Source organism: Nelumbo nucifera, chromosome 4 (genome assembly GCF_055504915.1).
Source record: "Nelumbo nucifera cultivar China Antique chromosome 4, China Antique-T2T, whole genome shotgun sequence".
NCBI classification, from domain to species: domain Eukaryota; kingdom Viridiplantae; phylum Streptophyta; class Magnoliopsida; order Proteales; family Nelumbonaceae; genus Nelumbo; species Nelumbo nucifera.
Genome location: NC_142652.1, coordinates 20714004 through 20842617, shown reverse-complemented (window position 1 = coordinate 20842617; position 128614 = coordinate 20714004). Strand labels below are relative to the sequence as shown.

The 128614-nt window shown below is 37.5% G+C and overlaps 9 protein-coding genes across 15 annotated transcripts; 4 read left to right on the top strand and 5 right to left on the bottom strand.

Annotated features, from left to right (window-relative positions):
- Positions 1–4918: 4918 nt before the first annotated feature.
- Positions 4919–16459, bottom strand: LOC104597932 (furry). Its single transcript, XM_010259731.3, has 2 exons — positions 15942–16459; positions 4919–5130 (listed from the first exon to the last, which is right to left on the bottom strand). Exon 1 carries the CDS (start codon positions 16335–16337, stop codon positions 15942–15944), a length of 396 nt encoding a protein of 131 aa, XP_010258033.1. The 5' UTR covers positions 16338–16459; the 3' UTR covers positions 4919–5130.
- A 2519-nt stretch (positions 16460–18978) lies between these two features.
- LOC104597933 (Nuclear transport factor 2 (NTF2) family protein with RNA binding (RRM-RBD-RNP motifs) domain-containing protein) lies at positions 18979–31149 on the top strand. 2 transcript variants are annotated; one of them, XM_010259732.3, is made up of 9 exons: positions 18979–19139; positions 21430–21617; positions 22435–22738; positions 22824–23062; positions 23157–23340; positions 26014–26135; positions 26293–26358; positions 29928–29991; positions 30507–31149. In XM_010259732.3, exons 2-9 carry the CDS (start codon positions 21432–21434, stop codon positions 30773–30775), a joined length of 1434 nt encoding a protein of 477 aa, XP_010258034.1. In that variant the 5' UTR covers positions 18979–19139; positions 21430–21431; the 3' UTR covers positions 30776–31149. The 2 variants fall into 2 exon arrangements, with proteins under 2 accessions (XP_010258034.1, XP_088742511.1); XM_088886385.1 differs by lacking the exon at positions 18979–19139 and having other exon boundaries at positions 21412–21617.
- A 1240-nt stretch (positions 31150–32389) lies between these two features.
- LOC104597934 (wiskott-aldrich syndrome family protein, putative (DUF1118)) lies at positions 32390–34270 on the bottom strand. The gene is made up of 2 exons (XM_010259733.2): positions 34065–34270; positions 32390–32956 (listed from the first exon to the last, which is right to left on the bottom strand). Exons 1-2 carry the CDS (start codon positions 34239–34241, stop codon positions 32531–32533), a joined length of 603 nt encoding a protein of 200 aa, XP_010258035.1. The 5' UTR covers positions 34242–34270; the 3' UTR covers positions 32390–32530.
- Positions 34271–56383: 22113 nt separating this feature from the next.
- On the top strand, positions 56384–60365 carry AFP3 (ABI five binding protein 3). Its single transcript, XM_010259734.3, has 2 exons — positions 56384–57626; positions 59778–60365. Exons 1-2 carry the CDS (start codon positions 56786–56788, stop codon positions 60194–60196), a joined length of 1260 nt encoding a protein of 419 aa, XP_010258036.1. The 5' UTR covers positions 56384–56785; the 3' UTR covers positions 60197–60365.
- A 9081-nt stretch (positions 60366–69446) lies between these two features.
- Positions 69447–76864, top strand: LOC104597936 (glycerophosphodiester phosphodiesterase GDPD6-like). Of its 3 annotated transcripts, none has more exons than XM_010259735.3 (8): positions 69447–69715; positions 71584–71762; positions 72098–72281; positions 72643–72717; positions 73893–74002; positions 74341–74559; positions 75801–75956; positions 76395–76864. In XM_010259735.3, exons 1-8 carry the CDS (start codon positions 69703–69705, stop codon positions 76629–76631), a joined length of 1173 nt encoding a protein of 390 aa, XP_010258037.1. In that variant the 5' UTR covers positions 69447–69702; the 3' UTR covers positions 76632–76864. The 3 variants fall into 3 exon arrangements, with proteins under 3 accessions (XP_010258037.1, XP_088760318.1, XP_088760316.1); XM_088904192.1 differs by lacking the exon at positions 69447–69715 and adding an exon at positions 69734–69923; XM_088904190.1 differs by lacking the exon at positions 69447–69715 and adding an exon at positions 69963–70317.
- Positions 76865–83467: 6603 nt separating this feature from the next.
- LOC104597937 (LRR receptor-like serine/threonine-protein kinase RPK2) lies at positions 83468–87442 on the bottom strand. The gene has a single exon (XM_010259736.3). The coding sequence runs from the start codon at positions 87146–87148 to the stop codon at positions 83735–83737; it is 3414 nt and encodes a 1137-aa protein (XP_010258038.1). The 5' UTR covers positions 87149–87442; the 3' UTR covers positions 83468–83734.
- A 1835-nt stretch (positions 87443–89277) lies between these two features.
- LOC104597938 (replication protein A 70 kDa DNA-binding subunit B-like) lies at positions 89278–93613 on the bottom strand. The gene is made up of 12 exons (XM_010259737.3): positions 93278–93613; positions 92990–93136; positions 92649–92879; positions 92203–92380; positions 91775–92045; positions 91579–91681; positions 91375–91499; positions 91198–91276; positions 90972–91119; positions 90628–90788; positions 90424–90544; positions 89278–89925 (listed from the first exon to the last, which is right to left on the bottom strand). The coding sequence occupies exons 1-12, from the start codon at positions 93403–93405 to the stop codon at positions 89725–89727; spliced, it is 1893 nt and encodes a 630-aa protein (XP_010258039.1). The 5' UTR covers positions 93406–93613; the 3' UTR covers positions 89278–89724.
- Positions 93614–96450: 2837 nt separating this feature from the next.
- LOC104597941 (uncharacterized) lies at positions 96451–104931 on the bottom strand. Of its 4 annotated transcripts, XR_016085811.1 has the most exons (4): positions 104600–104931; positions 97993–98884; positions 96891–97517; positions 96451–96792 (listed from the first exon to the last, which is right to left on the bottom strand). XR_016085811.1 is itself a non-coding variant. In XM_010259738.3 (3 exons), the coding sequence occupies exons 2-3, from the start codon at positions 98742–98744 to the stop codon at positions 97370–97372; spliced, it is 900 nt and encodes a 299-aa protein (XP_010258040.1). In that variant the 5' UTR covers positions 98745–98884; positions 104600–104931; the 3' UTR covers positions 96867–97369. The 4 variants fall into 4 exon arrangements, 3 of the variants coding, with proteins under 3 accessions (XP_010258040.1, XP_010258041.1, XP_010258042.1); XM_010259738.3 differs by lacking the exon at positions 96451–96792 and having other exon boundaries at positions 96867–97517; XM_010259739.3 differs by lacking the exon at positions 96451–96792 and having other exon boundaries at positions 96867–97517; positions 97993–98812.
- Positions 104932–120178: 15247 nt separating this feature from the next.
- CRR7 (chlororespiratory reduction 7) lies at positions 120179–122705 on the top strand. Its single transcript, XM_010259742.3, has 3 exons — positions 120179–120412; positions 121772–121899; positions 122254–122705. Exons 1-3 carry the CDS (start codon positions 120328–120330, stop codon positions 122524–122526), a joined length of 486 nt encoding a protein of 161 aa, XP_010258044.1. The 5' UTR covers positions 120179–120327; the 3' UTR covers positions 122527–122705.
- The last annotated feature ends 5909 nt before the right edge of the window (positions 122706–128614 follow it).

The window sequence follows — 128614 nt, the reverse complement described above, 5'->3', positions numbered from 1 at the left end:
ATGTCGAGGTAAGATAGTGTTCACTGCAATTTGAGGAGATTGAGCATGAGGCTCTTAATCAGTTAAGAGTAGTGTGTGCAGTGCACACTAATAACTGACCTAAGTGAGTGTGAAGTATGCTGCTTCTAAGAGAGATCTAGGGCTGACTCTAAAACACTCATGATTCCAAGAGGGGAACAAGGCCGGAATGTTCCAAAACAAAAGAACCACTAAAAAACTAGTGAGCTGAATTGGTTGGCAAGTTAGCTAGTTATGACAAAGAGGAAAGGTTGAAGGAGTCTAACTCCACCCGTACTCTGTAACATAGCATGCCATACCTAAGTGTTTATTGAAGTCCAAAAGGCATCACCATGAATACTTTTCTCACTGCAATGCTCAAATTATTCGATCTTCTTGTAATTTTGAATCTTGTGGGGATTGTTGGAGGAAGATTCAAAATTTCAAGAATCTCTCTCCTCCCTCTCTTGTTTTTGAGTTTTGCCTTTTCCTCTTCCCACTCTTGAGTGCATGGGAAGACTCCTTGTCCCATATTGCTTGGAAAAGGAGTAAAGATAGAGCATATCTATAGTTTTTAGGGTTGTTCATAAGAATGCCCAACCCGACCAACCCAGACCGACCCAACCCGAGTCGGTCGGGTTTTCATCCGTACTGGTCGGTTTCGGGTTGGGCACATACATAAACTGAAATCTCGGGTCGATTTCGATTTTCTTGCGTGAAAATCGAAACCAACCCGACCCGAACCGAACTAGTATTCTACTAGTTTGGTAGTTCCTACTTCCTAGTTTGAGTAGTTTCCTAATTCTTACTAGTCTTCTACTTTTAGACTTCTACTAGAACTAGAACTCTAGAAGGCCCATTAGGCAATTACAATTAGAATTCAATTAGGTGTCCTTTTTTAGTTTTTTACCTATATTAGAATTTAGAAGGTTTCTAAATTTTTATTTTATTGATTTACCTAGTTTTTTACTCTAGAAGGCCCATTATTGACACTTGTTTTTACATGAAGAATTTATTGATTTTATTCTTTACCTGAATTAAATTTAGATTTATCTTGGACTCTTGAATATCAAATTATCAACTAATTCAGATTTTATTTGGCTTTGTACAAGAGCAAAACCGAAACCGACCCAAACCGACCCAACCCGACTCAAACCGACCAAGTCGGTTTGGTCTGTCAGTGGGTCGGTTTCGGTTCCCACCTTAGTTAACCCGACCAGGTCGGGTCGGTTGGGAAAATCCCAAGAAACCGACCCAACCCGACCCGTGAACACCCCTAATAGTTTTGCTCTCTCTATGGGTAGGGACCCATAGGAGGAAAACATTATAGATATCCCATGCATGTGAGGGGGGTTGGGGGTGCTTTTCACACACGTGCGTGCCGAGCTGACCCGATTCGGGGCGTGGGTGAGGGCGCGGGTGCGTGTACGTGTACGTGCGCGCAATGCACTGAATCGGTTTTGCTTTTAACCGGATTAAACTTTTGAATTTCAAATTTAACTTTTTAAACGTTTTTCTTTTTCTTTTTCGTGTCTCTTCCTTTCCATATCTCTTTGAACTGGTGCACTGTTTTGAAGAGGTCCCTGTCTAAAAGGACACAGGTCCTTTTAGGTCTAAGAACACTTTATAAAAGGAGTGTTGGTCGACCCAGTCTACATAACAACAATACGCCAACATTTTTCGACAATCTTCTCTTCTCTTTTTCTCTGATAATCTAAACATCAATTCTTTGTAGTTTGCAGAGGTCTGGTAAGCAAGTGCACGTCTACCAGTGGCCTGTGGGTTATTTTATCTTGGCAACCGATTTGCAATCACCCGGTTGCACCGTAGGGGGCAAATGTAATTTTAAGGAGAGTGACCAAGTGGCACGACTCAACCCACCTTCTCTCATTTTGTTGTTCTGCAACACCACACTCCTGCAAGTTCTCGATTTAGAAAGCAATTACCGATAAGTTCCATTTGCCTTCTTTACTAATTTTTCTAACATTTCTTCTTTGTGCTTCATGTACTCCGATACCATCCAAATCCCCAATGACGATGCCTGCTATTGTTCCTGGCCTGAGACCGCTCAACCTTTGTGATTGAGTTCCATTCAGTTCATTGCCTTCATAGTCCTCTATGGGATGACCCATTTGCTGAACGGGTGGATTTATGCTCCACATACATTGCAGCTGATGCTGGTGCTCACCATATTCAAATTTCTTACTGCCTTGGTCTCTTGTGCAATTGCTATCAGTCTGATCACTCTCATTCCTTTGCTTCTTAAAGTAAAGGTGAGAGAGCTCTTCTTGAAGAAGAAGAAGAAGGCCTGGGAGCTTAACAGACAAGTAGGGAAGATGAAGAAATTGAAGGAAGCCGATTTGCATGTTCGAGAGCTAACCCAAGAGATTTCAGAAACCAATGGATAGGCATACCATCTTGTACACCACTCTGCTCAAGTTGTCCAATACCTTGGACTTGCAGAACTGTGTTGTTTGGATGCCCAACGAGATTAAAATAGAGATGAACTTGACCCATTGGAATATCTCCTGTGAGATGACATTCCCCAAGATTTGCTTCCCAAATTCCGATGGGATCCTTCCGACGAGCCTATTGTACGAGAGGTTCAAGTAACGGTCGCTAACTCCACCAAAATCTGGCGGCAACGACCTGTTAATCAGATTTGAAGACATGGGGGTATTTACTGGTTTTCAAGGCATGGTGGTGATATTCAGTCAAGCAGAAAGTGAATCTGAAGCAAAAAAGGCAAGATGAACTTTCCAATTTTATATGACGGAGATGTCAGATTGCTAGCCGCCAACCATGAAAAGGAAAATATTTAGGTTAGTGAAATGGTGGAAGTCCGGATCTGATGCACACACAGAGAGTAGGGTTTCCAACTCCAATCAATTAACAAATTTGCTTGGGGTACGGATGTTGGGACTTGGGAAGTTCCCAATCCCATTATCCCCAGTTTGATGCAGCTAATTACCATTTACAGGTTTCTTCGCCACAGTCCATGCCATTGAATGGAGATAGAACGTTGGGAAGGTCTCTTTACTTCTTTCCACTGCCGTGGGGCGGGTCGTGAGGATGAAGACAGAACAATGAGATGGGAACGGGATCTACTCCTCACACATGGGCGCCTCATAGGCACATCCACTGTGCAGTAGAAACATCTCCCTTGAATAATAATTTATAAGTAGGGAAGATATTCCCAATGCATGGTAGGATGTGCGTGTGAGATTGGTGTGAGATGCACCGTGTAAGGAGCAGATTCGATCTCGATGAGATGCCCCAAAACCACCAAACATGTCCCCATGGACTCCTTTCTCTACCCCGGAAGCCATCTCCGACCCTTGTTTTGGTGATTGTTCCATGGTGTATCCAGGTGGAGATTCTGTCTCACCAGTCGGTGGGATGTCTTTTGATGCATGGGTGGAATTCAACGTTGGAGAGTTTTAATAAAGAATAGCAAAAGATGAAAAATAGAAAGAAGTGTATTTGTCGCAATATAAAAGTTTAGGGGGATCTTTGTCGCAAAAAGGGTATTTGTCGCAATATAAAAGTTTAGGGGGATCTTTGTCGCAAAAAGAAGTATAGGGGTCTTTATCACAGACCCCATAGTATGTGGGGGTTGGTGTAATTTACCTTTTTTTAATTAGATATACACAATATGTCGATCACTCGCTCGCTCTATGTCAAAATGCATTGCTTAGTCTTTGTTTGGATCCGGTGTAAAACATCATCAGTGTAAAATCACTAATGACGTTGTACAATGAAGCATATAATAAGTGACCGTTACATTTTGAAAACCATGATAAAAAAGTATAAAGTTTTACATATATAAAATCAATGTATTATCGATGTAAAACTTTATGCTTAATGAGGTTTTACATTGATTCACAATGTAAAACTCTACTTCATCCAAACGCCAACAAATCTAAACTGGAATGGAATTTTACACCGATCTACATTTACACTCCTTCCAAACGCCAATAAAACTGAACCAGTGTAAACTTTTACATCTATTTTGATTTACACCGATTCCAAACACAACCTTATTTGCTTGGTCACCTCGTTTTAGCAATGTTTCTGACCAAGAATAAGGGTCCATTTAGCATTGAATCGCTTCTTTAAGATGTGTTTTGGTAAACGTAGGGAAAGGACTGGTTTCCCTACCTTTTTTCTTTCAAACCCCAAGCTTTTGAGCCACCGGTGACTCAGATAGTTGGACCATTTGGCCCAATAACCATCCAGGCAACCAGTTCCATTTCACCCTTAACCCAATTCTTGGCCAAAAACCGTTGATTTGATCAACGATCCGTTGGCCCAGGCGGTTGAACCATCAATCCGTTCAATGGTTTTTGGCCATTTTATTTTATTTTTTTATTTTTTAAGTTGGAATGGGCCAGACTAGACAGTCAACCATCAACAGGAAACCAGTGGCCAGAACAGTTCCTGTTCCCGGGTCAGTCTTTAAAACCTTGTTCAAACCAAACACAGCCTTAGGGAAGAAAAAAAATAAAACACGTTAATTGAGTCACCAACCCGGTGACCCGGCCAGTCAAACCATAGAGGCCAAATCAGGAAACATCCCCATGTTTGTTATATGGAATGATCAACTCTAATGGCCATATCAATAACAGATGCAAGTCCTCTAGACCTGGGATTAAGTGCTGCCTTTACAGTGCTTCAGTGCCTAGCAAAAGAATAAGAAATCACCACTCCAAACCATATGTAGGAGTTGCAGTCTCCATCTGCCCCAAAACGCTGGTTAGTAATTAATGGATCAACTACTTCAACTGGGATGTCTTCCTTGAAGATGTAAAGCTAGAAATCACTGAAAATTTCAAAGGATTAAAGAACTGACTATACCTTTATTTTCCCATAAATCCAGGTTTTTTAGCATTTGAAGTTAATTTGGAAATATCGATCGACATTGATATAGCAAGGAAACAAAAGCACAAGCCTTGCACTAAACATACTGGATATAGAAGACCCAGCACCCCTGCTGGCCTCCTGCATTACATGTTAGCTGGGCACAAAATGCATCATTATGGCTTCGAAATATCAAAGTATTTCTACAGAAGCAACATAAAAATCCACAACGCATCACTGGAGTAAATATATCCCGCACCACAGCTCAGAAGCCTGTTAAGAACCAAACGATGAATTAATTTCTTTAGCATTATACTTATAAAAAAGAATTCTTTGACACTATTAATACAAGAAAGGGTCAAAGTATAGATACAGGCGCATCGTATCGTATCGGCAGGGTACCCATATGCCTTTTTTAAGGTCAATCCCCAAATTTTTATTTGTATACGTTAATATATGCTTAAACCTACACCTCAGCCCTATTTAAAAATAAATAAAAGCATATGGTACAAAACTTGTGAACTGATTTTTCTATTACCCGTTAATATCAGATAGAATAGTGGATAATACTGCAAAAGTAAAGGAATCTAGGAATACATGTAGAATAAATAAATCAATAGTTTCATGTATATAAATAAATGATGTATAAGCTCAGAAATAAACAATAATGCATGGAAACCAGCCAACTTGGAACAAAGAGTAACCATTCCTAATTAGATATGACACATGATAGGAAGATTTTAAATGTATAAATGCCCACAAAACATTAAGATATCTCTTTTAACAGAGGTCTTGTGCACCTGTATTTCGAGGTTTTAAGGTCAAACCTTCAAGTATTAATGCCATGATAAAGGCAAAAGCAATTATGGCCACTGCATCAAACATAATCCTGACAAGTACGAAGTACCAAGTGAAAAGAGTTGATCCTGATATTGTTTAGGAAAAAAATGTGCCAAGACTGGAGCCTTTGGTTATGATGATCACTAGAAATAGCGCAAAGGCACTTCATTCTTTTATTCTAATCCTACTTTACATTCAACATATGGAGTTATGATGATGACAAATAGTACACTGGTGCCTCATTTATTCTTTCATTCTAATCCTAATTCACATTCGACATGGCACATTGAGCAAACCAAGTTCGTGGGATAACACAAAACAACAAGGTTGCTATGTCCCCGCAAATATATAGTTGCCAGGCTAAGAAATCAGGGCTGGTAATGAGATGAGAAAAAGAAGTAACAAGAAAGGAACATCTAAAATGAAAACACAAGACCTTAAAAACAGAAAAGTGGGGGAGAGGAGGAAAAGAAAATAGGAGGCCCCAACATTCTTAAGTACAGATGCACTTTTAGATTCTTTCAAGTATAGACTTTTCTGAAGATACCAAACAAGAACCTGCAAGGTTGCAATATGCATGAAAAACAATAGTCATGGAGATCAACCATAATAACCCTTTCCTTTTCCCAAAACTCACATGTCTAGTGGGGTTCAAGTGAAGATATGCAATTCCACAATTTCAAGAACAATACCCTTGTGCCCACCTTGTAAGATGATGCAAAAGAAGCACAGATGCCACAACAAAGCATGAAGCTAAGATATTACATCAACCAAGAATACCCTTGTGCCCACCTTGTAAGATGATGCAAAAGAAGTACAGGTGCCACAACTAAGCATGAAGCTAAGATCTTACATCAACCAAGAAAAAAAAAGTATAAAACAGTGACAAATCAATACCATAATAAAACAAAAGCAACTACCAACATAGAAAGAGAACGATCAGAAATCAGAATACAATTCACTTCTTCATGGAACTTTGTTTGCCAAACTCATAAAATCAACCACAGGGGGTGGGGGAGTGCCAGTATGACTAATTGAATCCCCTATGGTAGGGCAAGCATTAAAACAACTGTACAGAGCACTCTTATTGGCACAAGTGAAGAGAGTAACTGACCTGGGAACCATTGAGTCAACTCAGGAAGCCAAGTTGTAATTTTAGAGCTTTATAGAATATCCTTAATTCTTTTTCATCTATATATAATACATAATACACACTCACTCCTAGTCAGATTGGATCTTTACCAGTTCAGGACAGGGTAGACACAATTGCAATCCGATAATCATCAGGTCCAAAACCCAACCTAGAAGGCTAGAACCTAGAAGCAACCCATAAGAACAAGGGGTTGTCTCAGAAATAGTATAATAGGGTTGGATCAATTCAGGTCTATTGCAAAGACCTGGAATACTATGACAACAGTAGTGTCTGCTGCTCTAAAGCAAAACCTAAGTGGATTTGATTTTGTATTGTCATCTAAATATTACTGTTACCAATCACAATAAGAAAGCCAAAACTCCACTCCTTGTCACCTTGTTCATGTAAATTTAGGCCCCCTAATCTGGAGAATGACTTTAGTGATAAATCAATACAATTGGTGGGTTTCCCTTTCTTAGGACTGTACTGTCCAAAATTGCAAGTAGAATTGACAAAAAATGTTCATTGTTTGTTGTTTGACATTTCCTAAAAGTTCTATTTATGTAGTTAGAATCTACAGGATATCAACTTTCTGGTTAGGCTTTACAAAGCAAGAGGACTCTAATACACTAAAACAAAGAAAGAGGAAGAAAAACTATCCGCATAAAACAAAGTTGACTTTATTCAAGACTTTCAAGTACTCTAATATCCCATGGTTAGGCTGAACTAGAATCCGTTAAAAAAAAAAGCATTGAAATTCACAGCCCTAATGTCCGAGTGAGAATTTGATTAAGCATATTGAAAGGGGAGAGAGACAGAGAGAGATTTAGTTAAAGGAAGAAACTATTAGACAGAAAGAGGAAAAAGAAATTTTCATTATAATCTCTGCAAAGAAGTTTGAATGTCACATTTATAACCCTCATTTTGGCTAAAGTCCTAGCAGAAAGAATGAAAGGGGTGTTAGGCAGTATAACCTCAAATAATCAGAGTGCTTTTGTGCCTGGAAAGCAGATGGTAGACTCAATTTTAATTGCCAATGAGTTGATTGATTCTAGAAAAAGAGAGGGAACCCCGGGTGTAATTTGTAAACTTGATATTGAGAAAGCATATGACTTCATCAACTGGAACTGTCTGGATCGTGTGCTGGATTGCATGAATTTTGGACAGAAATGGAGAAACTGGATCAGAGTATGTACTAAGACCCCAAAATTTTCAATCCTAATTAATGGGCAATCCACAGGGTTTTTGGTAGCTCTAGGGGTTTGAGGCAGGGAGATCCTCTGTCTCCTTTGTTGTTCATTTGTGTTATGGAAATCCTCACACTTTTTAGCAAGAAGGCTGCAGGTTCTGGATTATGGAATGGGTTTGCTATCTCCCCTGGAAAGGAGAAAGTCAATATAGAAGCCATGACTTGGCAAATGGGAGACGAAGAAAGAATCTTGTGACCAAGCCAGAGATAGGAGAGGAGGTGATTACCAACCAGGATGGCATAACCAGAAAATTTGTGGACCACTTCAAATCGATTTATAGAAGACCTTTGAGTAAGAGAGTAGTCGTGGATGGGGTGGAATGGCCAAGAATTGAGGATGGATTGGCAAGGTGGTTGGAAAGGGATTTCAAAGAATAAGAGATTAAGAAAGCTGCCTTTCTAATGGATAGATCCAAGGCTCCAAGTCCAGATGGCTTTACAATGGGTTTCTACCAAGTTTGTTGGGAGGTGTTGAAAGAGGATTTAGTTGAAGGCTCCAGGTCCAAGGCTCCAAGTTTGTTGGGCCCTGGAATTAAGGGCCAATCCTAGGGAGAGTAGATTTTGGACCCTAGTGATAGAAAAGTTTGAAAAAAGATTACCTTCGTGGAAGAGGATTTATATCTCTTTGGGAGGGAGAATTACCTTAATAAGAGCTACTTTGGCTAACTTACCTACCCATTTTTTGTCTATCTTTAGGATACCAGTTAGGGAAGCTAGGAAGCTGGAGAAGTTGATGAGAGATTTCCTGTGGGAGTCGGGACAAGAAAAAAAAAAGGATCATTTAGTTAATTGGGAAATTTTGTGCAGAAGTAAAGAAGAGGGGGGTTTGGGACTTGGGAGGGTGACTAAAAAAAATCAAGCTCTTTTAGGGAAATGGTTGTGGTGATGGCCATTGGAAAGTGAGAGGTTGTGGCATGAGGTGGTGGGAAGCATTCATGGGAGATTAGAGAATGGATGGGATGCTGGTGTATCAAGGCAGGCTAACCTAGCAGCACCTTGGAAGGCCATTCACAACACCCTTCCTCAATTCCTCAAATTTATCAGGTATGAAGTTTGTTCTGGCAACGTTGTTCGCTTTTGGGATGATACCTAGGTAGGAGACACCCCTTTAAAGGACATGTTCCCTTTGCTATTTTCTATTTCTTTGTATAAAAAAGAGGTGGTCTTAAAATTTGTCTCATCACTGGGAATACCCTTAGCTCCCAATTGTAGCTCCTAATTGAGATTTTGGGTTTTGTAGAGGACTAAGGGATGTTGAAATTGAATCTCTCTTTGTCTTGCTATGTTGTCTTAATCAGTTGTGTTTGGATCCCTCCAAGTCAGATAAAAGGGTGTGGACTCCTAGACCCAATGGAACCTTTACTTGTGCTTCTTTCTTCAAGTCCATCTCTCAACTTTGTACTCAACAACCCTTTCCGTCAAACGAAAATTTGGTGCAGGCCAGTTCCCCCAAAGATTATGGCGTTTTGTTGAGAAAAAATCCATGGGAAAGTAAACACTCTAGATAACCTACAAAAGAGAAGACCATTCCTTTGTATTTCTCCAATTGGTGTATCCTCTGTAGAGCTCATGGTGAGGATTGTTACCACCTATTAATATCTTGTCCCTTTTTTGCAGACCTTTGGGCTTGGCTACTTTCATTGTTTAGGAGTAGTTGGAGTCTACTAGCAGAAGTTTGCATGCTCTTCAACCATTCTACTTTCTTTTGGCCTACAAAAAGAGGGAGACTTTTGTGGAGATGTGCTCCCACTGCCCTGATTTGGACTCTTTGGGAAGAAAGGAATGCTAGAATTTTTCAAAAAAGGGAAAGGAACAGTCAGGAATTGAAAGACTATGTGCTGAATAGGGCAATACCTTGGATGAAGACCTTGGAAATCTTTCATAAATTCCCTTTTAATGATCTTTGGAGAAATTGGTCAGCAGTAGCTAGGTGTTCATCCCTAAAGGACAAAGCAATTACAAGCTGGTTTCCTCCATGTGAAGGCTCACTGAAGTTGAACTTTGATGGAAGTAGCATTGGTAATCCAGGATTATCCGGAATGGGGGGTGCTTTGAGAAATGAGAAGGGAGAGATTTTGTTGCTCTACTCAGGTCCCTTAGGAGTTGGGGACTCTATCAGGGCAGAGCTATCAACTGTTGTACAAGGGGTGCAATTTGCAAACCAGCTGGGGGTACAACACCTAATAATCGAAGTGGGACTCCAAAGTGGTGGTGGATTGGTTGAAAAATCCTGAAGAGGCTATATGGTGCTACAAGAATGAAATGAAGAAATTCAGTTGGTTGACAAGGAATATGTTGGTCACTGTACAATGGGTGGGGAGATCAGCAAATACTTTGTCAGATGTGTTAGCCAAGCAAGGGGTAAATAGGGAAGAATTGTTTTGGGCTCAGCTGTGATTCCTGTATTTCTTTCCTAGTTTACTTGTAAACTTCAAGGAGGGGCTGCAGCTCACGCCTCTTCCTCGGATGTTGTATGAATTCACAACTCTAAATCAGCTTCTGAATTAATAAATTTATTATTATTCATAAAAAAAAATCCTTCAATTTGCAGATGATACCCTCTGTTTTGTGGATGCTTCTCTAACTCAATTGGATTCAGTGCTTGGGATTCTGAGCCGGTTTGAAGTGGTGTTTGGTCTTAAAGTCAACTTGAGTAAAAGTAAGATCATCCTAGTGGGCCATGTTTCAAATTTAGAGGATTGTGCAAAAGTGATGGCTTGCCAAATTGATTTCCTCCCGGTAAAGTATTTGGATCTGCCTCCGAGGCCAAATACTCTTCCTCCTCAATCTGGTACTCAATCATTGAGAGAATGGAGAAGAAGCTGGCCTCTTGGAAGGCAAAATACCAATCTTTTGGTGATAGGGCTACATTGATTAAGAGCACTTTCTCCAACCTCCCCACTTATTTCCTATCTCTTTTTCCCATCCCAAACAAAATTGTAAATAGGTTGGAACAGCTCCAAAGGAACTTCTTATGGAGGGGTTGGGAGGATGAAAAGAAGATTCACATTGTAAAGTGGGAGCAAGTGTGCCTTCCTAAGGATGTTGGCGGGGTAGGAATTAGGAAGTTGAAAGAATTTAATTCTACTCTTCTCAGTAAATGGTTATGGAGATTTGCTTCCGAGAGGAATGCATGGTAGAGAAGTCTTATTGCGGCAAAGTATGGAGTGGTATGGGGTGATTGGAGAACTCTGGATCCTCATCCAATTGGGGGGAAATCTATTTGGGCAGGCATCTCAAAGTACATCCATCTCTTCTTGAATGGGATCAGATTTAAGGTTGGCAAGGGGGACAAAATCAAGTTTTGGAAGGATCCCTGGTGACTCCACCAGGGCATCTCAAAGACTTTTCAGTTGCTGATAACATAAGCATTTCTGGTGACTCCACCATTTGGACTCCTTTGTGTAGGAGAAATTTGTTGGATTGGGAAGTGGAAGAGTATGCGGTGCTGTTGGGGCTCCTTCAAAATCAGAGGATTGACTTGAGTTTAGAAGATGAAAGGTCTTGGAAGTGGAATGCAGATGGCAGCTTCTCAGTTAAATCCCTATTTCTTAAGGTGTGCAGTTTAGGTCAGGAGAACATCCCTGCTAGGCAGATTTGGAACCCAACTAGTTCCTCCGAGATTAGTTTCCTGGTCTGGACAATGGCCCTTGATAAATGTTTGACTAGGATTAAACTGGAGAGATGGGGTATTCAGATTCTGGATCTCTCCTGTGTTTTGTGTGGAAACCTTGCAGAATCTACAGAGCACTTGTGTATCCATTGTCCGGTTCCCTTTTCAATATGGGGACATTTTTTCAAGATTTTGGAGATTAGCTGGTCTATGCCAAGATCTGTGAAGGAGCTGCTAATGTGTTGGAGAGTTGAGGGTCCTCAGTAAGAAAGGAAAGCTTGTTTGGAATACCATTCCGCAAGCTGTGCTTTGGTCCATTTGGACTGAAAGAAATAACAGAATCTTCTGTGGTCAATTCAAAAGCCCAGAACAAGTAGTGCAGAAAGTAGTGGGCAAGATTTGTTCCTGGGTGTTGGTGAATGAGGATTTAAAAACCAGAATGTATATCTTTTGTTTTGCACTAAATCATGGATGACTTTGTAATCTGTTTTGGGCCCAGGCAGAATTAGTGGTTTGGGCCTTGTTGTAATTTTCTCTTTATTCTGAATAAATTACTTTACCTTTTTCCAAAAAAAAAAAGAAATTTTCATTAAGCATGAAGTAGAAATGTTGACCAAGTCTAAAGTAAAATAAACTCTTCCTGAAGGATAAGGAGCTAATCCAACCCCCCCAACACACACACACACAAAGTGGACACTCTCAATTCTCAGACTTATCAACTTGAGATTTTACCACTGCACCAAGCAATGTCAAGAAAATAAAGGACTAAGCATATCCAAACAAAAGGGAAAACACATAAACCAAAAAGGAAAAAAAAATATTACAATGAAAAACTAATAGACAGCAAGAGGAAAATAAACTAAGATCTGTAGACCAAGTCCAAGAACTGTATCATATGCATACAACATTCTTTCATATCAATGAATAAAACTGCACTGTACCAATACAAAAACTGTAGACCAAGTCCAAAGAAAACCAAAATTCTTTTTTTTTATATTCAACAGCAAAAGAAATTTTATTAGGTTAACAAAGCTATCTAGTTATGCCTTCTTTGTTTATTAAAACTAAGCAAAGCTATGTGACTATATTCTTCCTAAAAGACCAATCAATTAAGAAGTATCTTAATTTATCTAACCAGTTGAAAAAGATGAAGCATCTAGACAATGATAGATTTCTTAGAGAGATATATGGTGGGTTTTGGAAAAGAAAGGAATTCAAAATAGGTATGAGGACCTAGTCAAGGATATATATGAGAGTGCAACAACAACCAATGTTAGAACACTTGTGGAGGAGACATTAGAATTTACAGTTATGGACCAAGGCTCAGCACTTAGTTCTTATTCATTTGCACTAGTTATAAATGAATTGACTAAACACACTCAGGAGGATGTCCCGTGGTGCTTGTTTGCTAATTACATTGTTTTAAGATGAAACAAAGAATTAAATGCAAAATTAAATTTATGGACAAATACCTTAAAAACAAGAGCTTTTAAAACAAGCAGAGCCAAAACAAAATATATGCTATAGGATTGCAAATCAGGGTACACTTAGGATTGGAGACCAAGAGAATATGTAACCTTTTCCATTACCTTGGTTCGACAATTCATAACAAGGAAAAGATCGAGGAGGATGTCACTCATAGAATTAGAGCAAGATGAGCATAATGGAGGGATGCATCCAGAGTCTTATGTGATAAGTGAATACCACTCAGGTTAAAAGGAAAATTCCATAAAACAGTAGTAAAACCAGTAGTGTTATATGAAGCAAAGTATCGGGCAGTTAAGAAGCATGGCCAAAAAATGATTGTGGCAGAAATGTGTATGCTGAGATGAACAAGTGGAAAAACTAGAGAGGATAGGATTAGAAATGAAGTTATTAGAAGGAACCTAGGAGTAGCTCCAATAGGTGGTAAAATGAAAGCAAGTAAACTAAGATAGTTTGGTCATGTGCACAGAAGACCATCTACAGCACCTGTAAGAAGAAGCAATTTATTGCAAGTTGAAGGGACTAGAAGGGCTAGGGGCAGACCAAAAAGGACATGGATTGAAGTAGCAAGAAATGATTTAAGCACTCATACTTTAACAATGGGTATGGCACCAAATAGAATGGAAAAACAAAACAGAATTCATGATGATTATGATGATGGAAAAGCAAATGAACTTGGTTAATTTGTTGCTTCATGCACAAGTATCCCAGAATCAATAGGATAACTTCCCCAAGGTCAGGATCCAAAAGAGGCAATGAGAATCCACCTCGTTCTTCAGATCTAGCAGTGCCAATTGCTAAATTCCATATCCATCAGTTCATCAACTTCCATATAATTTCTCTTGCTTCCTTCCATTAATTCCAATAACCAAAACCTCCAACAACAACTTTTTTTTAAGAAAAGGCAAATTTTATTTATATTACAGAATTATAAATGGGAGTGACTCCTTCCTCAAAAAAAATGAATGGGAGTGACTCCCAATACAAGGAGTGATGTGTTCACAAAAAGTATACTAGTTAACAAGAATAATAACTTCTTTGATAAATACAAGAATAATAACTTGGCTTTCTATTACAGGGCATCTTTGCCTAAAATAACTAACTTCTAAATGAAGGGGCCATTACTTGGTTTGATGGTATATTTTCAGGCTAGAATTCAGGCTGGAAAGCATGAGGAAACAAGTTAGAGTCTGAGAGTAGCCATTTTGTGTATGTGTGGTCTTTTAACTAAATTCTACCATGAGTTGCACAACGTGTTCAAGTGATGGTCCCAGCTATCCAGGGTCTTGAGAGGGGCAGACTACTGGATATGAACCTAACCTTTGGCTTTTTTCTTCAAAAAGTGACCAATCTCGGGCCCAAACCTGTTTTCTCATTGCACCAAGAAATGACCTCTACAACCTTCGACAAGTCAATATTAATAAAACCCTGTCATCTATCAGAAAAAACCCTGGAAAAGTTTTCTGACAAACGCATTTTATTTACAACTGTAACCAATACATCAACTACCTTTGCTTTGTCAGAAAATTCAGAATAGGCATTTGGTTCACGTATACTACTTTTCTTTTTCATTTTTTTGGTGCTAAATGAAATGGCCACTGGTTCACAAAGTGGCCAGTCAATATTTGCTTCTATTTGCTAGATGAAATGTGTTAATCTACCCAAGAATCTCATCAATCTTGTCAACATATAAACTTGTGGAAATTTGGCTAAACAGGTGGAGTTTGTTGCATGACCCACCCACTATCTGTCACACAGATAAAGAAAAAGAACATTGCTACATTGCACACTTAATGTACGATAAGTAAAGGAACCCTTCAGGCTTCAACCTGGAGTAAATGATTGAGAAAACTACGCTAGGCATCAAAAGAAAAATTGACATGTGCTCATGTCACATGGACTCTCTTAAATGGATTAAGTGTCCATGCTGGATGCCCATGAATGGCTAATTACACATGTCATTTTTCCTATAAAACAACCTCGTGTTTTCATCCTTTCAAAACAGGCTCCTGGACATGGACACATGTCAGATTCTGATTCTTGTGTCCACGTCCATGCAACACTGTAGTGCTATGATATTGGAAGATTAACAATGCTTTGCAAAATTCGATGACATATGGAGCTTAAACAGGCAACCATTTTATTAGCAATCCCACTCCCTAGCCCTCCCAGGAAGGATGCATATCAGTAAATGATAAATGTTAGCACCAGAAAAGCTTTGCCACCCGACACTGTAATAGCTTAGGCCATTTAAAAATCAGATCCCGTCTAAAACATCTAAACATGTGTCCTGAATGTTGAGTGCTTGTTAATGAAGGGCGATATTCGGCATGCTATTGCTTGAGAAGGGAAGAATTCTTGCAAACTTTTCAGAGATTATCAACAGAGTCACATACATTCTCGATATATGCTATGTTGTGCAAAAACAGATTCCTGTAAAGTGAAACAGGGACGCCTAATTTCATCGCCAAATAACTTATCAGCTGGCAGGTGTAAGGGATTTCTACTTTCTACCTCCCCTTTGCTTCTTAGCTACATATATTCTGTAACTGTAAGTACTCAAATGTTAAAAACTAAACTTCATGGAGAGACAAAATTAACTCAAACAAAAAGAAACGTCGACACTCCTATCATCGGAACACCGAAATTAAACCCTAATTGCATTCGAACTAGAAATTTATCATAAATGCGATGAAAAAAAATAAGGAACGCAGACCCATAATTATTTGAATCCATGTAATCAGGATCGATAGGTAGATAGTTACCTATTTCTGATACCCTCCGCCCCTCGTATTGTCATCCTCTTCAACCTTCGCGGTCAGATAAACCGGAGGGAAATCAGAAACATCGAAAGTTTTCTCCTTCATCATCTTCTCGACGTCGGCCTTCTTCAGGATGGTCCGCCGGATGGGCGGGCGATTGCGTCGTTGATCGCGAGTGTAATACTTGATGTCGTAGACGGTCTCGGGGTTGGAGGTGGGAACGCAAGCCTTGGCGTGGGCAGTGGCGGGACAGAAGACACGGTACTCCAGAGCGCTCGGGAGTGCGCTCTTGTATTCGGGATCGGCACACGGGCCTGTGATCTCCCATGGCTTCTTGATGAATCGTTTCAAGGATTGGAACATAGATTTTACCCCAGACGATGATGAAGATGCAGCCATGGCGGATTGATACTATTGCTCGATCGGGAGCAGACAGAGCCTATAATGAAAGAGAAATCATGTATGCAGATGCATGACGGGCCGGGGATCTTATGTCGCAGTCGGACCAGACCACTGTTACAACCCGGTCCGTGCACGGACAGTGGTCTGGGCCCATGAAAGGCCGTGCCCGGGGCCATGTTTATAGATCTGCAGTACGTTGGGCCTGTACTTTTTCGTATTTTTTAACCTATTATGCGAGCCGGGTCGGACCCGGGCCTAGCCTAAACCTATTGTTACGAAGGTAAAACTCGACTCGGCCATGATCACCCCTACCGTTGATACTCGGAAATGCACAACACAGATTTTCATGGAGCAATCCGGCGGCACCTTCACTGAATAGAACCTTGAGTTACTTGAGTTACAGAGGTAGATCCTTGAGAGGTCTGGTCTCGATGAAGACACTTACCTCCCAACCGTTGTTCTTCGTGTCCCTCCCAACCCATCAATGGCGGAGGCTGTGATGTTTGGAGCCCTCATGTTCTTTTGAAGGATTTTCTAAGTTGTTGCATCTTGACAACTACCGAGTACCGACGTTCCTTGGTGGCTCTACTTGGACCAACTGTAGAAGAGTAATTAGTCAATTGTCATAAAGCTTAAGATTACTTTTAACATAATACATAAACAGTAAGGGTAGAATTAGTTAGTTAATTAAATTATAAGGTTAGTTTAAGAAATTTGCCCTTATATACACACTAGTGGATTTTATTTTTTATTTTTATTTTTTTTACCACTTCATGGGGCTACACAACAAGGGGTAGCCCATCTTCTTTCCCTTAACCCCTGGTGGCAGCGGGATTTGATCCCAGGTCTCTACTCTGACAAGTTAGAGAACCTACCAACTGAGCCACCATCGGTTGGCCACTAGTCAATTTGATTAACCACCAGTTTTTTATTTCAGGTTAACCAAAAACCAACCCAATATCACCAAAATTTGCAAAAAACCAAACCAACCTGTTTTAACCAGCTTTTTTTCCCAATTTGATTGGTCAAATTTTAGATTTTTGTTGAACACCCTAATTGACAATAAGGCACCTAACCATGAAAAAAAAAGACTAGTATGGAGATATTTTCAATGCATGATTGTAAAAGGTTGTAAGAATGGTACGAACATGGTCTTTTGAACGCTAAATCTAAAGTTTGAATCACCTGCCAACAAAATATGTTCCAACACCCTACCAGCATTATCCGACACTACACAACTTATACATGGTGGATCCCACTTTATGGTGGGCCTCAGTTCTATAACGAGATGTATAGTATCGGATCAAGTTGGTAGAGTGTTGGAACTTGTTTTGTTGACAGGTGATCCCAACCCCCAAATAAGATGTCCCTAATTATACATCAAAAACATCTCCTTTGGAGTTCAAATCTGTCTCTCACAATACATCTCCACAGTATATTGTGAACATCTCCCGATGATGACATCATCACTTATGGTATGATGTGATGTGGAACGTTGTGGGGGCAGATTTGCTCTCTCTCATTTGCCGTACAGTCAGCATGTATGTACGCTTTCTATTGGCAGCAGATCTGTGTTCTTGTGTAGAAGTATCATATTTAAGAGAAACTAATGGGCCTTTTATTTCAAGCATATAACTGCAATAGAAGTCAAAAGATTAGTTTAGTTCTTTTAATATAACTAGGTCAGAAGAGCTTAGTCAGAATAAAAGACATGATCATGTCTTGTGTATCAGCTGCAACGTTGGATTAGTTATTGACTAATGGACGGGCTAAAATTCAAAGTCAATTATATGGTATCGTGGGCTTAAATTTAATAATGTAAATCAAATTCAATACAGTCCAGGGTCTCCAGGCCCAAAATGTGTTTCAACATGGGTGTACTGGATCCATGGACCATGGCGGCATGGTTCAAGTATCAATATGTGTATCCTGGCTGTCAATGGATCGGGTATCATAAAATGGACCCGAACGGATTGGGTGGGTTTGGTTCCGAAATAGGAAGGACAATAGGATATTAGGATATTTATTGATGATCGGTTGTGGTTCTTAACCTATTGTCTCAATTATTATCAGGACTTATTTGATTCAATGCTGAATCTATTCAGATTCGATTCTGGGTCTAAAAATTATATACCTATAGGGTGTAATTTAGTTTCGGGTTATTGTCTTATCAGGGTTGGTTCCGATTTATATACAGTCTCGACCCATATCCGACCCGTTGACAGTCTTACCAGAATCGGTTTTCAGGATGACCGAAAAACCATGGTCGGACCAATGACGCTTTACGCATGATGAGTAAAAACCCATTTTGAGGACCAAAATAGGATACAGGGTATTCAACAAAATGGACGGTCTAGATCAATTATACACGAGATAATCATAATAGATATATGAGAAACTCTAGATCAGATCAATCGTGCACCATAGAAAAAATGTTCCAATAAGTGGGGTCCATTATTTTTATTTAAGCTACTAATTTGGCAGTATGGAATGTGGACGCCAAGGTAGTTGATTAAGCGCGGGATACAGTTTACGCGAAATACATATTGTATCAAATCGACGAAAATGCCCTCAACAAATCGGAGAAAGCCGTGAGAGTGAGTCTGCCCTTTTAATGATCTGAATTGATGAAATTTCCTACCTCCATCGTGCGCTAACTGTTGGGCTTCTCTCTCACTCTCTCCTCTCGCTTTCTGTGCTCTCTGGTAAAAAGTACAAACGCGCGCGCATCTTCCACCTCGCTCGCTCTTCATCTCTCCTGTTTCTCTCCGTTGGAGCGTCGAATCGCGCCAATAAGAGGTATTTTCTGTTTACTATTTATTAATTTTTTCTGATGTCTGTCTTTTATTACTGAATAGTTGTAGTGCATCTGCATCGATTGTCAGACCTTTTTTTTTGTTCCTTGTTTTTTCAGGGTTTTCAGCTAGTTATTAAATTTAAATTTTAATTATGTATTTTTTGTTCTAGGTTATTACTATCTTACTAACGATGATGGGCATTCAATTCTGAAGTCCAGTTATATTCTTATATTAGCGGATGCTTTTTCTTTATATTTTCTTTATCTATTTTTGTGGTTTGCGGTTGATTAGTGAAGGAGTGGGGTTTTGTTTGTTGGTTTGTTTCAGTGTAATTTGTTGTTATTCAATTGTTGTTTTGGTCGGATGGTTTGAGTTCTTTCAGTTTTTTACGTGTTTAGTTTTGTTTAGATCTAGCTGGGTTTCTCTATCTCATCGGTTCTTCTGCGGGGATCGTGTAGATGATCTATCGGGTTAGGATTTTTGGGTCATTCTGTGGATCGTCCTGTCTCATTAATAGTAGAGTTTTTATTTAAGTGATTGGGTTTGCCTTCCCTCCTCTATCTAATTTTTAGGGTTTTTTTAAAGATGTTTCAGTTTGCTACTTTACTTATAGTTTCTATAGTTCCATGAATATTTGAGATCTACTATCGGTTTGGTTTTTCTCCTGTTTATTATTCCTTACCTGTTCCTATCTTCCCAATTAAATTTAATTATGCCATCCTTTAATCATCATTAATAGGTGCAGTTTGAGTTCATTATTTGATCATCGGTAACGGGTCCTGTTATCAGTGCTGAATATATTTGCGGTGGACTTTTTCTTTATATTTACAAAGATAGCATTTATCGGTGGCATGATTTGGTCAAAGGATTTTTCTGGCTTTAGTTTCATATTGTTTTCATTGAGAAAGTTGAATATTTATCGGGCTTCTCTCCTTTTAATTCTTGATTTCTTCAGGTTTTCTTGCCTTTTCAACTAAGATATATTATGATGCACTTGAGGTCTGGTTTACTTAGTCGTTTGGGTTTCTTATATTGCACTACAATGAAAGGCGCAAATGCTATTTATTGCATTTTAATGTTCAGTCATTTGTTTTTAACACTTCTCCAAATTGGGAGGTATTACTTACTGATTCCTTTATCTTTTAGAAGTACCTATTGTTTTCCTATTTTTGTGCTTGAATCATCATGAGGTTTGTCATGTTTTAGTTCTCTTGAGAATTGAGATTTCCTACTTGCCATGCCAAATGGTTTGGTGGAACAGTGCTTGGAAGCTTGTTTTTTCAATTTATATGTTGGTACTTGATTTAATTGTTGTTTTTTATTTGATGTCCTTCCTATATCTATTTATTATTGCTGTTCCTTTTGGTAGGTGGGTGTTGGTAATCTTCCTTTGGTTCTCAATTACTAAATGTTTTTCTGGTTCCTTTACTCTAATGTATTTGGGTAATGACTGGGACCCCCTGTACTTTGGTGGGTTTGGCACTTAGCCTCCTTTACTATTTCATTGCAATACTTAACCACTTTCATATAATGATAAACCCATGACGGTGTTAATGATGAATGGGAAACTACATAATTGTCCATACATCATTTTTATGTTTTTAAGGAAAAATTGATATCGTGTGGCATTTGATGTTGGTTAATTTGCTACATATATTGGATGGCCTAGACTATTTGAATTTAGTACAACATTTGGATGGTTGAGATTAAAGCAATGATCTTAAGAGGTCACTTTGATGGCTCAGATCTTTGGGTTAATTTGGTAAACCATTTACATGGTTTGTATTTTTTAAAATCTGGGTAATTTGGTACACCATTTACTAGATTACTTGAAACCCTTGTACATCACTTGGATTTTCAAGATTGGTTGATTGATCCTTAGGCATAAGTTCAATAGTCTATATTTTTAGTAAGAAAATTATGACTAGAGATATCTCTTTAGTAATATTAAATGGGTATAAATGTGTAAAGACCAAGATTGTCTTCTAATGTAAAATGGGGGCTATTAGCCGAAAAATAAAAAGTAAAACAAGGGCATTTTAGGATTTTAAAAATATCTGAGAGCACACATTGTGTACAAATTGGTCTAAACTGTTAATCCTCTCATTGAATGGTGATGGAAGGGATTATTTGTTGCAAATTTGCAATATGAAGTACAAGGGGCTAAGTGTCACAAAAAACAGGTAAACACAGCTAAGTCTGAAGACCCCAAAGAACAGGGGGGGTCCCTGTAATTTAACAATTTTTTTGTTAGGAATTATTCTTGACACAGTATTTTGACTATTCTATAGAGATGGCAACCCAGACAGCAAGTCCCGCCCATGCTCCCAGTGCTCAAGTGGTTGGAAATGCTTTTGTGGAGCAGTATTATCACATACTTCATCAGTCCCCAGAATTGGTTTATCGATTTTATCATGATTCTAGCATGCTAAGCAGGCCAGAACCCAATGGTGCAATGTCGTCGGTGACAACCATGCAGGTAATTTTTTTTCCTCTGTATTTTGAAAAGATGTTATCTTGCACCTTGATATTTCTATGATTCGTTGAGGCCCATAGATTCCTACTTTAACCAGTTATGCTTAGATATTTTCTAAAACAATAGAGGACATATAAAAAAGGGAAAAACTATTTCTGGTTAAATATTTTAACAACTATGTTTTGATAGCCACCAAAAACAAAAGGATTAAACAGAATTGAATGACAAAACAGGATTTATGTAGCCAATCCCTTGTAGTTTGGGGATAAGGCTTGGAGGATGAAAAAGACCAATAAAAAAAAGAATAGTTTATTAACAAAGTCAGATCCACACTTATTTTTTTCTACCTTGGCTCTATCAAACATGCATATAATTTAAGTTGTAAGTGATAACTGCAGTTCTGGATTTGAAGATAAATGCATGCCAAGATGTGTTGGCATGTTGGGCCTTGGAATTATAGTGTTAACTGACCATTTAATCCAACTACTAAACCAAAACACCTGACACACCAAAATCAAAAAACACGGGACTGTTGAGACTAATGGTTAATATTAAGTGAAGGAATATAAGTTTATAGGTTGAGGTTTTATCAACTATTGCATTTTGTTTCTGTTTTTATGTCACTTTTTTTTGGGTTTTTCTGTTATTAATGTCAGTCTTTTGTCTTCCTCCTTTCATTTAACCAAGTATTAGTGTCTGAAAGATGAAAAATTTTAGCGTACATGACCTTTACCTTTGTTAATGTGTTATCAAAAGCTTGAATCAATTATGATTTTGGCAATGGTTCAATGGAATAAACTTGCAATTTGTCTTGGAATAGGCCATCAATGAAAAGATCCTTTCCTTGGATTACAAGGACTATAAGGCAGAGATACAGACTGCAGATGCACAGGACTCTTATGAGAATGGTGTTATTGTCCTAGTAACTGGATGTCTTACTGGAAAAGATAACGTGAGAAGGAAATTCACTCAATCATTCTTTCTAGCTCCACAAGACAAAGGTTACTATGTTCTGAACGATGTTTTCAGATATGTTGATGAAAATGAAGCACAAGTCATCAATCCCGTGTCTGTTAATGGTGTTGGTGCAAGTGCTTCAGCAGATTCCCTGACCTCAGATCCAGGTTCTATTTATTGCTTTTTGTACTTTTCTTTTTTTTTTACATATTTTTGGATCCATTTTAACTTTATTCTTATCTTTGTTTGCAGAACCAGCTCATGTTCCTGATCATCCTGCACTGGACCAAGCAACTTCTCTCCCAGAGGAGGATCTGAATGATGGCGAGGAGGTATGTGATCCATCAGACAATGAGGAAGGGTCAGTTATTGAAGAAGAGGTTGTTGTTGAGCCCCCAGATCATTCGAGTCAGAGTGAAGTCCATCCAGCCCCTGAATCAGCTTCTTCTACTGTCCCAGAGGATGCTCCTAAGAAATCATATGCATCAATTGTAAGTTCTTTGCAATAAATTGTCTGTTCTACGGTATTGAATTGAACGTTGAACTGTCCCTCTGAATTTCTCACATGTCGAAACTTTGTTACAGGTGAAAGTAATGAAAGGGAGTACAACACCTACAGCAGTTTATGTACCTTCCAATGCTGTAAGGACAGCATCAGCAAACACAGATCAACAGTCATATGGGTCTGCAGCACCTGCTTCAGTTTCTGAAACATCAGTTCCTAGTAGCTACACAGCTCCTGAAAGTAGTAGTACTGCTCCTGAGGAAGGTAGGTAAATCTGTTGCTTTGTCTTGATGTTGCATAACCTCAGTTTTTATATAATCATTTTGCTTATAACATGTGATAATTTTTACTACAACAGACTAATCTTTCCTTTCTTTTGTTGCAAGGACGCTCCATTTTCTGCAATTTACTGTCTTAGGCACCATTTTAAGATATGTTGTGTTGTATACTTTCTACACTTGTTTCTATTGTTCAAGAGTATTAATTTATCATGCCATCTTTTTTACAGTTATTTGTTATTATGTAACTATTCCTTATCAGTACCTCGTACTTTAGGGGTTGTTCCGAACTTCAAAACGTGTCTCTGCAGTACCTGAACTTTCAAAATGTGTCTAATAGGTCCTTGCCGTCAACAGTATGTTAATGGATAAATGAAATGCCAGAAATACCCATCAGGTGTCATCTAATTTTCTTTATCTGCCACTTCCACATAAACCAATTCAAGAACAGAGCAGCTTGAATTGGTAGAGCTTCAGATGCTGTGACTGTGGTGGAGAATTGTCACGTTTGTTAATGTTGAGGTCCACGCCTTTGGAGAATAAAAACCAGAGCCTTGAAACTGGTGAGGGGGATAAAGGGTAATAAACAGAAATAAGGGAGAGGAAAGCTGGGCTGTTGTCAATTGGTGACCGTTGGTGAGGCCCGCGAAGGAAGAATTGAACAAGGCACTGCCTTGACAAAAGTAAGGAGAGGCGCCATGATAAGGTGTTGCTCTTTTTCATGAATTTATGGGAGGTGAACCAGATTGAATGGTTTTCTTTTCTGCCCAAATATCTTTGACATTTTAATTGATGTTACGGTTTGCTAAGTTGGTTAGGGGTGATGGGTACCTGCTGAAATCCGAAGGTGGTGATGATCTGCCAGAATCTGACTGACAAGGTTGGACTTTTCCAATCTTCCTGGGTTCTAATTGGATTTCTCTAGTTCGAAATAGGGGTGGATTTGAGCTGAGCCGAATAGTATGAGGCTCGAGCTCGGTTCGAGCTAGAACATTGAGCTTGAGCTTGGCTCGAGTCAAAAACTCATCGAGCTCGATTTGAGAAAAAAGGTTTTATAAAAAAAATATTTTTTATTTGATATTTAAAAATTAAGAATTATAATACTTTTATTATATATATCATTTTCTATAATTTTATTATATATATACATATATTCGAGCTCGGCTCGTGGCCACCCCTAGTTCAAACACAATTTCAGAGTTGCCCATTTGAATAAGAGGTGGTTTAATCTGGGTATGCAGCAATATCAGGAAGCTTTTGGGCAGAACTTAGGTGCCATGGTAGAATCAACTGAACCATCCAAATGCCTATGGGGAGAACATTATGACACCCATGAGCTACAAAGTTACTCTATAATTTAGAAATCAGAACTGTAGAGTGTAAGCCAGTTACAAGCGTTAGAGCATACCCAGAAGCTGGAAAATCAAGAAAATCAGAGAAATACAGAAAAAGAAAAGAAAAATCAAGAAAAGGAGAAGTTGGAACATATCCAGAAGCTCAAGCAAAACAAAATTCCTGATGCTTTGATGAACTTGCATGTCAAAATTATTTCTTTGATGATGATCCGTTTCTTTTTCCTTACGTAAAGAAGCATATGCGTCAGTTATTTCTTTTCAGCCGTCGCCGGAACTTGGTCAGTTCCCGGCACCGTCGTAGCAATGACGTGGCTGTTCAGCATCAAGGTGTAAGGCAATGAACAGTGCCTCTCAAGGTAGAAGACAATGAACAGTGTCTTCTATTAAGAGTAGTTTTGACATTTTTAGAACTTTTAAGTAGCACATGTCATCATGTGATACAGATAACTGATGGACTTTTAACGGCAAGGACCTATTAGACACATTTTGAAAGTTCAGGTACTGCAGAGACACGTTTTAATGTCCGGGGACTGACTTGACACAACTCTTAAAGTACAGGGTACTGATCAGGAATTTTCCCTTTATTTTATATACTGGAAATGAGTTATGAGGTTGCAAAGGATATAATTGGATTAAGAGAACCTAGGGTAGCTACAGTATGTGACAAAATGAGGCTAAATAGGTTGTAATATATGAACTGAAAACCACCCACTGCATCCATAAGAAAGTGTTGCCTGATTTAGGGTGAGGGTTCCAAAATAGGTGTAAAAATCAAGAAGACATCAGGCAAAATACCAGGGAAAGATCTGTTGACTTGTAATTTGACAGAACATGACCCTTGATATGATGGTGAAACATGATTTATGTTGCTGTCCCCTAATGCTTGAGAAAGTCTCTTCTTTCTCTGTGTGTAGTGTTCTTTGCAATAAATGAGCTATCATTGAGCATTAATATTCTGATATCGCATGTATACATGCTTATGATAAAAAATACATGCATAATACATAAATGAGCTGTCATTGAGCATTAATAAATTCTGTTATCACATGCTATGATAAAAAATACATGCATAGATATGTATATATGTATGTTGCATAATCTGCTCATATTTCCATGCATAACAAGCTTTACCGTCTCAAGGCAGGTTTTGTGTGGAGGTAAGAAAAAGAAAAGAAAAGAAAAATAATCTGATGATGTATAATGCTCTCTCATAGTAGTACAACAATCCTATAGTTGTCAGATAATATGTTTGTGTTCATTTTTTCATCTATGCTTTTCTGATAATTGTGTTGCATTTCCTATAGTTGAGGGTCACTCGATTTATATTCGGAATCTGCCTTTGAATGCAACGGTTGCACAACTGGAGGAGGAGTTCAAGAAATTTGGGCATATTAAGCCTAATGGTATCCAAGTCAGAAGTAATAAGGTTTGTTCCAAATATAGTCATGCATGTGGGTGTGGGTGTGGATGTCTGATGGATATGCTTTAATCAACAACATCTGCAACATGCTCAAAAAAAAAGTAGCAAAATATATATGATTTTTGAGCTAATTCTTTTTTTTTTCATTTCTGTATCTCTTCAGGGCCAGGGGTTCTGTTTTGGTTTTGTTGAATTTGAATTGTTGAGTTCCATGCAGAGTGCAATTGAGGTATATGCTCTGTGCTTTCTCATTTTTTAAGCTAAAGAGGATGTATCTGTGGTTGCTTTTAGAATATGTCCAATTAAGTGGACTTTTGAAGGGTGACACCATGCCTTTTCCAACTACATGTGACTCTTTTGGGTTGCTCATACTTCTTTGCTGAGCATCATCATTTTGAATGCATTTTTTCTTTAATCTAATTGAAAATTTCTCCCATCATATTGCTTTCTGCTGGTGTTCCTTGCCCCTTCTATATGGCTTTCTTCTGTTAGGCTATTGTCAACTCTATTGATTTGTGTGCCCTTTCCAACTCATTAATATAATCCTCAAGGCATCATAGTCACATACCAATTAAAAAATCACCATAATTATACTTCGATGGTAAAATGATTTTTCTGCCTTGAAGGGACGATCCAACTCCTGTTAGACTGATAATTTAAGGGATTGATGTGAATGTCTGCTTGCTCATGGACTTTAAAACTAATTTGTGTTTTTTTCCTGATAATTGAAATTTGAATTACCAGAACAAGCTTTGGAAGCTCCCTTTAGGATGGAAATGGGAATCTGTAATTAATTGTTTACTTACAATTTTCTTGTCAACATTTCATTACCATTCTTATAATCTGTAGATGGGGAAGTAAATCATGGTTATACGACTTTTAACTTGTTATGTTTATTGCTGTAACTAAACCAGTGGCTATGATCTTTTGTCATCGTGACAGCAGATTTTTTTCTTTTGCTAAACAAAGCAGATAGCTTGAACACTTCTAAAGCTTTGTAAAAATGACCCTATGAAATATTTATATGTGCTAGAAAGTTTATTAAATTTGACAAGATTTAAATATTGAGAAACGATACTTGGCTTGATTATGAAGGAGAATATGATACATAGCTTGCAAAACTAATATATGGAGCATGGTATCACACTATCACCTTATTGAATGGGATACCTGTACCCATTTCTGTATCATTGATCTCAAGAAAGAGTTCTTTATTTTAATCATCAAGAGATAGAGTTGTTCCTTGTTTCCTGTATCTATGATTACATGGTATTTAGATTTGGGCATCTTGGATGGTCCCAAACAATTATGGTGTTGCTTTTTATTATCACATCGCAAGCTCATAGGGGCAGCTCATTATTCCTTAGTTTCTCATCAACTTTTCCTTTCTGAGTTATACATCTCATTTCACTAATCTTTCTAGGGCATAGCAGTATTGTCAAATAAAAACTTTCCATATATAGAAAACTTGGTTATATTTTATTATGTATAAGTTGTAGCACACATTGAGCTGTTTGGATCCAAGACTGAAATTATTATATTATCTTAATGACTCAATCAAGTATTCAATGATTTGGTACTGAGACAGGAATGGTTGTTCTTTGTTGTTGCATGATCTGGTATTTTAATTGAACCCATAATTAGTTACATCTAGCAAATGTCTGGTATATGATATGTAATTATGTCATAACAAAAGCAAATACGTAATCCATAGGCTTTCATTAGATACAAAAAATTAATCAATTCAAGTCACACTTGCAAATGTAATTTCATTTGAATGGTAGCTCAACTGTGTAGACTGGCTTATTCTTTAACAAAACTTAAGTCCTTGGCTCCTTTTATGTCTGTTCCTTTGAAAAGGTGGGCATGAGTAGTTAAACTGGTTTTTGCTGTCATCACGCTTAGGATAGAACCCCTCCATCGTTCTAGTTGGTGATCACTAGTACTTGAACAATTGCCAAACAGGGGGTCTCTTGGGATTCTTTATTTTGGGCTACCTAATTCATGTTCCTTTTGGAATTGTGATTCTGTGATCAATCTTAAAGGAAAGGTCGCATCTCGTGCCTTTCCTTGGGTTGCCTGTAACTCTTATCTGTTGGATTAATAAAACTTTTACTCATTTATCAATAAAAAACAAAAAACTTGAACAATTGCTTAGCAATGAAGAAAAAAAAAGAAAAGAGAAAAAAACCTAGTGGTGGTATTATCTTGTAATTTTCATGATCTTGTTATTACTATGATATAGCTTCCCTAATGGGTAATGGTATTATTCTTTTTTGGCTGAGTTCTTCAACCATTTTGGCCTTATGAGTAGCAATATTGATACGTTTCTCTTGGAGGTATAGAAATAGGATTAGCTGAATGCAATAGACCGTTCAGCAGGCTGTGGAACCAATGATAATGCTCCACACCAGCCATAAAATACATGGGGCAGCTGCTATCCTCTCAACCTTTAAACCAGTTGGAAGAAGACTCTTGGAGCTGGAACTGGACTACGGGTGGCTTATTTTCTATCAACTCCTTTGCTAGGAACCTAGTAACTGGAGGCAGAGTTGATATTCCAGCAAAAAGAATCCGGTTCCTCCTTCAAAAGTTAATGCTTTGATGTGGGCTGTGGTGCTAGACAGAAGTCTCTCTAAAAAGAACCTGGCCAGGAGAGGAGTCCAAACTACAAGATTTGCAGCGTGTGTTGTGTGGCCATGAAGAAGAGGACAACAATCATCTTTTTCTGCCTTGCCCTTTGTCTGCAGAAGTTAGGAACCATTATCTCTTCTCGGTGGGTGTAGCCTGGGTCATGCCTAGTTGCCTATGTCTGTGAAGGATCTGCTTTGGTGCGGGGTGCTCTGAGGTTTATCAAAGTTGGCTAAATGTGTGTGGAAGACAGTTCCTGCAGCAGTTATTTATACTATTTGGTTGGAGAGAAAGAATCTTCCAAAACTGTTCCAGGGATGTAAACTGCCTAATCTCTACCTCCTTTGGCAAACTGGTCTCTTGGACTGCCACAGCTAAGGGTCTGCAGGTCAGGGTGCCGGGCACCCAGTTGAGGTCTACTAGTCTGTTTGATCTGTAAATGTAGGGCTTTTAGGCCTGATCTGTAGCCCTTTCAGTCAGGCCCTTTGTATTTTATGTGCTATTTAATAAAATTACCTTACCTTTTTCAAAAAAAGGGGGGACCCACAACCATTCAAACTTTAACTGTGGGCCCCTTATATTTTATCACTGGTGTGGGGCATTATCATTGGTTCCACAGCCCGCTACACAGCTAATGTTTTGAGCTAATCTGAATTAGGAGGTATAGGCATGCTTGTTGGGAATATAGTCACGGTCTAAGATTCATTGAGCTGATGTTGTATTATTTGTAGCATCCTAATTTTGTTGCTAAGTTGATTTCTATGGTTAGAATCACCTCATGGATCATGATTAACATTTGATATGTGTATTCTGGTAATGTTAGAACAAAATGGTCTTTAGCAATTGGATCTTGTATCAGAATTGATAAACTCTTCCAAGTCCAAGTGCTATTTAGTGTGAAACAATCTGGAGGCCTATGTATACATTTTCCTGTACTAGAAGGTCTAGGCATCTAATGTATTTTCACATTGATTTCACTTAAGACCATTCATATTAATGAGATAAAAATATCTTAGAATTAGGCTCATATCATGTTATAGTCTTATGTACTTGTAAGAAGCTTTGGTTCCATGATATCATATTCTTTTGTTTGTTCCAGTCCTTTCTTTATTTCTGTTCATTTTTGTTAGTCCTTTGTTTCTGGTCATGATTGTGTAAATTTTTTAGGCTTCTCCTGTCATAATTGGAGGCCGTCAAGCTTTTGTTGAGGAGAAGAGAACTACATCTCGAGGTAAGTTAAAATGTCTTAACAGATTCTGAATTTTCTGTCATGTTATTTTATAGTAATTTAAAAGGGGAGTGATTTGGGGATTATTAAAAAAAGGGAGTGATTTGGGCATATCCCATGTTCGATGAACTTGGCACATCCTAGTTAAAAAACAAAGAAACACGTGTTGGTTATGAAAAATTAAACATGGGGGGGGGGTCTTTGTCTTTTAATGCATACACTTTTGATTAATTAATTAGGATGTGCTCCTTTTGTCAAAAATGGAAATTGGGTTTGCCCAAATCAATCCAAGGTCTTGGGAGATGGTAGACTGGATATAGACCCAACTGTTGGCCTTTTTTGATACCAAGTGGCCAATCTGACTTGAACCCACTCTCTCTCTCACTTGTCAGACTGTGATTGTACTACTATTTTTCCGAGTAATGGTTCCTCTGAGCGTCTGACAACTGTTTATTGTGATACTTGGCCTCAGCAGAATCCTTGTCTTTGAGACTCACTATATTGCTGGGTTCTTGCAGTTACAAGTGGCAGCGGAAGTGGAAGTGGAAGGGGAAGTCGGTTCCCATCTGGAAGGGGTGGATATAGAAATGACAATTTCAGGGGTCGTGGGAACTACAGTGGTGGCCGGGGCTATGGCAGAAATGAATTTGGAAACCGAGGTGAATTTTCAGGCAGAGGGAGGGGTCCATCTGGACGTAGTGGAGATGGTTATCAGAGAGTGGATCAGAATGGGAATGGAAGAGTTGGCCGTCAAGCTGGAGTAAACCAGACAGCTGTTTCTGCATGAAATTGTGTCTTTTGAGTTGGGAGAACAGATTAATTTTTCACGGAAAGGAGATGGGAGTATTCTGAGTTCTCAGTACATACCGTGAAAGTTTGTGATTAACAAATTCAAGTTTGGATGAGTTGATTCTTTTGACTCTAGATGAAGTTAACCTTTGAGATGAGAAGGTATCTCGATGTAATGTCTTTTAAAATTTTGTGTCAATCTTGTCTCGGCAGCAGGAAACGGAAACCTATGCTAAGCTAACTTGTGCAATACTCGAAAATTTGCATCTTTTAAAAGATCCTTGCCAATGGTGCTATCATTGTTGGATAGTGCTAAAGTTTCTTGTGTAAACCCTGTTGTTCCAATAAATATGATAGCTTAAATTTTCGGAATTCGAGTGGGTCTCGATTTACGCAGGAATATGTTTGGGAACTAAGCTGTTTCTTTCTAGGGGTTGACGGTACTTCAAGAACCTTTTCTGTGGCTACTGTTAACAGCTTAATAGATGCGACGGAATGGTTGGGTTATTTTGTCCATAAAATTCTCTTCAGGAGAGTAAAACCGTAGGTCTGTCAGATGTTTATTATAAGAATAAGACGACCCTCGTACCTACTAGTGTTTGGAAATATTTTCTTAACGTTATATAATGTTTGGCAAGTTTTTCTATGTATATCTTTCAACAGCCCAGTAGACCAAAAGATGTATTGAACCTTTGGAGTTAACGACTGTTTGGTAAGTATCTTAGTCCATCCAACTGTTAAAAATGGATTAGAAGGCTATTTGAAGCACAGAAGGGCCAAAGTTTATCGATTTGGGGCTGTTTGATTCTTTCTGGGTGCTTATCTTTTGAGTTTTCGTGGTTATTGCTGAAGTGTCCTGTTGATGGCAATTATTTGATTTCCAAGTTTCTATTTGAAACCATTTGGAGTTTAATGCTCCTAGCTATTAGTATAATTTTTAAACAGTTTAACCTAGGTCGGACTTGAATCTATAAAGCTACAACTTTGAGGCCAACAGCACATAATTCTAACCAATTATTCTGATAGAATTTACTTATTTCAGAATTTTGATTTGCATGTAAAGTATTTCTTTGGATTTTTTTCATTATAATAAAAGAAGAAATCTTTTTTTTTTTTAGTTTGTCGAGGGCCTCGAGGAAAATAATTTCCCCATTCCGAAAATTTGAATACAACGTTCTTTGCAATTGAAACATGAAGAGTGGAAAATGCTTAAAGGCTATCTTGTACTATTACTATAATGTCAATGAGGCGTTGTATGAGTCATGACTATTGCGATAGTTTCTTCTTTCTTTACAATTTTCTTCTAACAGATGATCAACTCAACTCAAAGCCTTATCCCAACCAAACATGAATTCTGTTCCACCATTTAGTTTTATCAATGGCCATTTTCCAACACTACAATCTCATTTAATAATAGGGTGTTGGTGTTTGCTAAGCTCCTGCCATAAAATGATTTTTAGCCATTTTCATTGTAGCATTTTTCGTTTCATTGAGAATATATACCCACCATCCAAAATAGAAACTATGAAACCATCGAGTTGTTTCATTTCTAATCGAAAGATAAGGATTCCATTTTTTATGGGGGCATTAACATTATGGGTTCAAATGCTAATGAAAACCAAGAAGAAATCGTTTCATTTCAGTTGGCAGCAGAGATTATACAACCAATGGCATTGTTGGGGAGCACACTATACCAATACACAATTCCAATTAGTATCGTTCAGTACATATTCAGAAGAAGGAGAAAAAAAAATCAATCTGATTTCTGCAAGTTGGATACCAAATTTGAAGCCACAAGAGCTGCAGATCCACCAGCTACACAAACCAGAGCAACTGCAACTTGTAACACCACCTCCCATGGGTACTCTTCAGGCACAAGGTATACAAAGACAGGACCCAATACCAGCAATCCTAGGCTCAGACTCAAGAGAGCCCCTGGGGTCCCTGGATCTGTTGCTGCTGAGAGGACTCCTAGTTCCTCAGCTTTTGAGAGGAGACCCAGTTTCTCTATGGTTGACAAAGAAAGCCCAAACTTTTCTGCAGCTGATAGTAGGCCGGCTTTCTCTGCCTTGCTTAGAAGACGAAGCTGTTCCACCCTTGTTAGTAGCTTTATAGGGGGTCCAGTTGTAGCCGAGCTAGTCCGTGGGCCTGGCTCACCAAAGGGAAACACTGTTGATCCCTGCGTTTCAATGGGTTGTTCTTTTCAGTTTTTGTTTGAAATGCATATAGCATGCAATAACATATGGATAGGATAAAAATGTGAGGTGATAAAGAACTGGCATATCTTGGAATTTCCAGACCAATTGGGTATTAATAAATGCAAATTCTATCTCAATAAAAACAAGTTCGTCTGCATATGATACATTGTAAATCTCTGATACATGGATATAGTATTGCATCTGAAGTCTGATTAAACTGTCATGTTGGAGTTATTGATCAGAGTGGCCATTGCAGTTTCTTCTATTAAAACATGGGCATGAGGGTTGTTCTTATCATTCTAAAAGTTTTGAAATGTTAAAAGAGTAAGCCTGTAAGAGGAGGAAATATATACCACTAATATAGTTGTAAATGGTAACCCCATTACTTGTTATAAATGAGCCTTTCTACACACTGAACAGGGGATAACCACTTACATCGATCATTAGTTTCAGACAAACATGGCAATGTTTCATATTTCCATGCAAATATCAGATGGAAGAAAATTTTGTTGAACTTCACAATTAGAGCTATGATCCGAAATACACTCCCTAAACCCATTGAGGTTCATGTGCAACAAGAATCCATGTCTTAGAGCTGGGTTGCCTGTGTTGAGTTCCTCCAGTGACCACAATAATGCCATATAACTCAGCCTTATTGAAATGGGAATTTAGTTATTCATTTGAAATGGGGAGAATAAATTGAATTAATTCAAAATGCAGAAAATGGGGGAAGCATAAAGCATGGGATCGGATCTTAACCAGTGAACAAGTGTCCTTTCTCTCTATAAACCAAAATTGAGAAATAAGAAGATAATTCTGCAGCCTAAACTTTAAATGTTTATATACAGGGAAATTCAAAGAATCACAGGTGAGGGTGCTCATTGCTTAATACCACCATTCGATGGAAAGGTACAAACTATGACTAAAACTCAAGGAGGAAAACCAAAAGAAAACTGAAAAGCAAGCTAAATCGCAACGCCATGAGTGGACTCACAACTTGATGAAGGAAATTAAGGAAATGGGATCAACATCAAAGAACCAGTTTCCGTTTTTGTAAATTTAGAAATGAACTTTCTGGGTTGAGCTAACCTTTCTAGTGCCAACAGTTCGAGTGGCTGAAGAGGGCTTCTGGGTAGCCATGGATTGAATGCGAAGAGGTAAGAAAGTTGCAGTTGCAGAGTGGTCTGGGCTCGATTTGATTCTTTTGGGTGGAGATGAGATGAGCGAGATCCCTCTGCCTCTGCTACAAACTCCCATCGCTTCCATCTCCTCCTCGTCAAATTCGGTTTGCTTCCACGAGGCTTAAAAGGCATTCATTTTGAGTGGTGGACGAACATGTTCACAGATTTGGTACACGTGTCGACCGAAGGTTGGCTTCCAGCAGTAAAACAACTGATGAGTGATGACAATGCAGTTGCAGTATTACTGCTAGCGGAGTGGTAGCGCTACGAACCGTGGCCTTCACAGACCTCTTAGGCACAAACGAATTATGCTAGAATCACGGACGTTCGCATTGGTCAAAGAAGGACAAGATGGGCCGCACCTCTTGGGTCAAAAACTCCAAATTCACTTCGTGGGCCTTGTAGGATTTCATTATTGGGCGAGAGCAAGGTTCTGTTGGATGTGGGCTCTGTAGGTTTGCCGTTTGCGAAACTACACTGGAGCTCCTAATTGTCCTATTCGTATCGTGGGCCGTGATCCTTTATTCAGGTAATAACATTCTTCAAACATCTACTCGAATTGTCGTTGTAGTATAGTGGTGAGAATTTCCGCCTAGACCGGGTCGGGCCAGGCTTTTACTCTTCATAAATAGAAATTTGTTAGGCCCGAGCTCAAGTCCGGCCTTGATAAAAAGCCCGAAGCCCAATGGTGATTGTGTTCGTCGGAGCTGAGTTCGTGGTGACTGTGAGCTGCAATTTTAATAGTGAAAAGTGTGTCAGTTCGCGTCAGAGAGAGAGAGAGAGAGCTCACCGCCGCCGCCGGTGCCTATATTCGCCGCTTCGCTGGTGTTTGAGATTTGAAAGAGAAGTGAGAAGAAAAACGAGAGAGAGAGAAAGAGAGAGAGAGAGAGAGAGAGAGGACTCACCGCCGGAGTTGTTGTGCCGGTGAATGTTCGCCGCCTTGCTGGTTGTGTGGCTGCCTGAGAGTGTGAGGACTGAGAAGGATGTGAAGACTGAAGAGAAGAGAGGTTTGGCTAAGGGGAAAGAGGTGAAAGAGAAGAGAGGTTCGGCTTAGGGAGTTAGGGTTGTTTAAGTTTAGTCTATAGGTCGGGCTCAGGCCGGGCTATTTTGGCAAATCCCGAGCTCGGCTCGAATTTATTGTGGGCCGGTCTTTTTGGCCCGGGGTTAAGCCCGCGGGCTCATTTGCGTGTTCAAGCCTGTCCGAGGGCCGAACAGGTCTATTCCCACCTGTCACGCGGGCGAACCGGCCCGTCGGGCCACCCACCCGTACTATGGCTTTTTATCTTTTAAAAGCACAAACCCCCTCAAAAGCACGAAGTTGACTTTTATTACTTCGTGCTTTTGATGTTGTTTTCAAGTCCTAACCTCTTTGTTGTTGTAAGTATTATCATTGGAAATCATTGCTGGAAACAAGATCCTTATTGGAATTGCATGTGTGGATCCCGGTTTTATATTTTCCCCCTTTCTTTTAATGATTTTCTCCATTTCATGCAATATTTTCAAGCTTAATGGTATGTTTGTTACATGTTTACTGTCACTGGCTGTTGTCTATTTTTTTGTTTCCTAAACTATTCTTGAAGCTTATGGAATGTTTTTATATATTGTTTACTATAATGTTATATAGCATGATACCTGTATAAAACCACTTTGTTTCCTAAACCAAATGTCGATTCTAAGTGGTTGCCACATATAATGTGTACACGTGGCATGTGTGTATCTTCAGTGTATGAAGGTGGCTAATCATGGGTAATGTGGTATTTGTCACGTATAAGATTAGATGAATCATATGATTGATAGGGTACATGTTTTTGCCAAACAAAAAATGATATTTTTGTTTTGGAAAGCATGCTTTTCAATTTTTTTTTATCCAAATAGTTTTAAAAGCAAAAATACTAAAGTAAAAGTTGTATTTATACTTTATACTTTCGTACTATTAAAGTAGAAGTATGCTTAAACGTAGCCTAAACATTCATAATATTTTTTTATAAAGGTTCAACTATGATATGAAAAAGATATGATATCTGAAAAACAACTGACAAATAAATTGGAATCATAAACATGGTAGAGAATAAGGTGTTATTTATCAAAATTCATGGGTGGGTTTTGATTCGTCAAAACTCTTTCCATATCATCATAGATTTTCCCTTTTTATAAAGATGCAAAAGGAGAGATTTTCAATGGGTTGTCGTTGTAGTATAGTGGTAAGTATATCAAAAATAGAGAAAATCTCTTTTGGGGTGGGTGGGTTATCAAATGTCTTCTATTAACGAATGCAGAATATATTTCATTCCGTTGTTGTAGTATAGTGGTGAGTATTCTCGCCTGTCACGCGGGTGACCCGGGTTCGGTCCCCGGCAACGGCGCTTTCACCTTTTGGTACTAAAGGTAAAAATCTCATAATTTTACAAAGATATTTCCACCATCACCGATTATATTATGGAACGTAAACCATGTTTCATGTTGTCGTTGTAGTATAGTGGCGAGTATTTCCGCTTCTCACGCGAGCGGACCAAATTCGATCCCCGGCAACAGCGCCTTTCTTTTGCCGTAATAAGAAAAAAAAGCACTCTGAAATCATACAGATCGCCAAGAATTCGCTCCTTCAATGTAGAGACGCAAGCGTCCTTTCGAGCACTCTAACGATCGACACGTAACTAGTCTTGTATTAAAACGTGATTTTGTTTGTCAGGCTATTTGATTACGTGTCTGTCAATGAAATGCTCAGAATTACATTTTCGTCCTTCGTGGTTTTAGCGAAGACCAAATCGTAGATCCATGAAAAAACCCGCCAAAACCCAAAACCCTACGGAGCCATAGACACTAAGAAAGTCACACAGCACTGACCCACAGCCTGATTCTCTTCAAATGGTAGACTCTGTTCTGTCTATGGAGAAACCGAACGGATTCTGGAATTCGCAAGTTCAGACCGAAGAGAAATCGACATTGAATTTGGTACCCTTCGCGCCTTTTTTTGTTCATCTGTTTAGTAGATGATTTATTTACCTGTTCGATCTTAACGCATTCCCGTCTTAACTTTCGTTGTTAGCCTTGGAACTGTATCTCTATAAAATTGGAAGATAAGGGCAAATGCAGTTGAATTGTATGTTTTGATTAACCATAATATTTTGTTTTATTATTCTTCTTTTTTTAACCTGGAATTTTCATGTAGTTTTCTGGACCTCGATTTAATTCGCTCTCTGAGTACTGTTTTAACGCTTACTTTTTTCATTTACTTGTGTGGTGGGAATATCATTGTATTCATCTATAGAGTTAAAGTACTGTAAGAGTCATATTAGAGAATTTGAAGATCTAGATTCGTCACTTTTCTTGAAACCAAGTTTAAGGGGTCGAAACTTGTCTGTTTCACTTATATTGGTGTCATTGGGTTTTTCGGTTACTTACGTAACGAGTCAGTTCTTGTCAATCTGATACGTTTTGGTAAAGCTATGGCTGTTTTAGAGTATAAGTTTGTGATGCGATTTAAAACTTTATATTTTCTGGTTAATCTTAGGAATTTTTCTAGTTACTAAGTTCTAATAGGATTACTAGTGGATATTTGGAAGTAATAAGAATTTTAAGTCCACATTTGAGTGTCCTTATCAGTCATGTGTGGTTTTACTTAGTACAATTAGAAGTCATTTCTGGTATTAATTCTTCATTAATCTGGATGAACTCTCGAGTCTTTTTTGCCTTCTTTCTATCTTCTGGAAATTTCTTCATTTTCTTCCATATCTCCTCATTCCTATACTAGTACAATCTATCCTAAAGGAGCATAGGAGGAAAGAGTGATTCCTTCATCCCCAAGTGAAAGCCCATCCCTGAAGACCCTAACTATCATCTGAAATTCACCTTAACATCGTGACATTGCAACATCCATTAGTTTGCGGTCCTTTAACAATCCTAGCAACATCCCCTGAATCACCCCTAGACCTCACAATTCTAGTTTTATGCGCTATTATGGGCAGTCTGATTAAAGACACTGATATAGAGTAGTATATGACTTATTTCATTTTAACTTTGGCTTTCTTCCTTTTCTTTTAAAGTTTTGTGTCATTTAAGAGCTTGGCTCTTCCATGACCTTGCACCATGAGAAGGGAACTGTTTTAATGCAAATTGATGATTATCAAAAAGGAAAAAATAGGTAAAATTCACCTATTTCACCTAAACCTGGATTCAGTTGGTGAAGAAAGATGTATTAATTCATTTATGGGAAAATTCCTGATCAGTACCCTGTACTTTGGCTCGAGTGACAATTTGGTCCCTGAACTTTAAAATGTGACAATTCAGTACCCAAATTTTCAAAATGTAACAATCCAGTATCCAAACTTTCAAAATGTGACAATCCGGTACCTGCTGTTAACCAGTCCGTTAATCAGCTGTTAAGTGACATTTGAAAAGTAAAAAATGCTCTAAGAATGCCATCTAATTCTCTTTATCAACCATCCAAACATTGACAATAAAATGAACGACCCCAAATTCTAGATTCTTCTAAACAGTCACCAACTTTTTTTGAATAGAAGAGGCTAGGATTTGGGACTGTTCAGTTTTTTGTCAATGTTTGGATAGTTGATAAAGAGAATTAGATGGCATTCGAAGGGCATTTTTGACTTTTCAAATGCCACTTAACGGCTGGTTAATGAATTGGTTAATGGCAGGTACTGGATTGTCACATTTTGAAAGTTCGGGTACTGGATTGTCGCATTTTAAAGTTCAGAGACGAAATTGTCACTTGAGCCAAAGTACAGGGTACTGATTGGGAATTTTCCCTTCATTTATTTAACAGAACTTATAGCAGAAAGGTTTATGAGATTCAAGCTGCTGATGGTGAAAGGTTGGTTAGATATATAACTTAGTAGGTGCAATTGTTTTAGTATCTATAACAGCCTACCATATCAATAGTTTCTTGTTTTGACAGATTTTCAGGAAAGGGAGGCCCTAAGGACTCTAGGCTTCATGTTTTGCCCGTATATATTCCAGTGGTGTTTAACATTTGGTTTAAAATCTAGATTTCAAAGCCAGGTAAAGCAGGACTTGTGACAGAGTAATTGGAAGCAAGGTTTAAAATATTGATATTCACAACACACACTTTTTGCATATTGTGAGTTGTGAACAATCGGTACTATTTTTTAAAAACTTCTTCAGTATGATTTTTCACAGGGATAAGCATGTCAGCATGGGAATTAACATTCCAAACCATTAAAGTGCCCAAACTCTCATTATTTATCATACCCAGGACAGTTGATACCGAAACAATACACATGACACAATGCAATATGTAAATACTTTGAACCTTGATTGGAAGCATATCTCTAGAAAAAAAAAAAAAACCATTTTGCTAAGAGGAGTTGAGGAGAGGATATAGTTACTTGAAAGGACAATTTTCTGGCAACTATGTTTTACGGTTTAACTCTTGGCATGTTTTCATTTACTTCAATAGATCAATCTTCCCTGTTGAACATCCCTCTTTCATCTTTTGAGCTTCTTAAGGAAAAAATAAATGAAATATAAGTAAAAGGAAAGCGCCACTCTCCCTTAGTAAACAGCCGGGTTTTGGTTATGGTTCTGCTAACTACTATTTGGTATTTAGGCAAGTTTTATTACTTCTGAGTTGAAATGATTTCATTATATAGTTATCAAAAAAAAGGTTTCATGGTTTCCATCTTTCAGCTTATGACCAGTTTGATGGAAAGGTAACATCTTTGTTCATAATCATTGTCAGCAGTTTGGATTTTCAAAAAGAAAGCCTATTATGCACAGAAGTTGGGAAGTTGGTAAAAATAAATTCAGATTTTTTTGAGGATTATATATAGAACATTAACTAAAAATTGGAGATATCCCTAATCCCTTGATGCAATTTTATTGTTGTTGTTATCTTTTCTTTTTTTTAGTTCAGTCAAACAGCTGTTGGTAAGTAGGATCTCTTTATCAAAGGGTTGGGCAGAGTTTCGCACTACACCAATAAGAAGTGATCTAAGCAAGTAGTTGGCCTTATAGAAAAAAAAAAAAACAAAAAAAAGCAAGTAGTTAGCCACTTGGCACATGTACTTGGGATAACGCTTTGTTGAGTTGAGTTTTGAGGTGGAAACCTTTCATCATACGGGTATTTGTGATGAAAACGAACATGGTGTTTTGGAATCATGTCATGTTGTTCACATGATAACAGTTTCTATTGTTTTCTGCTGTTGGGCATTTTTCACAAACTTTTCTTGATTAAGCTTTTATGTTCCATATTATTCAGGATTGTGTATTTTCTTTTTCTGGCAAGTTCGTCATCCTTAAACCATTTATGGCTACATAATGCTGTTAGGTTGCAGAATTGCTGCACTGGTTCAACTTCATTCTCTTCTTATTTTTTCTTTTTTCTGATTTTGCTTTTGGGATATGTTATGTTCTTTTGTAGTTATGTGTGCTCACGTGGAACCAAAGACAGGACCCAATCACAAGTCTAGGGTACCGACTTCCCTCAATAGAAGAAGATTTTATCAACTAAGCTAATAAGGAAAGGGAAAAATGCAACGATATTTAACCCATTCTGTAATTTGTAAACCGGAAAATATTAAAATTGTTATAGACTTGTTTCCTACATCCTATTGTGCAATAGGATGTAGTTTGACGTGCATTCTAGCTAGGAATGGCAATGGGGCGGGGACGGGAGGCTCCCCCATCCCTCTCCCTGCGAAAATCCCTATCCTCATTTGCCCCCATCCCCACAGACGGACAGGACAAGGTTATCCCCATCCTCCACTGGGATCTCAATCTCTGTGATTTTTTATGATGTCAAATTCATTCTATTTTATATTTTTATTTTATTTAAAAATTTAAAAATAAAATAATTACAATTTACTATCTTATTAAAATAGGCTTAAATATATTTAACCATATTTTTAATAATATTAATATACATACATAATCTGGGATCCCCATGGGGTGAGGAGTGCTCTCCCAACCCCGACCTGTCCCCACCAATGGGGATGAAAACTTTTCCAACGGAGATCGGGGAAATGGAAAAAAAAAAATGATGTGGGTCTCTCCATTGGATGAGATTCATCAAAGTTGAGTCCCATCCTCTTTGACATATGCAGCAAGTAAAGGAATGTACAGTTACTATTCTCCATTCGAGTCTTGAGTAATCCTTTTCAAAGGGAATGACAATGCTATTTGTTCGAGTATGCACGGCTGTCAAATACATCCTAGCTTTTGTCTATTAACCAGAGATATAGATTAGCCTACTACATGCTGCTGAAAGTCTTCGATTTGATTTCCTGAAGTTTCGTAATGAATAAGAAAATGGTTTTGTTTTTGGGTTGAACGGGTACCCACAACCCAGACCTCCGGATTTTCTTTTGAAGTGGGCGTGGGTATAGTGCCACAAAAAGTTAGCCAAATTTGTCTCACCCCATCATGGTTGTGGAGGTGTTTTAAATCTTCTTCTTTTCTACAGAAAAAGGCATTCCCCCTCGTTCATAAGGCTCAACTTTTTTAATCTACTCTGTTTTGTCAATAATTTATTACTTAGGACTAAAAATATAAAATAATGAATTTTGGGATGGCTTTTTAATTTCCAATTTTTATTTAGTCTTTTAATTCTCTCATTGTTGTTTAATCTTCCTTCCAGGAGAGGAGAGAGTATGCCGACTTCGTGGAATATCCACCATTTGGATCAAGTTTCCAAATCATCTTATCCTCCACGTCCCTTGATGGGATTATAGCACATGGACATCTTTTAACACCATCGCACGGGTCTCCTCTAGTAAAGACAGGTGGGATTTGTATTGGGCCGGGTTGTCCAAGGCCTCAGACTTTAATCCGATATTTTCCAAGTTGGATCTTGGCTAATATCGTCTGGATCCTAATTGTTTGATACACAGACATTAGAATGGTCATGGCGTACTAATCGCCTTTAAGGCTACCTGGGCCTGGGATATTCTTGGCCCTGGCCGGGGCCCAATAGGTGTGCATATTTGAAGCGGGTCCGGTCCGGGCAGAAATGATTGACCCTGGTAGACACGACAAAAGAAGGTCAGAAGAGTTGGTATTTTGATTTTTGAGGCAACTCGGTGGCTTCTTCGTTACTGATTACTCAGCCGTCTCAAATCTCAATCCAGTCCAGGCCCAAACGACGTATTCATTATTCAGAGTGAAGTCGGATATATTAAAAGAGAAAGAATTGATTTGGGTTGGCTTTGCAGGTTCTAGATTGTACATCCTGTAGAGATGCCTTCTGCCCACGTGTATGAGTTTATGACCTTGAGTGAGGAAATCTGAAATGAAATGACACACACACTTCCTTAACTTTGGACGTGGAACCAAAGGGAGAAGCGTGGACGATTTTGGTTCCCATGGGCATGGGGGCCCGTTGCCTTTTCTCGAAGCAAAATCTTCGGACGGTTCACGTGGCCACTCTTTTGTATGTTTACCAGTCGGGAACTTGAGATGGGTTGCCTTCCCTGTCCATCCTCACAACGGTGTAACGGGGCCCACCGTTAAGAATTAAGATCATCTTTTCCCTACCCACTGGATCCTGTTTAAGGGTCCCAGCTTTGAGATGAGTACAAATAAAAACGCAAAGTTGGTTTGATTTTGTAATCGTGTTAAATGATTTTTAGTTGTTGATGACCAATCGTCTGATTGAACGGCTGAACTGTTAATAAAATAATGTATAATTATATTCTACACATAATATATGTGGTATATTTAAGTAAATATTATTTAATATTTATTGTATATTTTTAATGTAGTTTTTGATTGTTTTTATTCAAAAAAATGTTAAAAATTGGGATGAGGCGAACAAGGGTTTTATTGGCAAAAGAAATGGAGCAAGCCTCTTTCATCCCTTGGGACACATATATCTTGAAAAGCTATCCAAAATCTAGAAAAGAGATCATCTCAACTGGGCATCCGATCATAAAATTATGGCCTCTATAAGTTTGCATATACATTAAATATGCAAACCATGACCTCATAACTAAGTTGAACAGGTCAACAGTTCAATCGCTCAGATTAGACGGTTTTTTATCAAAAGGTAGGTTCTAGAATTATTGTCAAGTGACAGTTTGAATGGTTTTACTGTCTGAACAACATTGGGTTGAAAACATTGATGCAAATATGTCTTGAAATCCATATTTATTGTCATTTTCAATAAATAAATTCGTTTTTATCAAATGCCTGTAAAATTGAACCAAAACTCATATATGCTCTCTTCCCAAAGGCTGTATTTGGTTTGAAAGAAATAGTAGGGAAAGGGAAATCTATACAAATCTTGTTTAGGTTCCCTACCTTTTCCTTCAAACCAAACATAACAAAAAAGGAATGGATTTTGGCAGGAAGGCAAATAAATACACCAGTGCACCACTTCTATAAGCCTATTTTCAAATTCCTAGGTTTTCACCAAACACAGCTTCATGGCATTTCAGGTTCCTCATTGCTCATGTAACGCCAAAAGTTGCCGCATGGAAGGCTTCATTTGGGAGGGTTTTCATGCAAAGGCTTTCAGCTTTGCAAAATGAGCCCCACATAGAAAGCTCGAAAGCTATATTTGAAGAAAAACTCAGACAACCCAGATACGTTTTCATTGAGTTAAGAAATTAGCTTTCGCTGAAACTAGTTTTAATAATTTCTTCAAAGCTTTTTAGTCAATGGCAGTCAATCAAAGTTGAAGTCCTTTTAAATGGCTTAGTGTCTCTTGAAAGGGCTTTCACGCAATGGCTTCTGGTTTTACAAGGTGAGCCCTAGGGATACAAACTGATCAGATTGGATTTAAATTTGACCATGTCTGAATCTTATCCATAGAAAATTCATATGATTTATATCCAATATTTTCGAACTGCCATTGATTCAGATGGTTGGACCGTTCAGTCTGGGAACCGTCTAGGCAATCAGTTCTATTTTACTCTAAACCTTGTCCCTGGCCAAAAAAACGTTAAATTGGTCAATGACTCGTTGACTTGGGTAGTTGAATCGCCATCCTATTTAATCACCTAAATTCAAATTTAAGTTTGACGAGAAAATAACTAAACTCTTTATACGTTACACCATATTCCCACAACCCATTAGTTAATCCATCTTATTTAATCCCTAAATTCAAATTTAAATTTGATAAAGAATAACCTAAATTATTCTCTTTACGTTACACCATACTCACCTAATTAATCACTTAATTAATTGCCATTAGTTTCACTTTGATCCATCTTATTTATTCACCTAAATTCAAATTTAACTTTGGAGTCTTTAGTCTTTTACGTCTCTCCTCCCTTTGTCTTCTCAAGACCCCCCCCCTTGGGTGCAAATGGATCGAATCTGCTCCAAAGTCCAATAGTATATTCTTGGATTTAGATAGCTCCACTTTGATCTACAGATCGGATTAGATAATATGATCCAATCAAAAAGCATATTGAATTTGAATCACCCCTATCCAATCTAAGAAGATTCAATATGATATATATGTTATTTATATTTTTGTAAATTTGTTATATTATTTATTTATTTTTTTAAAAAAACATGTATATATATGACCAAAATAGTTGAAAAGATACTTGTATTTTTTTTGTTTTTCTTTATTTAACTTACTATATTTATTTTTATTTTAATAGTTTATTTATTTAAAAAAATCAAATCGGATCGGATTAGATCCAAAGATTCGATTGCCTCATCGGATTCAAATTCAAATCCATATTTTTGAGATCCGACGAGATCTACAATTAATAGTCTTGGATTGGATTCAGATATACCCTAATTCAAATCCGATTCAATTGGTTTGCTTCCATACCTTTCTCTTCTTTTTTGGCCTTTTGAATATTATAACTTTTTATCTACTATTCCTTTTATGAGGATCAATGCTTACTCTTTTTTGTTTTTTTTTTATTTATTTCAATGAAAATGGCGACTACTCTCTTATTATATCAAAGTAATTATTGCTACACGGAACTTGTTAGAGATTACCATATATCGACCATCACAATAAATTTTGTATCTTTTTTTCTTGATGGAGTCATTGGCTACCCTTTATTGTTTCAAAGTGATCTTCTAACGTTGGTTACTTTCCCCCTTTTCCTTTTAGTTTTTCCCTTGTGTTAAAAATTTGGGCAAGATATTCAATTCCAAAAGAACCTATTTTAATATAATAGAAACTTGTCTCCTAACTAGACCTGTTCATGGGCCGGGTGGCCCGACGGGCCAGCCCGGCCCGGCCCGACTCCCGGACGGGCTTGAACAGGATTTTTGGCCCGCGGGCTTAACCTCGGGCCAAAAAGCCCGGCCCGCATAAAATTCGAGCCGGGCTCGGGCTTTGCTAAAATAGCCTGGCCCGAGCCCGGCCCGGCCCGACTTATAGTTAAACTTAAGTAAATCCGGCCCGACCTATAGTTAAACCTAAGTAAAAACCCTATGTGATGTCTATTTGAATAAATTTTTTGATTTGAGGTCATTGATTCACTTGTAGATCCATTGTTCATTTAAATAGGGGAAAAACATTTAAATTAAAATAGAAAATGTCAGAAAATTTTAAATTTCTTTTATTAGATCGGGCTTCGGGCTCGTGCCCAAATTGTAGGCCCGTTGGTCGGGCCGGGCTCAGGCTCGGGCCTAACAGTTTTCTGTTAATAAAGAGTCAAAGCTCGGCCCGAGCCCAGCCCGGCCCATGAACAGGTCTACTCCTAACATAGCTTTCTCTTTCTACCTATTAATGTTCTTTTTTTGTAAGGATCTCCTTTATTACCCTGTTTGTAATTGGAGGTTAATGTAAGTGTTGATATTTCAAGAGGCGGCCAATACACCAATTTCTTCATTGTGGTTTGATGATCTGATCCAATTTGCTACAAGGAGGTCTACACTGATCCATGTACCAGGTTTTTAGTTTTTGCGCTAATATGTTCATTTAATGATAATTTCTTTGATATCTCTAATTCAATTTATTTTATGGGGACGGTTTTTATAGGGAATGGGATATGCTCCTCACACATGGGCGCCTCACAGGCACATCCATCGTGTATTGGAAACATCTCCCGTGAATAATAACTTATAAGTACGGGAAATGTTCCCAATGCATGGTAGGATGTGTGTGTGAGGTCGGTGTGAAGTGCCCTCTGTGAAGAATAGATCCGGTCTCTTTTTATAGGAGGTGGGTGTAAATACATTTGAAAAATCAGTAAAACAATTTTCGAAAGGACTGAACTCTAAAAAAAACATTTATTTAAATATTTCATTTATTAATTTAAATATAATAAGTTTGATTTGATTTCATTTGATAACTCTATTATTTTTTTCTCCCTTCCGTGTCATAGAGGTGTAAATCGGGTCGTGCCGCTCGCAGCCCGGCACGATGGTCAGTGCCGTGCTGGGCCTAGGGTTTTAGGTCCACAGGCCAGGCCGACATGACATGACATAGTGGGCTGTGCCGCCCGTGGGCCGCATGCCAACATGGACCAGCCCACGACACGGCCTAACACAACCCATAAATAAATAAATAAATAAATATATATATATATATATATATACACACAAAATATATAATATAATATAAATTATAATTATAATTATATAATAATATATAGTATACAATATATTAATAAAACAAACAATTATTTTCAATTTTATTATACTAATTTATTTAATTATTGTATATATAAGCAATTGTATACATCAAAATTCATATAAAATTAAAATTTTAATTTTTTAAAAATTTTTTTAAATAAATAGACAAAAATAGTTTTAACTCGGCCCATGGCCTGTCTTGGGCCAAGGCTTGGCCCATGGACCAGTCCTGCTTGCAGTATGGCACGGTACAACACAAGCCCACACATGCTTGGGCCATGACTGGCCGACTTTCAAACTTTTCACTTGAGAGGGCAACATGCTACGGCACGGGCCACCTGTGGGCCATGCCGTACCAGCCCGGCACAGCCCACTTTACACCTCTATCCGTGTGTATCGCAAGGACTTCTCGCTAGTATAAAAAAACCTACAATCTATGCTTGCCTCAAACCTAAAACCTAGATCCGGAGTCGCCTCAATAAGCTTTCGTTCAACCGACAAATATGGTTTTCGGTGAAGCTAGTTTCAGTAGCTTCAATAATTCTCTGAAAGCCACCTCATAGAAAGCGATTCAATCAAATCTGGTGTCTTTCACAAGCGGACTCTTGGGTTTTTTATGTTTTCTACGTAACCCAATAATAAGTTATCCGTACAAGTACTAATTGTACGACACGCTGGCGTGTTTACTCTTGATTGAGTTACGTAGCCCATTATTCACGCCCTTGTTTGTGGTTGATCCCAATTCCCAAGTGATTGGATAAGGAATGAGAAAAAGGAATTGTTTTCCTTTTCTTTTTCCGTTTGGATAGGTGGAATATTTTATTGGCTAATTTCACAATGATGGACGCAGGATTCGACTTCCCCAGAACTTGCACCAACAGAGAGGATTTGCAATTTGCAACCCCAACTCTGCAACTTCTGGAATTTGAGGTTTTAATTCTAACTCTGCCTTGATATATGGAGTTCTTTTGACCCCTTGTTCTGAAACAGAAAAATCCTACTAGGAATGTCAATTTCAAACAACCTCCACTCATTTCCTGCAGGTTGACGTGGTCGAAACAGAATCAACAATTTGTGGTGGGGTTCCAGGGAGAACAAGTTGAAGCAGCTGTCCATTTCTGTCTCTGTAATTGGACGTTCACTAGCTTGGGATCTCCTCAGCCTCTCTTTTCTTTGATGCTGACGACTTCCAGTGTCAGAAGTTTGATGGTTTCCATTTCAGATGAGATTTTCTTGCTTTCCCTGATTAATATATCTATCTAAGTTCAATGCATGGCTGAGTGCACCCCCATTCATTAAACCTCCCTGTTCTTGAATCAGAGACAGAGAGAAATGGCCTAGATCAAGTGAATAAGACTGACAAAAGATTAAAGAAGATGTGGCCTTATCTATTTATATAAACTCCAAAAAGCAGAAAGTAAAATCACTAGGAGACTTTTTGAGCTTGAGTGTCCAGTGAAATATAAGACGAACAAACATAAAGCAGGGTATGGGGGGTGGGGAGGCTGAACTTGATGAACCTCTTCCGCACTGTTTAGGACTTGGCTCCTTTTGCTGCAAGTTGCAACTGTCACTGCCTTAGCTTTTGCACCAGTTTTCCTTCTTCACTTGTCTCTATACAGTGTACAAGATCAAGCCCATAGACATGCTCCAGCTGTTTGTGAGTGTACCCATATATTCCTTGTTTTGAATCAGGAGAAGGCTAGAGCCCAGCCCTGCCTCTCACTATCAGTGACCTACCCTTCTCATGTGGGCCAAGGGCACTCAACATATCTTGTTTGATGAAATTCCTCCATGTGGCAATACCATAGGGACTGAGAGTTCTAGCCAAGGGAAATTACCCTGCTAATAAATATCTTAATGGTCACTGATCAGCTTTGTCCTTCTATTTCAAGGATTAATTTGATAGTTTCAGTTGAGTTCCTTGGTTTTTTTAATATAAATTCAGATTAGGATGTTTGATTTGAGAATGATGTGGGGAATCAACTTAAAAATTTAACTTCACACATGACAAAGTCCTCAGTTCATCTGCTCAAGTCAAAGTGACTACCTTAGTAATGAATTAGGGCTTCTCCTATCCAGCCAGATAAAATATATTACACAAGAGGAAGGATTCTGTTCTTTTCTCTGGTCCCAAATAGTCATCTGAAGCTGAAGTTTGCCAAATGTGGAGAACCTTTAGGCTGCCACAAGAAGTATAAACAGAAGACAGTGGCATCCCCAGAAAAATCATGGTAACCCTACTGAAAATGAAAAGCCTGATTAACCCAGATTACATCATCTTCTCGTACCCTGTTGTTGCATGGCACGTGAAGTGGGGATCACTGGAACCCACTAGATGGGTCATGGGATTCTCTTGCTCAACACCATATCCAGCCCATCTTCAGTACAGTTCTCTGCTGTATTATGTATTTTGTCCTCAACAGGAGAGAAATAATAAAGAGCTGATAAGCTCACCCAGATTCTCTTAGCTTCTTTAACTGGCCACGTATTGCATGGATATTTTGATATTAAAGACTGACATTGAATGGGTCTGTCCAAGGTCTGCTTCATCCTGTGCTACAACTTGCTTTCACAGTTCAAAATGTATACATTGTGCCCTATTGATACCTGTTTCATCCTGTGTGAAACACATGCCAGATTAAGGGACAGAGACTGTTTTCAGGCCCCTGTAGCCTAAGGTTGAAGCTTTTGACATTTACCCTTGAACAGAGAAACAAAAGGAAAGTATTAATCAAAGGCATCTGTATTTTCTAGAAATCCATTGACTTCCATAGTTTTGATGATTGGGCCATTTGGGTCTTTTTTTCCCCTTCTTTGCAATCAATACTGGGTGTAAGTGGGGTAGACATATAACTCGTATAACCCGGTCTAATAAGACCGAAAGTGACCCATGTTGCAAAATAGCAGCCAAGAAGATCTAAGTAAGAAGTGATGAAAGCAATATGAGCATGGTAAGTGGCTGACAATTGGTCCCTAACTGGCATAGCAACTTGCCAACTTGCACTAATGTGGCATAATTGAGAAAAGAATTCCTGCGATCATGGTCGCATGCAACCCCAATGAACTACTAACATACGAGTGCTTTGAACCAAACACCAGTAACTGATGGGATGTTTTGTTTTGGTTTTTCAAACATTGGCATGTTTACATTGAGGGGTTTCCAGTTTGTCTTGCAGGTCACCATAACTGATTCTAAAACACTTCTTCACTTTGGGAGAGACAAGGAGATTATATAGGCGGTGTTGGGATCGATGCCGTCATATTGTTTTCTCAAAAAATGTTTTTTTAGGTTTTTTATTTGGTACTATTGTTGCTGTCGCATAGGCATTTTTCAACACCACATCAGAATACTATTACTAGCAACAGTAGAAAAAACGGGAAAACACCAAAAAGAACGTTTTTTCAGACCACACCTTTCCCGACTTCTAAGGCATGGTCTGAGAAAACGTTTTTCTTAAAAACGGCCAACCAAAAAGTAGGCATTTTCTCAAAAAACAGATTTCTGATGTAGGGCAGATGTGGCACAGTTTTATGAAAAAATGACATCGATCCCAAACACCTACATAAAATTGTTTTGGTCTCTAGGAAGTAGGAACAGCCACTACAATCCCATTCGGCCCATCTTACACCAGGCAATGAACGGAAAAAGAATTCCCAGTTTTCCCTGTTCAGTGGGTGCAAATCTCAAACCCAGATAATGGAAGAAGAATCCGTCAAATTGACAGCCAATATTAAAACTTTTGTGAAACCCTCCTGAATATGGGTTTTGAATGTTTATATTCTAAATTTCTAATCAATTGTTAACATTATCTCTACATCCCTATCACTCCATCTTCCTACTTCTATTAAGTATTAACACACAGTTCAAGCACCGTAAACAAAAAGCTTCTTGCTTCTTCCTTTTTTTTCTTCTCAAAAGTACGAGAAATGTCTATTCTAACCATGATAGGACTGGTACAAAAATCATCTAATTGTACTATATAATCTAGAGTGTGGAATAGGGAGGGTCCCCTGAGTTCTACAGTAAAAGCTTTTGGCCCGGCAAAGGCCACAGGCCAAAAACCACTGTGAGTGTAGTTCTATTTGTATTTATCTGGAGCCTGGGAAAGTGGGAGGGTGAAAAAAAGTTTTCTAACACTGAATGCTCAAATGGACAAATTGTTCAAATCATTTGTTTTGACTACTCCTGAATCCTGATGATATTTGGCCCGTGAAATCTCTAATGAAATTTGCTCAGTGTACATACTACTCGACCATGTATTGGATTTTTGCAGTGAGAAAGAGTACTGTTTTGCTTGTCTGCTCACATTCTGTGTCCTCGGCGTGGCTGGAATAGGTTGTCAGACTAGGGTAAATAATGTATTAAAAACATCAGTTTTGGGGTCAGTAACTCAACCATCCGGTTTGAATGGATGGCCCATATCAAATTAAAAAAACAAAAAAAAACTGGCCAAAATCATTGTCCGGGTTGAACAGTTCAACCACCTGGGTCAATGGGTTATTGATCAAATCAATGGTTTTTGGTCAAAGAACAGGTTAGGGGTGAATTGGAACTGGTTATCTGGACAGTTTTCAGGCCAAACAGTCTGACCATCTAGGTCAACCACAGTTCAAGAACACTAGGATTAAGCAATACAAACCCTCAAGGCAGTTCAGATCTCCTACCCACAAACTGTTTTCACATCCATACCTAGAGGTGTAAAGTGGGTCATGCCGGGCTGGCATGGCACGCCCCCCGTGTTGGCCCATGGGCCTTTATGAGTCGTGCCATGGCCCAGGCCCGTGCTGTGCTGTGCCGCGGGCCAGGCTGGCCTGTGGGTCGAGCCTTGGGCTAGGTCAGGTCGTGCATCAGGCCAAGGCTATTTATTTAAAAAAATGACAAAAAACTTAAAATCTTAATTTTATATGAATTTTGTGTATACAATTGCTTATATATACAATAATTAAATAAATTAGTATAATAAAATTAAAAAACTATTTATTTTATTAATATATTACATACTATATATTATTATATAATTATAATATATATAATATTATATAAATATATATAAAATATATAAATAATATATATGGGTTGGGCTGCGACCTGTGGGCTTGCACAACCCGCTCGGTCATACCAGCCCATGGACCTAAAACCCAGGCTAAGCACAACCCGCATGGTCATGCCAGGCCATGCACGACCCGTGGACCATCATGCCGAGCTGCGCCATGCCACGGGCGGCACGACCCGATTTACACCTCTATCCATACCCATAAAACATTATATGCATACATTGGAAATATCTCTTTTGTGGGAACAATTTGTGGACAGAAGATTCAGAGTGCCCAAGGGCCTCAACTCAGACTACAGATCTTCTGTCCACGAGAACTCTGCCCACGCCTACCCATAATACACTACTCCCCGTGATTTGGGAACATCTCCCCTTGCATAATACTATGCAAGAGATGAGATGTTCTCCATATATGACTGCAATAAATGTGAACAGAGTTCTCGTGAACATGAGATCCCAGACTCCTCAACTCATTCTTAGCTGAAAAAGACTTAGCTTATCTACCCAATAGAACCAAACTGACCGTTCTGGTTGTTTTTAAACAATTAAGAATCGAATCAACTATAAAGTTTATAATATATAACGGTCGTCTTGATTTTTTTTTGTAATTTTTGTTATATTGTATCTAAAGGATTTTTTGATAGACAGTATATAAGATAATTTTGATTAAAAAATACATGTTTTATTAACATATAAACAGTTTACTATTTACTATCATTTTGTATTAAGGTTATATTATAAAAAAATGAAGTTCTAAATTATTGTTATTATAGATAATTATAAGTAATTACAAAGATTAAAATGCGCGACCTATCATATTGGTATTGATGTATCTAGATATATTTGGATACACCAATGTACATATTTTTTTTAAATGTTTTAAAGGCTATCATCCCTCTTCCCCAACCCCTGATCATTATAAAAAAAAAAAATGAACATCAGCCATATCAATATGCACTGATGTCCATGTTTAGATATTAGACGTATTAATTTTTTAATTCCTAGGAAATTATATATGTCAATTATAATTGGGTCTAATCAGCTCAGACCCGATCACCACTATTAATAATTTACCCGGCTTTGGGTCAATTTTATAGAACTGATTAATAATCAATTTAGAACTGGTCCAAACAGCACCTAGATATGGACATAAGTCATTAAGGTGCTGTTTGAGAAATCTTGCAATAGCGTGATGGCCAATAAACGTTCTAAACCTTTGGGGTGTTGTCTTTAAAGATCAAGACATTAATAAGTAGCTCAATCTATCGAGCTTTTATAACCCATTTAGGGGGAGTTCTTTTTTTGGATTTGGAGAGGGGTAAAAGTTGGTCAATGGGATTTTGGTTCTCATTGACCAAGAATTTTATATTCTTTTTTCAGCTTTATGTGGGGAATAGAGAGAGTTTATTTTCATGGGTATCACTTTCCTAGGAAAATAAACTTTCCCTATTCTTCTAGGTGGATAAATAACTTTCCTGTATAGAGGAGAATTTGCCAAAACTTGAATGTGACAAAAATATCCCTTTTAATAATGTATTTATATGGTTAAAATGGTCATTGCCTTATTTACCTCAAAAACAAAAGAACATGGGTAAAATACTTACTGGGTAAGTATTTCCCAAGATAAAACTTATCCAGATAATTACATTTACCCGATTAAATAACTTTCCAAAAAACGAATGGGGCCTTAAAGGCTATCACATATAAAGATCCAAAATTTTCATTTGAAATTTCTCAATTTATGGCAATTTCAATGTTTTTGGGTCTTTTTGAGCGCGTCTTTTGGTCCTCTCAGTTTTCTTTTACGGTTTTATCAAAACAAAAAGGCCAATTTTTGGTCTTCGGAGTTTAAGTTAAGTCAAAGCTGTTGCCAAACGGTTGAATCAAACAATAAAACAAACCGACCAACCCAAACCAGGCCCACAACTTATAGTATCTGTGACCGTGAGTAATAAAACCCAAAGGCCAGAACCAACCCTATTGTCAACCGGGCTTATGGGGTCGTCTGTGTGACGTGGAACAGCGTGGAAGCACCATCTGGGGTCACATCAACGTTGAACATATTATTATGTTTTATGTGGGAATTTGTGAACCTTCTCTATTACCTAACTTTTCAATTATTATGTATTTGGAGACATGTTCCCCCTTAATTTCTTATTTTATTTTTCAGCACGAGGACACTACCGTATATTGGAAAATAAAAATAAATAAAAAGGAAATAATGGCCTAACGGTACTAGATGGACCCCTGGCCCAAAATAAAAATAATAAGGAAATTTCGTGTATAAAATCACTTCAAAAGAGAATTCCCAGTTCAATAATTTCTTTCAAGGCATCTATTTTACTTTGTTTTCTATTTTATTTCTCCTCAAAAGGGTTTTTTTTTTCTTTTATTTCTAAAGGAACAAAGACAGAGTGAGAAACTCGTATTCACCCACTAATTCAGTAATTCTGGTAATCGTTGAAGCTGGGGTGTTTGGGTCAAATTGATCTCTTAGTGGGGATCTAGTCAACATTGGGCCATCATCTTTCCAAAATGAGATGCATGGGTATAGCTGTGAGGAATCCAGTTCACTCCATTGGTTGCTCACTCTTTGTGAACCGAACCCCACCTAAGATAGTGCCTTGTTAAAATATCTAATGTGGGTCCTTTTATTTGTTGATCATATTTGTTTTGTTTTTTCTTTTTCAATCTACTCTTAAAACCCTAGAAGAAAATATCTTTCTTACAATGAAAGGATTTCTTTCCCTAAATTTACAATCTGAAATCCCTTCTGCTTCTAATAAATAGATCTCTTGTTCCTTGCAAGCGATTGCTAGTTGCTTGATTGGCCAGGGACCAGTAAAAACATCTTCAGTTTAGGGTATTTCATAGAGGATTTTGAATTCCTTCTTCCTATTTGCACCATACGATTTTGTACTTACCCAGACTGAGTACGTGGTTAAGATTTTTATGAAAAGACCATAACACCCTTTGACTGTTGTGTTGGTAAAGCGTGACAATCTGATCTGACACCCAAAGTCTCTTCGCCCAAGACACTTCGTTAGTTTGCTTGTACCCGCCACGCATCGTGTTGAATCGTGGAGCTGGCATTGAGCGACACCTGCCCTTGCTTCGACATTAGAATCCCATATTTGGCTGCCCAACCACCCCAAGAGTTTCTTTTCTCTTTTGTCGTCCTTTTATCAACACGTGGCGTCCAAAGCCGGATTGGAATCTTGCAAATCCACGTCAACGTCGCTGACGTGTTCCCTCCCCAGATTATCTTTCAGAAAATCCTCCCTCTCTCTCTCTCTCTCTCTCCAGAGTTATGATTAAATGAGCGCTCTCTCATTGAGTGAGACGTATTGCCTCCCAACGTGTTTATTTATAATTGGCTGAAAAGTAAAATACCCTAAATATTCAGATTATTTTTATACGAGGTCCAATAAAAAAGAAACACGTGCCTCGTACGAGATCCCCAATCCTCTCTTTTACTCCCTCACTCTCGCTTTCACTCCCACCCATAACTATGTCCGACACTATGCGTGCGTGCGACAGCTAGTGATGTCAGCGACCTACGCGACAAGCGTGACACGTCGCCCTCCCAACTTGATACCTTCTGGGATGTGGGCCTACCTTATTCTACCGCCACGTGGATATCCGCAACATTTCTTTGACACGTGTTCCCTTCTTCCGCATAGCCGTACCTGCTATAAAAAAGTGCAACTTGTTACGGCTGGGCCCTACTACTTCGACCGGGGCACGCGTCCCCTTCCGGCTCCCGGGACCACGTACACCCTCTATTCCGCTTTCCTAGCCGATTTTTTTCATGATTCATTTCCTCGTGCATTTCGTGGGATTCGGGATTACTTCGGTTGACGAGTGTCAACAGCCGACGGTCGTATTTCGATTTCAGTTACCATGTGCATGCCAGTTACAAGTTAGGTGGATCCTGAACATATGAACCATCAGAGCCGTCGGATGGGCATAATGGAATCAAGGTTGCAATACTATGATCCTGATCCTGTGACTCATGCCTTGTCAGATCCATCCAATCAAAATCATCTTCGGATGATGGTAAGATCACTACCCAATAAAACACAGTAGCGTTTCTGTTGAAGGCAGGGCAGCTGGGCAGGTGCCACATATGTTTGCCACGCTTCAAGGCGCATGTTAGCAGAGACTATTAGAATCGGATTCCCCATGATCCTCGGCTATGGATGATTCCTCGGCCGAAGAGACACGGACGGAAACTGCGACTCGAAAGGCGAGGTTGTCTGCCACGTGTCCAACTCTGAGGCTGTTACAGCCCGTAGTTCTGGAAGACAGCTAAGAGGAGAGAGAGAAAAAGACGTCGCGGCTTTACGAGGACGAGGCTCCCAGACTGTTACCGACACGTGCCAGTTTTCCTCTTCCTGACATTAGTATAATGACACGTGTTCCTATGACAGCCCATTCCATGACGCCCTCACTCTAAACTTAGCGGTGGCGACGCTTGTTTGGCGTCGCTCCCTAAACCTGGCTCCGAACCACGTGTCTTCTCCAGGATTCATCGGATACACGTGGCTCCCGGTGGTGCGTTCCCTCGTTTTCCGTGAGGGCTTTTTCGTAATTTTAAATTTTCGTCATTCTAAAACTCTCTCTTTTCTGCTTTTTGTTTCCGTTGGTTTTATCTCTTTTCGTTCCCTTTTGTAAAATCTTTCTTGTGTTTCCGCCATCTTCTGTCATGGCTTCCTCTGTTTCTCCGGCGAGTCCGTGCCGTAATCGTGCCGGATAGTATGAAATTCTGGTCTCTCGGCGTACTTTTGATCGATTGGGGACCACTCTTAATCGAAAACATGAACGTATAGGTTTTTCCGATATCCTTTTTCTAGGTTTTCTGATGCTTTTCATATTCTGCGCGCCTTCCATCGTTTCTCCGGTCGTTGCGCTTCTTTCGTGAGTATTCAGGAGAGGAGTTTTGCTTTATAATCGACCTTATGATCGAGGTTTTGCTTTGGGTGAGAAAAAATAAAATTAAGAGAAGTGTTTAAGGCTTTAGTTTCCTTCTTCGTGGTGAGGCATGAGAGAAGCAAGGGAAACTGAACCCAGTGAAATCGAGCATCTTCCTGTGCAAATGAGTGGACATCCGCGAGATCTGTTGAAAAGGTTCTCAGCTACTAATTACCGACCAAGCGAATTTGCGGAGGCAAGAGAAGATACTGAAGAGATCGAGCTTAATCTTGGGCTTTCTTTGGGTGGTTGCTTTGGGGTAGACCCAAGGGAGAAGAGGCTCGTACGGTCGTCATCGATCGCTGGCTTAACGACTATGGCGAGAGACGAAGATGCCTCAGCTCCTCCTCCTGCGGCATGCTCCGCTCTTACACGGACATGTTCGCTCCCTACGGAGACGGAGGAAGAGCGCAGGAAGCGAAAAGAGCTGCAGTGCCTTAGGAGGATGGAGGCAAAGAGAAAGCGATCAGAGAAGCAAAGGAATTCCAGGGCAGGTAAGGATCGAGCCTCCTTGGAGGGAAATTGCGAGGAGGATAAGAGGTTAGACGATGAAGTTCTGTTGTCATTGAATTTAAAAGGGAAGGTTGAGAACATTACTAGTTTCCAGGGTTTTACAAGCAATGCTTTAGCGAAACAGCAGCAGCAGCAACCACAACCGCAGCAGCAATACATGACTGCCAATGACTTCACTTCATCGGCAGCTCCGACTTTTGGCCTGCTCACTTGGGCTGCAGCTGCCCAGGGAGCCGCTCATCCACATGGGATGGATACAAGCACGAATGGCAAAGGTAACGTTTTGGCTGCCGCCTTTCCCATGCGAGGATACCCACCACCGTCCTCACAGGGATCGCTTGGATCGCAGGGCAGTAGCTCTTCTGGGGTTTCTGAATTCGAGAGTCGACCAGTTCAAGGTATCACATTGTCTTCCTATATGTACGGTTTTTCTTTTCTTCTATTTGTTTGTTAAACATTCGCTTCCTCTCTGTAAAATAGGTAATTGCAGTGATTAGATGTTCTGCAACCCTTAATTTGCTTTTTGGGGAGATTAATTCTTGCATTTGTTCTTTTCTTTTCTTTGGATGCCCTGTACTTATAAATTTACTTTTATTATCTATCTATTCTTCTTCTTTTTTCTTTGAAATTGGGTGTGGAGAATTTTGAGTTATTCTGTTGTACAATCATGGCAAATTTTCCCAGAAAAACCGATTTATTTCGAAAGAAGGAAAAATAAGAAAAAAAAAATGGAAAGTGGATTCTGTTTGCTAACAAGTTGCATAGATTTTACGAAGGCTCCATTTTTGTTGGTATTTTGCATAAGAGTTCTGTTTCTGTCACCTTTTTTTTTTCTTTTTTCTTTTTTTTTTTTGATATAGCAACAAAAAACGACAGTTATCTTTTTGAGAGTGTATTAGAATTTGCATATATTATTTTTTTTCACGTTGCCGATGCTTTCCCTGGGCATGAATGTCTTTTAATTTCTTTAATAATTGTGGAATTTGTTGCGTTCATTCTTTGTAATTTGGTTTTCAGATCTCAAGAATCATTTAGATGCTTTGGGTTTTGTCTTGCTTGTCTTTTTCTATTATGTTCGATTCAAATGGTAATTGACTACATTATATCTTCTGATCAAAGGTAAAAGAACGTTTCATTTCTAAAATTTTCTGAAGAATTAGATGTAATATATATTGATTCAATAGTTTAATTTCTTTTTGTCCTCAATGGATAAATTCCTTCCCATACAAGTATATTTACCCCTTCTACTCCTGGCCCAGGGTGGTCAAAGAAACTGAGGCTGAATCTTTTCTTTCCTCCTTTCCTTTCTTTTCCTTTTCAATTCAAATCATTAGAACATCATGGTAAACAGAATGTGAAGCTTTAGTAATTAAACTTGATAACACTTGACAGAATTCACCTTGGCAACCTTTTCAACTTTCAGTCATTGATTTGTGGGGGGCATCTGAATCTAATTTCCTTGAGTCATTGCTCATACTTTTCTTCAGAAAATTTAATCTTGACATATGATAGAATGACTTCCATTTTGTACTATGATGCCCGGATCCTTTATTTTTCCCTAAAATACTCACTTTGACACAACATGGCATGGGTATGGGTATGGGCTTTGTGTTATATCCTTCAATGAGGGTTCACATAAAAAAAAAAAAAATCCGCAACACATTCTTTATAAATTGTTAATATTGTTACAAAATACTTAAGTTAGAAATTGAAATTGAACTATTCAATACCCAATTAGGTAATTTATTTTGCAATATAAGATTTTAGCATCTTATCATGCTTTGAGTTATGTTCATTATTGTATTCTTTTGTTGGTAACTTTTCTTTTATTAGATATCAATAAAGGAAGGCATATAGGTTATTTAATATAGTCCGCTTGCATGGTTGCATAGTACCTGCATAGTTATTGTAGTCTTTGTAGAATATATGAGTCCATGTACTAGTTACCTGTTGATAAATCTGTCTTTCTTGACTCCCTGAAGCACAAGATCTTTCTGATCAAGTGGACCCACTCCTAGACACATACCCAAATCCAAATCTGTATGCTCCATGTCTTTGGTTTACATGCACGATAACTGTACTGATTGCTGAATTGATCCTTTTTAGCTTAGCTTGATGGTCTGAATTCACGGTGAGTGCAAGCCTTCTATCACAACAAATCATTAAATTGCTGCATCTTGTTATGTAACCCAAGTGAGAAGAGCATCTTGTTTAAAACTCACCTGTTGTTGAGGATTGATATGCCCTTTGTTGCAGACGGTTCTTGCTTGGTAATAACCCTTTCTTCAGTTTCAGATGTAAAAAAGAGGCCAAGAAAAAACAAAGAACAGTTTGCTTGAATTTGAGCATAATAACAAACATAGATATATAAATATATAAAGGAAGCACAGGTTATTTGTCATCACTTTTGGCGTGCATGTTCACACTGCATTTTCTGCATCTAGCATTGATATGGGGGCTCGGTCCTCACCTGCTACAATACATTCTCCTTGGATCTAAGCAAATTTTGTATGTTTTTCTTTCTTGTTCTTTTGGTGGGTACATTACAGGATTGAGCAGTTGCAGTGAAGCAAGAAGCCCTACCAGTGTGCAGTCATTGCCAGAAAATTGTGAGCAGAAACCAACGGCCAGCCCTGCCAAAACGTTGGCTGAAATGCCAAGCAAGTTTGCTGGAGTTGAGATGGAGACATCAAAGAAACCGAATGTGGTTGACAATGGACTGAGGGAGTTGGGGAGAAATATGATGGATGAGATGCCTTGTGTATCTACTAGGGGAGATGGCCCCAATGGGAAGAGAATAGAAGGGTTCCTGTACAAGTACAGGAAGGGAGAGGAAGTTAGGATAGTCTGTGTGTGCCATGGCAGCTTTCTTTCTCCAGCTGAGTTTGTTAAGCACGCAGGTGGCGGTGATGTGGCACATCCCCTGAGACATATAGTTGTCAATCCATCCCCCTCTTCTCTTTTGTAATGAAAAATGAGAAGAGGTACGACAGAGAAGAAAACAAAGTGCAACAAATGTTCAGGAGTTTTTTTCCCCTCTTTATTTTTTCTCTCTTTTTATTTGTATTTGTTACATATGCCTCCTTTTGTTGAAAAACAAAATGGTCGAAGTTAAAAGAAGAGATTTTCACATATAACTAATGAGGCTCCTTTCTCCTCTCTTATCTTGCCATTTCCTATTCTTCAGATGCTCTTTTCAACTTGTACTTGCAGCAAATTCACATGGATGATTCAAATATGTAGCTTATGGTTGATCGGTTGGATTGATGAGATTGAAATGGAGAAGCAGGCCTGGAATATGTAGGTTGCTAGGTTGGACTCTTGGATGCAAGTGGTGTATTGGTTGGTTGGTACCAGAGATTTGAGTAGATGGAGCTTGTTGACTTTATCTGATATGTAGTTGCTATCTATTTGGACAAGTAGACAAGCAACTCGCAATTTGGATAGTGACTCGTCAACTGGTAAATATAATTAATGGTTAAATTGAATTTAATCAAGTTCTTCCATGTCCCCATTTGCAAGACAAAATCTGTGGTGGAGCTTTATCACTATAGATGGGATCATGGGACTAGCTAATGCCTAATGGAGACGCATGCAGAACTCAAAAGCTAAATCTAAGTAGGCTTCAACGTTGTGAACTAGTGCAGAGTGAGTGAGTTCTCTGCCCTGGGCACCCATGTCATGATCCATATTGAATTGGCATAAAACCCAATGCTGAACATATCACCAATCAATGCTCATATGTGCCCTTCATACGAGGGGCACCTCATAGAATGGTCCCTAAATGAGGGAATATAGTAGAAGCCACATTAAGTGATGAACTCAAAGATAATGCAAGTGGCAACCATGAAGTGATGATTCTAAAACGGGAAAATCTCGCCCCATTCGCTTTTCTGTAATATTCATGTTCTTTTATTTCTCAGGTAAATAAGGTAATGGTCATTTTGTCATAAAAACCCATTATTGAAAGGGACATTTTTATCCAATTCAAGTATTGGTAACTTTCCTCCCGAGTGGGAAAATGAACATAGGAATCTTGGTCAATGAATCCGAAATCTCATTGACCAACTTTTTCCCTTTCAAAATTCAAAAAAAAAAACACCCGCTAAGTTTTAGGAAACTGTTTACTCTACCTCTACTGTTTATAAATTATCTTGAAGTTTTTAACGTTTTTAACAATTGATTAAATCTTCCCTTGCCGTTAGCAACTTAGTATTCCATCACAATTTATTTCACATGACATAATTTTTTTATATTTTAATATTATCCTATTATAGTCAATTTTACCCTTCATTATTCTTCAAATTTTCAAAATAAAACTCAACAGATGCAAATTTTGGACAATGCTCCATCGTCACTGATATCTCCGGCAGTTGATTTCCCTTCCCAGGGATATTCTGAGGATTTGCAGGTGAGGGAAGATCGTCTCAGCACAGTATTTAGGGACAGAGAAATCTTCACCATTGTTGCATCAGATTTTGTCAGCGTCTTTGCAAAAGAGGCAGCTTTCTCTGCAACATCGCATCCGTTAGTTCCAAGAACCCATCATGATCATAGTCTCGGTGTTCCAAAAGTGTACCAACCTTATCTTTGCATAAACCTTGTTTGTATCCATGAAGTGCATTCGGACCAAATGTCACAATTGCTCTGCGACCATAAATTCAGATTCCATTAAAGCAACATTTTTCTGTAACCAACTTGTGGTAGTTAGCCGATATTTGAAAGAATTGTGTAGAATCATGATAATGAAAATCCCTCTTATAGAAGCATAAAAACCCCAAACAGCCAATGGTGGTACTTAAATGCCTGTTTGATCAATGATAAAAGGATATGTGCATTTTGTGTAACCTTCCTGAGTTTGGTGCCTACATTTCTGTTAATGGTAGGTTTATGCAAATGTTTTATTTTAAAAATTTAAAGAAAAATGATAGACAAAATAATCTTTTCCGTTTTTATGGTAATGGATGTTAACAGTAGGAGAGGATTTAGTCAATTGTCAGAAAATTTGAGAATGGTTTAAATAGTTTAAAACAATTAAAAAAAAATAAGGATAGAGATAAGGTTCAAAATATCAATACCGGTGTATCGGGTCAATCGATACATATTTTTATTGCTTTTTTTTTTTTTTGCAACCGGTTCAGGAGGGCTGGTTTAGGTATCCTCTACCCCCTGAACCGGTCAAACCTCCGATACACCCACAGTAGGGCGTATCGGAAGGGTTCCAGAACGATACGTATTGATCGATATGGGCCGATATGTATCGATACTTTGAACCTTAGATATAGAAGACTTGGGATTTCCTATTCACTTTTCCTACCCACTCTACCCGCCGTGAATTGGAGCCACAGTTTATAGGAAAAATTTGTAGGAAATCTGGGCTCGATAGAGAAAGTCAATTTCTTAAAACATAGGGATACTCTTATTAAGAGATTTCCCTCCTTAATATAAACAATGAATTACCCTGGGTTACCAAAAAAAGGGAGAAAATGAAATAACAGAAAGGGTGTTCATCTTTCAAATAGTTTATGCTCATGGAGAATTGAGTCGCAGTGATCTCTCAAGCCCTACAAATGTATTCCAAACACGTCTTATTTATGAAGGGAGATGCAACACTTTTTTATTATCTTGGAAAATATTTGATTCCATTGCATTTTTTCATTGTGATTTTTGAGAAAACATTTATATTTGGTTTCATTGTCGTTTTTTGGAAAACGGCACCATATAGGAGCCACATCAGCCACCATACTAGAAAATGTTTTGAGGAAAGAAAATGTCAAAAATATCGTTTTCTAAAATAGGCTTTTTTTGAGAAAACGGCTAACCAAACATCACATGCATTTTTAGTTATTTTCTCAAAATCTGATATAGTTTGGACGGGGCACCATTTTCTCAAACACCACCTTGGTTGTCCAGTTGTCAAGTGTTTCTCTTATTTATTTATTTATCATTTTATTTTGTTCCCTATCAATATAGAGACATATGAGAAACCGACCTGTTGGTTCGGGCTTAGCGGGCTTAGCCTTTGCCAAATTTTGAATGGGGCCCGTCCTGAAGCCCGAACCCGATACGGTGTATGTCAGGCCCGAAGCCCGGCCGTGAACAAATCTAATGAGAAAGAAGAGTAGGAATAAAGGGTTTCCAGAACACATAAAGTCAAAATCTACAACACTCTTGGCTAAACCTGCCAAAATTGTTACAGTCCCCTATTACCACACAAGGTTTTTGTATCAGTTTTTGAATCCACCGATATGCTAAATAGTGGGAGTTATGACATGTGGCCACTTTTGAAGGATGATGTCCTTCTTATAGAGATGTTCTGTCTAAAAATTTCAATAGAAGGCCTCATTTGTTTTTCAGTAAACCGGGATGGGTAATTTGGTCAATGCGAGTCTCATGAAAAAGAACGATTCTAAGGCAGCTCATGTATCTGGATAAATATTACCCTTCGTCCAATTGGTAAATACAACATTACCTCTTCAAAAATGATATTTTTATGGATAAAACTGTTATTATTTAATTTTACCTAAAAAAAGAAATAAACACTAATAAATATACTTATCTGAAAAAATATTTACCTGAATAAGTACATTAACCAAAGTAAATTACTTCATGAAAAACAAACTAGGCCTAATTGTATCACTACTTCCAAATGTACACGTATCACACACATTGAAGTTTGAACTTCGGTACCACAAAGGCCCAAATAGCGGAACTGCATGCGTCAAAGCCTGTCCAATCCATAGAGTTGACCTTTTGGGGGGGCTGCAAATTGGGCCCATCTAAGAATTTTGTTGGATCCAGAAGCCTGAATTTTTATTAGATGGGGCTGGTGTTCTATAACTGTAACCCAAGCTTACTAAAAACTTGTATAAGCAAGTATAGTCCATTCGACTTGTGCCCTAATCAAATGTGATGCCCATCTAATAACGCAAAGTGTTGTCAAATCCACTGGTATCGCCAAGGAGGTTGTCAGTGATTGCTGCTTTTGCTTTATTGATTTGGTTGGTAGAGGGAGAATATATGAATGGAACATACGTTGAACCAAAATAATAACTACAGAAATCGGGTATCACCATGGCCCCCATTAAGCCGTACCAGAATAGGAAAATGTAGTTACAGAATGATCACGGCGACATGCCCAACTATGGACTTCAAACAGAGTGGGGCGATGTGGGGAAGGTCTGCATGTGATCTATCCAACTTGTTTCATTGAGAACAAAACCTATGACCCAAAAGATTCCTTTTGCTCCATTCCTCTGTTCAAACTTCAAACCAATGAAGCTGTGGTTTTCCTCTATCTGTTCCATCATCACTTACATCTTTACCTTGAACAGCACTTGGGAATCCTAAGAAGGATCAGCCTTTGCTCTGAGCTATGGGGCCCTATAGCTTGCCACCTGGCCCATATTAGAGTCATCAGTACCCAAAATTATGAGTTTTGATCTGCTCCTCACGTAGCACTTCTCACACCGATCTCATAGCATGTATCAGCTGCACATTGGGAACATAGGAGTGCAATTTGGGCTTGGGCTGGCCCATTCCGAGCCCAAACCGGCCCAATTCAGAATTTTACTCGGGTTGGGCTCGAGCCCAAGGAGTCGAGGTTTTTTATTTTTTTTGGCCGGGCTTGGGCCTAGCCCTTATGTAGCCCGAACCTGGAATGAGCCCGGCCCAACTATATACATTTATACATATGTACGTATATGTAAACGTTGCATATATATATATATATATATATACACATACACATACACACAAATATATGTATATATATTTGCATAAATACATTTATATATGTATAATTTTAGATTGGGTTCGTTGACTAACATGAGCTTGGCTTTGGCCCGAACCTAACTCAAGTGCATCAAATTACAATGTGGGTTGAGCTTGGGTTGAGAAAATCAGGCTTGATGATAGGTCCCAATCAAAGCTATAAATGAAAGATTATTCTTCTTAAGGTGAGAATAAAACCATAAAATTTATTTAACTTCCAACTGCCCATCCTTGTGGTTGGATGGTGTTTAAATACAAGAAATTCTAACTGTCTACCACTGAGATAACCTCAAAGTAAGGGATTATCCTTCTAACTACATAGTTGATCCCTATGCCATCTCATAATAACAAATTAACAAGAATAACAAACTAACCTATTTGGCCGATTCTCATGCCATGGCAAACTAACAATCTAACCTCTTGACCGGTTCTTGTGGCTAGCAACCTGACCTCCTTGACCGATTCCTGCTATACTGGGCCATGCATGATGGCTTTTATTCTACGTTCTTTGGGTTGCACGTAGGCACCCTGCTTTTATTCTACGTACTTTGGATTGCACATAGGCACCCTGTTCGACCTTCGTGGCCTATCACTTGACCTTGGGCTTAGTCCTAGCTCGAGTCTTAAACCCAAATTTTAGGGCTGGGCCCAAGTTGACTTGTATGCACATATACATGTGCATTGTAATTTGATAGGAGATGTTCCCGTTACAAGGTGGGATGTGGCTGTGAAGTTGGGGTGAGGAGTGTTTTCTGAGGAACAGATCCCGATACAAAATTATTATAAGGGCGACTTCCTCTGGTTTATTGGAAGAAGAGCAGAGCAAGGGTTTACAGGTTGGTTTAAAAGATTCTTGCATGTTGCATGACACCCGGTTCGTAAGCATGTACTTTTAGTGTAGTTTGTATACTGTATATATCAACTTACTTACCTTGGTTTAAAATCTTTTTCTGTTTTGTTTGGTGAATGTAAGATTACTACACTAAGTAAATTGTTTTTTTTTTCAACCAAAATATGGTTTGAATTAATTTCTACAAACCCCAATTCTTGCTGCATGATCTCATTCACCATTGATATGGGGACTGAAATAAACAAGTTCCCCATATCAATGGTGAATGAAATAAACAAGTTGCCCAACCAGCTTTTTCATTTTTGCCTTCTTGTGGGAAGTAAAACGAAAGATAATATTTGGATGGACCAACCAAATAAGAATGGCAAATGCAAATATTGAGCCGGTGGTTAGGGCTTTTAATGGATTCCAAAAGTCCGATACCTGATTTGGTTTGGCTTTGAATTTGATTTTTCCATTTTTGGATTTTAGAATTTGTATTCGATTAATAATTGGATTTGATGTAGATTTGATTAAAATTCAATTTTAATAAAATTTATTGTTTTTATGTTATATATATGTATATAGTATAATTATGTATATATTTGCACAGAAATATTATCTATAATTATATAAAATTTATAATTGATCATTTTTATTTTTATATTTATTATACTTTACAATTAATTTTTAAAGTTTTATGTCTTTTTAAACACAATGAAATGAATGCGGATTAAATCCAAATGTGATCCAAAGTCCAATGTCAGAATTGGATTGGATTCAAACCCAAGATTTGATAATTAAATGCCGATGTAAATGTAGCTTGATTTGATTCAAATCCAATCTGATTGCAGCCGTGGTAGACTGGTAGTTAATGTAAATTGTTTTTTCTAGACAAATTATAATCATGTGGTTTGAAAACAAATTGTTTTTTAAAATAAAATACACAAAACATGTTATTGGTTGTAAATGTGTTTTCTTCCTAAAACTAAAACCAAAAAACAATTTTTTTTTTTTATTTCTAAAACTTGTTTTTGCTTTAAAGCATACAAATATATATCATCATGAAATTATCTTTCATAAATCATGCAACATCTGTATTTCAATATTGTTTTTTTATAAAAATAGAAATTGTTTTTTTTTTCACAACAAAATCAACTTATTTTTGCTTCTTAAACTGAAAAAAAAAGGAAAACGTTTGTTTCATTATTTTTTTTGAAGTACAAATACAAAATAATATAAAATATAAGGTTTTGTACTCTAGATATTTGCATTTATACTCCTTTTAAATTAAGCTGAAGTCTCAGTTTGGAAGGAATACAGATATAAATACATACAATACAAATATATACAAAATAATACAAAATATAAGATTTTGCACTCCACATATTTGTATTTATACTCTTTCCGAGCTGAGCAGAAATTGCAATTTTAAAAACAAATGAAGACAAAAAAACATTCACATTAAAAAAAACCTCCCAAGTGAGTTCACTGAAGGTGTGATGAAAGCAAGTGAGCTAGTGGAAGTGACTAGAGAGTAGTGGTGAAACTGAAAATGATGGTCTAGAAAGAAACATCAAAATGTTATCGCTGATCTCTGTTCTGGTTAACAAAAAATGTCATATATATAATGCCAATATTGGCATTGGCTTTACGTCCTAGGACATAAAAAGTAAAATTTTAATATTTTAATATCATCATATAATATTAATGAATGTGTTTTGATCTTTAGATCCAATTTATGATTTTTTAATGGGAAATCCAATCAAAGAGTTCATGCATCAAGGAAATACATTGATGGTTGAAATGGGAGTGCATCACTTGTGATGGGAGATTGGAGTTGGTCCTTACAACCTTTTTTGCAGCCGTGCAAATCATGGTTTTCAAAATCGGATTGGAAAAACCGGAACCGGTTAGGTGATCGGTTTCGGTTATCCCAAAATTGGATTTTTCATAAAAACTGTTGATTTTGGTCAGTAAACTGCTGACTTGAGTGGTTAATTGTTCAAATTATTTGAACCGTTTGAATGATTTTGATCAGTTTTAATTTTTTTTAACTTTTTTTTGTTAGAATGGACTGACCATTCGTCGAAAGGTCAGCCTGTTCGACCCGATAACCCAACCCTTGACCGATTCAGTCTCCAGATTGTTTTTATTTTATGGGAGATATTCGCAATGCACATTTCCAAGGGACTGAACAGCTTAGAGAAATAAACAACACTAACTTAGCCAAAAAGTCAATTTTGCAGCTCAATGACACTTTTTTTTTTTTTTTGGCTTTATGGGGTTTTCATCAAATATGGCTTCTTGACTTTTCATGTGGGGTCTACTTTGTTTTGCAAGGTGGGCCCTACATGCATGCTAAGAAGACATGTTCATTGTAAAATCCAAAAGATTTCAAAATTTATTTCAGTTAAAAAGTTGACTTTCTAACGAAGCTAATTTTAGTAGCAAATATAAGCACTTCAATGAAACCTTGAACCCACACCCAAAGGAAGTTTGGATCTATTGATTACAATACATTGTTGGTCACATTCATTCAACTACACATGAGAAATATCTTTTGTACTTTATAGGCGTTTGCCATGTGAACATTGCATAGTTTTCTCATAAAAACAGTGTTATGCATGGGCATGTAGAGTTGTAACAAAAAATGGTGCTTATTTTTTGTTTGGAATTGGTGATGACATATAGGCGTTTTATGAGAAAATAATATTGGTTTTGTTTGGTATCAGTGCTGGTAGCAATGTTTTCAACATTGACTTATATTATCCAACGTCCAAGATGATGCCACATCATTACATTGTTGGCAGCAATACACCATTTTCTTAAAAAACATTGATTTATTACCAAAAAAGATTTCCAATATGTGGTCTAGAACAACTTATTATTTTTTGAAAAAAAAAACAATACCAAACATGAGAGCGTTATTAGAAACACTGCTTCTCTGACACCATTTTCTCAGAAAACGACATTGATGCCAAACATTCACTTTATCTCGCTCTAATATATATCGTTAATGTTTCAGATATATTGATGTGTTAATATTAGATGTAAATTCAATGTTAACACATTAGAAGTTCATTTTTATCACTATTTTCAAAACCAGGCCGAACCGGACGATCAGACCAGAAAAATCAGGAACCTTCCGTTTTTCTCCAAAACCGTTGATTTTGGCAAGTAAACCGCTGAACCAACCAGTTAACCGTTCAAACCATTCAAACGGTTTTAACTGTTTTCCAAATTTTTAAATTTTTAAATATTTTTGTCAGAATGGGTTAATCGTTCGAGTGGTCCGAACGACCAGACCGTTCGAACCGATAACCAGACCCCTGACCGGTTCGTTTTTAAAAACCATGATTTTGATAATAATATTGGAGTTGGGGATTTGAAAATCACATAAGAATGATGGAAATATTATTTATATTAATTTAATAAAAAGACGTATATAAATTGCATTCGAATATTCCAACAACATCAATAGATAGAAGTGGTTAAAAATTAAATAAAATTTAATTTAAAAAGATAAGGAACACTCCTTAAACACTCCACCCCAACGAATATACCACTAAGATTGTTGATTAAAAAGAACGAATATACCACTAAGATTTGATTCACTATATTCTCGTTTAATCAGAGAAAACCTATGACATGACTAATGAGCGCAAGATCCAAATTCGATCAACGGTATATGATCCATGGCGGTGGGGCCGCTTGAAGTATCATTGACGGGAAAGAATGACTGGCCCACACCCAACCTATCTAAGCGAACGCGGAAAGCAATGAAAACAATGTTGAATTGTAGTGAACGAGGACGTCCGTGAAGGGAGGAGGGAAACGGAGTCAAAGGAAGAAGAGGAAGAGATCAGACCATGAATTCAGTCTGTAAGCATGAACTGAATAGTTACTGAAAACCCTAAACAAATTAGTCTTTCACTTTTTCCACTCTGACTGCCTTTTTCTTGCTTCTTCGCATCATTTTTGGTTGGAGTAGATTCGACCACTTTGATCTGTGCAATGCTGGACTGTTTTCGAGTTGTTGAAAGGATCTCTTTTCGTTTGGATCGTTGCTATTCGTATCGATGGTTTTTGGGTCTTTTTTCTTGATGGTGGAATGAGGATTTTGTTTTTCGCAGCTGATTGTTCTTTTTGTAGCTTTTTTTTATCGGTTGGTTATTTTAGTTCTGTCGATAAGTTTGTTTGGCTTCAAATTCTCCAATGAAATCTGGATTTATTTATTTTTTTGTCTGTTCTTTTTTTTTTCCTGATTGAAAGTGCTAGCTTTCTGAACACCTTCGGGAAGGTTCCTTCTTATTTCGTGGCATTTGGATTATATGACGGTAAAAGCCGATTACGTACTTGTGTGTGACTGTTGATAGATGGCCTCAAGTGTATGACCGGATATGGTTATAGGTTGTCAACGCCTTGGATTTTCCGATCGTGCAAATGGTTTCCCTGGAATTACCAGATTCGGTGGCGGGTTCATGGTGACTGCCGGTTCTATTTAGGGGACAGGGTAGTTTTTGTATTCACCCGTTTGTTTAGCACAGAAGTTCAATGTGTAGTTTCTAGGATTCTTTGATTGTGGAAAAGCTCTTAGTTATTGGTTGCACGATATTTTGGTTGATACTGGATATTAAAATGTTCCGGTTGTAGTGCTATTTTTCATTTTGAAGTTGGAGCATTCCCTTTTTCAACAGGCACTAAAATTTTTGACAGTGGAAAAGGTTAATAGCTTAATAGGTTTGCACCGTATTTTGCTTACTCTGGACATGGAAACGCTTTAGTTGCTGTTCTATGTTTCTTTTTGAAGTTAGAGCATTCCTTCTTACAAGAGATGCTTGTTATTTATTAAGGGGAAGGCATCCTCCCTCACAAGCCAAAAGTACTATTTGTAACCACTAACTACATTTGGCAATAACATGGGCATGGCTCCCATAAAGCTGCAGTATTGGGAACTGTTCAATCTATAGGTGGTTACCTAAGAGGTTGCATCAATAAAGAGTTGAGACATACTAGATCATTAACCATCCATTCAAAGACATGGATTTTTATTTCATTATTTGCCTTCTTATCCTTTTCTTTTGTCCAAAAGAACACCTGATGATTACAGTCATTAGCTCAAGTTGATATTTAAGCTATAATATTTCCTTTTGTGCACATATAATGCAGGTTCCTAACTTCAACATGTGCTTCATGTTTTCTCAAGGCCAGGACTTCAGATTATTCTTCATATTCTTACAATATTCTGTATGGTTATAATGATTAATTCAATATTGAAATTGGATTTTCTGAAGTATTTAAAATTGAGAAGTGTAGCTAAAGCACAAGAGCATCCTATAGCCTTAGGTGGAAGGCAGGGTTCAGGTATGAACAAAATCAGGTGCTCTTTCTAAAAAAGAAGACAAAAGGAAACTTTTTTTGATAGGTAAAAAAAGGAAACTTTAATATGCAAATCTAAATTATGTGAAAAAAAATATTTCAAAAAATTCTCTTAGTACAACTGATTAAAGGTTTTGTTATTAACATGAAGGTTTTAACATTAAGTCAAAGTCATAAATAGGTGGAATGATTTGATTTTAATGCATCATAGGTACACCCTGCAATATGGTAAATTACATCAAATTCAAGGTTAATCAAAAGATATAAGCATCCATACTAATGCACACTTCAATTCAGACTTCAGGCAAGGTGCACTTGACAAAATGAACCTCACCTGTGAAGAAAATAATTGGTTCATTTCAAATTTGCAGGGCTTGTCCCATTTGTATTTCTTTTGCTCCTTGAGGAATGTGTTGGAAGGCCTTTTTATCCACTTCCAAGCAAAGTAGCTGAAAGTAATAAACAGCCCCTGCAGACGTTTCGCCCATATAATATTGCACATCGAGGATCGAATGGAGAGTTTCCTGAAGAAACTGCACCAGCATACATGGTAAATATCAATAAATAAGTCATAATCAGTTTCCTTATTAGTCTGAAATGATATAAGTTGCTTAATGAGTTGACACAATTAAAGACTGATTTTGTTGAACATATGTAATTGACTTTGTCTGTTAAACAAGTTAATTTGAATTATTGTTTTTTAATATGGTAATGAAATTGCTAAGCTGTCTTTAAAAATTTGAGTGCATTCCTTTTTCTTTATAACCAATGTTAGTTTGTTCTTCCATGCCACAGAAGGATGCATATATACTTTTGTTTGTTTGTTCTTTATCTCTTTACTACTGTAGAAAGAACAGGCCCCTAAAATTTGGTGGGTTCTTGCAGAGAGCTATTGAAGAAGGTGCTGATTTCATAGAAACAGACATTCTTGCCTCTAAAGATGGTGTCCTCATATGCTTTCATGATGTCACCCTTGATGATACAACTGATGTTGCAGAACGTAAGGAGTTCGCAAATCGTAAGAAGACTTATGAAGTCCAAGGGGAGAACATTACTGGCTGGTTCAGTGGTATACAGACAAATGCATATTTCCCTTTTCCTCATGCTTGAGATTATTTTTTCTTCTTTGTAAGGCTAAACCACTAAAGATAAAATCAAATTGTTCTGATGTCAGGTAGTTAATGCGTTTAATTGCATAATCTGTAAATAACACTTGCTCTTTTTTGGGTTTTTAAGTGTAATTAATTTACTGCTACTGTGACACCTTCTATAATGTGTTTTATCTAATGTTATAATTTATTACCTACTGCTTATATTGTTTTGCCTATAAAAAGTATAAAAATAAAGCCATTATCCAATGTTGGTCCCAGCTATCCAGGGACCAAAGCTGGTTAGCTAGATAAACTAAATAGTGTTTTGACTATGTGCAGTTGATTTCACACTACAAGAGTTGAAGTCATTAGGAGTGAAGCAGCGGTACAAGTTCCGGGATCAACAATACAATGGTTACTTCCTCTCTGTATAGAACTTAAATCGTTTTCTTGTCTTAATTAAACAGTGGAATATAAGATACTTGAAAATTGAATCTGTATTTCTGATATGCTGTATGTATTCTGACATATGAAAATGATTAAAACATATCAGGAGCATACTCCAGCTCAATGGTCTGTAGCTTGGACCTTGTTTTGATACACATACACAATATGTGCAGTGAATTTGATATCAAATAATTCTGTCACCGGCTAAGAAAGATTTCTCTAGATGAATGATGATTGCTATAAAAAATGAATACTAAGTGATGATTAATACGATTATTCTCAAGAATGACTGGGGAAGTTATGCCTCCATGATTTAGGTTTAGCAAAGTTTATATCTCTTATATATATTTTATTTTTGTATTTGCCTTTTCTATTCTTTCAATAATTAATTAACAGAATGATGGTAGAGAGAAAAGAGAAGATACAAAATGTAGAAAGCAGGGGCTTCAGCAGCATACCATACTAACCAAAGCTTTTACCTCAGCATATAATGCATTCCTTCCTACCCTGATTTGTCAAGCTCATATGCCATGACATCAGCCTCCATTAGAACAAAGCAAGGCAAGATACTAGTGGAAAATGCTCTAATCTGGACTTAGCAAAGGATATGAGATTGCTTCTAAGGGTCTCTATCCTTTCCATTCTCCTATTGAATGATTAGATTCCTCCCTGTTCTTTTTGATAACCAAATTACATTGGTATCCTATGTACTAGGGCAATAATATGTAGAACATCTGGATAAAAATCAGTCTTTCCTGGTGAACCGCGGTCAGAAAATGGTGATTATAATTTATAACAACTATTCCCTATTCACTTCACCATGACTCCTGTAGTTTCCATGGGCATGTTCCAAATGTTTATTGATCAAGATTGCCTCAAGTATAAAGGCTCTTTTATTCATAGGGCACCTGTACCTCTGGATGTTGGTACGAATCTAATGTGTAGTTTTGATACTCAAGAATATTAGTGGTTACTACATAATTAAAACAAGATTTAGTATAGTACAATAGACATTTTACCAACTTCTTGGTGGTGTCTCATCTTGGTTGCACAATGACACTTGTATTTTAATGCTTGTGCTGTACATTCATTGGTTAGGTGCAGCGGTGGTTACTTTTCTTTTGTTTCAATGTATTATACAGGGAAGTTCTCAATTATTACATTTGAAGAGTACATTTCTATTGCACTAGATGCACCCAGAGTTGTAGGGATCTATCCAGAGATCAAAAATCCAGTATTTATCAATCAGCACGTGAGTAACTCTTCTTGTAAATGTGAATAAGAAATTGTTGGAAGGATGCGGGTTATTTAGTATTGAATGGTTTTCAAGGAATGAAGGCATTGTGTTCAGATGCTTCAATTTATAGTCACTAACAGATTTATCTGGTTGAGTGGTTCTATGCTTCTTATTGAGGGGCTTACCCTCAAGAAAATTAGGTTATCCCTGGAGGAAACTTTCAGTTTCATTAGAACATTTTTTTATTTTCAGACATAATCTTACCACCTTATGAATAATAATTTGGCATGTCATTGTGAGCAAGATTTATAGATATCATGTAAGCATAATGCTAAAGCTTCTATTTTCAACAGGTCAAATGGGCAGATGGGAAGAAATTTGAAGACAAGTTTGTGGATACACTTAAGAAGTATGGATACAGAGGTTCATATATGTCAAAAGATTGGCTGAATCAACCAGCATTTATCCAGTCATTTGCTCCAACGTCACTCATTTACATTTCAAACCTGACAGACTTGCCAAAAATCTTCCTAATTGATGATGTGACTGTGCCAACACAAGACACAAATCAGGTTTTCTGTACCTCTTCTTCTTATTATTATTGATAAGTTATACATTTTCTTATTTAATGGCTCAAAATAGAACAACCATTTTCTCAGTTCTGAAACAACTGGAGTCTGAAGTCAACATGGTTCATAGTTTTCACCACTTTGGGTCGCATGGCTTGCTATATAACTTGCTTTGGACTTTCCACATGATACTAACAATAAAACTTAGATCTGTTTTTGAAGCTTACAAAGTGTAATGCAGAAATGTATGAGATCTTAGAGGCATCTACCAACAGGCATAGCCAGCACCCAGCAATTTTTGTAACTGGGGATAGAGATTGACTCAGTAGTCAGTAAGTGGTGCACAAGTTGGTCCAACTGGTCAGGCTAGTGATCTGACCTAAATGGAACTGCTGATATCATCTGTACTGAAAAATAAAAACAGTATGAACCAAATGAAATACACTAAGAGTGGAAAAGTTATTTTTTACCCATTTCAGTGAATTAACTGGCTTTATCTAATGGATTTTTCAGTTCTACTGGCCCACCAGTTCAAAGTTTCAATCCAGTCTAGTATACCTGATATGGGATCAGATCAAACCAATGGGAGGCTAGTCAGCTTAGGTATTAAGGCAATTATAGTCACCCATATAGCCAATATACGAGGGATTAGGACATCTACTGTATTTCCTAGGTAAAAGATTGGATTCCATCAGATAATTCTGAGCATCAGGTCATATTGCATATGGTCCCAAAAAGATTTTACAAATTCTGTTCAGTCATTTATAAGGAGAATTTTGGAGCCAGAGATCTCATATAGTCCTCTTTAGTTGTGATCTACAAGACTTTTGCATTGGGTTTTTTTTTTTTTTTTTATTTTGGCAATCTTGTCTATAATGATTAAAACATTCTCAATGTAGAGCCATGTTTGAAGATCTCTCTACCTTTATAAAATGTGCTTATGATCATATAATGGAAGAATTCTCCTAGTATTAATGTAAAATAGCAAAACAAACAAAGTTTGAAGGAACAAAAGGGGGATCTGGTATCTGAATGGTTCATTTTGTTAATGTTCATATTCTTAATTTGATTAGCTATGTCAATATACTGGAGATAGTTAGCTATGAAAAAGAAAGGAAAAAGCAAGTTGGTGATTACTGTGATTGCAGTTCCTGGTCTGTTTTTTATTCAATTTGCTTCTTATGATAAAGGTTTCAATTCTATAATTATACCTAATGGCATGGAGTGGCAATTTTTTTGTGCAGTCATATTGGGAGATTACTTCAGATAGTTACTTTGAATTCATAAAGGAGTATGTGGTTGGAATTGGACCCTGGAAGGATACAGTTGTCCCTACAGAAAATAATTATTTGTTAACACCTACTGATCTTGTAGCTAAAGCACATGCGCATGACCTACAGGTGTGCAAATCTTCCCACCAGAACTGCAGTCATTGTCTTGATCTCATGTGCGCATTCTTAACAAATGACATTTAGTTGCCGGTCCAAATTTTGTATCGGCCCCTGGATAGACCACAGGTCAAAGGTCTTTTTTTGGAAAGCAATCAGTTGTCAAAATAATAAATAAAACAGTGGAAATGGCCTATAGTTATTACTTATTACGGCCTACCAAAGAAGTGCCTTTTTGGGTCTTGATCCTGGCCATCCTAATTAGACCACCTTCCAGTTTGGCAGGAAACAAAAGGCTTGCTCTATATTTGATGATCATAAGTCATAACAGAACAACCGTTGCATCAATTTAAGATGTTTGGTATATGGTTGAAGCAATTTTTTCCAGTTTTTGTGCACCGGTCTGAAAGGGCTTGATAGGAGGAGGTTCTAACAATGATTCCATTTCAGGTGCACCCATACACGTACAGGAATGAGAACATGTTCTTACATTTCAACTTTCATCAAGACCCATATGCAGAGTATGATTACTGGATAAATACCATTGGAGTCGATGGACTCTTCACAGACTTCACAGGGAGCCTACATAATTTTCAGGAATGGGCCTCTCCTTCTCCCAATGACGGCAATGCAACCAAGTTATTACATAAGATTGCATTGATGATCTCCACCTATAGAAAAGTTTGAACAAATATCTGTCTCCTGATTGTAAGTTCCATGCTAGTTATGTTCCACATTAAGTTGCTAGTCTGTTTATAGGATAGCTTCATTTTCTCTTTTTCCATTGCTGGTAGAAATTTGTTATTCAATGTTCAGAAAGCAGTCTGTAAAGTTACTTGCAGCTTGAAAAGCAACTACTATTTCAGTATCTGACATTCTGTTTCCTTGAAATAATGCAATTTCAAACATAATTCCTTCTAGAGTTGGTTTCTCTAAATATAAAGAGAACAAATTTCAGACTTGGAAAGGCATAGCAGTAGTGCATCACAGCAGACCATCAGATTTTGAACAGAAAGGGTTTAATACTAGTATAAACAGTGTTTGCATCCCTGATCAGTAGTGCAGCACAGCAAACTTGGAAAGGCTTATCAGTTCACAACCCTGATTACCGATTAACAGTGTTTGCATCCGCCACTTCCTAAAGAGGATAGAAGAGGAGGGGAAAAGAAACGGAAGATTGTGCATGCCTTGCCAAAATCTTTGTATTTCCCGGACAAATGAGTAAAATATGAGGAGCAAGCTTGTATTTGGAGCTACAAGACGGAATTTTAAGGCATCGATTACCTGAGGTGATCTTTGGTACCGTGGTGGTTTGTACCTTAATAAAAACAGTCGAATGACCTCGTTCTTAGTTCACATCTTTTGTGGCAGTGTGACCATCAAAAGATCTGGAAGTGGAGAGATATATTCTGTTTTATCACATACTAGCAAAGATGGATATGCACCATTTTTTTTATATGATGTGACGAGTATGCACCATTGAATATCCACAAGTCCTACCTCCAAAGCAAAGGTTCACTTTCTTGTTTTGTGCTTCTAGAACCAGTAGATCTACAATCTAGATGCTAATCTGTGTAATTAGTGAATCAATCATCAGAAAACATTTATTTTTAAGGTTGATCATTTGGATGAGAGATCAGGGAGGGTGGGCCTTGGCGCAAGGTTGGATTGCCCCATTGCGACTTGGGTTATCAGGGTTCAAATCTTGGAAACAACCTCCTTGTATATGCAAGGGTACGACTGTGTACATTTGCCCCTCCCTAAATCCTGGATTAATAGGATTATTGTGCACTTAGGGGGGTATTTTGTACTGTGGATGAAAAATTGGTGGATGTGGACTAGTCCACACCACACCTTATGGTAGGGACCAATCCACACTAGACCATAGTCTATAGTTCTAAATTGTAGATAGATTGTTCGGACTGGACTAGTCCACACCCATGGTGGCGTTCTGTAGGTGCACATTTTTTTATTCTATGTATCTCATATACATTTTATGGGAAATCTACACAATTGATCATAAATGTCCAATTTTTGCATTTTATATGGTTAATAAATTGAAAAAAAAATGCATCAATATATACACAAAAATTGCATTTTTTAAATAATTTTAAATATTAAAAAAATATTATTTTATTGATAAAATATAAATAAAATAAATAAAATGAGAGTAATTGGACCATTGTAACGCAGGTGCGTTACACTGAAATCTTCCCATAAAAACAGTCGAACTTGGGGTGTGTGGCCCATCCCTATCCATGTTATTCTGTGGACGAGGATCATCTATACATAGCAGAACACCATATCTTACCATGGACAGGACCAAAATGGTCTCGTCCATGATATTTACACACTACCGAATGCCACCTAGGCTACCCATTGGATGAGAGATCACTAGATCAATATGGTAATGATGCATGAGCGAAAGAGTCAAGATTAGAATTTTATGTATTTTTGGATAGTAGGGGTATTTTTGTCATTTTCAATTTTTTGTGGGGTCCAATAATAGGGTTTGATTGTCAAGTTGTAGTATGTTTATGTTTAAAATTTCAGTCATTGCATAAGTAGGATTAAAGTTATTGAGTCTTCTTTGAATTGAAGTAGGATATAACAACTTAGTTTGAGTCCTAATAGGATTGTTGAGTCTAATAGTTTGACTCCTAGGATTATTATGAGTTTAGCGTTTATAAACATGTATAGACGTTTTACACAAAGGCAATGAAATATATTTGAGTTTTCTTTAGCTTATGCTAGCTATGGGGAGTGATTCCCATGCCCTAAAGCCATTCTAGGCACCTTGTGAATGATTCTAAGTATTTTCTCTCTTCTTTCTCTCCCTATTTTCTCTCTAACCGTTACAGCCATGAATAGCCATAAAACTCTGATCAAGAAAACCATTCAACATTCTCTAAGGACTAGAATTGAGCTGGTCCTACATCAGTTGGTATCAGAGCTAATGGATTTTTCACTATGTTCTCACAAAGTGACTGATTCTATAGGCTTGGGGTATCTTCTAGACAATCTTATGGGTCTAGAATGAATGATTATTGGATTTCTGAACCATATGAAGGGTCTTTGGTTGACTTATTTGAGAAGATGGTGGAAGAAAACAGATCTAATAATGTTGGCTATGGGAATAAGGTTTTCAAACATGTTAGAAGATAAAGGAAAATATCAGATTTCAAAGGAAATGATAATCCACGAGCATTTTTTGATTGGGTTGCTGAACTAGAAGAATATTTTGATTGGCATGATATGTTTGACAAACAAAGAATTAGATTTGCACGAATGAAGCTGATGAGTCATGCTAAAGTATGGTGGAGAACTCTTGAGCAACAATTAGAAAATAGAAGTGATGATCCAATTAGTACATGGGTAGAGATGAAGAGGCATTTGCAAGAGAATTATATCCCACTAAACTTCCATGATGATCTATATATGGAGTTGACTAATTTTGAGCAAAAGAAGAAATAACATGTTACAATAAAGAACTTGAAGTCGATGGAAAGAAGGTACAAAATTGAAAAGAAAGTAGATGATTCCTTGCAAGTTTATGCTTATCCTAGAGTTGAAGTTGAGGATGAAGCTAAAGAAGAAGAATTTCAAGCTTTAGCAGTTGTAGATATTAAAAATCAAGAGGGTGCAGGCCAAGAAAAAACAGAAATTGTTCAAGTTTCTAACACCTGTGATCAGCTTGAGGCTAATGATCAAGAAAAAATAGAAGTTGAGCAAGCTAAAGAAATTCAAGTGCAAGATACAAATGTGTTGATTGTAGTATATCCTAGTAAGGAAGTAGGAAACTTTACCTTTCAAGTTCAGTTAGAACCAATTCAAGAATTACAACCTGGCATAGCACAAGTTCCACCAACATTAACAATGGAAGGAGTCCTAGAGATTGTTGAAGAACCAAGGATAGCAGAACACATAGAGATGGTGATTCCTAAACTAGAGGTTGAAGGAAAAGTTCCAAAAGTTGCAGTTGAGAGTTTGGATAAGTGAGGGGAAGGTTCATCACAACCGCTGGTTGATGAATCAAGTGTTCAAGAAACCAATGTTATTGGTGATTTAACAGAGGTGGTTATGGAGGGCAGTGTTTCAGAAATACATTTATTTCAAGATCCTTCTCTAGTTCTATGTGTGACATCTACTCTACAGTCCAAGCATGTAGTTGTAGGAAGTCCTACTCTTTTTGTAATTGGGGCATATCAACTCTTCATCCTCAAGTTCTTCAATACTTGAGGACGAATTTTTTTGAACCAGGGGAGAATGGTGCAGGAGATGAAGAGTCAAAATTAGAATTTTATGAAATTGTATTTTTGTATTTTTGGACAATAGGGGTATTTTTGGACAATAGGGGTATTTTTGCCATTTTTGCAATTTTTTATAGGGTTCAATAATAGGGTTTGATTGTCTAGTTATAGTTTGTTTATGTTTAAAATTTCAGAGTCATTGCATAAGTAAGATTAGAGTTATTGAGTTTTCTTTGAATTGAAGTAGGATATGACAGCTTAGTTTGTGTTCAACTAAGATTATTGAGTCTAACAGTTTGACTCTTAGGATTATTATGAGTTAAGTCCATAAATATGTATAGACATTTTATACAAAGGCAATGAAATATATAGAGTTTTCTTTAGTTTATGTTAACTATGGTGAATAATTCTCATGCCCTAGAGTGATTCTAGGCACCTTGTGAATGATTCTAAGTATTTTCTCTTATTCCTTCAAGAAGTTGTTACAACCATCAACAGCCATAAAACAAACTCTGATCAAAAAGACCATTCAACATTCTCTAAGAACTAGAACTGAGCTGGTCTTACATCAGGTAGAGTGGTATCACATTAAATATAAACATTTCATTTAAGCATTTCAAGTACCAATGCTAATACCAAATACAATACTGCTCAAACACTCAATCAATACCTAGCCAACATAAGTACCAAAATCCGTATCCATTGTCTCCCTAAAAGTTCGAGCCTGAACCTGGAGTGTTACCACAACCTGAAACTTGCTGCATGTTCTAAGTTAGGGCTGAAACCTATCCAACAACCGGCCTAACGGTGTCCTATTAATTTTATTTAACCTACAATGATACCATTAACAAGAACCTTCATCGGTCTTGCGTTGTGTTCCGTGGCCTAGAAGCGATGACAGACGAATAACGAAGCCAGCTTACCTACTTGCACACCCAACTGGATAAAGCAACTTGCAACGTTTTCATGCACTGTACGTAGGAACACCACCCTCGCGAATGACTGACTCAGAGTTCAGACCATCTACAAATTAGTCAAATCGGCCAACGGAGGAACCGGGTTGAGTGACAAACTCAATTCTAACCATGGTTTTTAAAATCGGACCGGATCAGATGGTCAGACCGGAAAAACCGGGAACTGGTCATCTGACCGGTTCTATTTTTCCTTAAAACCGTTGATTTTGGTCAATAAATCGCTGAATCGGCCGATTAACCGTTCGAACGTTTTGACCATTTTTCAATTTTTTTTTAATTGTTTTTTATTTTTTTATCAAAATGGGCCGATCGTTTAGATCGAATGGTCGGATAATTTGAACTGGTAACCGGAACCTTAACCGGTTCAGTCACCGGTTCATTTTTAAAAACCATGATTCTAACAAGCTACATGTGAGTGTGAATAGTAGGGCTGCAACTTTTGTTGAGTTTGAAAAAGTGAGATTAGGTTGGATTAAAAATTTGGGTTAGTGTAGGGTTGAAAAATATGAAACCATTTAATTTTGAGTTGGTTAGGGTTGAGGCATTGACCAACTCAAACTTAACTTCATATTTGGATGTACAAACATCATATAAACATGTGTTTAGATATGTAAATGCTTATGCATATATATATAGGGGCTGAGGTAAGATTTTTTATTGGTAGGGGCCAAAGCATAATAAGCATAAATAGGGGAGGCCAAAAGATTGAAAATATGAATAGGAGGGCCAAAATATATGTGAAATTTAAATAGCTATTATAGGGAATTTCAAGCATAGGGGGGCCATGGCTCCCCTCTGCCACCCCTGGCTCCGCCCCTGTATATATACATCATTTATGGACACTTTGAACCATATACATCTTTTAATTTTAGCTTTTATTTCAAAATTTCACAGAAAACCTTGTTTTTATGTTATTTAACTATTAAAAAAGAGCTTTCAGAAAAATCTTTAAAAAGGGGTATTAATATGGTACCCCAAAGATACTCTCTACCTTGGTATTGGGGTTTGGAGGAGGAATACCCGTCATGTAGACACTACTGAAAAATGCTTTATATATACATACACACACACACACACACACACATATATATATATATATATGTATGTATATATGTATGTATTTTTTTTCCCTACAAGTATTTGTGTTTATAAATGTGTGTATGTATTTGATGTATATTGTATGTCAAGGCAATTTTTTTAAAACATGATAACTATGTTCCTTTACATGCAATAATGCTCAAATTAAATTTACCTGAACCCATGAATCTAAAAAATAAGAACATTTGGCTAAAAGTAGTGAAATCAGACCAACCCAAATCCAACATGAAGTTTTAGGATTGAGTTTGGATTAGGATTGGGGATTCAACAACTAGGGTTCGCTTAGAGTTGATCTCAACTCAATCTAAGAAGGCCCAACTTAAACCCCTAGTGAGAAATCTACAAACGGCTTACATGGATAACATGTTCCATCAAAATCCCCATCCTGGGAATGGAGATTTTCTGCCAACAAAATACATGCCAACCCTCTACCAACTTAATCTAACACGGCACATCTCATTATGAGACTGGGACCTGCCATAAAAGTGGATCCGCCATGTTTGAGATGTGCAGTGTAAGATGACATTGGTAGAGGAGTTGGAACGTATTTTGTTGGCAGGTGATCCGGGCCTTCAATTTCTCTAAGTGGTGAGAAGAAGTGGCCTCTGCCAATCACATATTTCTTCGTGATCTGAACATCCCCCATTAGGAATTTTGAAAAGGAATAAGGGAGTAGTACAGTGGCGTTGCAATTTTATGATAAATGCAGTGGTGTTTTGTTGTCATTGCATTTTTTATCGATAAAAAAATTATAATCGAGATTTTTTTACCTTAAATGTTTTGAATTGATCAATACAGACCAATATTTCTACCTAAAACAACAAATTAACATCTAACACATGCATTTTTCTACATGAAATGAATGCAACATTGCCAAAAGCTAGTTAAGGGGCAAAGACTCACCGAAACCACGTCCTTGAGAGTAATCCGTATTCTTCGCAACGTTCATATCAGCCTATACGTATCGTGTTGGTAGCTTCCCAATACACCCCATACAGGAATTGTATCGGATCAGCCACTGGTTCAGAGGGTAGTCGGGCCTTAAACCGGCCTGAACCGATTTTAAAAAAAATAAGTAAAACATAAAAAAAAACACCGATACAGCCCGTATCAATATTTAGAACCTTGATTCTTCGAAGTTTAGCTTTCATCTTAACTGGAGGAAAATGAAAATGAACTGACGTACAAATGTGCAACAGAGTTGTAAAAATTTGTCCATTAAGACTTAAGAGGACGGAAATCTGCATTCTTCTGCAGATTCATTTAGCAGGGTTTCCCCTCAGAGAAGAGCTTTGAAAAATAGCTGTGGAAATATATTACAAAAAAGGAATAAATACAACTCAGAAACCAAATCTCAGGGGATGCCAACAATTGGGACTGAGTGCAAGAGCACAAATTACAACTCAATTTTTACCTTCTAAAATGTCAAACGAATGTTAAAATCAAATTATGATGACCTGTTACCTAGCTAGCATGAGGGTGGCTGTAGTTGTTTCAACCGCTGAACGACTTGCTTCATTGTAGGCCTGATCGACAATGAATCAACAGTACACATAACAGCCAAGTGCAATGTCTCTACCAAATTATCATGGGGGCCTGAATCCCATAGACCTGCAGTGAAGAACTCCTTAGCCCTGCCTTGTCGCAGAAGCATGCATCCCCAGGCAACGATATTGAAACCATTCCCATAAGAAGAAAAGGATGGGTCCAGTGCTTTCTTATCTGAGATCAATTCCATGAGTACCACACCATAGCTGTAGACATCGGCCTTGTCAGATACACGGCAAGTCATTGCATACTCAGGGGCGACATATCCAAATGTTCCTGCTACACCAGTAGTTGCATGGGTTTCAGAAGTCCCCAGAAGCCTGGCCAACCCAAAATCAGATAGATAGGCATTATAGTCATTGTCCAACAATATATTGCTAGGCTTGACATCGCGGTGGAGAACGCGTGGCACACACTGATCATGTAGATATGCAAGTGCACGGGCTATGTCTAAAGCAATCTTGTGTAGTATCCTCCAATCGACAGCCCTTTTGGACCTTTCCTGTATAAATTTCTCCAAATTTCCACCAGGTAAATAATTGTATATCAGGAACATCTCTGATTCACTTGCATGGTAACCTATCAAAGTGACAAGATTCTGATGACGCATCCTCCCTAGGATTTTGATCTCTGCATGGAATTGTTGAACACCTTGGAAACGTCCAACTGAAAGCCTCTTTATGGCCACTAGAACTCCAGGAGAGATCTCAGCCTTGTAAGTGGCCCCGAAACCTCCACTCCCTATGCAATTACTTGCATTGAAACTACCTGTGGCCCGCACAACATTTTCATAAGTCAGTGGAACTCCAATGTCAGTGAATACTGTCACCTCCTTTCTTCCAGCTGCTCGGATCCTGGACCTTGGGGCACACCTTCTGGTGTATATGAAGAGAACAATAAGAGCGAAAAGAACAGAAACAATGGCTGATGCAGAAGCTATTGATGCAATCTCAATAGAACTGAATCCACTTCCCTTGACCACACCTCCTGGTGGAGGAGCTGTATAATTTAGTGGATCCTCGTTTCTTCCCTGCTGATCTGAAGACGAACCAGTTAGAGAGAATATGTGGCAAGACTGAAGAAAAGGGTTCCCAAGGACACTGCTGCATTTAATTAAATTATCATTCAATGGAATAGGCCCAGACAAATTATTGAAGGACACATTGAATTGATCAAGTGATGTCACATTAGCCAAACCAGGTGGGATCTGCCCAGAGAGTTTATTGTTGTTGAGAAGAAGATGAGTTAGGTTCTCCAAGGTCACCAAATCTTTTGGAATCTCACCTAAGAGTGAATTTGAAGAAAGGTCCAACACTTCCAAGGACCGCAACTGCCCCAAGCTGGAAGGGATGTTGCCAGTCAGGTTGTTACCAGCCAAAGAGAGATACTTCAGACCCTTCAGATGACCAAGACGTTCTGGAATCTGACCTTGCAACTGGTTCCAACCCAAGTAAAGACTAACCAGAGAATACAGATCCCCAATAGTCTGGGGTAATGAACCAGTAATTTGGTTCCTCGAGGCATCCAAAAGCATTAGAGAGCTGCACATTGTACCAATGTTCTCAGGAATTTGACCAGACATCCTATTGTTGCTGACATTAGCGATCATTGCATTCAAACCATCACACTTCTCAAACAGGTTTCCCGGGAATGGTCCTGTCAGCTTATTCCCACCAGCAAGAAACACATACACAGTTTGCTTCCCTATTCTTCCAGGTGCAAGTGGCAAGGATGGGAGGGTACCAGTGAAGTTATTCATACCGAAGTTGTGAAAAACGGCAAGACTGCCACTAGCTCCAAGAGATGGCAAGGGACTTCTAGTCCGAGTTCTACTTGTGAAAAAGGACAAGTACGCAGTGGATGAGTCATAAGCATTCAACGAGGGTATCCGGGGACAAAGACTACCTTGGTTGAATGTAGGGATGGATCCTGACAAGAGGTTATCACTTGCATCAAATACGGTCATACAAGGAACTGGAAGGTTTCCATCAAGCACTCCCGTCAGCTTGTTTGAGCTCAAATCAAGAAAATGAAGATTCTTGCAGCGTCGAAACAAATTTGGGAACTCTCCAGTGAAGAAGTTCTGAGCCAAGTTAACCATTTCCAAGCTGTTGCAAGCACCCCAGTCGCTAGGAATGTTGCCCTCGAGCGTTGCTCTTGGAGCCCAAATAATTCTGAGCTTTGGGAGGTTTACAATTTCAGCAGGGATGCCACCTTGAAAATAATTGAAATCATCATAAGCAGGACTAGACAGACCTAACGAAGTCGCCCCAGTTAGATTTTTCACGTCTGTCAGGGGATCATACAGATTTGAGAGAACGACGACGGACAATTCGACACAACCACCAAGTTCTGAAGGTATAGTTCCGCTAAGACTGTTCCTCGACACATCAAGCACTTGAAGCTTCAGAAGCCGGCCAAACTCAGGATGAACGGTTCCTTCCAACATATTGGAAAACAACAGCAGAGACCGCAACTGGTTGCAATTCGCCAGACTACGTGGAATGACATCGACCAGTAAATTTGCAGAAAGATCAAGATGTTCAAGATTCCGACAGTTGCTTCCAAGCTCAGCAGGAATAGACCCACCCAGACGATTAAGAGATAAGTAAAGCCCCTTTAACTCCGAAAAACTGCCAATAAACTGAGGGATCGTCCCATTCAGTCCATTAGCAGCTAAGTTCAAAATCTGCAAGCCCACACAGTTAGAAAGCGAGGCAGGAATCTCCCCCGCAAGCTTATTGAAACCGAGATTAAGGACCCGCAACCTCCTCAGGCCTCCAAATTCGAGGGGCAAGGTTCCAGAGAGCGAATTTCCCTCGAGATCAAGCACTTCCAACTTCTGCAAGCTCCAGATTTCAAGAGGAATCTCACCGGTGAAATCGTTGAACGGCAACGACAAAACCCTAAGCTCAGTGAGCTTCGCGATAAGCGGCGATAGCTTTCCCCCCAATTTTCCACCGCCACCGGAACAACTCCTGATTCCAAACCCATAAAGCGGAAACTGAGAAAACTTGGAACAAGAGAAAGCTTCCGAATTACCTCCGACGCTGTTGCCATCTCCGCCTCCCGTTATATTGAGAGCTAGAACCCTCGATTTGGAGTCGCAGAAGACGCCAAACCAAGAACAGTGATCAGAAGGACCAGCACCGCCACCAGAACTCCACCGGGAGAGAAGCCCTGAAGGATCCGAGACAGAGTTCTTGAACTGAAGTAGCACCGCTTTATCGGAATCAACCGCATCAGCGGAAGAGAATGAGAAAATCCAGAACAGAAATAACACATGGAGGGTCTCACGAAGCGAACGCCATCTTATCCGAGAGAACAACCGCATTATTCTCTCAATTGAAGTAACAAAAGCTGACAAAAACCCTAACCTCCAAGACCTCCAATAAAGAAAACCTCCCTCTCCCTCTCTCTCTCTCTCTCTCGAAAGAGAGGAATTCAAGTTGCAGAGCAGCTGAAGATAATTTTTGCTTCCCGAAACCCTAACCCTAGTCTGTGAAGAAAATAGAGAAAATTAGAAAAACAGAAAAAAAAGGGGGGGGAATTTACATGTTCTTTAGAAAAACGCGTTTTTTTCCCCTTTCAGTCCACACTGTTGCTTCTCTCCTGTTCTTCTTCTTCCCAATCTTTTGTTTTTCTTTTTTTCCTCCGCTTTTGTTTTTTCTCCTTCTGTGGCGGGGTCCACTAGACTTCCCCGGTAACAAGTGGGGCCAGACTGGCTATTACCAGTCAATTGATGCATCACCCCGTCAACGTTTAGTGGATTTACCGGCTAGACTGACCGGATAAAGGATTCCCCTAGGTTTTGCACACGTGGCCTTTTTGTATGGGTCCACGTGAGTTATCTGCTCGAAAAATTCCGCAGTTGGATTGTTTTGCCAGTGCAGTGCTTGATGCTTGATTAGGGGCCTTTGCTAAAAAGCGCTGGGGGTGTGACGATCGCCCTATTTTTATTTAACGTACGTATGACGAAAGCTTTGTTATTTATGGTCTTTTTATAAATAATTGATGAAGTGGCTGAATGACTTATTTACTAAAAGACAAAATAATAAGTCATTCAGTTCAATCATTTTAGCAATTATCCAACGGCCATAAGTCGTCCATACATGAGATATCACACTTCCCATTCTCAACACGGCCCCACCTATATCACCGCTGTTGTATACCCGACTAATACCCCCCAATTAAATACGAACATGTCAGTCGTTTGTTCAGTTTCGTAATATCATGTGATGTGATCTGCTTTCTAGTCGGGTCAGTTGAGAATGAATTGACATTTAATTGAACCCGGTCCACCCAACTAGCAACCCAAAAATTTCCACTCCCATTATCATGTAGGCCGACGATGATCTTTATAAATTGTAATGCGAGTGAAATTTTAGGTTGCTATTTGGGTGAACTGGGTTCGATGAGATCAGTTATACGACTTTTCACTGGGTGAACTGGGTAAAAACTCTTGGCTTTGTTCTTGAAAACAAAAACAAATGCCAAATCAGTTGTTTTCAAAAATAAATCCAACATGTTCTCAACCAAGCATGAATCCGGATTTGCTCCTCAGAGTGCTTGCTCCTCACACCAATCTTACAAATTGGGATCTGCTCCTCACACCAACCTTGCAGCATAAATCAGCCCTTTATTGAAAACATATCCCATTAACAATATACAGGTATGGGAGATATTCCTGATGTAGGGCTGAGACGCACTGTGAGAAGCAGATCCGATCTCCAATCTTACCATAGAACATAGTTTAACACAAATCTTAGATAATATGTCAGAGACCACTAAATACCAAGCAATCAGATAAGAGTCCTTTGCTTGTTTATAGCTCTTGTGACAAGCCAACCGCCTTAATATCAACATTCTTTTCGTTATTCCTTGGAAAAAAGCTAATTTAATTAGTATTTAAACAGCGCTGAGATTAGCAAGATTGACGCATTTGAGTGGCCGTGCTGAATTTTTTTATTAATGGTGGGCAACTAATAGAAAAATCTTGTCAACCGCCTGAATATGTAATATCTCTTACTCTTTTATAAGATAACTTCTGTGTTGGTAAACCATATCCATCCGATATAATAATTGTCGATCATTGACGTTTGAGAGAAAGCCATCCTGTCTGAATTTGCAGTTGCCATGTGAGTAGGAGAAATGGAATATCCACATCATCCATTTATGATTTAACTATTCCTAAGAGTTTGCTTGTTGACCTAAAATTCCATCTTTTGCATCTTAAAGAAATGGATTAACCATCCATCTTCACAAGTTGAACCCAATCAATGAGGTAAAGCCTCGAACTTTTCCCCCAATTATAGAATTTCAGGCATCAACTGACAGCCCATGTTTGCAATCAGTATCATTTCATTGATGGGCTGTTGGAAGATCAAATGGGTCTTCCGGTTAAATGCAAGATAGCCATTTAGAGACTAGCCCCCAACCAAACATGAATCCATCCTCCAAAAATGAAATCAAACCAAGAATTATATTGAGAATTAAAAAACGATACATGTCATTCCAAGGAACCCCTACACTATCAAAATTGTAAAACACCACCGATTTTCTGCTCTGATCACAATGAAATAATGATGGGTGGGTCCAACATTTGGTAGTTTTTCTGCAACCCATATTTACAAATATAAAAGCACTCCCAGCAATCAATAATAACCTGTGTTCAGCGAATAAAAGTCAAAAGGGCATGTAGTCTAGGAGCATTAGAATAGCCTGAAATAGCTGTTGAAGCATATATTACAGCAGAAACATGGAGCCATTACAAATTCAGTTTGGCCCGGACAGATGGTCCCAGAAAAGGATCATCTATCTTCTCAGACAGAAAGAGTTAGTATTAAATAGCAGAGGCCATACTTTTGAATGCAAAGAAGCCAAAACCATTTTCTATTCAAGAATCAAGACTCAAGACGCTTGTTGCATCTTAGAAATCTCCTCCAACAGAAATCTTGATTCAGCAGCAAAATCAAGAGGAGCATGATATTTAACTGTTATCCTTTGTTTTTTCTCGTTCATGTATTCATTCAGTGTGACACTAACTCGAAATAGATAGGGAACCCATGTAGCTTCTTTGAGTTTTAATTGATATGTATTCCCCTCTCCAATCTGACAATAAAACCAAAAATATTAGCGCACAGAACTAAATCTTGATATTTAGCATAGCAACTCAATAAAAGAAATACAATCCCAAGTATTACGAGTACTCAGCAGGATCGACCACTATAGCACTATCATGATAGCACCATCTAAGCCTTGTCCCATCTATATGGGATCAGCTACACATGCAAGGGCACAACACAACCACTAGCCTTAAAACCCCTAATGTTCCAATAAGAAAATTGAATAAACCCATTGCAAATCTATAGTCTGCACATAATACATCAAGCAGCACTTCAGCTCCACAAGTGCTGTCTGAACATTAACATCCCACAATCAAGGCGAAAGATGCATGGTGGTGTCTACACTACATGATTCCATATGGGTAGCGGCATGTTGTATCAAACCTTCTAGCATTAATATTTCCAAAAATCAACTAGTATTCAAATAAACCTTGTCACCATTAGAAGAAAGAAAGACAAATACAAATACCAATTAGTATCTTACCTGTGATTTCATCCCATCAAGCTCATCCGCAGAACATCCAATTATTTTCTCTGCTTGTTCGTTGAAAACAGAAAGCCAAGCCTCCCCACTTGGATCAGACACCTTCATTACCATTATATATCTGCAAGAGGAAGAGACAAAGCATTAAAATACAAACTCAGTAGATCACCATAGTGTGGCAAGATCATTGCTTAATTTTCCAACCTCAAGCTGCATTCCTCATCGTTCTTCTGACATCCCTCACACCAATACCCAGATCCAATAGCTTCAGTCACTTTCTTGTTACATGTCTTACAAGCCCGGTACCACATTGGCTGATCAGGCTTGACGAAACTGACATAAGCTTTTATGCTGAAAAACGCAGGCTGCACAGAACAAAACAATTCAAAGTTCATCATCTCCGACAAATTTATCCCAACTTAACAAATCTAAGCAAGAGTCGTTCAAACCGAGTTGAAATTCACTCAGTTGAAACTTCCAAGAAATTTATCACTAAACTTAAGGTTAAAAAGAAAACATTAAAGTCCCTCAGAACCGGCAATGCACACCTTATTATCCTCACCCAAGGATGGATTACTGGTAATATGCGAAAGGAAGACTCTGTCAGAATACATAGACCTCGTTCCATTCTTTGTACTAGAGATCAGACCAGAGCCAACAGAATCCATTGCAGTCCCTTTACCTTCAGATTCATACCTGTTGCAGAAAGGATGTATAAGGGCGAGATATACTGATATTTCAAAATAACAAACAAGATATGGTGCAATATCTCACCAAGATTTCAGCTTCTTTGATTCTGGTATATCTGGATTTACAAGCACGACACTTCTATTCAAAGATGATAAAGACACACCTGTAGAAACAATCAGAAAAAATCTAATAAGGCTAAATTTTTAATTGCTAGATAAGGGTACTTTCTATAATACAGCTCACAGAGCATTGATGATATACCTTGGAAATCTCCAACTTTAAGGCTTTTCAATGCTACAATGGGAGAAGTTTCCGCCATGTCCAGCAATTCCTGCCCCACATTGGTAGCAAGTTCATTCCAGAGAGATACCACAACAGTCTTCTTTCTGCAATTTAATACTCCAGATTCTCAGAACATGAGTCAGCTTGAAAGAAACCCAATACCAGGAAAATATATTCACTTACGATTCATCAGCAATTGTTATATCACGCTTCGGGATATTTTCATTGTTGCTCTTCCTTCGAACACTCAAGGTTGGAGAAACATTTTGGACAACTCCGATAATATCTGAATAATTAAAACAAAAAATAAATCAAAGGAGTTCAAAGGTTGAATCCTAAAAATGTTCAATCAGTACATAAGAATTCAAAAGGAGCTTACCGACGAATTCCTTCCCATTAACATAGGGACCTAGCTGATCAATTGGAACAAAGTTGAACTTTGTTTCAGGAACAAAAGCCTTCTCTCCGGCCGCTTCCTCCACCTCAGAGTTTTCATTCAAGGTCATCTCGTAATCATTTTCGACCGTCTTAAACTGCTTGTTAGCTACCTTTAGAGTTCCTCGGGAAATGTAATAAACCTTTCCCAATTCAAACTTGTCAAAGAACTTCTTTGCAGCGTCATTGAACATTGTTGCTTGTATTTGTGTACCCTGCGTTAAACAAGCAAATCTACCAGCTTATATATGCATTCATAAAGGTCAAAGGAGGCAAGAGCCCATACAGAAGAGTGGAAACAACAGAAAACGATTTCAGTTGAGCAATGTGAAGGACATTAGCAAACAGAAAATTAGAAAAAAGGCTGCTTACATCTTCATCAGTCAACTCAACGTTGAAGACGCAGCCTTCCCCTCTAGCATTTCTGTAAGTCCGCATGATGCCTTTATTCGTAACCCGAACCTTAATAGTCCAATTGCCTTGGTAAGGATTCAAGGAAACAAGAGGATGAATCCTTCGTGTCATGGCCAATCGCGCAGTAGGAGCCATGCTGAAGTTTCAAAGAAAACAGGAAGATCAATGCTCATATAAATCTATGCGAAACATAACAAAATGGAATCAAAACATCTTGTATTTTGAGCAAAAATCAAAGGAAAAAAACACCCCAGAGAGATCACCAAGAGAAACTCGATAAGAAAAACGGATAACCAATCTGTGCTTGAAGATCAAAGCCACAAAATAAAAGCGATTACTTGCAATCACGTGTATGGATGTTATGCCAATTGCAATGGGGATAGAAGAAAGACGGGATTACTCACTTTCCATGCTGTTCATGCAGAATCTGTGCAGCAGATTTGGCTACTATTTCCTGCTTTGGCTTCAATAAGATGCCAGTTTGTTCTCTCTTTATTTCACTTCCGATCTCCGATTTGACCACTATTTCTTCCTTTGGTTTCAATATAATGCCAGCTTCTTCCTTTTTAACCTCACTACGGATCTCAGTTTCAAGTGCAGGAGAAATAACTTCACATTTGGTCACAATCAAATACCTGAAACAGTTTAGATTCAACTAAATTTGTAAGTAGTAGGCAAGGGAACAGAACGTTCCTAAGCAAATAAAACACTTTCAAAGGGTTTGAGATGTGGATCTGGATCATACTTCTCAGATTTGTTAGGAATGACGTTGAGGGTGTAATCAAGAATACGGATGAGCCCAAGGTTCTGGATATTTCCCGACTCGATCTCAGCTGACAAGTTGGACGGAAGAATTGCCTTAACCTTAGTCCTTCCATCGCTAGCCATAAATCTGCAGACGTAAATAACCAAATATTCAGAAACCCACATGAACCGTTTCATCACTAGTTCGACAAAACAGAGAAAACGGAACAAACAACACGTTATTGCAAGATTCAGACAATAAACGAGGAGAATGCAAAGGAAGACTTACGTAAATCTGTTGCCGACTTGCTTGAGATCGACGACTTGAACAATGGTTTCCGCAACATCAGAGGGAGAATCGGGAGAAGGGTTTGCCAGTATGCTGGAAACGGCATCTGGGGTGATGGATTTCCCCATTTCGATTGTTCACTTTTCTCAGTTTCTCTCTTCGAAGGAAATTTTTGAAGTGATGGAAGAATAGCGAGGGAAGGAAATGGATACAGAATAGACAGAGAAAACGGAGGGAATGGGAGGCTCCTTATATGTATTTGACCACTTTGGCGGTAGGCAAAGTATTTTTGAATTTTTACCCGCGAATTCGCACATCGAAGCTTTGAATTTTTTTTTTTTTTGGGATTTCGCGGGGATTTCTCAACGCTCCTGAACAATTAACATGGGTTTCTAGACTTCCCGCCAGTGCAAATCGTTGCGAGCATTACCATAGATTGACTATTCTACCCTTTCCAATATTACAACTTACAGATTTGTAAATTTGTCCCGCACTGGTCCGTGCAGTACACGGATTCGATACGTTGATGGGATGATTCCAAAACGTCTAATTCCTTTTCTAATGTCAATGGTCTAATGAAGGGCAGAGGCTTGTTTATGGTTCTTGCCTTGGATTCCCATATTTGAAATTTCAACTCCTCAAGGTTCTAAATGTGAATTAAAGTTCTGTTTGAATAAATTTATGCTTTTTAGCTTTGGATCGTGGGAAACAAGAATGACCCAACAAAAGAAAACAGTGAATTGATGTCAAATTTACAGGTACGGTGTGGTTTATAACGGGGAGAGGACTAGTAGTAGGGGGCTGGAATTCAAAATTCTGCATTGTGTGTATCTGTACTTCTCCGAAGAAAATATTGGGAGCAATAATTATCTAAAAGACTAAAACCATAACCATAACACTTTTAAAGCCCAAAGCACAAAACTGAAAACTTTGTGCTTTGTGCTTTGGGATGTAAGTGGGTCGGAACGGATTTGAATTTGGTATTGACATTTTAGATTATCTGATTGGATCTAATATGACTTGGTCTGAATTTGAATTTTATCAGATCTTTGGATCTGATTTGATTCGGCTTGTTTTCTTTAAAAATATTGAATTATTAATAGAAAAGAATGTACCAATTTAAATAAAGAAAAAACGAAAAAATACAATTATTTTTTAATTATTTTCACCATATATACATGTTTTTATAAAAATTAATAATATAACAAATTTATAAAAAATACAATATAAATCAATAAATAGCATATATGTATTTTATATAAATTTATATTTATAAATATATAACACATCGGATTGGATCTTCTCATATCGGATAGGGGCGATTTGAATCCGATTCAATTTATGATTGGATTATAGGATCCAATCCAATCTGATCTGAAGATCTAACCAGAGATTATCCAAATTCAACCAAATATAATCGGATCATGATCTGGTCCATTTGCACCCCTGATTTAAAAGCACAAATTTGAAGCTCATCCAAACATAACTTGAAATTTGTTTTCAAGTGGGGCCTTGTTTGGGTAAACTTTTGGATTTTTTTTTTATCATTTATGTTGCTAAATAATTTGAAATACTATACAAAAAATAGTAATTTAAAATAGGGGTGCTCATGGTTCGATTAAACGAATTGCGGGCCTATTTTTGAAACTGAAACCGAACTGAAGCCAATTGGTTAATCAGTTGACCAGTTTGGTTTGCCATTTCTTTGGTTTTTATATTTATAATACATATTATAAAAATATATAAATATATAATAAAAACTAAATATATATAATATTATATTTTAAATAATAAATAATATAGTATATATTATAAATATATAACACATATTTATTAATTTATAATATATATAAAATATATAATATACATAAAATATATAGAAATATATGTATACCAGTCAGTACGATTAACCGTTGGTTTTCTATATTGATTAACCAAAGCTGGATTGATACCTTTGGTTTTTTTTAGAAATACCAGATCGGTTAACCGAATTTTCGATTGTTTTTTTTGCTCACCCTAATTTGAAATACTATCAATAAATATAAATATTACAAAATATTCAAAGTTATTGTATTTAATAAAAAACAATGCAAATTTAACATTTTTTGGATTTTTTAATTTTAACATTTGTCATCCACACACATGTATCTTACATGGTCGATTTGGAATTTAAACTTTTTTTTATAACATCAATTGTTGTAATTAATGAAAAAAAAAGGAAAAAAAATAATGTCAATATTCTAGCCCTGCGGGCCTGCATGCAACTTGAATGGATTTCACTAATACTTTTTTTAGCTTCACATCAAGGCGACCATCCCAACATTTAGTCCATCGATTTTCCTCCCCCCCGGCTTGCACGTGCAAAAAAGCTCTAATTAGGGGGTGTTAGGCAACATAATTGCTTTTGTCTTTTAAAACACAAAAACAACTGCTATTTTTGTTGATGTAGCAGCTGCTTTTGTCAAACAACTGTGAACTCAACCCCTGTAATACTGCTGCAAGAGGCTTCAATGCACACAAAAGACATACACAAAGCGGACCTCCTGTATTTTCAGTTCACTTTTAATACCATCACATGTAATGCAGGTGCCTTATGCTAGTAACATGTCAGGTGTACTTAGGGCTGTAATCAGATCGGATGGGGAAACTGATAGCGTAGATCTGAACCCCATCGGATTTAAAGATCTGGACTCGAATCCGAATCCATCGGATTTAATCCAATTCCACTACAAATTTTCTAAAATACTAGAAATGCTAAAAAATTATTTATTTCTTAACCTTTATATGTAATAAATTAATATAAATATAACACACCAAATTTATTATATACATAAATTCATATATAATATAATATATAGAATATTTTTTTATAATTTTAAATATAATTATATAAAACTTATATATTAAAATTAATAAATACTATATTATAATCGAATACCGGAATTTAATCGGATTGAATGGGGTCAAATCCGAATCCGATCCAATTACAATTGACAGCCCTAGGTGTATGTAATTAATTCACCCTAATTTATGAATTCATCTACAGTCAAAGACAGTGATGAGATCATATGAGAATGAGACACCTTGTACAAAAATGCTTTTTCCCTGTTTAGAGAAATGAGAAATGAGTATATGGTATTGTAAATAATATGGGGGAAGAGGTTTCAAATCTATGCATCAAACCCCTCAGACAAAGAGAGTAATGATTGGATTGGTGATCAGTTGATCACTCTGCCTCGATCCATTTTCATCCATTGTTGTCAAACTTGAAGCAGAAGACAAAGGTTGTAACAGTCGATGCAATATTTCTATTACTTTTATAACAAAGACATCAATCGGAACTATGTTATTCAACCCTTTAAATGGTTCTAAAACGCGATGCAAAAGAGGTTTATGTGGAAGCATCACCGTACTTTTGATCATCTCCCAGTACAACAGCTATGAATCTGTATCTGTTGGTCCAGTTCCATATATATGAGTCCAGTCTAGAGTCCACTCCTCCCAAGACAGATGGCCTTATGGTCAAAAACCAAATGTTTGTGGTGAAGGCATGTAAGAATTTAAATCTAACAGTAATGGAGATAAGATATAAAAATAACAAGTTTCTAAATACCACTACTATTGTACATGGAGGTACAACTCAGGTGCAGTTAAAACTAAACCAGAACCAGATACGAGTTTCCTTTCATTCTTTACAGCATCGAATAGATAATTGTATGGAGATTCCTAAGCCATTCCCTTCCTTATCTTACTTCTTATTCTTCATCTCTTGGTGCTGTCCACAAACTGTTCTCACATACAACCAAATAAAACCAAAAGAAAAAGAAAAGAGAAGGAAACCATATCTGAACTAAAAACTAGATTAAGAGGATGCTAAACTAACCAATGAGATAAGATTAGAACAAGTGGACGCGACAGCATTTGCAATTTGACAGGACCTATGATGCTAGGAATCAAGTCATGAATTTCATGTAGAGGTCCCCATTTTTGAATACTTATAATCTACAGGGCGTTAGGCAGGCATGCATCTGCGGATGGAGACACATCTTTAAGGATGTTCATTACTGGAGAATCTGGAACACACACACACTCTCAGGAACAGAATGGGCAACAGGAGAAACAAGAAAACCAACTGGTCTGTGCTGGTTTTGGGGCTTCTGTTGTGGGCTGTGGTTGTGGCTGCTGCGTTTCATCCGATTCAACCTTCACTGAACCATTTCTACCACCTTCCGCTGTCAATCTGCAGATGGACAAGTTAATTAGTTGTTTGCCTGAGGAGACCACACAATGCAAATATAGAAAGTTGGACATCCTGACTTGTCTGTGCAGTTTTATGATGAAAACTAACTAATAGAAAAATGTATCAACAATTTGCTGAAACACATGAATGCTCGCATGCAGGTTAACTAGGTACATGGCAATATGAGTAGGGAAAGAAGCATACCTTTATTTATAGGCATATATGTAGATCCACACACAAAGTTACAACATTATAATAGAAATAAACTCTACTGACACAGTGACACAGACAAATAAAAGATGGCATACCAACATGGATGCAAGTGCTACATACCAAAGATGCCAACTTCATGTACACATACACAGAAGCATATGCATGCATGCATGCATGTATGCACATAAATATTATCTTCATATAGACACTTTGATTGGATCTATTTCTATTAGTTTATGGGGTACGAGGTAATACAACTTACATGGGAAAAGCAAAAGACTTGATGCTGCTTCCACTCACATCAGAACGGTGAGACGACTGACGGACGACCTCAGCAGAAGGTACACTTTCCTTTTCAGCTGTTGCCCTTATGACCTCCTTCATAGTTTCAGCTGCTGCTTCAGCCACACCTAAGCTATCCCCCAAATCTGTATTGTTGTTACCATAACTCGGTGACATACTGACTGGGGATGGACTACCTGGAAAACTCAAATCCCCAGATCTGCCCAGCTCATCAGATCTACCCATCAAAAAGTCTCTGGAGAAACTGCTATTACCAACATGGATGCTGAATAATGACTCGTTGGAAGCCACACTCCATTCCATAGGTGTTTTGGACTTGCTTCTTGCAAATACAGAAGACGGGATCCTATATGGATCAGGATCTTCAGGTCGGTCCATCATTTGGATTTGAGGGGACTGCTTTGTAGAATCACAGTCGAAGTTAAATTCAGCATTGGCATCAGATAATTCCGGTGAGGATGTCAGTTGTGGTGTTCCGTCCTCAAAATCACTTGACGAGTGAGAGGAATTTTCATCATCTTTAAAAGCGGCCATATCGATAGATTCGATTTTAAGTAAACTTTTATCCACTTGGAACAAATCGTCAAGTGAATCTGATGATGATGATGACAATGACGATGGGCGTGGTTTTTTCCCTGAGAGAAGAAAATTACCTTCATCAGAAGTGGCTCCTGGATCTTTGGCACTGCCACTGCCGTGCCCAGATTCCATGATTAATGTTATGGAATCAGACACAGGTTTCAGGCTTCCTATAACATGTCATCCCTAAGGATAATATTCTGCAAGTGTGGAAGATATAGAATATGTAAGGATTTCGAATTCCATTGCATTGTAAGGATAGAAATGTGCACCTGCAAGTTCATGTGTGCTAAAATTACTTCTTGGGTTTAAGATCATATCAGCAAAAAGAAAGGAAGAAAATGGAATAAATTCATATTTAAATAACGAAGGAAGAATAGACAGAGCAACAGCTTAACTAAACTAAGCCTTGGCCCAACTATTTGAGGTTAGCAGATGGAAAAATAGGCACAAAATATCAATGTGGGGGCATGGGGCTGGCTTCACGAAACAAATATAGACAATACATACTTATTTTCACTTAAGGCTGCGTTTGGAAGGAGTGCAAACGCTGAACCATTGCAAAATTGTGCTCTGGTTCAGCTTTGCATCTGTTTGGTAAAGGTTCAAATATCCTTCGCTTTTTTCGATGTAAAAATGCATATAGGCCAGGTTTGTATGGAAAATAATTGCAATTTTTGCTTTATGTCATAAAAGCAAAGCAAACTTTGCTATCATTCTCGGTCGAAGCATATAGCATGCCGTCTGCATTTCTGAAGATCTAGAGAGAGAGAGAGAGAGAGAGAGAGAGGGAAGGACAACTCTGAACCGGAATTCCACTATGCGATCTTCTGAAAAAGCTTGTGGTTGAACAACTCCAAATTGGAACTCCACCATTCCGATCTTCTGAAAAAGCTTGTGATCAAACTATTGCCTTTGACCTCTAAGAGAGGCAACTTTGTTCTCGCTCAATGTGGCATTTGATTTTCTTTTTGGTTTCTCATTTTATTTTATTGTTTCTTTGTTTTCAAGTCACCTACCTTGTCGGAAGAGAGGTTCAACCTTGTTTTGAAAATCCATTGGAGTAGTTGAAGTATCTCAAACAAAACCTTCGTTAGTCGTAAACCTAAGAAGATTTTTCTCTTTTCTCAACCTTAAAGTTCCTATATCTGTGTATTTCCCTTTTCCCATGTGATTTGGAGCCATTTCCTCTCATTCTTATTCCTTCTCAGTTTTCTTCTATTTTGCCTTTTCATTGTTCCGTTTGAGTTCCAACACTAGAAGCTCCAGCAATAGCAACAACAGGTTTGATCGATTGTCTATTTTGATTTGTATTTATATTGAATTTTATTTCTATTGTTGCGTTAAAAATATTAGTAGTTGTGTTTTTCTCTTGAATTTTATCCTCTACAGTGCTTGACAGATTAGTAGTTGTGTTTTTCTCTTTGACATGATCAGCAAGTAGTCATATGAACAAAATAACTTTATCCATAATACCTCTGTCTCATTAGTCTCATTAGTGTTGTCATTAATATTGGTATACATGATATGGTAACAACACCCATGCTTGTTTTTGGGAATTAAAATATGTATCAAATAATCCAATTGGAAATGCTTTAACCACATTGTATGTGGGAAATGGATCTATTCAAGATGGCTTTGCGGTGTTTAAGGTCATGGAAAACAGGGATCTAATTTCATGGAATGCTGTTTTATATGGAATCCAAGATGGTTAGTTTTGCAACCAAGGATTTTAACTGTCTCATCTATCTATCTAAACCAATTTAACAATATACTTCTTCATGTTTGTCAACCAATTATCAGCTATCTCATCTATCTAAATCATATTTAGCAGAATTCAAGCTATAAAGGTTGAACTTTGACTCATGTATGTAGAATCGCATGAGTGTTGAATCATGATTCTTTATTAGCATGAAATTCATCTGATTCTGATCCGTGGAAAAGTTTCCCATAAACTTGAGTGTTGATCCCAACCCAATAGAGAAAGGAGGGAGAGGGTGATACAATAGTGAACATGTGGGGATAAAAGTCATTGATTTATTCTAGTTAATCATTCGATGTTGTAGAGAACTTCCTATACAAAAAAAAAATGCATTTGAATATATGATCCTAACAAATAATTAATATTTATTGATGCCCAAAGATTACAAAAATTTTTGTGCCCAAATACAGCAAAAAGGAAAATCTTGGTGAAATATGCCCCAATACCAAAAAAAAAAAAAAAATCCTAGTTATCAAATGTTTTGAAAAGCAAGCCAGACATTTATCAAAAAAAAAAAAAAATAACCCAGACTCCTAACAGCGAATTTTTGGATCCAATCATAGCGCAAAGTTGTACTGACCAATTGATTGGTTGATGCTCTATTCTAGCTAGGCAAGGAAAGGAAGAATGGGGTAGTGGAGGCTAATTAGTCTTGTAGGGGTGCTTGGCACATATACAAAGTAAATGCTATTCTTTACTAGAATTAATACAATCACTACTTAGTTAATGATAAAAAAAGGAACTTTAATCCCTGATCAACTATGATTTCCTAGAGATTTCCTATCAAGTATTAGGCTTTCTAGCATGATAGACAGGGAGGGAGGGCCCAGGAAATAAATGTTTGCATTCATGATGATACTCCTTTTTTTCCATTTTTGGTCAATAATGAGATGATAGGTTTCATTAAATACAAATCTATGAAAGGTTTACATTGGAGAATAAGGTGACCTCCAACTGTAATGTAGAATACCATACAAAATACAGAGATATTTCATCAGTTTGTGATAATTTCCTCCTAATTCTTGTAGAAATTTGCTTGCATCATGTCTTGAACTCTTTATGTGTGGATGCCCAAACTTTAATAAGAGAGTTAATATTGTTAGAGAATTTGGTAAAATAGTGGCATAGAGAAATCTTCAAAAATTCTTCTATTTTGTTCATCCAAAATCCCTAAGAAGATAACTAATTCTCTATTTCGTGGTAGTTGAATATACTGTCATCCATCTGAGCATCTCTGATGCATCATCATGTTATGCATTTTTAATTGTCATGTTACAATTTGTTTTATTTTTTCTTCTACTCCTAGAAACATACCTAGTCCATGTAACTAGATCCTTCTAGAACAAAGAAAGGCAAAGAATTGCAGAACTGCCATATCATATTGTCTAAAAAATAACTCTAATTCCTAAACTATTGAATCAATGACTGAAATTTCAAACACAACTAAACTATGACTAGACAAATTAGAAAACAATGCCGGACCCCATAGAAACCATGCAAAATAATCAAAATATACTTCCTATCTAAAACTACAAAATACATGAAAATTCAGAAATTCCATTTATGACTTATTTGCTCTTGCATCAATACTCAATAGCATTGCCAATGGAAAGGGATTAATGGAGAGCAGATGACAAAGAGCAGAAAGGAGGTTTTGTGTCTATGTATGTGTGTAGATTGGATTTGTAAGTTGTTCTCCAAAGCCTAAGATACTACACCTGTCTCAAAAACACCCACTCACCCACTGAGCACCATATTCACTCACAATGTAGTCTAGGTGGTCAGTTGTTATCCCTCTCATTGACAAACTATGTGGCTATGTTGGCAGTACCTCGTTAGAGGCTCTTCTTAGGTGGTCCTATCTCCCAAATACACATTAACAGTTCACAACACTGTTATTGTATGGTTTAGAAAACAATTCATAGCATAGAAATAGACAAAACTTGCACTGCCTGTAAAACTATTAATTGCAACAAACCCCAATTAATGTTTTTAGTGCAAAAACAGGCTAACATAGAAACCCAGATCACTCTAAAGGAGAAGCACAAACAAAGAAACCTAAACCAAAACTTGGCAAAATCTTGGGTGGGGTCAACACCCTAGCCATCCTCTAGGGCAGGGTAATTGCTTAGAATTGTTACCCTAGCTCTCATGAAGTGCATGAATTCTAAAAGAAATCTAAGTTCTCATTTTCTTCTTCCCAACTAGTTTATTTTTCTATTTTGTGGTTGTTTTATTGCTTTTCAATTAATTTTCACTTTTACAACCATGGTAAGATTTCTTTGATTGATCCAATGGTTTAAAAGGCACTCCAAGGTTTCACAGGACAGGCAATGATTCGGTGACATTCAGAAGGATCCAAGTTGTCAATGGCATTCAGGTCCTCTAACAATATGGGTCGTCCTGAGATCATTCGCCCCTCTGTTTGCAGTAAAAGCATGTTGTCAGCATTCTTTCTTAAACCCAAGTCATTAAAGTAGTAATTTACAGGTTGAAACATCTATGAATTGAGGGAAATTAAATACCCATATTTAAATATTAATGTGGTTGAGTTGTAATTTACATATTGATGTGAATTGAGGGTGAGTAACGTTCAAGTGTTTGGTGTATGTTAGCGACGGTCAAGTGAATTGAGGATGGTGATCAAGTGTTTTGTACCGGCCGAGCCAAATGCTGACAAATATGTATTTAGTATTTGCATTGACTATGCCAAACAAGATCCAAACATTTCATACATGTAAAGCCAAGCCGATTTTGCATTCCACTAAACCGGACAACTTTGTATTGTACTGTTCACTTTTGTATTTGTACTTTTTCCAAAGCAGCCTAAACAATACAAAGGTTCTGGGAAGAATCATTAACCAGATAATAACGAGTAGAAATGTACTTATTCACTTAAATAATACATAATTACTTTCATAATTTCACAATTACATGATATACGTAGCATTCAACACCTTTTTTATAAGTTAAAAAGATATTAAGATAATATAAGCACAAAGAATAAATAAAGGTTCAGTACAAAGTCCAATGGCTATTAAATGGCGATAGGGAACCCAACCACACACATTGAACACCTTAACTATCGCAGCAATAAATGGCTATTAATTGGCCCAGAGTCAAGGAGAAAAGTTCAATGGCGATCATTTCATAATTGATATATACAAAAGATTCTTATCAAGCATCAAAAGCTGAAATGATGTCATTCCATTTAAAGAGTTTCTTCTTTTATATTTGAAATCATAAGTGCACCACCCGAGATGGATTGAAAGCAAGAAAGTTGATCAATATAGATGAAAACATCTTGGTATTTAAACCCAAAAAAATAAATAAAATAAATAAAATACATCGTAGATAATGAAATCCTGATTTCTGAATTCATTGGCCAGGGAAAATTCAAATTAAACTGATTTGGTTTCAAATTCCCACCTAATTAATAAAAACTAGTATCTCGTGTGGAAAGTGGCTTGTGAAAAATTCTCTCTCTCTCTCTCTGTATTTCTCTTCTGTCCACAACATTTTTCCATTTCAACTAGTTTGCATTTTTCGATCTACAAACATCTCAGTCTCGGTTTTACACCAAGTGTTTGATAAATTGAGATGCTAATACTTCCAGTAATTCATAATCTCTTGGAATTCCAACATGTAACAAGTTATTTAGAAACGAAAATTTGGGTGAATTAAAACAAAATGAAAAATTTTCAAAGTTCCTTTGAAATGATAGTGCATCATAATTAAGTTTCAGAATTTCCCTCCATCTTTTTCTATATATTGATATTCTCAAGTAGGGAACCTTTCAATCTGCCTTTTCATTTCCTCCTTTATAATTCATATATGTGTAGCACTTCTCCTTCCCAACCTTAGCCACAGAAATTCTCACGAGGGTTCAACAGATCTAGCATGCTCTATTCTAGCTAAACACGACAAGGAAACATCAGCACTTTCAATCGAAGCATAAACAAAAGAATAAATGATCTTACGATGAACCCTTGTAATTCCCAACTCTGGACCAGTATTAAATCTGTGCAAATTTTTTTTTTTTAAAAAAAAGGAAAAACAATGAAAAGAAACAAAACCCATACACTGAAACCAACGCTAAAGCTTATTTAACATAATATTAAGATTTAGCAAAAAGAATTCTAAAGAAAAATAAAAGCTGATGAAAATATGAAATGGATTGAAGTAATAGAAATGGAATGCCGTCGTTTTTTTAGTATAAACATACCTAGATTAAATGGGTCGATTGCAACAGGAATTGGAAGCGCAGGTAAACCCGTTCTTTCTTCTGTCTCTCACTCTCCTTCTTCCTTCCCTTTGTCGTAGGTGCTTCTGTTTGGAGGGGAGAGGAGGGGGAGGAGAGGAGGAAACGATGAGCGGAGGAAAGAGGCGAATTGGGGATTGAGAGGAATTGAATTAGGATTTCCGATAGAGGCCCGGACGGAAGGCCGAGCGACGTTTTCGACATTTTTATCCTCCCCAAATAACGAAATCTTGTTGCCTTTCGCGCCATTCACCAACTGCCTCTCTCTCTCTCTCTCTCTCTCTCTCTCTTTCAAACATCAAACATGCACGCGCTTGATTTGATTTCGCTCTGGGAAATCGTTTTCTTTTTTTCTTTTCCGTTACTTTTAAAAGAAAGGGTAAATTGCTGAAACGTCCCCTAAAATTTCATAATTGCAATTATGTCTTAAAATTTCTGATACAGTTGAGAGACACGAAAATGTCCAATTTGCCTTTCACCGACACATTTATTTTCCAAATTTGCCCCCGTGTTTTCAAACTGTAATTGGCATGGATTGTCGGACCCTTATTTTTAAGTTAGAGCATGCTGTCCATCCAAACTAAATGGTTGAACCATTGACCAAAAAACCAATGGCTAAAGCGGTTCTAGTTCTAGCTCAATTTTTAAAACCTTGATTTGCCCTTCAGATCAATCGCCACCCGAAATCATTTCAATCTCTTTTTCAAAATTGATACCCCCTCCATTAATAATCCCATCTTTCTCATCTAAGGGAAATTTTGGCAATGAGAAAACTTAGTTGCTAACATCAGCACACCCATTTCTCATGTAAGAGCATTTGCTTTTTGAGGCCATGTAAGGGCAGTTATGTTGTTTAGAAAATGTAGTTGGTGATATCTAACAAATTCAATTAGCTTTTAAATTGTGACCCAACGAAGGGGTCTACTTGAAATTATGTAAAAAAGTATAAGGGAGGTAGTTGCAATTACTAAATTTTAAGGGAGATTTCAATAATAGTTGGAAACTTCAAGGAGGTTTTAGCAATTTACCCTTAAAACAATGCCTACCTGGGGGTGCTCACATTTCGGTTAACCGAACTATGGGGCATTTTTTGGAACTAAATTGGTACTATCGGTTTTTGGAAAACTAGTAACTAGAACCGAACCTAATCCAATCGGTTAACCGGTTCGGTTAATCATCGGTTTTTTATTTTTTTAGTTTTTACAATATATTATAAAAAATATATAATAAAAATTATAAATATATAATATTATATTTTAAGTAATAAATATTATATTTATTAATTTATAATATATAAAAAGAATAAAATATATATAATATATATAGTATACATAAATATATATAGAAATATATGTATACCAATTAGTTCAGTTAACCACCGGTTTTTATATTGGTTAACCAAAACCGAATTGGTACCTTTGGCTTTTTAAAAACACCGAACCAAAATTGAACCAACCGGTTCGATTAACTGATTTTTTGGTTTGATTTTGGTCAGTTCGGTTTTTCAGTTTTTTCTACTCACCCCTAACCCTATCCATGCATGATAGCTTCTCCCTCACACAATTACCATCCTAATTTTTCATTAAATAGCCCTCTTAAGCATAAGTCTATCCACTTTTTTTTAAAGGAAAAATATGATAACTTTGCACATGTGTACATATCACAAAACGATACAAATTCCCACTATATCATAAAAAAGTGGGGGTGGTTTATTCCACTGTTTTCAAAACTGGACTAGACCGGACGGTTGGACTGGAAAAATTGGAAACCAGTCACCTGACCGATTTCATTTTCCTCCAAAATCGCTTTTTCTTCCAAAACCATTGATTTTGGTCAGCAAACCATTGAACCGGTCGGTTAACCATTCAAACGGTTTTGACTATTTTCCAATTTTTTAAAATTTTTTATTTTTTTGTCAGAACGGGCTGACCATTCGAGTTGAACGATTGGACCATTCGAATCAGTAATCGGACCCCTGACCGGTTCGATCACCGGTTCATTTTAAAAACCATGGTTGATTCTATTCACAAGATAGTTTAATTTGATTTTAGTATTCACTTTTTCAAGAAACGAGTAACCCATTTTTAAATTTATTTTCAATAATCCGGTTAATTTTTAATTTGTTTTGAGTTTTACCTTCAAAATATATCCAAGACTTCAAGTAACCAAAAGATGTGACTAATCTTTGCATTCAAACTCTTTATTTATGGGAATGGACGAGGAATCCTTGTGAAACATGGGTGTGAAACCCTAGAGCCGCCCCCTCCTCATTCTCCATGGTGAATCCCAATGGGGATCCATCCTCCTACAAAGAAAACCATGTTTGCCTCCATACTCTTGAAGCTCTCCCCTCTCTGAAAAAAAAAAGGAAATCTCCTCATATTCCCATTGTTAACACTACACTTAATCAAAGAGAACAACCTACTATTGTTTTCCCAAAAGAGGTATCGTGACAGTCATATGAATTGTTTAAATGGGCTCTCATTAAGGGTATCAATGAAGCGGTTATGGATTGGATGTTGTCCAGTCCAAAATTAATTTGGATGGATTGGATGGACCAACAAGGCATATTGGATTGGACCAACCCAATCCAAAATATTTATTAGATTAGATTGGACCTGGTACATCTGTAATAAATTTATATTGGATTGGGTTGGATTAAACCAATATCTAGGCCATTGATATAAGATGGAATATGTGTCAATGAACCGAATTTGGGTTAAATCCAATCTAAATCAAAATGAATTTGAACAGATTAGACAGTCTGGACATTGAATTGGACCGGTCCAAATTGGTCCAAAACATTCATTGGACTGGATTGGACCTGATCCATTTATAATGGACTGACATTGGAGTACTGGATCGGATTGGACCAAATCCAGTCCAATTGACACCCCTAGCTCTCATCCGCAAGTGCATGCATGGCCGACCCTCTCACTGCTAGAACCACAGGATTTTATTTGCAAATCCTTTATGATAAAGAATAAGATTTGGGTCGCAATGTTGGACGCCAAGAACATCTTGATTCATTTTGCGGAGGAAGATCTTCACAATCTTTGGTTGAGAGAAGCCTTCAAGGTCAGATCTTTTATTGATCGACTTTTCAAATGGGTCCCGAATTTTAAATCTAGTTGGGAACCATCTATTCTTCCAATTTGGATTAATTTTCCTTATTTGCCTATGAAAGGTTCCACATAGCCATCGTCATATTGTTGTTACCTCAACTATATATGGGAATGTCACATTTAGGTATATGGGTGCTATTTTGATAGATTCTGATCCCAATCCAATGACGAACAACGATATATATTAGGTCTCCTATGGCTCTCGAGTCTTATGGGAAAGACACATGTATTATTGAAGTTACATATGACTTGTTTAATCTGATGATTTTGGATGATCTATGTTTGTGAGAATCTGATTCTCGTGGATTGATAAGGAAATATGGGCTAGTGTGTTGTAGGCACATCTTTCACAACAATGCTGAAGAAACTAGCTTCGTTAAGCACTGTTATGAGGAAGATCCTCATAAGGAAGCAGCAACAGAGTAGAAGAATTGGCGAGCTCTTAGCAAGAAGTCAGTAATTCAACAAATTTTAGTTTCCTGCTTTCTTCTAAACCAATATTTGCATGATCAAGACAAAGATCATGCGTGTGGGCTGAAGGACGAGGAAATTGGTGGTGGTCTGCCTAAAGGATGGTAAATGACTAGAAGGTCGGGTGGTGAAGGCAAAGGTGAGGGCTAGAGTGTGAAGAAGGGGATAGTGGAGGAGATAAGAATTAGGGGTGATCATTTCAGCCTGGTCCAGAAATTTTGGGTTTGGGCTTAGGTTTTGTGTTCAAGTCCAGCCCGGGCCCAGGCCTGCAAATTTTAGGGCCGGGCTTGCACTTAATACATCAAGCCCAGCACGGGTCTGGCCTGGCCTGGCCTGCATATATTTAAGCTTACACATTTTGTGTATAATGTATACATGCTATTTTACATTATATTATATATTTTATATATAAATATTATAACATGACATGTATAATTTATATTATATGTAATATTTTATATTATATAATGTATAAAATAAGTTTATATGCATGTTATGTTATTTAATATATAGATATTTAATGTTTTATATATGAGGGACATTGGCTCGGAATTAGGCCTGGCTTGGCCTGAGTCCGTATAGACTTGGGCTAGGGCTTATGTTTCAGGCTCAGAACCCCGGGCCGGGCCAGGCCTAGGCCTAAGCTATAGCCCTTATCATAAGTGCAAAGCCCAGCTCGGGCCCAGCCTGGCCCGGTCCATGATCACCCCTAACAAGAATGCTAGGGTTCTAGTAGGGATCTTGGAATGATCTCGTGTTGGGGGGATTTGAACCTCTCCTATCTATAAAGGAAGAGGAACCAACTATAAAAGGAAAAGAGGAAAAATGATGGAGGGAACTTTCTTGTTTCGAAAAGGTAGTTAGAGTTTGTTATATCTAAGACGGGTAAGCAATTCAAGGTTTCACCACGTCTATGAGAATATCCTAAGATCAGGACTTCCTGCCTATAAATCTGCATGTGAGCATGTTTGTAGCTGCAACCCCTTCTAAAGTTTATTTGTGGTTGCATGGTGTGGCATCTCTCACAAAAGCGTCTAAGTGTATGAGAACAACATCATGAATGACCCATTGTTATGGTTGCATAGCACGTTGTTTTCATAACCTTTTTGTATGTTGGGTCAGGTAACAAGGTGGATGCAATAGCATGAACTCTATTTGCATATGCAGTGTTGAACCAGCCCAGGTTTCCTACTCACTTTTCCTATTCACTTTCTATCTGTCATAAGAGATGTGTAGCAGCAATTCACAGCGGATAGAGAGTGGGTAGAAAATGTGAGTAAGAAATCCCGAGTGGCGTTGGAACGTGCAACTCTGCGTTTTTGATTCCCAAATATGCGATTCACACTTGTTATGGTGGTAGTCATAACCTCCATCACAGGCTTTTCTGCATTGGAATTGCCTACATGTACTTACAATGACCACCCATTCAAGAAATATATTATAGCCAAGGTCATGGAGAAACGTAAGGAATATAGACATACTTAGGTCAATAAGAACAATCAAAGCCATAACACCCACCACTCCCTCCTACAGAAAATGATAACATGATTTATCAAAAGACTTCCAATGACCTAGGGTTTGTTCTGTTATGTGGTTGGAAAAAGGTGTGGCTTATCTTAGAACACACAATTCTAAGTATGGTGTCTTCTAAAACCATTGCACCATGCATTTTGTATGTTGTATAGTGTGATGTGTTCTCCTATAAAACACATTAAATGATACGTTCTACATTGTGGTGTGTTTTTAATGGGATATGTTAACGCATGACACTTATACAACATAAATTGATACTAATACGATTGATAAGACATCAATACATATATTTTCAACATATGTACGTGTTATACACGAGTCGCATTTAACAATTAACCAAAATAAATTTTGAAATTAATTTATTCTGATAAAGCATCATAAAATAATTATAAACAATAAAAAAGTATAAGTAAAAGTAATAAAAATAATTATTAAAATATATTAATTGTAATAAAAATAATTTAAGTAAATCTAATAAAAACTATTTGATCATAATTTAGGATGATTTAATAATTAATTAAACATAATAAAAGTAATTATTATTTACTGAAAATAAAATACTAGAACTAAAAGAGTCATAAACCGACTGGTGGAAGCTTATTTGGAATAACGGGTTGAGAAGCATGGAATTTGATAGGACATTGAGCATGGGTGTGACTCGTTCCCAAACACTAGAACGTGCCACAAGCCCACAAGCTTAAACCAATGTCATTTTGTGTGTTCCGCTTTGAAATAGAATGGGATAAGAATCTACCACGTTACTGAAAGCCGCCCTGATAGATAAGTTGGTAACTGTCTGAACTTTGAAGTAGGGGTGATTATTTGTTTGGCTCAGAAATTCTGGGCTTGGCTTTTGTGTTCATGTGCGGCTTGGGCTTAATACTTTAAGCTCGGCCTAGGCCTGGCTTAATTTGTATATATTTAAATTTATACATTTTGTGTATAATGTATATATATTATTTTACATTATATTATATTATATATAAATATTATAACATGATATGTATAATTTATATTATATGTAATATTTTATATTATATAATAAATAAAATAAGTTTATGCATGTTATATCATTTAATATATAGATATGTAATGTTTTATATATGAGTGACATTGTCCCGAAATCAAGCCCGATTTAGTCCAAATTCATATAGACTTAGGATACGACTTATGTTTCAGGTTCGGAACCCTAGGCTGGGTTGGGCCTAGATCTAAACTATAATTTTCATCATAAGTGCAAAACCCGACTCGACCCATAATCACCCTTACTTTGAAAGCATGGGATCAAATATGCATAATTATAAGTTATCTACGTTAAGGCCAGTGGAAAACCTTGGACCTCAAAATACATGCCACCCTTTCCATCCCCACCCCTTAATCCTATAAACGTGTAATATGTAATAGCACCAAAAAATAATAATAATAATAATAACACACACATGGCTTTTGTGTGTATGATAGTATGGTCCACAATATCAACAACTATTTTGGGACATGGTGGAGTGGCACCAAAACGGGGTCATTCCACCACCTAGATATATGCATGTCGGTATAACTAAAACCATTCTTTAGAAAATAGGATCGGATTGGTCGATTGGATTGATTGAATCGTGACCCGGGACTTTGGCTGTTTGGTCATATCATAATAATCGCATTTGATAAAATATTGGTGAAATTTGGCTAATCGATCGGTTTAAATGGAAAACCGACAAACCAATCCTGATTTTGCGAAACCACCCAGGTCCTTTAAGAATTAAAGTTTTAAAATGTGTTTAGTAAGATTTAAATCCACGATTTCTAATTTTTATATATTGTTTAATTATCATTAATTTATTTTTTTATTTGTATTAATTAATGATACTTTATTTTAAAGAAAATATAAATTAAGAGATTTTAAATTTAGTCATTTGCTTTAAAAATTAAGGAAATTGCCATCTATCTATCATATTTAAATATATTAAAAGTTACAACATATATTATATATAATATTTATATGACCCGTAGTATATATATGTATATACCATGTCATCACGGTTCAACCCCAGTTGAACATCTGACCCATGAACCTCTCCCTTCTCTCATTCTATGCCTAGTCTGGTTTTCTGAACATTGACCAAAACCATTATGATTCGACCAATATGTATTCACACACTTAAAGCCGTGATCATTAGATGCTTGTTTAAATCAGTGTGATGTAGTATGTAGGATTGAAGGTTGAATTAGTCTTGTGATTGAAAAAAAAAAAAAAGAATTCAGCTTTGAATATATGCACACATCCATGCATATATGTAATTGTGTCGACAAATTCGAACTTAGAAGGCAAAGTGTCTATAAACCGAGATTAAAAAAAGGTAACAAGAAGTTAACAAAATTTGGCCAATCCAATTACAAGGGTTGGGATTCAACAACTTAAGTGATCTATAATTAGGGGTGTTAATGGACCGATTTTGGGTTGGATTCCGTCCAAATCAAAATCCATTTTGACAGATTGGACGGACCAATAAGACATAATGAATTTTGACAGACTAGATAGACCAATATGACGTATTGGATTGGACCTGGTCCGTCCATAATAAATTTATATTGAGTTGAGCCAATATCTGATCCATTGATAGAAGATAAGAACATAGGTGTTGTTGAAGTTTGGCCTGCCATAGAATTCTGTCTTGTTCGTTGACTGTAGAGTAAAGTAGACAGCAAGAAGTAGGAGAGGAAAGAAGAAAAGAGAGAAGAGAGAAAAGAGAGAAAGGCTGGTTCGAATTAGGGAAAAAAGTTAATCCCTTGATTCGGCCAGACCTGTTATTATATTATTAACTTATTGGAAAAGACTTGAGTGCCCTTCTTTAAGTAAGAGGCACTTGAACTAATATAACAATACACATCAGCATTCTCAACAAGTACAAAGACTAAAATACCCCTTCACTAACACCACTAACACTCCCCCTCAAGCTGGTGAGTATATATCATATAATCCCAGCTTGTTACATATGTAGTCCACTCTCCCCCGACTCAAGCCTTTTGTAAACAAGTCTGCCCACTGGTTTCCCGTACTAACATATGCAGTTTCTATCACCCCATTCAGCACCTTCTCTCTCACAAAATGACAGTCAACTTCGATGTGCTTGGTTCTTTCATGAAACACTGGATTGGAAGAGATATGAACCGCTGCCTGATTGCCACAATAGAGCTTCATTGGAGTACTGATGTCATATCCTATCTCCTGTAGAAGGTTCCTCAGCCACACTAGTTCACAAGCAGTATGTGCCATGGCCCTATATTCTGCTTCTGCACTGCTTCTTGCCACAACTGTTTGCTTCTTACTTTTTCATGTTACCAGGTTACCCCCCAGAAAGGTGCAATAGCCTGTGGTAGATCGTCTATCAGACATAGAACCTGCCCAATCAGCATCGGTGTATCCTTCTACTACCAGTTTTCCACCACTTCTGTACAGCAAACCACGACCAGGAGCTCCTTTCAGATACCTCACAATCCTTAGCACTGCATTCCAATGTGGGACCAAAGGTTTCTGCATGAACTGACTCACCACACTAACCGCAAATGAAATATCTGGCCGAGTAATGGTTAGATAGTTTAGTTTGCCTACAAGTCGTCGGTATCTGCCAGGCTCTTCAAACACTTCACCTATATCACTGCTCAGCCTCGTATTTGTTTCCATAGGTGTCTTAGCCGGTTTGGTACCCAACAATCCTGTTTCTTCCAGTAAATCAAGCACATATTTCCTCTGGCACAAATTAATGCCATGCTTAGATCTTGCTACCTCTATGCCCAAAAAGTATTTCAACTTGCCAAGGTCCTTTGTCTGAAAGTGTTCCTGTAGGAATGCCTTCAATCTGGCAATGCCCATTTTATCATTCCCAATCACAACGATATCATCCACATACACCACCAATATTATTTTACCTGCCGAAGAGTCAAGACTGAAGACAGAGTGATCAACTTGGCACTGTTTCATACCAAACTTCTTGACCACCTCACTGAACCTACCAAACCATGCTCGAGGGGACTGTTTAAGTCCATAAATATCCTTCTTAAGTCTGCATACCTTACCATCCTCCCCCTGAGCAACAAACCCGGGTGGTTGCTCCATGTAGACCTCCTCGAGCAAATCCCCATGCAAAAAGGCATTTTTGATATCGAGCTAATGGAGAGGCCAATCAGACATAGCTGCAAGAGAGATGACGACACGAACTGACCCTATCTTAGCAACCGGGGAGAACGTCTCCGTGTAGTCAATGCCATAGGTTTGGGAGTACCCTTTGGCAACCAGCTGCGCCTTCAGGCGCTCAACACGACCATCTGGCAAGTACTTAACACTATACACCCACTTACAACCGACAGCCTGCTTCCCAGGAGGAAGAGTGGTGAGATCCCAAGTGTGATTATGATGCAAAGCAGAGAGCTCTTCTTCCATAGCACGGCACCACTCTGGAGAGGTAAGGGCTTCCTGGACATCCTTAGGAACAACCACGGAGGATAACAAAGATATGAACTGGCGATGGGAAGCGGAGAGGTGGGTAAGTGAAACAAAATTGGAAATAGGGTGAAGGGTGCAAGTACGCTTACCTTTCCGTAAGGCAACAGGAAGATCTAGGTCGGAGGCTGGTGTCGGAGCTGGAGCTGGATCTGTCGATGGTGATGAAGCTGGAGGAGCTGCAGCCGGTACACGTGGGCGATGTGTATACACGCGACAGATGGGTGGACGGTCAACCAATGGTGGCACCGGAGGCAAGGACGTAGGCATGACTGGAACCAGAGGAGGTGGATCAGCCACAGGAAGAGGAAGAGGAGGTGGTGATGTGGGGGAAGCAGTAGCACCGGACCCCACGAAGAACGGAGTAGACTCGAAGAATGTAACATCAACACATACCAAGGAACGACGAGAACTAGGATGATAACACTTGTACCCTTTCTGAGTTCGGGAATAACCAAGGAAGATACACTTCACGGAACGTGCATCTAACTTGTTAGTCCCGGGACTCAGATTATGAACGAAGCAGACACACCCAAATACCCGAGGAGAAAGCGGAAACGGAGACATGTTGGGGAATAAGACACTAAAAGGAGAACGACCATCAAGGATAGACGTGAGCATCCGATTAATTAAGAAACAAGAGGTGAGCATTGCATCGCTCCAAAAAGTTTTGGGAACATTCATGTGGTCCATGAGGGAGCGTGTCGTTTCTACAAGATGGCGGTTCTTTCTCTCAGCAACCCCATTTTGTTGCGGAGTATAGGTACATGAAGTTTGGTGTATAATGCCATGTTGGTCCAAGTATTCTCGAAAAGATGAAGACAAGTATTCACGACCATTATCAGAACGGAAAATTTTGATGTGAACACCAAATTGATTGCGGATCTCAGCATAAAATTTCTGGAAGATGGAAAATAATTCACTTCTTTCTTTCATTAAATAGAGCCATGTCATTCTTGAACAGTCATCAACAAAAATAACAAAATATCGGTATCCATTATATGACATCACTTTATAAGGACCCCAAACATCTGAATGAATTAAAGAAAAAAGACTCGACACACGGTTATCGACCCTAGAACGAAAGGGAACACGATGGTGTTTCCCAAATTGACAAGACTCACAATCTAAAACAGAAAGTTGACTCAATGAAGGGACTAAGGACTGCAACACTTTCAGCGAAGGATGACCAAATCTACAGTGCCACTAGAGAGGAGAAATGGATGACTGAAGAGCCGTTGACGTTCGTCCACCACCATCAAGATAATACAGTCCACCGGCTTCATGCCCTCTACCAATCTTCATCCCCGTCTTGAGATCCTAAAAAACACACATAGAAGGGTAAAAAGTGATGGAGCACTTAAGGGACTTGGTCAGCTTACTAACAGACATAAGATTAAATGGAAGCTTAGGTACATATAAAACAGAGGATAGGGATACAGGGTCTAGGTCAACATTACCAACACCACAGATAGATGACGTTGAGCCATTAGCAAGGGTAACAGATTGTGATGTTGAGCAATGAGTGAGAGATGAAAACACACCTGGAGTTCCCGTCATGTGATCGGAGGCTCCAGAGTCAATAATCCAGGGGTTGGGTGTGGATGCCAAACAAGCCATACCTGAGTGTGCAAAGGAAGCTGTGTTCTGCTGCGACTTGGATTGAACAAACCTCTCATACTCATCACGAGGAACACTCACTATCTCCTTGCCTGGACCATCTGAGGGAGTAGAAGGCATCGGGTCAGCTGACCGTTTCTCCTGTGTAGAGCTGAAACTGGTGTCACTAGTCATGGCATGGTTGGCCCACGTCGAGGGAGGACCATGTAAGTCATAGCAGTAGTTAATGGTATGTCCATCCAAACCACAGTGAGTACACTTCCGTGGACCCGAGCCACGTCCTCTACCACGAGCTCCCCCTGAATCTCTGCCTCCAGTACGACCACCACCACGGATATGTGTAGATCCACCACTACCACTCCTGCTAGGCTGGGTTCCTCGAGTCCCACTTCTGCCATCTCGGCCTCTTGACACTGCAAATGCTGATTTATCGGAGACATTAGAGTCCATAGATCCAATGGAAGCTCTCCGAAGACGAGCAAACACCTCCTCTAAAGATGGAAGAGCAGATCCCCCTAGTATCTGGGCTCGTACTGGTTCATACTCAGACTTCAGCCCCACCAGAAACCGTGTCACATCAAGCTGCTCTCGCTGTTGCTGTTGAACTTTGACATCCGAAGTGAGAGGATGATAGACATTTAACTCATTACGGATATTCCTCACATTGGCATAATACTCCTCAAGGCTCTGATTTCCCTGTTACAGATTGAAGTATTCCTGATACAGTTGATATACCCTAGTGGTATTATCCTGACCTGAATACAGTTTCTTAGCATGATCCCACACCTCTTTGGCTGTGTCAAGAAACATGAAGTTCACACTGATTTTGGGTTCCATACTGTTCCACAACCATGTAATGATCTATGCATCTTCCTGTTCCCAGTCTTCATACTCTTGAGAATTAGCGGGGGGTTTCTCCTCTCTTATATGCTTCACTTTCTTCTTCGCCTTCAGAAAAACCTCTACAGACTTGGCCCAAGGGACATAATTCTCTCCATTCAGTTTAATGGAGGTCATTTGGACATTCAGGTAGTCAGTAGATATCATGACACTAGGTTTACTATCACTGTTATCTACCATTGCCGAACTCCCTTAGTTCTGAGCACTGAATTAGGAGCACTACACACTGCACACTACACACAGACACTTCACCGAAATCTGCACACTGATTTCAACAGCTGAGAACTGCAACACCACAAACCCTACTCACCGAAATCTGTACACTGATTTCAGCAGTATTAAATGCTGAAAGCTACAACACCACAACCCCTACTCACCGAGGTCTACACACTGATTTCAGCGATATCAAAAGCTGAAAACCACACTTGTAACACCACCAACATTAATCCACAACTATAGGAAGCTTCACCATTCAGTAGACACTATTGCCATTCGAATCACACACAAACCAGAATAAACCCTAGCATACTGCAATCTGAAAACCCATCATGCGAACTGTACTACACGTTTCATGTATTCCATAACAAAAAAAATATATATAAAAAAAACTTTACCTCATCGCCTGAAGGCCAACCATACGAAGGGCTGAGACACCACTGCACCACACGTACCAGCCCTAACTAGGGCTTAGAAACCACAGCAACCAATCACCAACGACACAATCGGAGGCATAGAGACCTCCTAGGGAAGAGGGCGATCACTCCTTTTCAGCCCTTTTCCCAGTCTCCAACTCACAACTGAGAACCCCAAGTGAAACCCTAATTCGAATGCGCAGAAGGCAGAATTCTAGCAAGTCTGATTTGGTGAACCTAGCTCTGATACCATGTTGAAGTTTGGCCTGCCATAGAATTCTGTCTTGTTCGTTGACTGTAGAGTAAAGTAGACAGCAAGAAGTAGGAGAGGAAAGAAGAAAAGAGAGAAGAGAGAAAAGAGAGAAAGGCTGGTTCGAATTAGGAAAAAAAGTTAATCCCTTGATTCGGCCAGACCTGTTATTATATTATTAACTTATTGGAAAAGACTTGAGTGCCCTTCTTTAAGTAAGAGGCACTCGAACTAATATAACAGTGCACATCAGCATTCTCAACAAGTACAAAGACTGAAATACCCCTTCACTAACACCACTAACAGGTGTCAATGGACCAGGTTTGAGTTGAAACCAATCTAAATTAATAGGAATTTGAAACAGATTGAACAGTCTCTAGATTGGTCCAAATTGGTCCAAAATATTTATTGGACTGGATTGAACCAGGTCCATTTGTAATGGACTCACATTGGACTAGACCGGATTGGACCAAATTCAGTCCAATTAACACCCCTATCTATAACTGCCTCAGTTTGACCCATCTTGCATTTCTCGAATCGCCAGAGACATCCTAAACCAATGTTCAAAATACAAAGTATACCCCGATATACCAGAAGCAGAAGGTGCGTATTGAGGGTTTTGAACAATGCATTGCAATTTTTGTTTTCAAATATGCGAAAAAATTTTAAAACCTAATATTTTAAAATACAGAAGCGTGACGCAAAGCATTCCACTACCTAGAGGTATGAGATGTAGTTTATAACACAAAAGACATAAGCCTTATGCCTCCTTAAGAGGAGGGGGTTAGGAGGAGGCTGAAGAGGAAGAAAGGATCTAATTTTTTTATTTATTTTTAATAAAAAATATTTTATATTAAGAAGAATAAAGATGCATAACATGAGTGAAAAAGAAAGAGAGGTGTCATATAAAAATAGAGGCAAGCGAACAAAACGAGCTAAAACAAAAAACTATCGTAGCACAGGTCTTTTAAAACATTGGTCCTAGATAGTTCATTTTTCCCTTGACATTATCGTACCACAGGGCGTCTATGACCTTAGATGTATTGCAACAAAGCAAAAGACTTATTTAATTGTTTCAGGGAAAATGTAGATTGCAAGTTCAATATCTAACTTGTGATTTAATTGTATATCGTAGCAGATATTGATTTAATTGTTTGGGATAATTTTAAATTTCGATTTATCTTTTTAGTTTGATTTTCTGAATTGTAAAAGTCAAATCAAACTGTAAAGCAACACATATATTAATATATAAATATAATATTTTTCTAAATCCCACCAACAGAATGATCCAAACTGTATTAGAAACCAGACCAACTTGTAATAAAACAGTTAGGTATGATTTGGTTTATACACTAAAATGATTTAATTTGGTATGAGATCTTCTCCAAACCGGATGTGCACCTCTGCTTGCAGTCCTAAGCACGTGTATTGTCATTTGAACCCACGTGACACCAAATCTCTTACTCATCAACGTGTCAACCGGATAGGATTTTTCAATCTTTAGCCAGTTAGGAAGAGTCCAGATCTGCTGACAACACATATTGCTAACTACGTTTTAGGGGTGGATTCAAGTTGAGCTGAGTTGAATATTTGGTTATTTGAGTTCGGCTTGCTGAAACTATGTCAGTCTCGAGTTCGACTACAAATCAAATTTTTTCTATAAAATAAAAAATATACATATACAAATATTTATTTATTTTATACACAAAAAATTAAGAATTATAAAAATTATTTATTATTATACATATAAGAAATAAAAATATACATATAAAAATGCTTTTATTTTACATTCAAAAAATAAGAATTACAAAAGTTATTTACTATTATACATAAAAATAAAAATATTATATATAAAATAAAAATTATTTATTATATATATATATATATGTATATAATAAAAACATTTATTTATTATACTAGCTTCACGAACCTCACAAACCGAGTTTCACTGGATTCAAGCTCGGCTCGATTGGTAAACAAACGTATATCGAACTTGAAGTGATCTTTTCAGAAGCCAAACTTAAATAACTTGAAGCCACCCCTACCACGCGCTCAACGTGCGGCTTGATGAGCGTGGCCAGCAGATCCGAACTCACTAAGAAGGTTAAGTCACGGCCCAGGATTGTGAAGAAGGCCCATTTCTGTCGGGATAATTGCTATGAGCCGGACAAGACCCATAGCTTGTTTGAATTGGGACCGGCTCCTAACAGCCACATCTTTGGGAACATCGGAGCGGGATCTGCTCTTCACACATCGGCGCCTCGCAGAAACATCCACCGTGCATTAGGAATATCTCGAGAAATGTTCTCAATGCATGATAGGATGTACGTGTGAGGTCGATGTGAGGCGCCATGTGTTAGGAGCAGATCCGGTGTCGGGAACATCTCCCGATGTGCGGCTGGTACATGCATCCCTTGACCCTTAATTCCATTTGGTAAATGTCAATGAAGCTACTGATGGCGGGAATCCGTTAATCCGGTGGTAGTGTTGTAAAATGTACTGTAAAGGAAGGGCCAAAGACACAGAGCAATAGTGGTACAGATTTCTCTTCCTTCCAATATCTAACTGGATATAGGTGGGTTCTCTTCCTTCCTGCCTGCGTTCAGCATATGGGTTTCAATTTTTGCGTGACAGAAAGAACAGAAAAATTTTACTAGCACAGAAGGAAAATGCTGAAAGCTACAAGAGGAGTGACATCAGTGGAGGGAACTTTGGAGAAAAATCGACTCAACAATGGACTTCACAGCTTCAACTGTAAGTTGTGTACATTTATCTTCGATAGTGTCTGTGTTTTATCAGTCCTTTAATTGAGAATACGAAAATAAAACACTGGATGAGTTTCTGTTTCTGCTGTTGATTTACGTAAAAGAAGATGGATTTTTGACTGGGTATTGTGGAGTTTTGGGTCTTGTGATTAATGGGTTTGCTTTCGGTTTCTTGTTCTCTCACTTATCTGGACATTTGTGGGTTGATATCTGGAAGTATGTTAAATTAATGGTGAGAGTGCTACATGGTTGGTTGTTTCGAATATTGATATCCTCGTAATCAATACATGTAATTAGTTCGAACCGGGTAATGTAAGATTATTTTTGTGTCGATACTTCACTTATTTATACTTATAAATTACAATAAAATCGATCTTGGTTATATTGTTGTGCTTGTTTTTTCTTCAAAAAAGAAGAAGGATTAACATGGAATATATAGGTAATCTTTACTTTTTTTTCCCCTCAAAGAAGCGCTTTCATGCTTATACCATGGAATTGCATATATGTTTTAAGTTCTTCCAATCCCATCTACCAGCTAGAGCTGCAAATGGCAACTGATTGTCCGAATTCGAATTCGACCCCATTAAGGGTGATTCATCTGAATTCAACCTGCTTATAATTGGATTGGATCAAATATGGATCTACCCCTATACATTGCGATATATCCGATTTGATTGGACTTAATATGTATGCTCACTATACTTAAAATTTATATTGTATCTATTGGTAAAGCTGGTTTGAATGTTGCGTTTTTACTAAATTGTCATAGGTTCAAGTTTAATATAAGTAATTTTCAATTCATTTTGTTTATGAAATACAATATCTAAGTCTTTTTTAGTTCACTTTACTAATAATATATAATACTTTGCTCATTTTAAGTTTAATTTATTAACAGTTATTCATATCCAATTGTAATCCAAATTCAATATAAATCTAATGGATAAGATCCAATTTGAATTCGGATATAAACAAATCAAATTTTGATATATGAATATATCTATATCTGATCCAATTTGATCCATTTGCAGCCCTACTACCTGCTTCCTCCCCTCAAGCTTTTAAGGTTGGCAAATAGGGAACATGGTTTCATTAAAATATCCGAAACAAAGAAATCTCTTTTCCTCCAAGTTCCATCTAAGGGATTGCAAGCAGTCTTTTTCTCTTCTTAATGAAAGCCAATGACTCAATGCAGTACAAAGCAGATATTTTGGATTCCATGAATTGCAACGCAATCATTCTAATTTGTTACCATAATCTTAAGTTAGCATGAATCAGATTTACAATCAAGATTGGAAAATCTTTGCTCTGCCACTCACTAACAGTTCCATCTCTTTTGCCTTCTTTGCAGGTAAACAATTATCTGGTTGCTTCATTCAATCGTCATTTGCTCGATCAAGACCAGTAGCTAAGAGTGATAAAATGGGCTCTTTGATTTATAGCACACTGCGCACAATGGAAAAACGGGACAAATTTCTGGTATAAGTCAACCATAGGTTTCCTGATCATGTTTGAGTAACTAGGACAGTGCCCATGCTTCATAAACTGCTAATGGAGTATGGTGGGCTGATGGTTTCCTTCTTACTTCTTAATGCCATTTTTCCTTTCTTATTTTAGTGTCTGTCTAACATTTTACACGTGCAAAGATTTGGAGCTTCATCCAATGATTTGAACCTATTATACTAAATATTAACTCAAGAATGTGATATACTGAAAACTTACTGTTTTAGTTTATCTGTTCTTTCATATTCCGTGTAACATTTTTTTTTCAAACATCATATTATTGTGCTAAAAGCAAAAACTCCCCTTTTTCTTGATTGGAAATATTATCAGATTTGTGCAATGAGGAGAAGAAGGGCATATTTACAGACTGATACGTATGTCCTTCTGGAGCCTGGAAAGGGTGAGGAGTTTGTCTCTGAGGAGGAGTTGAAGGCCAGGTTGAAATACTGGCTTGAAAACTGGCCTGGCAATGCATTGCCCCCTGATCTTGCAAGTTTTAAAACCATTGATGATGCTGTTTCTCACCTTGTAAAGTCTGTTTGTGAATTAGAGATAGATGGAGAAGTTGGTTCCGTCCAATGGTATGAAGTTCGGTTAGAGTGAGGAAAAATCATTTAATTAATACATCTTAGCTTAAATGATACTTTTTATTGTTATCTGTATTTCATGTATGTTCTCTGAAAACACATTGCAGTATAGTCAAGAGAAGTAACTGAGTTTCTACCATGTAATGGTGTAAAATGGTTAGGAGAAAATCACTGAGTTCTCCCATTTTGGGGCAATTGTAGTAGAATTTTGCCTTGACATGTTTTATTTATTGCACATGGATGGAGACATCCAGGACATACCTCTATTATCCTTGTTCCAAAACTGGAGTCAACGGTTCTTGTTATGTGAACCTTGGTGGGCATACGAAGCTGATGAATAAACAACTTATCTGAAAAGAGCCAACAAAAAATATCTAATATAGGATCATAGATTTCTATGGAGCACATGGTTTAACTCAAGCTACATCATTTTCAGTCACTGTGCAGTTGCAGTTTTAAGTTTTATGATCAAAATGGCACATGATTGGCAACACAATTTGCTAAATCAGGAACATAGTACACCTGGTAACTATGGTCTCCTTTGTATGATACCAACATGTTGCCCAGGAAAAGTCAGGGCATTTGGCCATGGTTTAGAAACCTTTTACTTGATCACAACTGTTATCTGATTTCAATTTTTTCAAAATACAGCCAACTAATTGGAAGTGATAATTTATTCTTTTGTGGGCTTGTGTTGTGTGGTATGTGAGACTTGTTATTCTCATGGCAAGATTAAGACACTTCTATGCAAGTCTCCCCGAGTTGAATTTGAATCATTTTCTTATGGTGGGAATTTATTAATGTTTATGGGTAATAGTTTTCATGTGGAAGTAGCAATTTTGATCCATTTGAAATGAAAGATTGGTTAGAAACCAGCCTGCCTTTGTAGATAAACTAGTAAAAAAGTTTTGATGCATGGGAAATGGAAAAAATAATTATGGGATAGAATGGGGACAGAGGGATTTCCTTAGTTGATAGGAGGGGAAGAAATCAACCATCTAGTTATGAATACCAATTCAGCCATCTTGGTTAATTGCTAGGTGAAAGAAATTTACTAATTAAAACCTTATTAGTCAAGGGAGAAGGTATGTAATTTTATTACAGTGTTAATCAACAGGGTAATTTGAATTTATCAGCTTGTTTGTAACAGTTGAGTATCTGTTTGTAATGGTTGAGTATGGGTTTGTAACAATTGAATATGGTTTGTGATAGTTGGGTCTGGATTTGTGGTAGTTTGTACTTGTTGAGTATGTGTTTTTAACAGTTGAGTATGGACTTATGGCAATAGGGTATCAACTGATACAATTACAGACTGATACATAGTTGATATTTCAAGGGTTTTAACAGTTGAGTATGGGCTTGTGACAATAGGGTATCAAGTGATACGATTACAGACTGATACATAGTTGATATTTACAATCCAGTAAGCCCGAAAATCATTATATGTCAGACCATCTTGGCTGATTCATATTGATACTTAAACTATGTCCTAAAGTATTAGGGTAGCAAGGGAAGCAGAAGCAATAGGTTAGTCATAAACTCTGAAAAAGTTTCCAATTTCGTTTCTTGAATTCTAGAATTGGTAAAAATTAGATAAATATTTGATTAAATTAAACTATAAAGCATTAAAAAAGTACAGAAAAAACTGAAGCAGAACTGCAGAAGACATTGAATTCTCTAGTACCAATATCTGGTAGAAGTTGGAAACATTATGATAAATTGGCCAACGTGTATCCATCACTAATGAACTCAAATAAGCTCAAAGGAAGAAGAGGATAAGCTATTTCAATAATTATTTTCTACCTTTGTCTCATTTTTATTTTTAAGTAATATTGCATGGCCATGTCAAATGCTAACTCTCTGTCTTCAATGTAATAGACATAGTCTTTCCGCCTCCAACACTATTACACCTTGACTGGCATAAGAGAACTGTTGATCTAATTTCAAGATTACAACTTTCTAAAAGGAAAAATCAATTAATAAAAACAGGTAAAATAGCAATAGTACGAGTAAAACAAAGATAAAGAACAGACAGAACAATTTGTCTCCAAAAGGAGAAAGCTTAGTTTTGGTGGTTATTTCATTACTAGTAAAAGTGTATGTGCGTTGCACGTGACAATATCAAATGATGATAATAGTCAACAACCAAATGACCTTACTTGTTGAACCATTAACCTATTTAACAAGGAAAATGGATTATGATTAAAGACATTAATTCATTTTTTTTATTTGTATTTTAGCCATTTCTATCTTTACTAATAATTTTTTTTTCAAACATATTTTTGTGTGATATGAAGAATATATAATATTAATGCATGTTCAGATTCTATAAAATTAATAAAAAATTCTATGTTTTTATTTTTATTATTTAATTTATGAGATGATAAAAATTATTTATTTACCAAGAGGAAATAAAATTCCAATATATTGTTTGAATATTGGTTTTTTAATATTGTGTTCAAATCAATTATTTATATATAATATATATGTTATTTATTATTTATTTATAAATATGTTATTTATATTGCATTTTTGTAAATTTTTTATATGATGGAAATAGTTGAAAAAATACTTATATTATTTTTGATTTTTTTATTTCAACTGTTATATTTTTCTTTTTCTTTTAATAATTTATTAATTTAAAAAAAAATTAAATCAGATCGTATCAGATTCGAATATCTGACATCTTAATCGGATTTGGGTTCGAATTAATATTTATGAGATCCGATTGAATCTTTGGCTTAGATCAGATTTGAGTATATCATAATTCAAATCTGATCCGATCTATTTGCATCCCTACCAAACCACTTGCCTACGACGACCTAGATAATTAAATTATTGAACCATTTGACATGGTTAGTCGGGTCATGTGTTAGACATTAATACTCTATTTTTTATCCTAATTTTTATCCCATTTCTATCATTAATGAAAATAATTCTCATTAATTACACTTTTTTATATGATGAATAAATAATATTATAGAATGTACCCAAAATTATCGAAAAATTTCTACATTTTTTAGAATTTAATGTATTTTATTGTTTAATAATAACATCCATTTGACATGGATAGTTTAACTAGTAACCACTTGGATGGAAAAACCATTTTGCTTTTTTGGTTGATTTTAAATCATGCATTCCATTTTCATCTTCAATAAAGGTAAATCTTATTTTCACATTTATATTTGTTTAATATGGTGAATATATAACAATAGAATTGTATCAAAATGATACATACAAAGCTTATATATATATATATGTTAGATCATTGACCCACCTACCATCTAGATATGGAGATGGTTTCATTTTCAAATTGATTTTAAATTTTGCATTTCATTTATATCATTGATAAAATGATTATTATTTATCATACTTATTTTTGTTTATATTATTAGTATATAATATTATAGATATGTCCAAAATTGTTTCATATTTTTTTGTACTATTCTATTTAAAAAAAAAAATATTTTTAATTATACATCATAGATTAACCTATTTGACCTGAAAGGTTGAACCACTAACCCACCCCCTAGATAGGAAGATAGTTTAATTTCCCATCGGTTTTAAGTTGTATATTTGATGTCCATCATTAATAAAATTATGTCTATTTTATCATAGTTATTTTTAATATAGCAAATATATAATAATAGAAATGTGTCCAATTTTTTTTTTTCAAAATTTTTTTTTTATATTTTTTATATTTCTAAATTTGTATTATTTATTTAAGACATCATGAAATTATCCATTTGATCCAAATGGTTGAACTACTTACCCACAACCTAGATGGAAAATATGATTTCATTTCTAGGTTTATTTTAAAAATATAAAATTTCATTCTATTAATAATTATTGTGTATGGATTTCTTAGTGGAATTTAATGATGATAAAAAAAAGTATTTTTATATTTCTAAATTTTTAGTATTTATTTATGACATCATAAAATTATCCATTTGACCCAAATGGTTGAACTACTTACCCATGACCTAGATGAAGAATATGATTTCATTTCTATGTTTATTTTAAAAATATAAAATTTTATTTTATTAATAATTAGTGTATGGATTTATTAGTGGAATTTAATGATGATAAACAAAAGTATAAATGTTGGATTCAATGAGAGAGAATGTGATTTATTTAATGACTTAAATGTGAGACTTAATGAGAGGTAATTAAATGTACTTAACGGTATTCTTTTAATTACATTTTCTGCCATTTCAATGGAGATGAACTAAATTCAAGAGGAGTATTTCAGTAAAGAAAATTCCATAAGCCAATACCTCATCATTCACACTTTTATAAGTAGTATAGATATATATTTGACATAAATCTATATCATTTAGTTTGCAAATTCCCATATTTAGGATCCATTTGATTCACAGTTGGAATGAGAACTAGAATTAGAATCCCTTAGAATCGAAAGAAGAACAGTTCTATTCCCCTCCCCTGTTTGGTTCAGACTGGAATTGGAATTAAAATTGGTTGGAATGAGATTCTCATTCCCAGGAGATGGGGAAGAAATGACCATTCCCTCAAATGGGGGAATGCCATTCCACATGAATGGGAATGGTATTCTGATTCCGCCCAACCAAACAGTTGGACCATTCCGATTCCAGTCCCCTATTCTTGCAAACCAAACACAGATGTTTGTGCAAATTTCTACTCTGAAATGTAACATTGCATTTTTAATTCAAATTAGAATGGTGAAAAAATAGTAATAAGATGGTGTTTGTTGGCATCCTTTTTTATGGAATCTAGGGATGCTACTTAGGCTAGGTTGGGTCAGGTTGATGTCAACCCAAGCCGAACCTGAGGAAAAGTGTTCCTCAAACCTAACCTGTCCCGACTTGAGCCTCAACCTGATAAACCTAGCCCAACTTGGCAAAACTTTATTGAAGCATAATAATTATGTCCTTTTATATGTAATAATCTTGAAACTGAATTATATTGAACTCAACCTTTGAAGCAAGGAAATGAGAACATGTGGCAAGGGGAAGTGGAGAAGTTGGGCCAACCTAGGCTCAACTCAACCTGAAAACTTTGGGTTGGGGGTTCAACAGCTTCGGGTTGGGTTAGGTTAACGTCAACCCGACCTAATTTGGCTCGACTCAAACTCCTATTGAATTGGGTTAATATGAAAGTTTGCCATCTGATTTTTTTTAGGGTTTCTAGTAGATAAGGGCAACTTTGTGCCCTTAATATCAATAAAAAATTTTATATAATGACTAAAATATGGTAGATTTTTTTGGAAAAATATCAAGAAAGGGCAATGTTGCTCGTCTTCTCCTCTGTCTTTGTATTAATGTGAATGGATCATAAAATTCCGGCCAAGTAATAACCGGAAATGATCTTCACATCCCAAAAAGCAAACTGGAGGCTGCATTCAAGTCTTTGGCTTGTTTGGCGATCTTTGGCAAGGTGTAGAAGGGATTCGCTGTTGTGTTGGCGGCATTGCGGTAAGACATGCCAAGGAAGGTAAAGATGAATTCGGGCAAGTTGGGCAGTAGAAGCATGATCACTTGACTTGTAAATGAATTCCTTTTGCTTTGTTGCAGTCTCCATCGGAGCAGCTGCAGCCATTATAGTTACATAAATAAGTTTCACAGAGAGAGAGAGAGAGAGAGTTCTGGTTTGAGGTTAGTTGGGATATTGAGGTTGTTGACGTCACTTTAACTAAAGAAGCAAGAAGACATCCACTGTGCCACCTATGACTTTACCTAACATGGTTTCTCCTGAGGATCCGGTCATAGTTGCCACCGGCGACCTTAACCTACCACGGTAGTTTAGATGGACATGGTGATGAAGAAACCATGTTCCATTCACAGAGGCAGAGGAAGACGAACAACAATACCCTTTCTTGATATTTTTCCAAAAAAGCTATCTTATTTTAGTTATTATATAAAAATATTATTTTTATTGATATTAAGAACAAAAAGTTGCCACTATCTGCTAGAAACCTTTTTTTTAAAACCCCCAACTCAACCACCCCAAAATTGGGTTGGGTCAGTCAGGTTTTGCGTCATCCATACCAAGTTGCATCCCTAATGGAACCCATCTATTGATAGGGTCTACCCGGTCTCTCATTGGAGGTTGTGAGGATGCTTGGC

Coding starts and splice junctions, on each gene's coding strand:
- LOC104597932 (XM_010259731.3), bottom strand. CDS start 16,337: ATGGCTGCATCTTCATCATCGTCTGGGGTAAAATCTATGTTCCAATCC.
- LOC104597933 (XM_010259732.3), top strand. CDS start 21,432: ATGGCAACCCAGACAGCAAGTCCCGCCCATGCTCCCAGTGCTCAAGTG. Junction 23,341..26,013: donor TAGTACTGCTCCTGAGGAAG/GTAGGTAAATCT, acceptor CATTTCCTATAG/TTGAGGGTCACTCGATTTAT. Junction 26,359..29,927: donor CCATGCAGAGTGCAATTGAG/GTATATGCTCTG, acceptor TAAATTTTTTAG/GCTTCTCCTGTCATAATTGG.
- LOC104597934 (XM_010259733.2), bottom strand. CDS start 34,241: ATGGAAGCGATGGGAGTTTGTAGCAGAGGCAGAGGGATCTCGCTCATC. Junction 32,957..34,064: donor GAACTGTTGGCACTAGAAAG/GTTAGCTCAACC, acceptor ATTGAAACGCAG/GGATCAACAGTGTTTCCCTT.
- AFP3 (XM_010259734.3), top strand. CDS start 56,786: ATGAGAGAAGCAAGGGAAACTGAACCCAGTGAAATCGAGCATCTTCCT. Junction 57,627..59,777: donor CGAGAGTCGACCAGTTCAAG/GTATCACATTGT, acceptor GGTACATTACAG/GATTGAGCAGTTGCAGTGAA.
- LOC104597936 (XM_088904190.1), top strand. CDS start 70,224: ATGACCGGATATGGTTATAGGTTGTCAACGCCTTGGATTTTCCGATCG. Junction 72,282..72,642: donor CATTACTGGCTGGTTCAGTG/GTATACAGACAA, acceptor GACTATGTGCAG/TTGATTTCACACTACAAGAG. Junction 74,560..75,800: donor CAACACAAGACACAAATCAG/GTTTTCTGTACC, acceptor TTTTTTGTGCAG/TCATATTGGGAGATTACTTC.
- LOC104597937 (XM_010259736.3), bottom strand. CDS start 87,148: ATGCGGTTGTTCTCTCGGATAAGATGGCGTTCGCTTCGTGAGACCCTC.
- LOC104597938 (XM_010259737.3), bottom strand. CDS start 93,405: ATGGGGAAATCCATCACCCCAGATGCCGTTTCCAGCATACTGGCAAAC. Junction 92,381..92,648: donor CTGCATGAACAGCATGGAAA/GTGAGTAATCCC, acceptor TTGAAACTTCAG/CATGGCTCCTACTGCGCGAT. Junction 89,926..90,423: donor TTGATGGGATGAAATCACAG/GTAAGATACTAA, acceptor TTTTATTGTCAG/ATTGGAGAGGGGAATACATA.
- LOC104597941 (XM_010259738.3), bottom strand. CDS start 98,744: ATGGAATCTGGGCACGGCAGTGGCAGTGCCAAAGATCCAGGAGCCACT. Junction 97,518..97,992: donor AAGTCTTTTGCTTTTCCCAT/GTAAGTTGTATT, acceptor GTCCATCTGCAG/ATTGACAGCGGAAGGTGGTA.
- CRR7 (XM_010259742.3), top strand. CDS start 120,328: ATGCTGAAAGCTACAAGAGGAGTGACATCAGTGGAGGGAACTTTGGAG. Junction 120,413..121,771: donor TGGACTTCACAGCTTCAACT/GTAAGTTGTGTA, acceptor CCTTCTTTGCAG/GTAAACAATTATCTGGTTGC. Junction 121,900..122,253: donor AAAAACGGGACAAATTTCTG/GTATAAGTCAAC, acceptor AAATATTATCAG/ATTTGTGCAATGAGGAGAAG.